The 144,179-nt window shown below is 41.5% G+C and overlaps 7 protein-coding genes across 8 annotated transcripts in view; 3 read left to right on the top strand and 4 right to left on the bottom strand.

Moving 5' to 3' along the window:
• The first annotated feature begins 966 nt into the window (after positions 1–966).
• On the top strand, positions 967–73,298 carry spns2 (SPNS lysolipid transporter 2, sphingosine-1-phosphate). Of its 2 annotated transcripts, none has more exons than XM_083986054.1 (13): positions 967–1,442; positions 22,154–22,219; positions 41,170–41,306; positions 45,014–45,165; positions 47,942–48,008; positions 51,098–51,240; positions 52,093–52,245; positions 52,918–53,107; positions 55,185–55,250; positions 55,609–55,707; positions 59,301–59,464; positions 63,266–63,312; positions 70,566–73,298. In XM_083986054.1, exons 1-12 carry the CDS (start codon positions 1,208–1,210, stop codon positions 63,306–63,308), a joined length of 1,515 nt encoding a protein of 504 aa, XP_083842180.1. In that variant the 5' UTR covers positions 967–1,207; the 3' UTR covers positions 63,309–63,312; positions 70,566–73,298. The 2 variants fall into 2 exon arrangements, with proteins under 2 accessions (XP_083842180.1, XP_083842179.1); XM_083986053.1 differs by having other exon boundaries at positions 63,266–63,302.
• A 17,392-nt stretch (positions 73,299–90,690) lies between these two features.
• On the bottom strand, positions 90,691–99,676 carry ruvbl2 (RuvB-like AAA ATPase 2). The gene is made up of 14 exons (XM_083987422.1): positions 99,654–99,676; positions 98,520–98,576; positions 98,298–98,353; positions 98,007–98,148; positions 95,148–95,277; positions 94,994–95,060; positions 94,773–94,879; positions 94,564–94,657; positions 93,781–93,999; positions 93,563–93,681; positions 92,406–92,525; positions 92,179–92,308; positions 91,484–91,598; positions 90,691–91,032 (listed from the first exon to the last, which is right to left on the bottom strand). Exons 2-14 carry the CDS (start codon positions 98,572–98,574, stop codon positions 91,007–91,009), a joined length of 1,380 nt encoding a protein of 459 aa, XP_083843548.1. The 5' UTR covers positions 98,575–98,576; positions 99,654–99,676; the 3' UTR covers positions 90,691–91,006.
• A 2,855-nt stretch (positions 99,677–102,531) lies between these two features.
• Positions 102,532–107,124, bottom strand: ftr83 (finTRIM family, member 83; the record flags this gene model as incomplete). Its single annotated transcript, XM_083986192.1, has 7 exons — positions 102,532–103,058; positions 104,110–104,178; positions 104,730–104,786; positions 104,911–105,070; positions 105,634–105,867; positions 106,046–106,141; positions 106,546–107,124. The coding sequence occupies 7 exons, from the start codon at positions 107,122–107,124 to the stop codon at positions 102,532–102,534; spliced, it is 1,722 nt and encodes a 573-aa protein (XP_083842318.1).
• Positions 107,125–111,255: 4,131 nt separating this feature from the next.
• On the top strand, positions 111,256–117,496 carry ftr82 (finTRIM family, member 82). Its single transcript, XM_083986141.1, has 7 exons — positions 111,256–112,058; positions 113,475–113,570; positions 113,715–113,948; positions 114,800–114,959; positions 115,066–115,122; positions 115,347–115,412; positions 116,119–117,496. Exons 1-7 carry the CDS (start codon positions 111,468–111,470, stop codon positions 116,637–116,639), a joined length of 1,725 nt encoding a protein of 574 aa, XP_083842267.1. The 5' UTR covers positions 111,256–111,467; the 3' UTR covers positions 116,640–117,496.
• A 511-nt stretch (positions 117,497–118,007) lies between these two features.
• Positions 118,008–120,244, bottom strand: atp5l (ATP synthase, H+ transporting, mitochondrial F0 complex, subunit g). The gene is made up of 3 exons (XM_083986636.1): positions 120,113–120,244; positions 119,532–119,692; positions 118,008–118,347 (listed from the first exon to the last, which is right to left on the bottom strand). Exons 1-3 carry the CDS (start codon positions 120,162–120,164, stop codon positions 118,249–118,251), a joined length of 312 nt encoding a protein of 103 aa, XP_083842762.1. The 5' UTR covers positions 120,165–120,244; the 3' UTR covers positions 118,008–118,248.
• Positions 120,245–121,329: 1,085 nt separating this feature from the next.
• Positions 121,330–130,583, bottom strand: nherf4b (NHERF family PDZ scaffold protein 4b). Its single transcript, XM_083986189.1, has 11 exons — positions 130,518–130,583; positions 128,414–128,441; positions 127,590–127,654; positions 127,286–127,497; positions 126,708–126,912; positions 126,445–126,581; positions 125,409–125,613; positions 123,886–124,082; positions 122,602–122,814; positions 122,287–122,463; positions 121,330–122,200 (listed from the first exon to the last, which is right to left on the bottom strand). The coding sequence occupies exons 1-11, from the start codon at positions 130,549–130,551 to the stop codon at positions 122,165–122,167; spliced, it is 1,509 nt and encodes a 502-aa protein (XP_083842315.1). The 5' UTR covers positions 130,552–130,583; the 3' UTR covers positions 121,330–122,164.
• A 5,728-nt stretch (positions 130,584–136,311) lies between these two features.
• Positions 136,312–144,179, top strand: part of cltca (clathrin, heavy chain a (Hc)) — a 47,450-nt gene continuing 39,582 nt past the window's right edge. The window contains exon 1 of the mRNA XM_083986046.1: positions 136,312–136,666. Coding sequence (XP_083842172.1) covers positions 136,625–136,666 — 42 coding nt within the window. The 5' untranslated portion in view covers positions 136,312–136,624. The remainder of the gene's footprint in view (positions 136,667–144,179) is intronic.

Genomic DNA, 144,179 nt, shown 5'->3' on the forward strand with positions numbered 1-144,179 from the left:
CATAAATATAAAAGGATCCCTCTCATGTGTCACAGTCATTTTGTTGCAGCAGGGTTTGATTTTTCAGACTGGTTGTTTTCTAAATCATCTGGTATGTCTGATGATATGTGATGATATTTGATTATAAAATAACAAGCTCACTGGAAGTTTTGGATTCATCAAAAATAACTGCACTGAAACTCTTGGCACATTTGGCAAGTGACCACTGCCTCTAAAAAAAGAAAAGAAAGAAAATAGGAATTATTGTTTTGTAATTATTTGTTATGTGTCTCCTTTGACTTTTAATTGCACTCTGCTCCACATAAGCTTCTGCAGTGTAGCTGTTTTTTAATGATGCAATATCAAGTTACATTTAATATTAAATGAAAAAGCCCCTAGCCCCAAGCATGGAGTCTTTGATTAGAAAAGCAATGACAGTCAGTGCGACAGTGTGTGGGGATCTATATTAAATCAATAAAACTTGGCATTTTGTATTTATAGGGAGGGAAGGGGACATATAAACCTACTAATAATTCCAGCCATGTATTTAGGACCCTTTGCTAAAAATAAAAGCGGACTAGAGGCGATTGAGCTTCCTCCCATCTCTAAATGTGTCTAAGCAACACACTTTAGTGACCTACTTCTATCAGCCTATGGTAATACAGTAGTAATAATAGTAATATTTTTCCAGTCAGCAGCCATTGCTCCCTGATTAATATGACGGATGAGAATAAATAAAACAAAAATAAACGCATGCACAAAATAATAAAGTCACACCCACCCACCTAAACACTGCCAGCTCCTAAAACACAGGTTCCACTACTTGCAATTGGCCTCGCACTGAATATAGATCAGGTGCGCCCCATCATTCGCTGCTGCTCTTCGGAGGGAGGAGGAGTTTTACTGCAGGTCACACCCCCTCCGCTGTAAGCACTTGGTCCTCAGAGGAGAAAAAAAAGAAAAAAAAAACTAAGGAGCGCTCAGCTCGTCCGTCAGCTCACACTGGTAGAGAAATATGTTCCCGACAAGAGCGGCTCCTGCGCTTCAACACTTGAGACAGCAGTTTCACCGCGACTAATTTACACCGAAATCACAGAGCGCCGCTGAGCCAGTCTTTGCTGCTCCTTGTTCAACTGTTTTCCTCTCAGCTTTTTTATTATCTCTCTATCTATCTCTTTTCTTTCTCTCTTCTTTCTGTGTTTTTGCGCTGGATCTTTCGTGCCAGAAAATGTGCGTGGAGAGCGATGGATGCGAGATTGAAGGCTGCAGCAGTTCGGATGAGGTGCGCACGCTGTCGGGCAGCATGAGTCCGGTAGGACTGAAATCCAACCCGGATCTCCACCCGTGCAAACCCGGGCAGAAATTCCGAGCCGCGCTGCTCAGATGCCGCTCACCGGCTGCTGCCGCCGGTATCCTCAGTTTTGGAAACGTCCTGAATTACATGGATAGATACACTGTAGCCGGTAAGACAAGTCATTTCTCTCTTTCTTTCTTTCTGAGATAATATCTTCTGAATGTGTTTTATTTCATAAATCCGAGCAGAGGGAGAAAGAGAGAGTCGCGCAGCTTTCTTTCTCTTTATTTGCTGGAGTGATTTTTACTGTAGATGCACTAATTGCTGCTTGGAGCGGCTCACCTCAGCTGAAGGCGGGCGGAACAATGGACTTGCCCATGAAGGCGCAGTGGACAATCTGCTAAACCACAAGGCTGTTAGATGTGTGTGTGTGGGGTATTTTTTTCTTTACACGGTTGTAGACTGTGTGTGTGTGCTGTAATTCAATCAAACAGATAGACTATCACTACACACAATGCTGGACATGAATGGTTTTTACGCGTGGCCGGTGTGATTGCTGATTGATCAGTTAAAGGACGATCAACTGTCCATCAGTCACCCTTCATGACTGCATGCATGCTTTTACACTGTGTATGTGTGTGTGTATGTGTGACAGTGTGTGTGTGTCTGTGTGTGTGTTGTGTTACATGTGAGCTAATCAGTCCCACCAGTTTCAGCTATAGTACTGCAGAGAGAGAGAGAGGGAGATAGAGGGAGCGTATCATTGTGAGGGATCACTCATTAGATCCTCGCTGTTTCTGGGAGCGACTGAGTCCAACCTCCACTCGGCTGTGTGATGCTGGGATGAGGGCATGTGCTGTTAATCCTCCTCACTGTAGCTGAGAAGAACCAGAAAATGGTTTTATTTCTTTTAGTAAAAACTGAATACAGTGTGCAGGTGTGGTGTTGGTGTGTAAAAGGAGTTTGTATATGGATCTGACATGTTATATGATTGTGGCTGATATGAATAAGTATAGATGTTAAAGATAAAGATAAATTAGAATGATTTTTATGATTTGTAAAATTGAAACAAATGATTATTAAGATGAATTGTTAGTAGAAAAGTGTTTGGTGTTAATTTTACCACATGTTCCTGTGTGGGTATCAAGAGGGTAGAAATTTGATTTAATTTCAACTCTGATTATTATGGTAAAGGAGAAAAAAAATTGTATACACAAACTCTTAATGTACTGTGTATAAAATGGCATGAAAAGATTGATCAGATTGGACCATGTAGCCATTTTATCCTTATCTTACTTTCACCAGTAGTTGGTATCTGTGGATCGTGGGCTCATCATTGGAGATTGGTCTGCGGCACTGAATGGGTTAAAGATATTGCTGCAGCATGGAGAATGCAGGGAAGTGTGTTCATGCCAAGAGGCTCCTCTGTACAAAGACATGCTTTCCTGCTTAAAGTGTAAGTTTCTATTGATACACTCAATGAGTTATAGGGTACTTCCATGATAAAATCACACAATAGAAGTCTACTTGAAAATCTTTGTCGCCCATTATTATAATTATTAGACAGTAATATTTCTAAAAGTGATTTATCAGTCAAAAAAGAAAAAAAAGAGGGGTTTAATTTGCCTCTGTGGCCTCTGGCAGAAAGGAGTGGCCAATACAAACAGAAAAAAATGTGTAGAGTGAAGTAGCCACATGCCTGTGGCTCATCGTCCTGAAGGGTTCAGGTCCAGTCCGTCAACTTATAAGGAGTCAATGCCCCACAGGAAGGAAACTGGTGAACAATCATTACAGTTTACATCTAAGCTTTGGCCACTCAACATATAAGCCACACCAAGAATGTGTTGATGTACAGTACAGTGGTGGCAACTGGCATATCTAATCTCAGCATCATCAAGCACCACTCAGTCACAGCAGATAAAAGCCACATCCTCATCCTCAATCATGGCTGAGTCAGTCAGCCTCCCTCTAAACTAAAGCAGCGATTTGTAACTCCTGTCTGCGTAGCCTACACCTCCTCACGCTTTGATCAGAGGAAACCCCTCATTAAGGGGGCTTGGAGAAAGAAAAAAAACTCTATTCTCTCCACTGTCCTCTCCTTTCCATGATGATCCAGCCTCTGTACGTAATCTGCCCCGGCTCTTTACAATATCTCATGAACAGCAAGCAAGGGGAGAAAATCCTCGTCTGCAAAGCTGTTAACTTTGCTGGACGTTTGGTTGTGCGCCCGCTGTGCTGTGACAGGAGGAGAAAGTGGAAAGAGGGAGATGGTGGGGGGGTGCAGGGGTTGGGGTTGGGGCAAGAGGAGGAGGAGGAGGAGGAGGAGGAGGAGGAGGAGGAGGAGGAGGGGGCGTTTGTTGGTGCAGCAGCCCCGGCTAAAACCCTCGTGGGGAGAGAGAGACTAGCTGCATGCGCTCAGTGCATGTGGTGCAGAGGTGGGGGTGGATGAAGAGGTGGATGGGCGGGCGGGGGGCTTCTCTCCCTTTCCCTCCCCATTCTTTCTTGCCACCTGAACGCTACTGGACTCTCTTGCATTATGCATGGGGCAGCATGTGCGTGATACGCTCACGCAGAATAGGGGAACGGCGACCATGCGCATCCAACAAAACTAATACATACAGTAGCTATACGAGCTGATCTGCCGTTCTCCCTGCTGCCTCCATCTCCTCCTATCTCTCTCTTTAAGCCTTTCTCCTCTCCTCTTTCTCTCTCTCTCTCCTGCTGTGTGAGCTACATTGCAGCAGTAATTAGGTGGAAGCAGCAGCAGCATCTGTGTTGGTACTGTAGCACAGTAGTGGTGTGTGTATTCTGCTCCAGAGATGTATTCATTGTATTACTGCACTGTTGTTGTTGTTATATTAGTTAGTGTAAAAACACGACATGTGGCTTCAACGTTGGTGTTTCCTTTGCAATTTATGAGCTGATTAGTATAGGGGTGGGAAGTTTTTACTATCTCACGATTAGATTGATTCAGATTTTTGGGGCTACGATTCTATTCAAAATCGATTTTCGATTCAAAACGATTTGATTCATAATGATTTCTGCTTCAGTCTATCGGTGTGCAAACTAAGGATCCTCATGATCTACTCCAGTCCGCTTTGCAAGACAGAATGACTCAAGTGTCTTTTTCACATTTATTGAGTTTTAAACATTCATCCATGCTTAGATGGAATTGTTGAAACTGTTGCATAAAAGCAATATCACATATTGCTTAAGTAACACAATTAAAAGTGCCTCTTTATTTAAAAGAATAGTGCAGTTACTGTAAACATGCTGCCTTTTAAATTCTAAGGAAAGGGAAGCCGACAGCCAGCAGATTTGTTTCATTTTTTTATTTTAAATTCGATTTTGGGACATTTTATATCAATTCTGAATCATATTAAATGAGAATTGCGATTAATCGATTTTTTGGCACACCCCTACTGATTAGATAGTTTTACCTGGAATTAAAGATCAGTTTCTCTACTTTTCATTCCCTCTTTTTTTTGCTCCTATCCACGTGACTTCTTGCTTCTCATTCAAACCCTCTCCAGTAGCAGGTACCCAAACTCATAGATCTTACTGTCAATTAAACGAGAGTGAGCCCACGCCCACCCACACACATTAGAATAGACACTACCCCACCATTTCAAGAGGGGCTGAATGAGAGAGGGGCGTTGCGAGGGGAGGGGCAGGCTGCTGCAGTGGCGGTCGGTCGGTCAGTCAGTCAGAGAGGGAAGTGGACACAGAATGCATGCAGGCGTCTCTGAGCCTGAGCGATGCTGTTGCCCCCACCTCCCCTCCAACGTCAAAAGGTCTTTGTACCCATCAGCCATTACTGTAGTGTGTGCCGATCACTAAAGCATTGTCACAGAGACAGAGGGTGACCATTCCTGACACCGAGGCTATTCTGCTCCACTACAATGATGGGAAAATTGCACCCGGCAACGCAAAAGAAAGACTTGGATCTTTCTGTTAATCCCTCATGGCAGAGGTGAAGCCACACACACACACACACATGTATAAACACAACAAACAGCACATACAAAACTGCATTTTATGGTTTTTAAAAGTCGACTTGTCCAAGATGATGGTATTAGAAGAGCCACAAAAGAAGAGAGATCACAATGTCTCCTTTTATGGGGAGGTTGTTTTGTTTAGGGTTTGATTGATTTAGTGCCAATATGTTTTATACAAGACTTAATCCCACTGCTTTGTGAGGAGCCAAGGCTTCAAAACAAAATCATTATGTGAGATTGAAGCCGCTGTGTAGTTAGTTAGTTAGTATGGTATTGTAGTTAGTATGGCTCCATACCAGTCACTAACAAATAAACTCAACAGTGAAACAGTGAACCAACCAACCAAATGTAATGACACTTTAAACACAGAGTTGCTCTTCCGTCCGGGAATGAAACCTACTGTGATGTAATCAAGTTAAAACGTGAACTTTTTAACTTTTCCATCCCCCTTAATCTCCTCTTTCCACTCCTTTTAAAAATGCATTTTCAATATCTGTTTCACTGATGTCATGTGGTGGTGGTGTGTTGTGTGTTCGGCTCAGGATCATCAAAGGGTTACAGGCGGTTCAGGTTCAAATTTCAGCAGTTTCCATATTTCTTGTGTTGTGGAATTGGCGGGGACGGGCTTTTTTTCATCAGACACACTTACTGTATATGAGCCAAATCCTATAGTGTGAACAGGCAGAGAAAAGACCGCTACGATTAAGTTTCATTGGTGCTGAGGAGAAGGAGGGTGTGAATAGCAGCATTCAGCAGTGAACTGGACTTGAAGCTCAGCTGTTCAGGCACTGATGTAGAGCGCTGCTGAGTCCTGCAGAAGAGGAGAGTGTGCTTCTTTTTTGACTGTTTCGGATTCACACAAAGACATTGAAGGATTTGTCATTTACTGCTCATTGCATTTCAGTGCAGCAGCATGCAGGGAAATGAGATGAAGATCCAACCATACCAAGATTGGAGTGCAGGACGGTGCAGCAGCTGGATGAGTTACGATGCCCTGTCTGGGTGACTTGTGTCTGGCCTTTCTGAGGCAGCCGTTTCACCCACAGCCACTTATATTCCATTTGCTTTTCAGAGTGCATATAAGAGCTCTGAGATTTAGAGGGACCGCTGCATTTAATTTAATTTGAGGTGCGGCTTTTGAAACCTTAAATCCCGGTGTTGGTGCCTCAGAAGTCCCACAGCAGACAGACAGTCCAAGCTCCTCGACAGCTTATCATATAGTAGGGGGATTAAGTGTTTTTTTTTTTGCAGAGAATATGAGGATATGTGAGGCAGACACTCAGCACTTAAAGTTATTTGCTTCGTAAGTAAATAAACCCTGATCTGCGTTAGCTCCAGCCGCCACCCCCCTGTGTGTGTGCACCCAAAGTCACCTCCGCCAGCAGCAGAGGCACAGGTTGTGGGGTGCCGACTGCATGCAGCCTAATCTGTGCTGAGCAGAAGTGCCGGGGAGCTGCAGATTAAAGCTTCTTCAAGATGAGTTGTCTCAGTCAAGCTGTCATTCCAGGAATACCCCCCCCCCCCCAAAATAATAGAGTGTGAGACCCTTGCATGTGAACTTTTGGCATCTTGCTTATAGACACAGATGACTGTGCCGTAATAATCCTCTTAAGACAAGCTCTTTGTTACCCAGTCATAAAGATGTAGCGATCCATCCAGTCCGACAGGCTATGCAGATTAATTCTCGTTAGCTTTGTCCAGTTCCATTGTGGCCGCTCTTTATCACTGTCCACATAGACCTGAGGCATTCCTCCCTGTTAGTATTTCCCCTTAAAGCAGCCACAGGGTAAATCCTTCACTCATTTTTCTGTCCCCTACCCGTTTTCCCAGAAATGTGACATCTGACGGAGCTGTTTCTGGGTCAGAGGAATGTGCACTCTTATACTTTCAGTTCCACAGAGAAGTGAAGACCGCGTAGTAGGGGATGCTGCTGCTGCTGCTGCAGGGGAGATCAAATCAGAAATAAATCACAATTGCGAAAGTGGATAAGGGAATCACCGAGTGACCATTTAAGTGTACAGTGTCTCTAGTCTGTATGTAGCTGCTGTGTGGCCTAACATGAGGAATATGTCAGGGTTTGACACACAGGAAGTGTCTTCTCACGGCTAAACTGTAGGAAAGGTTGTGTGGGCCGTTGCTCGAGTCGCTTTGGGGTTTAGCTGTTGGTTGCCTCACCCTTCCTTGTTTTATAGCGTTCACATTAAAGGTCCCCGAACAACAGCAGAGGCATTAAAACGATGGAGAGGCCTCTAGTAATTTACTTTATAGGGTTGCTGCCTCTTTCTTCCCCGTGCTTTTTCCATCTGATGTCGAGCTGTTTTGAATTAGACAAATTGTTCTGTACAATAAGAATTGCGGCTCTTTGAAAGACAGAATCGTCACCGCAGCATGTTTTCCTTTTCTTTTCTTCTTTCTTTCTTTCTTTTTTTTTTTTTTTTACTACAATTCAGCATTTTACAAAAAAACACGCTTGATAGCAAAATATAATATTGACCCTATTCACCAGATGTTAATGTGAAGCCAGGCTTTTACAATTACACATATCCGTCCGAATGGACTTTTCCAGACAGGTTTCCCACAGATATCCCACTAATCTTTCTGTGTCTATATCCTAGCGTGCCATTCCTGCTGCTGTGAGAAAACAGTCTGTGTGTTCTTTAGGCTCTGATTTAGCCGACGTCTGTAATAGTAACCGATGGAATTAGACGGAGCTCCTTCCTCTGCCAGTTCAGACCCTTTCATGTGGCTACTCCAGATTTTTACCACGGAGTAGACACACTTCCCTCTCAGCAGCCTTCACCCTGTGACCCACCAGCTATGAACACACTCAGTACGTTTACATGACGCTTGAAAAAAGCCGAATTATTGCCTTAATCCGACTATAACTGGACAACTGAGTGCATGTAAACGCGTTAGTCCGACTTATATCCGAGTTCTCCAACACCCAGATAACGCTATTGGAATTCGACTTTCTCCGGCATGCACAGTATACGCCTTAATCGGAGTTTAACTAGACAACACGTGCGCATGGGATGGGGTGCACCTTTTCTGCACAATAAATAACCCACACATTACGTATGAGATGAACAAAGCTGTAACGATTAACCATCTCTCTGTTGTTCGAAAATGCCGGAAAAGGGGCCGTATTAACCCGCTGATACGACGCATATCGCCACCTGGTGTCGAGGAGGAGGACACGTTCCCGTCAGTTATTCGACTTTCTCTGTTGCATGTAAACTGGGACAAGGACAGAAGTCCGATTAGACGCCAAAATCGAATTTTGAGCATAGCCCGATTAAGCTGTGCATGTAAACGTACTGAGTGTTTCGTGGCTCTGCTGTTGGTCACTTTTTAGGTTGACTCTTTGACTCCCACTCTCCCTCCCTCCCTCCCTCCCACACACACAGCTGTTATTCTGGCATCAGCCCAACAACCTTGCATCCTATATCACTCATCGCAGCTATGAAGCCATTACATGTGTTGCATTCTGGAGAAGATATTTTTACTCTTGTCTACTGTATATAGACCAGTGGTTTTCAAACAGTGAGTGGGAGGGGCCGAGGAGCAGGAGCAGGGAGAGATGTCAGGCAAAGACACAGTGTGTGTGAGGTGAAAGGGACAGGTACATCCCGCCGTTATTTAGCTTGGCCCGTGGATTTGGCCCCACTCTGCAGCACAGTCAGTAGTTTAAGCTGCAGCCGCTCATGCAGGCAACTGAGGTACTTTAAAAAGTCCAATAGCTGTGATCTGTGTTGCTCTGTGGGTCATAACTCACATCTAAACACACAGAATATTCATGATATGGCTATTTTTAGATTCAGCATGTTTTATGCTTTGTCACATGCACATGAATATGAATGAATACACATCTATGAATCTTCTTAAAAAAATGTTATTGGTTCAAATTTGCCAAAATGCAAACAGAGATGTGGTGATGTAACCCACAGCCAACTCTCTGACTCCTAAGGCAACAGTGTGGCTCCTGTTTACAAAATGCACATGTCTACTGCCTGGGATTTAAAAAGATCAGGCTTTTCAATGCACTGTGCCCTTTTTTTTAAATTCAAATGTCTGATTTGTTCTTATCTATAGCTTCCAGCAGCTTGATAGGTCACAACCAGTAAAAGACAAACAGTGGTTGCAAAAGGTGCCCGTTGATCTTTGAGTGGTAGACTGATAATCACTGGCCTCCCCTTTGTCATCAGAGGAGTGTCTATGGACATAAGGATGTGACAGTGGTGTTAACAGTTTGCTTTGGGATTGCAGCCCCCGAGATAAACACAGTATCTGTAACACATGGGGGCTAGCTAGCTCTCTCCCAATCTCTTTCCACCCCGTTCTAAATAAAAAATTATGCCACTCCCTTCCTGTCTCATTATCTGAGAAGATTGGAGTGTTTACCTGAAGAAAGAGCTCAAATGTATCTGTTGAGGCAGTCGACAAGATTGCAGGAAGGAAGGAGGAGAGATAAAGATGTGTTGAGCGCTTTGCAGTGTTTGACACTGTCAAATAACAGCTCATCCCTGCTTGAAAAATATGTGATAGGAAAAAATTCCCTCCCAACTCCCTGAATTCTTCTCACAACAAATTTTTGACAAGAAAAATGTTGGAGCAGCAGAGTTGCCGAAAAAAAAAAAAAAAAAAAAAAAAAGGTGAATGTCTCACTCTGACAAAACAATATGAGACGTTTTCAGAGTAAACAATCAAAAACACGTAGAGCTTTTTTAAAGTCAGACGCCTGACCTTTTCACTGCTGAGACTGTTGCACTGTAAATTTCCCCGTCCTCCAGTACCCCCAAACACACAGTGACATTCACATTCATTTCAACACACACACACACACACACACACACACACACACACACACACACACACACACACACACACACACACAAAAACACAAAGCAATACAAACAAGTCAAATTTGTGTGTTGTGAAGGTCAAATTCAAACACTCCCCTGAGTCCCGATGCTTTGGCAGAGATCACTGACACGCGATGAAGAAATGGAAATGGAGGAAAATGCAATCTATTTTGTATCCTTGTGAAACACACACACACACACACACACAGAGAGAGAGACTCTGAATATTGATCAACACAACAGCAGCTTGGAATTTGTTACAAGTGATGAAACCATAATGTCCGGACGGAGACGTGCTGCTGAAATTGGATTTTTCTCTGACACATTAACAAGTTTTTTTTTCAAGAGAGGATTGGAATCTAATATTGACCTGTTCACAGCAACAACAACAAAAAAAGTTACACCCAGTGGTTGTGAAAGCAGACTTGGCTGCAGTAATATTAGCTCTCAGTCCCTGGAAGCTCCCACAGCTGCTAAAATAATATTTAGAGTGCTTATTTACAGCAACCCTATATTTGAAAAGCCTTCCTTTTTTGAGGGAAATGTAATCTTCCCCCCTTCATTTACATCTGATAGAGTAAATAGCGGAGGCAGGCAGCAGAGGGATTATGTAATCTTTTATATCCACCAATCCGGACCATGCAGGGTACGGTCCTGTGTGTGTGTGTGTGTGTGTGTGTGTGTGTGTGTGTGTGTGTGTGTGTGTGTGTGTGTGTGTGTGTGTGTGTGTGTGTGTGTGTGTGTGTGTGTGTGTGTGTGTGTGTGTGTGTGTGTGTGTGTGTGTGTGTGTGTGTTTGCTTCAGATTTTTTTGATTTCATTTGTGGATATCTGTCATTTTGTCAGAGCCAGATGAGATTGCAGCTGGATTTTCATTACTGTGTTTGGTGTATGCATTACTGTGTTTGTGAGAAGAGCCGGGGGTTGAATGAGGGCACTGATCTCAGTCAAAGATTTGGACGTTTCTGTTACACACACACACATGCTAACACACACACACACACACTGGCAACCTGTGTGTGCTTTTCTGTGGTAAAAGGTTCACACTTAGGGTTGAATTCCCATAAGAGTGTGCCATTAGTTTTGTCTTTCCAAGACGTCAGTGCTGTCGCAGTAGCAGCATGTATACACACATACGTTATGTGCACATGCAGCTATTAAACTTAAAGGACAATTCCGGGGCAAATTCAACTCGGGGGTGTATTTTCCTATAACATTTTAGGTCTAAAAGAAGGAATCTGAAGATTTTCAGTTTAATTGCTCCTGTTTTGCGGTAGTTGTGTCTGTTCCCGCATGGGAGCGGATTGAAGTTTCGCTGTTTAGGCTGTTTACATCCCTCAAAGCCGCAATTTTTTTCCACGGACAGTGTCAGATGGCTACTCAAACATGCACCTAGAAGTGAATTTACTTCAAGCAAGCTGACATGTTTGTAAAACTAGATCTAATTCAAAGTCTTCGCGGAGTCTCGCGCAAGACCCAAGTTGACGTGCTCGGTGTGTTCACGTGCAGTCGGAAGCTCCCGTTTGCATCATAAACACAGGAATATCAACTCTTGACTTGCCTGAAATAAACAAACTTCTCGGTGCATGTTTGAGTAGCCATCTGACGCTGTCTGTGGAAAAAAATTGCAGCTTTGAGGGATGTAAACATGCATGGACAGACACAACTACCGCAAAACAGGAGCAATTAAACTGAAAATCTTCAGATTCCTTCTTTCAGACCTAAAATGTTAGGAAAATACAGCCCCGAGTTGAACTTGCAGGGAATTGTTGGGCCACAAAATCTAGCAACATCAGATTATCTTTCCCAATCAGCCCAGCCTCATTGGGATTCTGGAAAGTTTTTCACTGCACAGCTTGATCAGCAGGCAAGTAGACTTTTTTTTTTTTTTTTTCTTGTTCCTGCACCGTGGGAAAATTTGCTTATGCTAATGACAGGTGCAGTTTAGGTATTTGTTGTATAGTGTTGGAGCTGTTGGGTGGATTATCACAGCATTCTTCTGATTCCTCAGCACCATAATGTTCACTGGTCCATGTTTAAATGTAGGACTCTGCAGGCAGCCTGTCACCGCACCACTTCAAAAAAGATGACATTTTGATCTCATGTATTTATAACACTGACCATGTAGCATTATACAATTTGGCCGAACTGAACGTGGTAGTTGTGGCATAAAATGCTATGGTAGTTTTGCTCGGTGATGTTTTTGGGACGAGGCTGCAGCGGTATACTGCAGTGGATGTTAGTATCACGGGCAAGCAGGCAGCACAACAAAGAAAAAAGGCTTGTGTTGTGTATATTTCTTATATATATATATATAGTTCAATGACTGGCTGATAAGTGTGGAGGCCCCTGAGGATGTGCACTGTGCTGCAGGTATGTGGGCTGTTCTTTAATGAAACATGCCTGGTATGTAGAGGAAGCTATAGAGGAATCAAGAAGACGCCTCCGTGTGTTTTCGTATGCCAACAAAAACTCAAAACGCTCACCTCACAGACACACCTCATGATGGAGAAATCTGACTCTTATTGCAACCTGTCATTTAGTTTTATCACTGATCGACCGACCGCAGTTATAATGACAGGAAGTGATAATGTACAACAATAGGAGGAGGCTGAGATGGAATGATATAGGTCAAGTGCTTTTCATATGCCATGTGAAACCAATTGACATTATTACTTTTATCTGTGACTGCTCCATGACCTTTATTTGGTATTGAAACTATGACGACGAATCCCCCTATATTCAAAGTAGTGGCCATTCCCTAAACCTTACCAAGGAGTCTCCATAAGCTTAAACACATTTTCATTATTGCAACGAAAGTCTGGCAACTTTCGGTAACTGGAGAACTGAAAAGTTTTAATAAAACTGCAGTCACACAGTTTTAATCAAGTAAAAATTTCCCTTTGAGATCAACAATGGATTCAAACGACACCTGAGGTTATTCTTTGTAAGTTTGTGCAAAAAGACAAAATTTGGGTTTCATAGAGTGTTTGATGAAACAGCAGAGGAAGTAATGAGATGCATATCTAATTCATGAGACATTGAAAGATGAACCTCAGCCTCAGCCTTAAACTGTATCCACATAACCGGGATGAAATTGGGTTGTAAATCAGCGGCTTTCCACCTTAAAGTTAGATACTGCATGGGGTGGCTGCTTTTATACAACATGGAAACGTGTGCACATCAGCTGTGGAGAGGTCAACTTGACAGTATTTCAATAAAAACATTTTATATGTCAGACTGGCTGCAGGTCTTATAAGAATTAAAGAGGAGGACAGAAGATTAAAAAAAAAAAAACTTCAATCATTATAGATTTGAGGTAGATGTTGGGTTGTCGGCAGTGAAGTAGAAAGTTACATCCTATCAGTTCAAACAGAGCATTTGAAAGATTGCTTTTTGTTTTGCTCTTTTTTTATATTGACTAATTTATAAGAAAATAAGAAAATGCTGGATCAAATTAAACCAACTTCTACCTAAATTATGTATTCCTAAAACATCTTCACAACCTAATTTGTGTATTGATGAACCCAAAAGTGCCACAGATATTCGCCAAATGGGAGCAGCTGGAGCCCATGCAGCTGAATTCATCAGTTAGTGGAGCCTATAACTACGATTATGCAGATAAAATACCGTAGCTGTTTGTTGTTAAATTGAGCTGAAAATAAAAATCTTCTGTTTGCCATGGCTTGGGGTCTCTTCCCACTCTGTATGCAGAAAAGCACTGAGGTGTAGACAGTGAGTCTGACGGCCTCTGGACGTCTTATCGTTATGCATCACCGGTCACACTGAGGCTGAAGTCAGACGGAGTAGATGAGTCAGGTGTCAGGCAGAGACCACAGAGATGTAGCCTACATGTTACTTTATGTATCAAAATATTTGAGAATTCTCTTCTTTTCAGAAATTAAAAAGGCCTTATCTAAATTTGTGTCATTAAGTGAACTCATCTGACTGTACGTACAGTTAATGATAATTATAAAGCAAGATGTGTAGCTAATAGATTCCTCTCATCCTCATAAAACCACAGAGAGACCGGGGGGTGGGAGTGAGGGAGGAGAAATGAAATCTCATTAAAAAACACTACATAATGACTTTAATCCTCCACACTGTTATGTAAAAATCACCGGGATTACTGTATTAGTTGTTTGCGTATGCACGCAGATAATCACACATATTCCTGCACGAACATCCACACACACACACACACACACACACACACACGTAATGTAGGTGAACTCCTCTGCCCCTCCATTGACGTAATCCACCACATTTTTATGAAGGAGCACAGCATTGTGGGTAATAAGTGGGGTGTTTATGCTGCCTGTGTATTTTTAGAGTAAAGGTGATGAAATTTCGCAGACACTGATGTCCTGAATTTGAACCGTGGTGCTAATTAGCAAATGTTAGCATGCTACAACTGTATCTAAGATGGTTAAGCATTCATTCTGAGCATGCTGATATTAACATTTAGCTGAAAGCGCTGTTGTAGAGTGTCTGTTAGACTGCTGGTGTTTGACCCTCTGGTTAATATGCCAACTGTCTTAAAACATGGCAGCTCATTATTTTTGCTCTTAATTGCTGCTTTCAAGTAGATTCTTCAGGATGTGTCACTGCCTATTGTATAAAAGGCATTATATCATTCTGGGCAGTCCTTTTATATGGTCTGAGGCTGTTTTCTGTGATTATGTTTAAACGGTACGAGAGTCATCCAAACTGAATGTAACCCTCGGGGCATTTCTTTTTTTTTTGCGGTTTGCGCAGAAAGGGGACAATGTCTGTATTACTCCTCTCTCATATACTCTGTGGCCAACTCTCTCCAAGCCTCTGATTTTCTCTGGTTAACGTGGATCCTTTTCAAAATTCCACATAAAATAGCGCTCTCCCCTCCAGGTCCTCGTGTCAAGGTTGAGTTCAACCGCCGGCGTTCGGTATTCCTAAGAGACGCCGGTGTGTGTGAGCGAGAAGAACCCTTGCCAGTAAAACAGTCTCATCTCATCTCAAATACCTTTGCCTCGCCTCACTGCATCTCTCTTTCCAATACATCTAATGCATTATCTCATACGAACAAGTGGGCTACCACCGGGATGTATTATTAATGAGCTATAGGTTCAGTCTGCTCCCTGGATGCTTCACTATGCATCCTCTCCTCTGCCATCAAATATTTAGCACATGCTGGCTGGGACTAATGCACCACAGCCCCTTCAGCTGAATTTAAGCTTTTGATTAGTGAAAGAAAATTAAGTGGTGGAAAAAAACAAACAAACTTTTAATCAAAGTGGTAACGCTGGCAAACCTACTGGCTTTTTCATTTGATTCATCCCCAGTCACATATTTAGAAGATTAGAGTGAAAGAGTGTCTCAAATGTCAAAGTGGTTGTTTTGCTGGAACAACAGTGTTCGTCTTTACTCACTGGCTGCAGCTCTGATTTGAATGAACTCATCTTGGTTTACTGTCAGGCTGCGTCGGTGGCAGCTATAGCATCATCAAAAATAAACCGAAAATGAGAATTGCGTACATTTTTTGTGACTTTTTGTTGCAGTCTACTTTTTATAGCTCAGAGAAAACCCCTTTTTTAATGGCTCACTTTCACCATCAGTTTTTATCTGATGAACGTCTTTAACTGCCTGTTGATTATAGCATTAACACACCAAAGTCAGCTAAATAAATACAAAAAACAGAACTGAAATTACTCGCAGTTACACTTTTGGTTTCAACACACATTTTTGGACTTGAGTTGCATAGTGACAGAAACAAAAACATTGAACTCTTATCAGTTCAAGTGATAAGAACTCTAATCATAAACATACTACTACTAATATCACCACGAGCAAATGATTTGTTGATATGTCATTGAATTAACTATTATCTATTACATTTTTATCCTTTTTTCTTTTTTTGCCAGTGCACTTTGAATCATCACAACCCAGGTTACAGCAGCACAGCAATGCTTTGTTTTTTGCTTTACCAGAATTATTTAGCTCACCCTTTTCCAAAAAGGCTCTGAATGAAAAACAAATGGCAATAAATGAGCAAAAAACAAAAAACATGGTACTCTTGACCTAATGTGCTTTAGTGTAGGTGTAAGTTTCCTTTCCTCTTCGTCAGTGGTGGTGACCTTAGCTGGGTGTCACTGTACCCTGCTGAGTTTTCATGCAAACAAGTCTCTTGTAAATACATTGGCTATCTGCAAATCTGATTTGTTTACGTTCATATCTGCTCATCGCCAGCTTCCAACTGTTGATCAGTAGGGTACGAACCAACAGCAGGATGTCAATGTGCTGCCATGCATGTACAATATGTCGTCATGCACATGTCTGATACAAACAAAACAGGCTAAAAACCGACAAAGTGCTCGACAGACTCTGCTCTCAGATGGAGAAGGTTTTTTTTCCTACACACAGAAGCCTCAGTCGAATCTTAACTTGTGTTTCTCACACTGTACAGTTCAAGTGGTTTTGGGTGAGGTTGTGTGACTTTGACTGCTACCCATAAAGAAGCAGGCGTTGAACTTTCTAGCACAGTCGCACTCCTCACCTCTTGCTGAGTTTATTGGGGGAATCCACCTCTTGTAGAGAGGAGAGGGCTCTTCTGCAGCCCTCCCTCCCTCCCTCTCTCCCCCGTGCAGGCAGCTTCTCTCTCTTCTACGCTGTTTCCCAGACATCTGCAGCACGTTTCCTTTCTGTGTGGCAGGGAAAGGAAGTGGAATGGAAAAAGCTCTCCCCCGCCCACTGCGGCCACATTGCAAGGGAGGAGAGCAGTCGGTCAGGAGCCCGCCGGCCACAGTCGGGCATATTTGTGGTCACCTTTTCTCCTCGCTGCAGTCTGAGCCGCTCTGCAGCCCATAGCCTGCTGTTGCTCTCTCTCCATGCAATGTCTCTTCTACTGTTTATAACACTCAAATCCAGAAATTGGCTATAAGAGAAACCAGAACAGATACACTTTCTCCTCTTGTCTTCTTCCTTTCCCAAACTATTTATACTGATTGGGGTGACATGAGAAGGAATCACCCCCTTTTTTGCAGGAACTGAGTGGAAGGATCTGGCCACATCAGCAGAGCGGCTCACCGCGGCCTGCCACACTCTGGCCAGAATGAATGACTTCCATCCATTGGCTCCCTCTCACTCTGACACACACACACAGTGAAACCAGGGGAAAGGGGAACACACACACACACACACACACACACACACACACACATATATATCCTATATATATAAACAATGGAAACATATGCTTTACAAATTCAATCCAGCCCTGCCATGACCCAACGTAGCCACCACCTATTTCTCTTCTTGCTCCCTATGACTCCTCTGTCTCTCTCACAAACATCCAATCACTGTTATGTTGGACTTCTTTTTCTATTCTCTCTTTCTCCCTCTTAGCCTAGTTTCTCGGAGCAGAAATAGAAGCAGAGGAGCCGGAGATCCGCGAGTGTCTGTTGGGGATTTGATATGAAATCTGTCCTCCTCTGCCAAACCTGCATGGTGGAGCTCCGTCGTGTGTGTGTGTGTCTGTGTGTGTGGTGGTCCCTGAGGAGTAATGCCAGCAGCTTGCGTCACTGCATGAAAAGCTGGACTTGCAAAAACATCACACACTATCATGTTGTTTAGGACTTAACACTCACACCTCATCTAGAGGAGCTGAAGCAAAGAACATGTGATGTCATTTTTTTTAGATATAATTATTATGTATTGTTTTTTTTTTTTACATAGAGGGGTTCACATCCCAGTTCACCATGTGCTTTTCCACCATTAAACATCCGAGTCTACTGGTGGAAAACAGCAAAGGCTGAAAGAAACTACTATTCATATTGGAGAATAATCATTCACCATTCATTCATCGCTCTAAATGTAGCATTTGTGGTTTGTTAACGTTCACCGAATTGAGTCATTTCTTCTCAAGCTACGGTGAAAAAAGTCATAAAGGCGGACTTTATGAGAGGGTGGAATAAGTGTCACCTCCACACCGGCCCCCGACTCTGTGTCAGCTCTGTGTTTTGACTGCAGTAGAGCAACAACAGCAGCAGCCACATACGTAGGCTACATAGCATGTACAGTCCAGAGAATCACAATAAATTCTTGAAAAGGGGGTCTGGACTGTGCTGCTACACGTCACAAAACAAGATCTGTACGTAAATTAACACTAAAAGGGCGGCGGCTCTGCGTTCAAAGTCAGAATATGAGATGAATGACATTAAGAAACTCTGGATTGATTGATAGAATCATTTCCTGGTTAGGTTAATCATAATGTTTTTGTTGTGTTTTCGTAAGCAAAGGGAGTGTACGGGAGGGAGCGGCCCACAAGGAAGCTGTCAGTGTACATTTCTGTGTGAGTGCTGTTGCTGTTAACCTGAAATGAACATTGAAGTACCTGCTGGTGGTGGTGGTTTTGTTGTTGTGTGCAGTCAGGAAGATCCACATTCCTGCGATGCTTCTCACCTGGCATCATGCACAGATACACTCAGACCCCTGGGAAGACCTGAGGAACTCGTTAACGTTGTGCGATTAAATGGATCTGCAGAGAGAGGTTACAGTATACAGTATGTGGTATGTGGCAGTGGTGGTGGTGGTGACCTATAAGATGTATGTAAAATACCACCCTTTTCACTGTTGCTATGGTGTCACGCGAGGTATTTCTGGCATTGTGTAATCATCACCTGTGTGTGTGTGTGTATTTATGGATCCTGTTGAAGCCGAAACTCTGGATCCATCAGCAGCAGTCGACACGCTTTTGGAAAGAGGTGATTTTGGAGAGTTGGAAAGCTCAGTTCCTTTGTGGTCTCTTGACCTTTATCCCTTTTGAGTGCCCGTACAGAATTATTGCCATGGCAACTAAAGTGGGCACTGCCAGCTTGGGTGGTGGGAGGTCTGGGTGATTCTTCGTCGTCAGATACATCACCGAATCTCGATATATTTAAGGCTTGGTTTCTACATTCCTCTTCCCTAGAAGTTCCAAAAACATTAATCTCAGTTTGACGGAGAAATAAATGAATAAAAAAAGAAAAGAAAAGAAAGATAGAGCAGAAAGCCAGAGGCAGGTGTGAAGGAGAGAAATCAAAAGGATGGAGGTTGATTTTCAGAGATGATACTGTAGCTGTGATACACTACTGCTACACAAACACTGAGCTGCTGGTTGCCTGTAATCCCTCACAGATTAGCACAGCTCATTATACAATACCACTCATTACTACTGTATAGCCCTTATTTCTTACCGTATCTTCTTCTGTATTGTAATTTTATTGTGAATCTGCTGCTAATATTCAGTTTTCTCTTATATTCATGCAGATAACATTGTTATCCGTTTTCTTATTTCTTATCTTTTACTGATATAAATGCTGCACTCTTATGCAGGTTGCTATCTGTTTTCTTATTGTTGTAACTGCTGCTAATACTATGTTTTTTTCATATACTTATGCAGGTAGCTTCCTATTATTATCCTTTTGTATGGTATGTCTATCCATCTTTAAATGTGAGGACCATACGGATGGAAATTAGCTTTGAGCTAAATCCGGCACATTTACATGACGTGATGTATTGTGCATAATGTGCACTGTCCTCATCAAATAAACAATAAAATTAATAAAATAAATTGCACTTGAATCTCTACAATAAACCCTGCTGCTTTGGTCTGAGCTCCACCACTTATATAAATGGATACACATTTACCAGTAGCTGCTGTAGTGTGTAATGTATATTGTTATTATAATATTAACCTCTTATAAAACAGTATTACGATTATAGTATAGATAATATGATCTTGTTGAGTGCAGCTCTATACAGCTCACACACCCCTTTTTTTTTCCTGATCTTACAGTAGCCTAAATAAAATTTCCCCCTTCTCCACCATTATTAATCGTCTCCTAATTGTGTGGTAAGTGTAGACGGGTGTGGCTCAGACAAATGCAGACTCTGTCCAGGAGGGACGCTCCACCATCTGGCATAGGAATCCCCCTCCCAGCAGGCTCTATGTGTCTGAGCGTGTGTGTGTGTGTGTGTGTGTGTGTGTGTGTGTGTGTGTGTGTGTGTGTGTGTGTGTGTGTGTGTGTGTGTGTGTGTGTGCACACGTCTTTAGGGCCAATTAGAGTACATCTGCAGTTGTGCAGTTCAGTGTTAAATAGTGTCATTGGCGTCTGACAGCCCGGCTGACTGAAGGGCGGGGTGGTGGTGGTGGTGCTGGTTGTTGTTGGGTGTGTGGAAGACAACCTGATGTCAATGTGACTTCTAAATGTCTCAGCTCCCTCTGGACAAAGAATTAAAGGACGCATACGTATAATGTCAGATTCTGTTTTCATGATTCATCCCAGCCTGTGCAGGACAATGCCTGAGTCTCACCTGCACAGAAACACCAGCTGTGTTGAGAGACTTCCTGCTTAATCCTGCACTGTTTCCTCTGACCACGTACTGGAACTGCTAACAAGACATTCAGGTCTACTGTACCAATAAAACCAGAGCTAATGTAGGCAGCAGATCAAAGTGTGACAACTCAGATTATTGTCGTTAACGTTGTCAAACATAAGCCAAGTCATTATGAAAGTGAAAAGAGTCGAGAGACTATATAGCGGCCAGAACAAGGATGCTGCCTGTAGGGTAAGAATGAGAGCAGGTGGTTTGACTCAGATGACAAGAATCTGACCTATGCCTCTCCTCCCTGTCACACAACCTGAACTCGCCTTTGAAGCACGCAGCAGCGGCTCTCTGTTGACAAATAGACAAGCGTTGCCACGGCCAAGAATGGGCAGAATCAGCAACTTCTATTAAGTTGAAGTGGCTGTGTTATTTCCCTGCGTGGCTGTGATCTTCCTCCTCCTCATCACCCTCCCGAGATGACAAGAAGAGCATTATGCATGAGTTATCTCTGCGAGTTACAGAGGTGCACTAGTCTGGAGGTCAGGCTGTGCATGGTTATACTGGTGTGCAGGGCTCAGAGGAGAGAGAGAAGGGCCAGACAGATCAGAGGCAGCCAGCTTTTTAAAATGTTAGTCATGCTGCTGTTCCATTTTCATGAGCTATGTTGCAATTCCCAAGGACCAGCCTGCCTGTTTCAGAGAGTCAGACAGCGCCGAGCTCATCACGTTGCATCTAGACTGCCTGGATCCCGAGGATCGAAATGCAATATTTTATTTCTTCTGAATCAGAAAATAAGTCTTTGAAATTTTTCTAAGCTGGTGGTCTCAAGAGGAGCAGATTTGATGAGATGTGTTGCTTCTTGTTTACTGCTGCATTAAACTATATGTAGCCTTAAAGAGGCTTATTTATCACTAAGTTACTCTCTGGTCTTTTTCCTCATCTGATCTTGATCTTCTGATGTTAAAGATGTGTTAAAACGTTTATGAGATGTCTTGATCTTGCTTTACACACTAGGAACACTGAACACAAGTCATAATGCTTTGTTGACCACATATTCAGCTGTTCATGTGTGTCCCCTGTCCTGCCTCTGGCCACGCACCAGGTGCCATGCACTTCATTAAGGCATTACAGGCATGCACAGCATGTGCATTTCCTCCCAGGGGTACAGTAAGACGGATCAGAGCCCCTGCGGTTTCTTGTTGTATGTCTGTGAGGCTGCTGGGAGCCACTTCACAGGGCCGTTTGCAGTGTCATCTGGTAAAACTAAAAATCAACTCCAGTCGCTGGAGCTGTTTACACGAGCCAGTGGGAGACCAATATTGGAAAATGTGTTTAGCAAAGAGTGTCGTTTACAATAGAAATTGTTCTTATACAGTACAAGACCCTGCAGTGAAATCTTTGCAGCCGTTTACTAAAGTTTAGCGCTGTACGGCGGCCAAGAGAGCACTTATCAGAGCTGTTTTATTGCTCCTCAGGGACGTTAAGTGAATGGGCCCTTGAGCACTGTCTATACATCATATCCAGCCATAATCACAAGCTACAACAGAATACCATATAAAGCCAGAATTAAACAAGCAATAAGTCAAAGACAGCTGACTGTTTCAATACCTGTGATTATAGCGTTTATGACGCATTGAAACCACCAACTCATGTTTTCCCCTCTCCTCCTTCTTTACAGGTGTCGTGCTTGACATCCAGCGGCACTATAACGTATCAGACAGTAGGATCGGCTTGTTGTCGACAGGTAAGTCCCTTAATCCCATAATGACACAAGAAAAAAATGTTTGCTCAACAGCTAAACACATTCCCGCGTGGTGATGGTAATGATCATGTTCCACGGAAATGTCGGTGTTGTTAAAAAACCCTGACATGTAAACATTGTTTGAGAAATTGATGAACCAATATGTAAATGGAAATGATGCACACATTAGTAATTTAATTTGCATAATTAAGGCACTAATTATTTATTTATACATCTAATATGTGTTGAGGTGCATTAATCATAGGATTTAAATAGAAACCACTTAATGTTTTCTCAGGGGAAAACGCAAAAAAGTCTACAAAAGGAGCCTTTTTGCATGTAAATGTGTGAAATTTCCTGCAGCGATGTTGCCTCAGTCAGCATCAGTTAGGTCTGAGAAGTACAGTTGTGGTGATCTAAAGACGACAGCTTTCTATTTCTGCTTCCCTTCTTACAACTGTCCATCATGAGTGAGTTTAAAGCCGATTTCACAGTGCTCTGTTGAAACGACAAGACACAGTATGGCACCGCTTCAGTATTTTTTGCAAGAATTCATTTGCAGTTGCGGCCACCATGGTTGGAAAAGAGAGAAAACCGCCAACAAATTTGAGCTCAAATTGTCTACTGTATGTGTGTAAATTACATTTACTTCACATGAATTTATCACAGGACGACCTAAATGTTAACATTTCCGTGTTTCCCACATTCTGTGTCATAAACTATAAACTGTTTTCTTGTCTGTAACAACATCTATTGCACGTCTGTCCGTCCTGGGTGAGGGATCCCTCCTCTGTTGCTCACCCTGAGGTTTCTCCAATTTTTCCCTGTTAAAAGGGTTTTCTATGGAGTTTTTCCTCAGTCGATGTGAGGGTCTAAGGGCAGAGGATGTTGTTGTGATGCCATGTAAAAGCCCTTTGAGACACACTGTTTGTAAAAAAACGGGCTATACAAATAAAATTGCCTTTCCTTGCCTTGCCTAAATGAGGATGTTTTGGAAGCAGCATATTCAAACAGCCAGTAGCAGCAGCAGCAGCAGAAGCAGCGGTGGCGGTGGCGGTGGTGGCAGGTCAGGTCAATTGAAAGCAAAACAAAGTCAGGAGCCGGGCGGTGCTGCTGGTGCCGAGCGCCTGGATGTGTGTTTCACCCGGAGCGTCTGGGCGGGGTTTCCTGCTTTTACTCTGGACCCCAAATGAATTCACCTTTTAAGGAGATAGATACCATGCAAAAGCCCCCTCTCACTGGAAGACAGGACCCAGTCTTGTCTCTGTGTGTGTGCCCTCAAAACTCATTCAAACACCTACAGTACAAACGTGCACTGCACACACAAAGTGCCATTTAGGGGCAGCCAGGCAGGGTTGAGTTTGAGGGTGAAAGAATACAGCCCAGTGTTTCCTCCATCACTTGATGTTCTCAGACCGACTCTGAGTTGAGAGCTGAATGGCGTGTTGACGACAAAAATATCTACCAGGAAAAAAGACATCAGTGTTGTAATTTCTGTTGGCTTTCCAGTGAATGAGCTTTTTCATCACTTCCAAATCTCATTTCCACCCAGTTTGGCTGGTATGAAGAATCTGTGTTTTACATCAGCAACTCCTTTGTCTTTACATATTTTTCTTTCTTTTCTTTTTTTTTTTTTGTTGGTTTAGTGCTACCTTTTTAAATTCACATTGACCCTCTTCATGTGCTGCTTTTCCAAACTGGTAATGTTTTGCTAAAGTGAGTGAGGTGGAATAAAGTGCATTATGAGCACAGCGTCTCATGTGTTTGTTTTAAACACCAACACTTCCAGTTGGTGTCTGGTTAGGATGAAATCTAAATAAGAAACAGGAAGCTGTGTGAAGGGTGTTTGACTTTTAATTCTGTTTGTTCTGGATCATTATTTAGGTTATGCACACAGCCGCTCTGGCACACACAACACACTGTGTGTTATTGGAGTTGCTTGTGTAGCTGATTTGCCCTCTGCACCGTCCCCAGCAGAGACCGGGGCTAAAAGCAGCGAGGGTCTCTTTGTGTTTGGCTTGGTCTGTCTGGCCTGTCTCGGCTTGTCATGGTTCAGACTCCGCTCGGCCCCTGATCCCCAGGTGACCTCTTCCCTCCTCGCACCGGCCTGAGGAATGCTGGGGAATGCTGCGCGTCCCGGCCCGGAGGTGTGAGAGCGGGTGGGCGCAGACGGGGAGCCGAGATGTGAAGAGGAGGTTAGGAGGTTGATGATGTAATCAGGGTGGTTAGCAGTGGTGGACAGTAACGGAGTAAATTTACTTGAGTACTGTACTTATTAAGTACATATCCAGAGGATTTGTACTTTACTTGAGCATTAGATTTCTTTGGTACTTATTACTCTTACTTCAATACATTTCCAAGACAATTTTTTTTACTTTTACTCGAGTTAATTTTTCTAGGAAGGCTGAAAGTACTTGTTACTTTCAGGTCTGCCCTTTTTTTTTATACTATTGGACACAAGCTGTGTTTGTCAAAGAAGGAAACCCTAACCCTAACCCTAACCCCTAAAAGCAGCACATCATCAGTGAGTTAATTTTCAGAAACAAGAGTTAAAAGGTCCTTAAATTCATTTAGAAAAAAATATAGAAATTTATTGATGTGAAAAATAAGAAATTTACTCTTACTTTTACTTTTACTTAAAGTAAATTTAAAAGCATGTACTTTTGGATACTTAAGTACCTTTAAAAACAAGTACTTTTTTACTCTTACTCGAGTAACATGTCGACTGAGCTACTTTTACTTGTAATGGAGTAAATTTTGACCAGTAGTATTTGTACTCTTACTCAAGTACTGGGGTCGAGTGCTCTGTCCATCTCTGGAGGTTAGGAGGTTGATGTAATCAGGGTGGCTGGAAGGGAGAGTGTCAGTGTGTGTGTGGTGTCGTGTGTGCGTCAGTGTATATGTTTACAGTGAGTTACCCCCTGCTTCCATCTCCAGAGGGAACAATCCCGGCCTCTGTGAGCACCTGCAGGCCAGAACGGCTCTGCTCTGCCTTCGCTCTCCGGCCTCTCGCTCCCTCTGGCCTGGCAGCTTTTGTGCACCTGGGAATGCAAACTGCCCACGTAGGTGTTTTATAAGCAGTGGGCGTTGTGTGTGTGCTGAGGCTTTCTCTCTCTCTCTCTCTTTTTTTTTCTCCTTCTCTGCTGCCAGGTCACCCTCACACTTTCAAAAAAACACTGACCACACACTGCAGGATCCAAGTCTTTTAGAACAAACACTGAGTCTGAGTCGTTCACATTATGATGAACCCAGATCTGGCTGCAGTTTTGAGAAGACGAGAAAAGTTTCAGCCCTTTTCTTTGGCTCTTGATCTACTGAACTACTGCAATGAAAAATTTCCCATATCTGCATGATACTGACAAGCTGTTTGCTTTTAGGAAACACTATCCGGATTGAGCACAGGGGGCCCTGTAGACCTGCTGCACTGTTTGCATTTTGATTGTTTCAATGCGCAAAAAAATGTAATGTCTAGCCTTTGTGTATCTTTCGTCTATCTTTGACTTTTAACTGTGGACAGTTCTGCTTTAAATCAGAATCAGGTGCATTTTCACAGGCTGGATTTCAAACTTTAACACTAATGTCTTGAAGAAAAAGTAGAATAATATCACTGAATTGGCAGAAAGAAAAGAAAGATACAGTACTGTTGGTTGGACACTGAATAACTTGGTAAGACTGATGTGTTGAGCTGTGATGTAAAACGGTGTTTACATGTTGAAGGACAACACATTATGGAAAATACCCTGTGGTGAGCTCAGCCTCCGCTGTACCATGCACTTATTTCAGTTATTTGGTAACACACTGACTATTTAAAAAAAAAAAAAAAAAAAAAAAAAGCAGCTTACACAACTTAAATTGACATGAGGTATGTGCTCATTTCTATTGTGCATGTGCATGCGTGTGTGTGTGTGTGCACGTGTGTCATCATCATTACTGCCTGGGGAGCCGAGGTCTCAGCTGCCTGTGAAAGAGGATGAGATGTTCATAGCTGTCAGTCAGGTGGGGGCTAAAGGCATGCCATTAAAAGCCTGGAGCTGTCCGTCCTTCGACTCCGTCCATCAGCAAAGTGGAGATGGTCTCTCACCTGTGCTCAGCAGACCTGTCAGAGCAGCAGGACACCGATAATGGCCCGTGGGCAGCGGTTATCTGCAGTGAGTGACACTCACACACAGCTGCACTGCAAAAACTCAAATATCTTACCAAGAATATCTGTCTTATTTCTAGTCAAAATGTCAGTTCTAGTCTTACTTAAAATAAGACTCATCATAGAAAAGTAGCTTGTTTTTAGACACTTTTTTACTTCTTTCAAGCATATTTTCACTTGAAATACTGTAAGTAGATAAATCTGTTTGAGTGGAGCAAGTTTTTCTTCCTTATTACAAGCACAAAAAACTTGCTTTCACTGGCAGATTTTTCTACTTATTTCGAGTGAAAACTTGTTGGAACAAGTGAAAATTATCTAAAAACAAGTTCATTTTTAGGTGATGAGTCTTATTTTAAGTGGAAAGAGATTCGTTTTGACTAGAAATTAGACATTTTGACAAATATTCTTGGAAAAATGTTGAGTTTTTGCAGTGCGGTGTGGGAACAGGACCAGTCCCGGGGGTATGGAGGGGTAGGAGGGGAAGGGGAGGGGGGGCAGGGAAAGGTTAATGGAGGAGAGGAGGGGGTTCACCTGGATGGTATTACCTTTGGTTGAGGGGAGTTTTGAGTCTCTTTTGTTGACCTGACTGAGAAATCTGAGAGACGTCTTTCACCTCCTGTTAACATGCTGAGGTTATTGTACTGAAGCGCTGTGAGGCAAATCTTTAAAAAAAAAGAAGAAAAAAAATCATAATGAGTTGAATTATCTCCCATATAGTAGGCTACTGGAAGCCGGCATAGTAATTATTATTACCCTGCACTGGTTTAGCAGGGAAGCTGAGTTATTGGGGTCATGCAGCAGGCTGGATGTACAGAGGGGGGGGCGGTGGCGGCTTAATAAGGAGCCGGCGCTCAAAACAGCTCGCAGACTGTCTGTGCCCTGTTCTGTGTGTGGCTGCCCACCTTGCCTTGCCTGAAACACGACACCGGCACACACACACACACACACACACACACACACACACACACACTGACTGACATTGCACCAGTCTTAACATGGTGTCAGTCTGCCATTCAGCCAGTATGTGTGAGCTGCGAAGAAAATGAGGCCACAGGTGCTGTGCGCTACGGCTTGAGCTCCGCTAACACATCAGGCTTATACTGTAATGCACACAAAACAGCTTTAAACCCCCGACCGACCGCAAGAAGCCAGCAACGTGTTAGCATAAGTCCGTTTTTTTGTTTTTTTTTTGGCCACAGAGGGTTTATCCTGTGCAGTTCTGTGAGCTGCATGCGGCTGTCTGGAACCTGTTATTTACTGGATCTGAGGTATAGGGCTGCCACGATTAGTCGACTAGTCACGATTATGTCGACTATTAAAATCGTCTACGACTAATTCAATTGTCGATGCATGTTCTTTCTTTTTTTTACTTTGTTTTTCTATCAAAACTGCTGCGGCACCTTCCACTGCCTTGATACATATGCGCAGTAGTGGTAATCGGGGTCAGCCGTGACGCTAACATTAGCGTAAACAGAGAGCTAACTCACTATCCTACTCATATTGATAGCTGTATACGTTAACATTAGCGATGACAATTTGATTCATTAGCCTTACATGTAGCACACAGATAGTGGAGCAAGTTTTTCTTCCTTATAACACAAAAAACATGCTTTCACTGGCAGATTTTTCTACTTATTTCAAGTGAAAATTTGTTTGGAACAAGTGAAAATGATCTAAAAACAAGTAAATTTTTAGGTGATGAGTCTTAGTTTAAGTGGAAAGAGATTAGTTTTGACTAGAAATTAGACATTTTGGCAAGAAATAAGATAAATATTCTTGGAAAGATTTTGAGTTTTTGCAGTGTAATTGTCTTTATTTTTAGTTAGCACATACCTTAAACACTTCAAGCTGAAAGCTAATGATGGTTATATAAGAGCAGCTGCATGCTGGTGCTATAAGCTGTATGTTTTACATTCAATTTACGTATGATCCAATTAGTCGACTAGGCCTATCAAAATAATGGTTTGTGGCAGCCCTAGGTGTAGCTAAGTGTGCAGCTTTATGGTCAGTGTAAATCAAACATTCCTACTGTTGAATGAAGGCCTCTCTGATTTCCTTTTACACAGTCTGAAGTTAAGTTAACAGTGCTTGATCAGCTGTTTTGGCCACTCACAGCTGCTGCTATTTTGTCTCTGGCCGTCATTGGTGTCCCTCGGTACGTCCCTCCCTGGCCGACACTCTCTCTCTCTCTCTCTCTCTCTCTCTCTCTCTCTCTCTCTCTCTCTCTCTCTATCAGCAGCAGCTGTTGTAGTCTTGTTGTCACTCCCACTGCTGGCACCTCATAGGAGTTTAGTGGAGTCGGGGACATGAAGGGAAACGGAGGGAGAAGAACGGGCCACCTGTGACTCCCTCCCCGTGGTCATGCATGGCACCGAGGTTTAATCTTCTCTCTCCACTATTGATTCCTTTAGGCCAAATAATTACATTGCGGCAGCAGCAGCAGTCGGCTCTCCTCCTCCTGCTGTGACGAGAATAGAACGATGACCTGATGATGCATCAACATCACACCATGTGCGCGTATATGTGTGTGTGTGTGTGTGCTGCTTTTTTTTATAGGCCACGTCTCGGAGGAGGGCAGCTGTTGGCCGATGATTGGCACCCTACTTTTTTACTTCCTTCTCTGTCACTTCCTGTCAGCGAACCAATAAGTGGTGCTGCTGCGCTGACCGACTGAGTGACTGCCAATCCAATCTGGACATTCACAGTCAATTAAACAAGCATGCTGTCAAGCCCTTTTTCATTTGAATGTCCTATGAGATATCTGGTTGCTCCTTATTTTTTGAAGTACCACGGAAAGCGCACAAAGGAAGGAGTGGGGTGTTATGATAGCGATTTAAAAATAGGCCGTTTTAGGGAGTGTCGGCGAGAGGGAAGTCGTATTTTTTCCTCCTCAGCTTCTCCGAAACACAGACTGAACCCTGATCAATGACTTGACGGCACGGGGAGGCTGCTCAACTCTTTCTGTTCGGCGTGACATCGACAAATCAATAAGGAACGTACACACACTCCACAGTCGGTCTAGTCAAACACAAGCTCGATTCATACACACAGCAGCAACAACAGAGAGTCAAGGTCAAAGATATGGGCTGCAGCGTTCAATGTGTATGTGTAGGTAATGGGGTATGTGCATGTACTGTGTGTATGTTGTCATACACCATTTAATCCCAATAACAAGGGTAGCATGCAAGAAAACAAACACAGACAAGGTTTCAGCTGGAGCTTGTCATTTAATTGGCTTCTTAGTTACTGTGGGAAAATGGTAGAAAAGGAAAACTCCTCGCCTTCTGCTACTGGATCTCAGCTCATGTCACCATAACTTCATGTTTTTATTAATTCTGCAGCCTGCAGTGCAATGTGCACACGAATGAATGTACAGAAGAAGGGAAAAAAAGCCTAAAAGTGCCTCTCTTTATTCTTAACATATGTGTTTGCTTATGGTATGTGCTGGTAATGTTAAAAAGATGATGTTTTTGGGGGCATTCCTCTCCGCCAGGCTGGTATTCGTAACGGTGTATAATTCTCCCCAGCTGCAGATCTCACATCGAGCAGGTATCTAGCTGTAGTGACACAAGCTATCAGCCCTCAGAGAAGCAGAATGATTTGGGGGTAAAATGAAAGAGGTTTACTGTAAGTTGGCATTAGGCAGCGCTCGGTGGCAGCTTCTGCAGGAATTAGCCGCTGAGTTTGACAGAAACAGTCAAGACGGAGAGCGCCGCATGGGTATTTCCCAGGCCGCATGTGGCATTTATCAAACAGCAGCCAATTGCGCTGGTGGTAATCCAACACTGGTGGAGTCCTGAGCGGGATGGATGGGTTTCTTCTTCGAGAATTAGCGGTGATCAGAAATGTGAGGAATGCAGAAATGTTTGAGGCGCCACATGAAGGGGAATCCAGCAGAAATGCGATGTATGTAGTAAGTGAGAATGTCTCGGTTTCAGTGAAACGCACTGGGCTGAGCCTATAGTGTCCGACTCAAACAAAAGTTATGTGTCGCACCCTCCACAGGCAGTCTCATTAATCATTAGAGAGTCAGATACAAAGCTGCCACGCCCACCGGTACTGCACAGTGCACACATGCTACACCACAACACAACACACCGCGAGCGAGTGAGTGCATTGGTTAGTGATGAGAGAAGGAAAGATGGTGTCTTTTCCCCCCTTCTGTGTTTCTGTAGTTTGTTTTTTCAGTCAGCAGTAGCAAGATCAAGATAATAAAATATGTAACATCTTCTCCAGCCTTTGTTCTAATGAATATTGATTTTCTCTTGTTCGCACCGAGCAGACAGACCCTGGTGTATCTCGCTCTGCTCCATATGGATGCACGCACACCAACTCTTTATGAGGCCCAGACCTCCAGTAAACAGCAGTAGATTTAGTGTGTGTTGTGTTAAATATAATACACAAGGGACAAGTGCTATGCAACCTCCAGGCTGCGTTCTGTTAAACTCACACATGCTGCGGAGCGTAAGTCTCCACAGCCGCAATTCAAAAGGCGTAATTGCCACTAACATTACAGCCTCTTTATTACTATCATTGTAAATTTGCGATGCTGTTTCCACGCTACAGTACAACATCAAATCATAACCTTGCAGGGAACTCAGTGTGCAGCAGACACGCCTCGTAAAAGAGTTTTTCACACTGTTTCACCGTGTCTTCCTGGAAACAATGAGAATTTATCTACCTGCTATTTCTCGGGAAGCCTTGCTCCACACGTCTCAGTGGAAAGTTTCAGGTGCATTCCAGCGTGTGCATGAAAGTTTAAAGATCGGCTTGAACCACCTGTGCCTCCTGTGGAGACATCGCGGGAAGAACCACCTGAATTTCTTTTATTGTGAAAGATTCATCGTGTTAAGAAAGAGCTAAAATTTTTATCTGTGTCACTCAAGGGAAGGTCGATTAATTAGGCGTCTTTTGATCACGTGTCTTTTATGCAACAGACATTTTAAGGTATTCCTTTTCAGGGAAGGGTTACATATGGTCACAGTACCTCATATATTCAGTGTGATGACATCATTGACATTGGTATGCAGGGTTTGGTTACCTGTTGTATTCCCACAACAATGCCAAGTGCCTTCCTAACCTCAAGATGATATTTAAATGACAGGCCATGTCATCATTCTGGTCAGGCCTCATCACGGTGACACAGGAATGGCACGCAAAGAATCGCAGCGGCAAAATCTCACATATAGAGAGCCAAAACGGAAGCAGGAAGTAACGTCGCCATGGGACCTCAATTCGGAAAAAATCTCCATGTAAGTGAACGGGAGTCAAAATTTTATTTCGTGATCCGATTGAATTGTGTCATGAGAAAAAAATATGACCTTAACCTACTAAAAACATCACGTTTCATGCTAAAAAATCAGCAGTTTATCGTAAAACGGCAACGGAAGAATGTATTTTGTGTGATGACGCTCTAGAGACTACAGATCTGTGGCGTCTCACTACTACTACTACTACTATCTCTGGTGTCCCACAAAAAATACGTCACCAACTGACACGGGAAAGGGCGGCATTTGGTGTGTGACTTGACCATGTAGTCTTTCTGGTTACGGATTCTTCGGAATTTTATTTTACAATAGTTTTACAACAAACTGCTGATTTCTCAGCATGAAACGTGATATTTTAAACAGGTAGAGGTTATATTTTTTTCTCATGGCACAATTCAATCGGATCACAAAATAAGATTTTGACTCCCGTTCACTTAACATGGAGATTTTTTTCCGAATTGAGGTCCCATGGCGACCGTTACTTGACCTTCGGCTCTCTATTGTCAGACTGAATGGTTGAGCACAGTAATTCTGTGTATTGTCTGCAATGGCCAAAGCTGTGTCAGAAGAGATCACTGTCCACACTTTAGGACTGAAACAATACAGGAGTTATGAAGCTGTTTTTACTGCTACACTGCAAAAACTCAAATATCTTACCAAGAATATTTGTCTTATTTCTAGTCCAAATGTCATTTCTAGTCAAAACAAATCTCATTCTACTTAAAATAAGAAACATCACATTAAAAAGTAGCTTGTTTTTAGACACGTTTTACTCCTTTCAAGCATATGTTCACTTGAAATAAGTAGAAAAATCTGATAGTGGAGCAAGTTTTTCTTCCTTATTACAAGCACATTGCTTTCACTGGCAGATTATTCTACTTATTTCAAGTGAATATTTGTTTGAAACAAGTGAAAATAATCTAAAAACAAGTTCATTTTTAGGTGACGAGTCTTAGTTTTGACTAGAAATGAGACATTTTGACAAGAAAAAGGAAAAATATTCTTGGAAAGATTTTGAGTTTTTGCAGTGTATTACTCACTCTTCATACAAACTCCTCAGGTTGCAGCGAGCAGATAGCGGCAGAAGCACAAAGGTGGAGGAGAGTCACTGGAGATGGCCGTTGTATTTATGGACGTGTAGTGGGTGCAGCAGTGTGTTTACAGTGCGATGCGCATTAACACCTAGACACCTTGTCCACAGTGAACAGGTCAAAGTGCTGTAAATGACTCTAAATGACAACGCCCAGCCTTCAGACGTGTACAGACCTGCACTGAGGCCGCGCTGCTGCTTCTCCTATTCCTCTAATTCCGTCCCTCTCGCATGCAGCTGACGGACAGTGAAATTCCTCGGGCTGACGTCCTCCCCTTGGTCGGACTGTCAGGTTTCACAGCTGCGAGGATAATGGGGCCTTCAGCTCCGGTGGGAAATACCCCCCCACACACACCCGTCACAAACCTAAGAAGAACATGAATATAGGCATTTCCAGAGATCTGAACTGATGCGATCTGACTTTCAGTGGTTTGAGAGAACAAGAACAATGTACTTTCTATGGTTTGCATCTCATATAAACGACACGTACCGTCGGACGTTTTCATTTTGAATAACCTGAGGAGCTAACCCGAACGAGTTTCTCCTCAGTTTACCCCTGTAGCAGGCAGCTCTGTGTCTTTTGATTTCTAACATTAAATAAAAAATGATTGCTTGCTTTTTCTGATGATGATTTCCAACTAGAGGCAGCACTTCAGTGGATGACAAACTACTCACTTCAAAACTCTGATCTCAGAGGTGGAAGCTTAAAGGGAGCACTTGAAAGCAGCTGAATAGTTTCTCTGCACATCTACCACTGGGTGCATGGGGATTATGTCCTATAGTCCTACTCTATTTTTATGCTTCTCAGCGCCTTCAATTCCACTTTTTCCAATTTAAATCACTGTCTATTCACCATCGAGAAATGTGATTATCCCACAGAAGTCTGTCTTTTCTCTGTAAGAAAAGAAATATAAAAAAGGTTGAAATGTGCTGCTGAGCGATTGGTATCCCACAGCCGGATGCTGAGCCTCACAGGTGCTCTCTTCAGGGGAAACTCGTGTTTCATAGGGAAATGTATCCATAGAGGCTCAGTGAATATCAATCACACACACACACACACACACACATGCAGGCATACACACTTTCAACATACGTGTCTGCATCTCCCTCCTGATGCTCTATTATTCACTGTGGCATTGAATCACAGGGGGTGAGTCATCCCGAGTGTATTGTTTCGCTGTCCAATCAAAGCAAGGGCTGGATTTCCGGTGTTTCTAGTCTCCATCTGTGTGGCATGTGAAGGAGAAGAGCGTGTGTATCTGTGTGTGTGTGTGTGTGTGTGTGTGTGTGTGTGTGTGTGTGTGTGTGTGTGTGTGTGTGTGTGTGTGTGTGTGTGTGTGTGTGTGTGAAATGTGCATGTGTGTGTGTTAATTGTTTTCCATTTTTGAGTTCAGTTGATGTTGAATTTTCCATCGTCAGATCATCCCAACTGAATCATTCAGTATAATTACTTCAACCAATTGACCGTTTATTACAGTATCATCTTTTAAACAATAAAAGACATTGGTGCTAATTCACCACGAGACATACTGTGCTGTACTTCATAAGGCTTCACGAATGATGAGCGATAATAAATGACGATGGTGATGATACAGTAGCTAATAAATGAAGATAAATGATCACATTAGGGCTCACTGACCTTTACCAGGCGTTTATAAATGTAAAATTAATAGCTTACTGTTAATTGAAAAACCTTTATTAGTTAAAAGTCAAGAACTTCACAATAAGACTATGTCAAATACATGTGAGCTATTGGTATATACAGTATGTATTTCTGCCTGGCGTGTGTGCGTGTTACACAACAATGCTGCTGACTAACAACAATGTACCAGGTCATCATCATGTAGGTGACACATTATAATCTTTTATGTTGCAGGCTCACGCACATAGGGCCTTAACTTCCCACCATCATACCTGCTACTGTGCTTGTCACGCATCCATCCATTGTCTTCTCGTGGAATGTCCTAAGACTTCTTGACTAATTGATTTGCTCGTTTAGAGGCTATGAGAAACATGCACAGCGTCTTATTTTGGAATTTAAAGAAGACAGCATCAAAGCAGATACCTGAGGTGCTTATAAGACGGATTTTGGATTAAGGATTCATTGTGAAAGAAGTTTGAGTTCAGTCCGGGCTGCTGTTACGTATTCTGTCAGAAGTAGGCTACACAGAGTTCAAGAGACTGTGTGTGTGTGTGTGTGTGTGTGAGAGAGAATGAAATAGATAAGACGGAATAATGATTAATTCATCTGCACCATATCTGCTCTGAAGAGGGTTCAAAATACAAAAAACACTTCTGCTAGACCGGCCTCAAAGGCACCCCTGCAGTCAGATGAGACAACGTTAATAAATGACCTTAATGGTTCAAGGCAACTTTGCGAAGTTACAATGAAACGCCTCCGTATTCACTGCACAGCTCTCAGTCAGTGTACACACACTAATTTAGTCACCAGTGTCCTTGCTATTAATTAACTGCAAGAGGTTTGTTCGCTGGTGTAGAACTGACAGTTACTCGCGGCCTCTGAGAAGATAAACAATGATTTTAAAAGAAAGGAATCCGTGTTTGTTAGGATAAAAGAGGAGAATAATGTTACATAAGCCTAATGAAATGCTAAAGACAGGATGTCAGGCAGAGCAGATACTGTTGTTGGGTCTGTTGAAGTGTTTTCCAGTCTACGGTTGAGTCACTTCCCTCAGAGATGGATGGCTACGCAATGCAGTACCACCACCATTGTCATTTACGGGCCATCATAATTATAATTATACACACAGACAGTAAATACTGTAATCGGCAGAAACAAGTCATTCCTTCAGGTGATACATCCTGTCTGTCTGCTTAAGTTTCGCGTATGCAAAACACTGCAATACTTATTTGCGTTTCGGCTCTGTGTGTTTCAATTACTGCGTCGACATATACATGTACAGTTCTGGAAAAAAAATAAGAGACCACTTCAAAAATGATCAGTCCCTCTGGTTTTACTATTCATAGCTATATGTTTGAGTAAAATGAACACTTTTGTTTAATTCTATAACCTACTGACAAAATTTCTTCCAAATTGGAAATAAAAATATTGTCATTTAGAGCATTTATTTATTTGCAGAAAATGGCAACAGGTCAAAATAACAAAAGAATTCTGGTGTTTTCAGACCTTGTATATGCAAAGAGAACAAGTTCATATTCATTTTAGAACAACACAACACTACATTTTAAACTTAGGAAGAGTTTAGAAATCAACATTTGTGGAATAATCCCAATTTTTAATCGCAGCAGTGTTTTTATTTATTTATTTATAATCTAAGTAGAGGTGTGCTTGTGTTGGAGTTCAATAGACGCTGGAATCGATGGCTGCCATACATGTAGAGATAAGGCTGATTTATTAGGAACATTTTGGAGTGGTCTCTTTATTTTTTTCCAGAGCTATATAAACAGAAGTGTTAGTAATAAAGGCAAAGTTTGCCGCCAAAGTGAGCTGGCATGTTCCTGTTGGTTGCAGTCTGACCTTAGGTAGTCAAAGCTGACCATTGTCTTATAAATTAGGTTATGAAATCTTTTCCTCTCCTTCGGTCCACAGTGCAAACATCCACAGAGAGACACCAGCTCCTCGCTGCTGGGTCCTTTCCTGCTGCCTGTTTGTTACGTATACTGTATACAACGCTTTATTTTATTAAAGATTTCCATCTCTGGTGATTTGCCAGCAGGGATTTTTTATCTCTGATGGCATGGCGGAGATCAGACAAAACACGCGGACCTGTGGTGTTCTGCTATATAAACAAAGTATAAACAAAGAAACAATAGTGGTCAAGGCAGGAATGTGAGTCATGAGAACTGGCAGCATTTTATGCAAATTTCATATTCAGGAGGTGTTTAACTGTAAATCACACCTGTTCTGTTACCTGTTCAACATTAACACATATTCCAGACCACAGAAACTCACATCCCCTGCACAAAAAGTTACACAATAAGTCATGAATAAATGAGTTTTTCCTATTGAGACCTACTGTATTGAGAGTTTTGGGTGTGACCTTGCATCCGTGAAGACTTATTCTTAGCCGTGGTTTGTTTGTTCTTCCAACAATGTCTTGAAATAGACTGAGCAGCACATTTATTTTCTTGTCAATAAGTCCATTCTCTCTCTCTCTCTAAGTTTGAAGCAGACAGAAGATTCAGTGTTCGGCACTAAACAAACTGGTGGACACGTACCAGAATATGATGTTGTCTCTTGGATCAAGTTTGGTTTATTTTTAACGGAAACATCCCAGATCTCTCAAACTGAGTGATACTAGAAAGGAGGAAAGCTTTTCTCCAAGTATGACAGATGTCTTCATTTGGGGCTTTGTAGATTTTGCAGGACTGACAGGAGAACAGAGAGATGCTTTTTTTTTTTTTTTTTTTGTCAGGGTTTAAAGTGACAGGGCATTTCCTGGGAGCAGAGGTGCAGCATCCATAAATTGTAGTTGAGATATCAGTCAGCATCCAATAGCACAGTGACAACATAGGTTTCACTGTATGTGCACAGTAAATTGAGTATGTAACATTGGATTAATTACATTAAACTGACTCCTGCTGGTTTTTGCAGAATGAGAAGAACCAGGTCTCTCCTCATATCATCCTCTATATTTTATCTCGTGTTATTTACATGACATGATGTGACATGTTTTATCAGTTTAACAGTCGTGCACTGTGTTACATTGTTGAGGATACGGTATGCACATCTCAAGTACTCTGAAATCAGGTCAAACATAACTAGACAACATCTCTAGAGTCGGATCTTTAGGGCCTGGTGGGGCTGTCATGGCCGACTGATTAGAAAAGAATGCGAAGCGGTGTTGAAACTAACACACCCTGATTCTGTGGAAACGTATCCCCTGCTTATTCTTACACCAGCAGTCCTCAAATGTTCCCCTGTACTTTATTTCCGTACAGTATGTCCTGATGATTAAGTCATTTATCATTACATTACGTACGCTACTTCATTAGAATTCAAAGCTTCTCGAGAAAATGTTTATCTGTGCCACGCCACACGTGCTTCGTTGGGTCACTCTGGCGATGGCAAGTCGGCAACTACACTGTGTGTGTGTGTTTTCACGAGATTAACACTAAAATAGTGACATGGACTTTTGCTTTATTTTACTTTATTCCAGGTTTTGCACCATGGAGTTTTATCTCTTTCACCCTAGTACAGTCTGTACTTCTCTGCTGCTTCAACTGGAGTTAAACTCAACGCCAAACACGTGGCTCTTGTTATATATTGAAACACCAGGCTCCCTGCTCTTGCTCAGAAAGAAGTGAGAGATTAAAAACTAAATAAATGTGAATGAACCACAAGGAAAATTGTGCAGCTTATGTACAAAATCATGTGTGTGGTCCTGCTATAATGGCTGAAAATAAGCCAATGTTAAAGCAGAAGTAAGCGATCCGGTCGTTTTGGCTAACTTCCTGTCAGCCGATGGAGTTAGCAGTCCCCGCCCTCGTCCCTACGTCACCACATTCACGCGCATCCCTTGGCTGCACACACAGAGAGGACCGCCCCTTTATGCCGTTCTCTCTCCTCATTGGATAAAGGTTGTAGGATACACGGAAAGTTTACTCCTCGGCTTACAGAGCAGAGTGACTGACAGACCCGTGTTTCAGACCAAAGATATAACTATTTAAGACTTATATTAACACAGATATTCCGCTTACTTCTGCTTTAATGATGTGAGGATATCTACTGTATTTTTTTTTTTTTTTTTTGACAACGTGTTAAACGATGAGAGTGATGATCCGTGGGCCCTGGCTTTTAAAACCCAGGTTGACCAGCTGGAGGAGAGTGATTGTAGGCCTCCTCTTTATCTTATCACCAACATGCACTGCAGAGTCCCCCCCCCCCTCGCTCCTCCAGCAGTGCTGTGGCTGCAGGGTGACTTGGCAGAGCTCTTTAGAGAGCTGGACCTGCACAGAACAGTCATCAGAGTCATTTAGCATTACACAATAAACCTGCAGCACTTAGCCACATAAATGCTCATGATGGAGGCTGCAGACAGGGACATTAGGAGGAGGAGGAGGAGGAGGAGGAGGAGGAGGAGCAGTGAGACTCGGAGGTAGAGAAGGGATAGAGCATGGGGACGAGGTGGGAGAGGCTCATTATCTGTAACAAACCACAATGTAATTCCAGCCACCGCTACAAACCCCAAACCGTAACTGATTCATTCATTCGTTAATAAAAATGGAAATTAGATTTAAATTAGATTGTAAATTACATTTTAACATCTCTTTGTAAAATGGGATTTTTCTTTGCCTGAAAAATCCACGGTGAGTTCACACAGCAGAAGATCTACATGGGTGTGTCCTTTATAGAGTAAAAGATGGGAAACAGAGATAAATCGAGATTTTATTTTAATCTGTAGTCTAGATTTTATAATGATTAATATATAAAATGTAATTTCACAGAGATGTGAATTTTTCTACTAAACTAACAAAACAATGTATTTGCCCTCGTGGAGGAATAAAAGCTTTTATCGATTTTGTAAGCAATGTAATCACACAGTGCAGAATAGCTGTTATGTGCAGCTTTATTGCAATGGCTGCTCTTAATTTGAAAATCTCCAAATGATATTCCACTTGTTATCACTGACAAACATAGATCTCAGTTCTGAGCACAGCGTTTGATAACGACTGACCATCAAAATCAATGGTTTTGAAACATCTGATATAATTGTGGTTTGTATTATTCTGTGTCATGCACCTGCAGCAACACTTATATAATATCATTATTTTTACACTATTTCTGAGAAACTCTTCCCTAAAATAGGATTATGTTTTAGTTTTTTTTTTTTTCTTTTGTTATGCCATGATATCGCATGTTTGAAACTACACTTGTGCTTTAATCTGATTACTGTCCTCTTATCCTGTTGGCTGCATGGCCTCAGCAGCTGTAGGACTCTGATGCCTCTGTCTTTTATAACTCACCCCTCCTCTCCTTTCTCCCTCTCATCTTTTTTTTCCTCCTCCCTTCCCCTCCTCCTCTGTATGTTTATGCTGATGATGTGTCAAAACACTCCAGCCTGCCTGCCTCTCCGGCTCCCTGTCGAGAGTTACATCTCTGCCCTTTCTCCTTTTTGCAAAGACATGAAACTCAGTTTGAGAGCATTAAAAATTCAGGGCTGTTTGGGTTGGTCTCCCCCTCATTAATATTGACTAAAAGCCTTGAGAATATAGTTACGAGCTGTCCGGTCAGCACTGGGACAATTAGAGGAACATGTTTTAAAGCACTTGCGCTCCTTTCACTGGGACATAAGTTCAGCTGTAAGAAATTAAGATGGTGGAATTATTCATGGCCACGCAGCCACCACAATCCTCTCCCCTGGATACAGAGGGAAGGAATCAGTGCCGTGTGTGATGCATTGCTATTAATTGTCCTGCATCAATTTAATTGTCAGTTTAATCCCAGCTACAACTACATTAAGCCCTGACATGTTTTCACCACCTCCTATTCGATGCCCATTTTGCTGCCTGTCTCTTTTAAAGGGACTGATTATTCTTTTTCTGTCATATATAATGTTACAATGTTAGACATGGACAAAGTTTCAAATACTTTATGTAAAAGTAATCCCAGTGACACAATAGCTCAGGCGTCGGTCTGCTCTGAACACCACATTTCCATTTTTTTTTCTACCTCTGACAGCTCGTCATGGATTTTTTTTCATTTTTATAAATTCATCTGCTCCAAGCTCTGCTCGTTCTCCCATAACAGGCTCCATGAGTCGTGTTATAGACATTTAATGTGCTGCAGCTTTACTGTGTGTAGTCACTTAGGTCACAGCAGTACAGAAAATTCAACATTGATGTTTTGTAGACAGTGGGTTTCTTTGTATATTGCATGCATGCACAGTTACTCATTTGTACAGCTTACATTCATTACCACCAAACTGATTAATAGGATGAAGCATCACTCACAAGTGCAGGTTGCTGTCCTTCAGCAGACTTTTATCTATTGGGATAAAAATATAGGTTGAAATGACCATATTATGTCTCTTTAATCTGTATTGGAAATACTGTTGTACACCTCCATTGTAGGGCAAAAGGGCAATACCCCTCCTCACACCTTGCCTGCACAAATTGAGTCCTGTAACAGAAACATCACCTTTCTCGGCACTGAGATCGCAAGTTTGTGCTGTTCCTCTGCCAGGTTTCTTGTAGCAAGTAGGTGAAGTATGATGGGACACTAATTGGCTGGAGTTGAATGGAGGTGTCCTCTGGCAGTCCTTCACCGAGTCTCTGGCTGAGTGCTATCCACACAGTTGATCTGCACAAGGTCTCAGTTTAGGAATACTGCATGAACCAGGGAGGCTGAGATGTTTTGTTTAGTTCAGGTGAAATTCAAGGATATTTACCGAAAAAGTCCAAATATGAGACCGTGAATGATAAATAAATATCTGTATTTTCTCTCCCTCTCCTTTTTTTTCTCTCTCCGCAGTCTTCATCTGCAGCTTCATGGTAGCAGCCCCCATCTTCGGTTACCTGGGCGACCGCTTCAACAGAAAGGTCATCCTGAGCTGTGGCATTTTCTTCTGGTCCATTGTAACTCTGTTGAGCTCCTTCATCAGCAGAGAGGTACAGTACGACGACAACGACGACGACGCCACACACACACACACAGTCTAGATATAATAGAAAGACCGGGAGAACTGCAGCACATGACATGATGAGCGCCACTGTTATTTTATTAGGCTGCTGTGCGTCTGATGCTGCCTTCACTGACAAGCTAATTACTCTGTTTTTTTGATGTGGATATGCTTGATGGTAAAGCCAGTGAAATGAAATGACATGCTTGTTAAGTCAGACACCCGCTAAGCCTGTGTAGACATTCTTTATACCTCTCTCCCTCCCTCTTTTCCTCTCTCTTTCCCTTTCTTTCTCTCTCTCTCTCAGTGGCTAATATCAACTAATGATGGCCCGTGCCTCAGTCAGTGCTGTCGAAGATAAGGCTGTTGTTTCCCTGCCCCCTAAGACAAGTGGATTTAGATTTTATATCTCTAAAAGCCTCTGTGTGCTGGACGGCATTAAACAATAACATTATTCTTAGGGGGTGAAGATATAGGGGGGGGGGGGGGGGGGGAGTGGCCATCACATTACTGTAAAAGGCTCTGTACATGTGCATTTATAAGTGCGCGTGGGTGTATAGACAGACCTTGTTGTTACGCAGTCTTGATTTGACAGTCAGTGGCACTACGAGCAGGAACAAACCGACAATTGAAAGCAGCTTGACTGGCAGGGACATGCGGCATTAAAAGCTATGTGAGTGAAATTTATGCAGCACATGGCATATATCTGCTGAGCCAGTTCGCTGCTGAAGCTCTTCAGCCTCAGAGCCGTGCAACTCGGGGAATGACAGCTCGGAGATTTTGATGGTCTCAGGATAGGAAGGCGGCGGCGCCCTTTGACATAAACGCCCCACAGACTCAGAGAGAGACAAGAAGGCAGCCATTTGCCCTAAGCAGGAAATGCATTCAGGCCGCTTATGGCTAAAAAATGAAATTAAAGGGCGTCTTCCTCTCCGACAAATGACACAAAGGCCACTGGCTGCTGTCGAGGGGACGGAGAAGCGGTCCTCAGCTCCCACATTCCTCTAATTCCCTCCTCCAGACATGTTCCTGGATGTGCCAATCAAATGCGACAAGATGGCCCTTATGTAACAGCGCTACTACGGCACATGAGATGAAAGCCAAGACGTGTAATGAAATGTTAATGGCCACTTACGACTGAGTCCTATCATTATGCATTTAACACTCTGGGGGCATTTTGGAAGAGATTTGCAGCAGATACAGAATTCAGATCTTACGTAAGAGGAAATTTGCCACCGTCGTCGAGCTAAACTGCAGAGTTTTTACTGCCGGACCACAACAGATGATCGTCATTAAATGATAAGTTGTAGGTCAATTGAAATTTTGAAATGCGTTAGCGGCTGCCTACAGCCTAACTGCTCCAGACTGTGAGTCAAACAGCTGGATGTTTTGCATTGGAAATAACCTACGCCCTGTTGATAACATGGATCATATAATCATTTATTCAAGTTTATCTCTGTAGACAATTGTGTCCTACACATACATGAGTCATTTCATTTCTTATCTCATGAATATAAACAGGGTGAAACTACAGTAGGATAAGAACCACAGCTTCGTACCAGTCAGGTGTCATAATGTTACAGTGACCTGAGACGTTCACTTGCAGAAGAATTTGACAGAATTCAGTTTTGGTTAATGAGCTCATATAGTATAAAAAATAGAGACAAAGTAAGTCATTGTGCAAAATTACACATTAATTAGCACAATCTGCAATAAAGGAGACTTGTCTATGTGGCGAAACAAAGAGAACACACATCAGCATGCTAAGCATTGTCACTGTGTCTGTGGGCATGTTAGCCTGCTGAGCACGGCCGTGAGTGTGCAGCCTGACGGAGCTGCTGTTTGAAGTTGAAGTAGATTTTCTGAGACCGCCTTAATCTCCTTTATCTCTTTCTAGACTTCGATCTTAGAGCTTTTGCAGTTTCTTAACCCTCGTTTTCATGGCGCTTCTCTGGATTTGCTTCTGGGATATTTTGTTGTGGGTGTTGTTGTTGTCACTGCTACTGGCATTTCTCTACCAAGTGGTGATGACAGTCCAGTGACCACACACACAAAAACAGCAGACCATTAAAATTCTGTCCGTGAAGTCTTCAAAAATAATAAGACACTCAAACATATAAGAGACAGCTCAGCTGGGAAGAATTATGCATTACTATACTTACATTTCAAAAGAGAGGCTAAAAAACAGTAATCTATAAAAACATACTGGAAATGATATGGAGGTGACCATTTTGAGATGCATCCCTTGAGTTACATCCTACATTGAGGTAGATGTGTGTGCGGTGTGCGTGCGTGTGTGTGTGGTGAGGTCTCCAGAGGATGTTTGATGGCTGTGTGTGCACGACCCAATCACATCCAGCAGCATGAGGCCTGGAGTGACAGCTGAGAGCTCAGGTCAGCGGTGGGGTCATCATCATCTGAGCTCTGCCTCTGCTACCTACAGCACCATCATTAATCTCCTTTCACAGCTGACAAACCCTACAGTGTGTAGCCTTATCACACACACACACACACACACACACACACACACACACACACACACACACACACACACACACACACACACACACACACACACACACACACACACACACACACAAACACTTATTATTAGAGGCCACAAGGTGCTCGTACATGTGTAAGGTGGTAAAGCTAAGAAAAAACAACGTGGTGTCATTTTAAAATGAACTAGAAGGGCACTTCAATGTCAAAAAAAAAAAAAATCAAATTCAATTATTTGGATCCGCACCAAAATATAACGGGCTCTTCCTTGGCCCGTTTCCTACCCATCCACTGGGTTTCATGCAAATTGTGTTCAGCACTTTTTTTGTTTAATCCTGCTGACAAATAAGTTTCTACATCCACCTAATTTTTATTCATGAGACTGTCCGCAAATTAAGTGGCCACCATTTTTAAATTAGCCTCATTCCAGCGTGCGGAGAAACCACCACAAATTACTTTGCAGCATTAAAAGCAGACATAGTGGTCCCAACAAGTCCGTATCCAGTGAGTTGTAGTTGCCACGGAAACCCTTAATCATCCAGCTGCCTATAACAGGTGCCCCTGCCAGCATGCAGCCTCCTGACTGTAGAAAACCTTTTAAGTTTTCATCATCTTCTTCATCTTTTTTCTTTTTTTTTAATTTATCAATTTAATTCATGCGATGGAAGATAATGCACCGTGGTAATTTAATATGACCAAACAAGATTGAACACATTAAGCTCTTCCATGCTGACGTGACGCTATTTCACACTTGCATGAGCTGTTATTATTCTTGGTATGTAGATAGATCAAGATAACCTTCACCAACTTTGTGCTCGTTTGTAACAGGCGCTTCACATTTACACACCGTTTGAGATCAGTGTGACATCCACTTGTGTTCATGTAGTGTAGCAAAAATAATGGGTTTGAATTCGCGAACGTCATCTCTTCTCATTTATATATCGACTGATCGAACCACATCATCTAACGCAGGCAGATTTCTTGCTATAACCCCAAATTTGATGTTAACATACACAGATCTGCTCCTATAAGTATTGTGAAAGCTAAAAGTAGAGAAGAGCTGTTTTTTACCCAATGGAAATTATTCACAATGAAAACAGGATTTCTCTTCTATTCTACTCTTACAGACAGTTTCCCTGCAGAGTTTGATAATAAAACTCATTTTTCTTTGCCTCTCTCTCTCTCTCTTTGCAGTACTACTGGCTGTTTGTGCTCTCCAGGGGACTGGTGGGCATCGGTGAGTCCAGCTACTCCTCCATCTCTCCCACCATCATAGGAGACTTGTTCACTAATAACAGCCGCACCATGATGCTGTCCGTCTTCTACCTGGCCATCCCCCTGGGAAGGTAAGAAAGAGCCAAACACAGACTGTATTCTTGAAATAGACACGTGGAAAAAGCCACTTAATAACATCATGTGTTGTGTAAGATGCATATGAAAATATAGCTCTGCAACATAAAAGCTGTTTATCCAGCCTGTTATTCCAATTTTGTATCTAAAGGTGCAAAAAAAAAAAAAAAAAATCAGACACTCAAGCACAGATCATTAAAATTACCCTCACATAGTGAAGGTCGAGTTCACTCCTATCTACCTCATTCTCCTTCAGCCGCAGTCACACAAAGAGCTCAGTCCCGTCTGCAAAAAAGAAAAGCAGAACTCACAATTGGCGATGCAAAAGCTTAAAGGAGGGTGGGAGGCTTTCTTTTTTTTTTTTTTTTTTTTTGGGAGATGTGGCGCGGGGGATGTGGGGGAGCAGGAGGTATTATTAAGCTTAAATCTCAAGCCTTTTCAGTTCATTCAATCAGAAAAAGGGCCACAGGGAGAAAACAAACATAGCCAAGTAATAAAAGATGAATGTGCCGGTGGATGCGGCACACAGGAGCCACTTGAGGTTTATTGTTATATACAGTGCTTAACAGAATGTGCCCGAGCAGCTTTCCAGCTTCTGCGCACAGAAGGAAGCCGCCAAGGAAAGGAGAAAATGTGCTGCAGTGTCTCTCTCCACTCCAGCACTATAAACATCATCACAGATTCATAAAATTATGACATGTCTCCTCTAAATTTGTTGTTGCAGACAGAGCACAATCCAGCGATGATGAGTGGGTTATGTAAAGTTACAGTATGTAGTGCATTGATTCATCATACTGTATGTGTTTATTTGGACCCTGATAAACAAAGGAAAGGCGATCTGCCCTCTGAGTGGCTGTGTTATGAGCAGCCAAAATGTTTGGGTCACAGTAAACTGCCCAGCAACGCAGACAATAGAAGGTGAAAGAGTAAAACATCCTACTCAGCCTCCCTTTTGTTTGTCTTTACCGAGGTTGTTATGACCATTTCCAGGAAATGACCTCAGGAATTAGACCAAATTCACGGGAAATGGATTCCCCTGCTGTTTTTTTTTTTCCCCCTCCACAATTTTTAAACTTGGCCCCACAGAAAGCACCGGTGTTTGATGTGAGCATATTTTTCATGCTCAAGTTTTATTGTTGGTGTTGAACTTTCCAAACACTCTCTGGGTGGACCCTGATAAGATTAGCCGTTAGTCACTCACTGGAAATATCATATGCTGTCTGAGCCTGTTTATACTGCGGCGTTATTTTTGGAGAACTAATCATGGAACTGTTTTCCTCATCGCTCTGAGTGTGCAGATAGATGCATGAATACTGCATGTGAATGTAAAAACCAGTTACACATAGTTTGGCTGTTTAGGAATCCGATGTTGATAAGGGATTATTCTATTCTAAAGTCCCATCATTATACATTAATCATCAGTTGTGTTGCTTTTTTAATGGAAAGCAGGTCCTGCAGCACGTGGCCAGGGGGGCTCAGTCTGCACAAACAGGTTCAAAGTCTGATTGACTTTTACAGACTCATCACAGTGAAGGGGCTGAACAAGCTGTTGGGAGAAGCTGCAGTGTGACAAATTAATGGCAAAATCAACATTAAGTGTCTGAATAAGGGGTTTTCCTGCAGCTTCAGTACCTGCTACAGTATAGATTCTCCAAATTTGCAGCATTTAAGATCGGAAATTAATATCGTAGATGTTTCAGATTTGCGTCTAGTGTTAAGGACTACACTACGTTGGAGAAAAAAAAGCAATACATGTGTTCTCAGTTTGCAGACAATGTTTTAAAGCGGTACAAGTGGAGGTTAGCGTTTTTGATGCAGCGAATTACTGGAAATACAGTTTGTGAGGAGAATCTCTCCGCCGTTGCTAAAAAAGAAACTATCCTTCGCCTGACTGACAAGATAGCAGCTACCTGATGATTGAGAAGGACCCGCACGCAGCTTTGTGATGGATTTAGATATCTATCTTAGGTCGAAGGTGTTGTGATAGTGGTGTCACTCAAAATCTCCCTTCATGTTAGTGTTGTATTTATGACTCATCAAACCATGTTTGTATGTCTTATCTCGAGCCCTAGAAGACCTCGGTCATTCCTAAGTAAGAGCTGGCTTTACTGGAGGCCAAGACAATCACTGACAAATATCAGTGACCAACCCGCCCTTTATTTACTAATGCATTACTCTTTTGAGGATAATGTGCACTGTCAGCTTCAACACCTCTGCCGCTTATACCTTCAGTTTACTATTTAAATCCTCTTTGTCCTTTAAATGCTGATGCTATCAAGCAGCAGAGGCTTATCACGACATAGGGGGCCCTTTATCTGATCTGATCTGATCTAGTTACATTTCCCTTAAAGCGTTTCACTGCCATTTCCCGTTGCGACACAAAACACACCCTTTTAACGCAGCTAAAACGCTGTGAAATTGAATTACGCTGCTGTGACAACAACACACAGCCCTCGGCCAGACAGCCATGTTGGTTTTGTTGCTGCGCTCTGTTGGCCCGTGCGGCTGTAAATCTGCACCTGTATTGTGCGACTACATGCACAAATCACCACAAGTCCACAAATAGACCAACTAGCCAAGCTGCTGCTGCTGCTGCTGCTGCTGGTGCTTTGATCAGTGACACTGTCATAATCTCTCAGTGTCAAGTACCCAAACACTCAACACAGCTGACTACAAACAGGATGTGTGTGTGATGTGTGAAATACTTTAGGTTCAGACTGTTAATATATGATTTTTGTGTTGCTAATATGTCGTCTTTGTGTTTCTTTGCAGTGGGCTGGGATACATCCTGGGCTCCAGCGCCAAGGAAGCTGCAGGAGACTGGCACTGGGCACTGCGGGTAAGAGCATCATCATCATTACCATTATCATCATGCTCTTGCATTGCACTTACACACCCCAAACATGCATAGGCAGGCATCTTTATTTATATATCGCATTTCATACCAAGGCAACAATGTGCTTTACATAAAGACAAAACATTAAAAAAAGAAGCATAAAACAGAATTAAAAAAACTAAAAACAGAGTTAAAAGCAAGAGCAAATAAAAGTAAAATAAAAGAAAATAGATAAAGTTTTAAGTTCTTAAAAGAGCTCAGCTATAAGCACGTGAAAAGAGAAATGTTTTTAACCTGGATTTAAAAGTGCTTACAGTTGGGGCTGATTTCCAGTTCTGCTGGTAGTTTGTTCCACTTGTGTGCAGCATAACAGCTAAATGCTGCTTCACCATGTCTGGTTTGAACTCTGAGCTCCACTATCTGACCTGAGTCAGTAGATCTCAGAGCTCTACTGGGTTTATACTCTACTAACATGTCATTCATGTATCCTGGACCTAAACCATTCAGTGGTTTGTAAACCAGTAGCAGAACTTTAAAATCTATTCTGTAGCTGACTGGGAGCCAATGTAAAGACTTAAGAATTGGGGTGATCTGATCTGATCTCTTTGCATACTGTACAAAGACAGACACAGAGCCTTTCCTGCAGGGCTGATAGAGAGGCCTGTCATGGATCTGGGGGTCACGGGGGCGAGTGGTGGGAGAAGCACCAGGGGACGTGCATGGCCGAACAGCCGGTCGAGACCCTGACATTGCAGGAAAGTGACAGAGGAGAGAGCTCAAGGGTGAACATCTCAACACAGCCTCCACTCAGCAGCTTCCAGCTGGTCTAACCTTTCCAAAATGTTTTCTACAAGTCCGTTCAGTATCTTCTGAATGATATGTTCAAATTAAAATGTTATAGTAGTTCAGGTCTCCAGGTGAACGGATTTCTATAAAACATCGAGGCTGCTGGAAGCTTTTTCTTTCTAAGATCTCGTAAACTGATTTATATTTTATTACACTTGACCCACTGAGGTCATGAAGCGGGATCAATGCCTCAGTGAAATAACAAGGCTGCGCTGCTTCTTCATCCCGATGCTTTCTGCTTCCATTATTGTCCATGTGCACTGGGGGGGAAGTTACTAGAGGGAAGTTTTGTCTACTCAGGATGCCGCGTTTAAATGCATGTTCCTGGCAAGCTGCTCTTAACAGATGTGACCAGTGTGTGTATTGCGAGTGGTCAAACACATGTGTCCTTATGATGTTACATTACAAAGTACAGCAGCAACAGTATACACCAGCGTCATATGGCAAACAAGGAGAACAATGGTAAAGGAAATGATGACGTCCAAACTCCAGTATGCATTCAGGAAGAGGAATCTGTAAGCTACAGGGAAAGAAAAATTTGTCGGTGCAAATTTGGGTCAAATTAAATCATTGGTTTTTAAGAAATGTAAAGGTTTGAAACTTTGTCATGGGAAGGTTAAGGGTTTTAGTGACACAAATCAACACTAAGACCATTAGGTTGGGTCTTCTTTTATTAAAAAGGCAAATCTCAGATCATAGGAGAAATGTAGAAATGTTCTGAGACTTTGTGGGGTATTACCTCAAGAGAAAGACCTGTCTCTTTCTTGCGGTTGCACACTTACAAGTAGTCGCAGGTGTTAGTTAATTAGGAGCATAAATTACTGTTGTCATAGCACTTTTTTTTTTTTTTTACTGGGGCTCTACTTAGTACTTGAGACAAAACATTTAGAGGTGAACAGCTTTTATAAGACATACCAGTCATAATGGAGAGAAGACCAATGAAAGCTCTAACAGGACTTAGGGTCAGCTTTTAAAAAAACTTAACAACATATTATGACCTGACACTTCTAATGAACAGCCTGACATTTAAACATTGTCACAGCGTGGGATGGTGGTGGTGGTGGTGGTGGTGGTGGAAGAGATTCCTGAAAATGACAGCTCTCTCTCGGCTTGTAAGGAAAAAGGAAGTACATTTATTTCTTCTTGCCTTGGTGGAACATTAAAAAAAAAAAACAAAGAGCGGGGCATTTTGTTCCAAAGCAGCTACAATGACATTCCAATAAAACAATCTCAGAGCCAATTAATCACCGGTGTGGCATGCAGAGGAAAACACATACCAAGACATGAAAAAGGTTCTGTATCCTGTTTTAAGGAAAAAAAAAAAAAAAAAAGCTACACTTCCGGTTGTTTTTGCCCTCCGTGTTCCAGCTACCTTCCTGAAAATGTGCACGATAAGAAGGATCAAGGGAGATGCACAAAGATGAGGAGGAGCAGGAGAGGGCAGCAGCTAATTTGTTTGATTGCCAACCGTCCATACAGGAAGTATCTAATGGGCCCTGCGGGAGCACAAGGTCAAAGGTCACAGACTCCCAGTGTCATGTTGAATAATTATGAAAAGACTTACGAGAAAAGCTTTTTGCAAAAAAAAACAAATAAAAAACAAACACACGCTACAACACAACCACAGTACAGTTTTTATAAGCTACAAAATATAATATAATGAATTTCCCTTGACAGTTGAAACAGTTTTTTCTTTTGTGAGCAATTTGTATAACTCAAACAAACCCACTCCCACACATCCCATCCTGCCTTTTGTCTTTGCCCCCCCCCCTACACACACACAGACACACACAAGCACAAACATGCCACCTCTTCTTAACCCATAAAAGAAAAGCTGATAGTATAAGAATATAGCAGATAGTAGCCTACACCGATGACGTTTCAGCGCACAAGGAAGCGCTCAAAGCCAGAAAAGTCTTTTTGAGTCTTGTTGTATGCTTATTATACGCACAGACAAGCCTGCACACATAAACACACACACACACACACAGACACACACTCGGTGCCAACAGAGTAAACAGGGGGAATGTTCTCAGCTCCACCGGGCTTGTATAGGATGTCAGACGTATCCACAAACACAGTGGCCGTCCATTCAGATTGTAAACACACCGCTCTTTGTCTGGCATTTCACATCTGCTCGCTCCAAAAAAAAAAAAAAACGCTCCCAAGAAGACTGACCCAGTCTGAATATCCAGCCCCTGTCTACACAACCGGAAGCCTCATACATCTTTTTTTTTTTCTGCTAGGTGTCCCCGGTTTTGGGGATCACTGCAGGAACTCTGATCCTGGTCTTCGTGCCGGAGCCAAAGCGAGGCAGCGCCGACCAGATGGGAGGACGCATCAAGACCCGCACCTCCTGGTTCTGTGACATGAAGGCTCTCGCCAAGAAGTAAGGCACAAGTTACAGTACAGTGATGATACTACAGTATAGATACAAAATGTACTCACATATTTGCATACAACCACTAAATGGTTACAACCTTTAGAGGTAAATGTCAACACAAGAGGTGAACAAATATCATTCACTCAACACTCTGCAGTGAAGAGCTCGATCTGTCTCTTACCATCCAGCTGTATCGGCCCATGTTATCATGAGACCTGTGGGCTAGGTTAAAATGTTATTACCTCTAGGCCTACAGTATACGTATGTGACCATGCAGACTAATTACGAATGAATGAATGAATGAATGAAAAGCATTTTTCTTTTCTTTTTTGCACGAACATATAATTTAAAACAGCATGAGCAATCATCATGACTGGGATGTGCAAAGGGTTAGGTATGAAACCCAAAAGGGCTTATATGAAAACCTCACCCACATATACAAAAACATAGGGAATAATTAAACAATAATGAAAAATAAGTAGAAAAGTAAGCGATTAAACAGTGAATATAAGGAAATAAGGAAAAATACATACATTAAAAGAGATATCTGTAAGTTTTGCTTTTGCTAAATAGCTACTGTTTACTTCAATACAATACAACCTGAGATACCTATCGGCTCAGTTTCCGTAACATTTACCACCACTCTAGTTATCTCACCTTTGAGATAATGATAGTCTTTTCCAACCAGGTGATTTCCCCAAAGAAGCCCGTATTATTTGTTTTTACAAAGAGAAACCACACGTTTAAAGATCGAGTTACAGATTAGAACAGTAGCAGCATGTTTATTTTTCAACTTCTGTAAACCGGTATACTAATCACCACCTCTTTGATTTTGTGTGTGTGTTTCTTCACGGCTAGTCGGAGCTACGTGTTCTCCTCCCTGGCATCGGCGGCCGTGTCCTTTGCTACAGGTGCATTCGGTATGTGGATCCCTCTGTACCTGGTGAGAGCGCAGGTGGTGCAGAAGACAGCAGAGCCCTGCACAAAAGATATCTGCAGTAGCACAGACAGGTAAGAAGAGGCTATAATGGTTAAACATGATGGGGCACATGGCTTTGAAGTCATTGCTGCTTCTGTTTGACTTGTGCAACCTGAAACCTGAAAGGTACCGGCCTATACTTTGTGTCCCTCATGTGAAAAGCTGGATCAACTGGGTTTTGGTGGCTCAGTGCCATGTTCAGTGGCTTTAAATTATTTTGAAAGAATTTCAATCATCTGCTGTTCATACTTAACAATGCTACGCTGCGTGATTGTGTGCAGTACAAACTACTGTAGGGCTGCAACTAACATTTATCCTCATTATTGATTCATCTGTTGATTATGTAAACGAATAATTGATTAGTTGTTTGGTCAATAAAATGTTGAAAAAGGTCAATCAGTTTTTCCCAAACCACAAAATTATGTCCTCAGATCTCTTGTTTTGTACACAGACCAAAGAGAGACTCAGTTTACCTCCATAAAGGAACAAAGAAACCAGAAATATTCACATTTAAGAAGCTGAAATCAGAGAATTTGGACTTTCTTTCGTAAAAAAAACTACTCAAACCGATTATTCGATTATCAAAATAGTTGATTTAATAATCGATCATTGTCCGATTAATCGATTAATTGTTGCAGCTCTTGTAGAAACATCACATGATATGAATATAACACTTATTTCCTCTCCTCTCCTCTCCTGTCCAGTATAATCTTCGGGGCGATCACCTGTGTGACGGGCCTGCTGGGCGTGGTCATCGGCGCCGTCACCACTCGCCTGTTTCGCCAGAGGACCGAGCGAGCCGACCCGCTCGTGTGCGCTGTCAGCATGCTGGGCTCGGCCATCTTCATCTGCCTCATCTTTGTGGTGGCAAAGAAGAGCATCGTAGGAGCTTATGTAAGGCTCATTTCCTGCACGGTATTGTGTCTGCAGGAGGAAAAGCTGCCTCCTTTTCAAACCATTGAGGGAGGTGTGATGATGATTATGTCCCAATTTTACAGTCCTGCCTCAAAGAACCAACATGCCTCCTTTGAGAAATGTCTCCCTGACAAAGAGTGATATTAGCATGTAAATTATGGAAAAGCCTGAGGGACTGGGAATTAAAGGGGGAAAGTCTGGTAACTAATCCAACAGGAGAAAGCTTTGTAAAAGCTCAGCAGGGTGCCAGCTCCCTTCAGGCCCACAGGCGCTGACTGGGTGTCGCTCATCCTAATGAATAGTTGAATTGCAGGTTAGAGTGACACGGCCTCAGGAGCAGCTGTAGGTAGCTGAGGTTAACACCTCATTGGGCCAAAAGTTCAGAGTCTCAAGCAAAATGCGCAGCAGAGACCTTTATGTGTGCATCTGATTGGCTTGCGAAAGCAGGAAAGGGCGCAACTTTACAATCGCTGCCCTGAAACAATGCAGTCTGAGCCCCTGAACTCACCAAGCGCAGATTTCTCACTCTTATCACAGACAAAGGAATGGGAACTGACTCTCAACAAGTCAGCCGATGATGGAGGGCTTGGAAAGATGGAAAATATTTCCTATGCGTGTGAGGGAACATAACAAAACGACCCTCCATATCCTAAATATGTGACCTTGGTTCACATTGGCAAGTTTGGCCTCTTGACTTTTTACTGCTGGATCAGTGCAGGATTTCTTTTTACAGAGTATGTGAGCTGTGTTTATGATTGCACTGTAATGATATACTGTAGTCATTTAACACCAGCTGTAAAACAAAGTATATGTGACAAATAATTCATATGAATAATGACTTTTGGGATGATTACAGATCTGTTTTTTTAGGCGTGTATGTTGTTTTACAAATACAGTCAAGTGACACCTGCTTTATTTCTTTGTAGAGTTTACAAAGGGTCTCAGATTAGGATCCAAGAAGAAAGTATTTTGTTATTAAAACTAATATTCCCTCAACTGTGATGGGGCATGACTTCAAAAATGTAATTTCACTTCTTCTCCCACTAGTGTATCGTACAATATTAAATCATCGTACTATACAGCAGCAGTTGTAAGTGATCAACTCGGGTTTCATGGCAAAGAGCTGACAGATGTGTTATATTATAAGGTGTGACATGGTTGTAACGCTCTGTGCCGCTCTGCCGAGGCCGATTGACCCCTCGCAGCTGTTGTCTCGTCAACACGCGGCTAATCTGAGGGAAAGGCAAGCGCTTCTGTCTTCTAGGAGGCAACATGTCGGTCACGGTGTCTGGTTCACAGCTCTCCGAACAGACCCGTCTACATAGCCCCCCTCTGCACTGCACTGCGCTGCGCTGTCGGCCTGGCACACTGGCAGAAGGGTTATTCCCCAGCAGGAAACGCACATCAACCACCCGTGTTAAACTGTGCCAGACGAAACCCAGTCAATACAGATACAGATACACAGGATTCCTCTGCAACCAAAGCCCTCTGGGTGCATGTTTGAGAAAGCAGCAGCAGCCAAATAGGAACAGCAGCTGCCTCCGGCCTGTGTACCTACCTACAGTAGCCTATATATCTACTTAAATAAAGTATGTCAACTCTGCTATGTTGTTTAGAATTTGCGTCCTCTGCTGCACCAACCGGTCGCAAGTAGGACATAAACTCAAAACGTTGCAGCAGCTGCCTCGAACTGTAGGAAGTGTTGTGATGTTCCCACATTGAAGATACGGCGGCTTTGACAAGAATAAACAATCCTTATCATCCCGTGCTGTTTTCCAGGCTGCTATATAGGCTACTCGGCTCAGCGGGACCAAAATAAAGGCCTGCGCATCCACATATAATTGGGCCACAGCATAATAACATGTTTTTAAAACCACCGCAGCCAAAGCACTTTTTATTCAGCGTGGATTCCCACACATGGGAGCAATATCTGCAACCTCCTCTCTCTCTTTTTTTTTTTTGGCTTCTCGTCAGGTTAACAGCCTTCTGTGCAGCAGGATTTGGCCGATCTTAATCAGCGCCACTAAAATGTGCAATTTCTTCCTCTTTATTTTAGGTTTGCATCTTCATTGGAGAGACGCTGCTTTTCCTAAACTGGGCAATAACGGCCGACATTTTAATGGTAAGTACTGGGGAAACCTGCACTTCCTGCACTTGGTCACCGAAAAATGCCCGCAACAAACAACACCACAGGGAAGTGGCAGCGATTAGAAATAGTTTTAGTTTTTATGACTGTCTTGAGACTGAAAACATCTCAACTCATGCATGTTTTCGGTGTTTAAAAGTTGAAAACAGGATGTTGAGTGAGCCAAGACTGAATAAATGTGAGGTTTATTTTGACTGACAGGTCTGCAGGAGTTGTCCTGAGCTCCGTGTATAATAATTGACCTCTGCGGGGAGTTGTTTTAACAAGGCCAACTTGACTCTGTCTTCATCACCTTAAAACACAATGTCATGTCCTTTTCTATTTCCTCCTGCAGTTTGTCGTAATTCCCACACGGAGAGCAACAGCGGTCGCCTTTCAGAGTTTCACCTCACATCTCCTGGGTGACGCGGGAAGTCCGTACCTGATAGGCCTGGTAAGACTCTCCAAGAAAACTATCTACTGTAGCTATGTGCAATGATCAGGGCGTGAAGAAGGGGGGAATATATTTATTAAAGATTTAACTCGGGTCATAAATCGCAGCTTGAACTCACTGCTTCAGCATATCTGTGAGCAACCCCCCCGTTCATACACACACACACACACACACACACGACGCATTCAGCCCTTTGCTTTAAGTGGGCCAGTGCAAAGTGAGGTACAAGAGGAGCTTTTAGCACACGTCCCACGAGGCCTGGTGAACAGAGTTGTGATTTCACCACTGCTCTTCAGGCTGTCAGTGGCGTTTTCTAGTAAATCTCGTCGGCTCGCGGGAGGGGCCGCAGTTACTGTATTTGATTGGTTAGGAGATGATGAGAGAGTAGAGTAGAGTGTGGGGCTTATACTGGGGGACACTAGGCCTCTCAAGGTCATAGTCAACCCCCTCCTCCAAACTGCACGCATACACCCAAAGAATAGCATCCAGAATACAAGTGCTGCTTTCTATCCAGTGGAGTGTGAAACAGGATTCACCTCCGACGGTCCAACTGCATTCTTCTCGTTCCAACGTTTCTGAAGTTAAATAGTAACTCGATGGAGGTAAACACTCTGCACGTCATACAGGAGGACAACGCACACACATACATGCATGCTGCAGTGTGACATGGCATCCATGCTGCCTGTCATAACTCACATCATCATATCCCAATGTTTTATATTTTTTATTTCAGCTTTTATGAGCTATACTTTTGGTGCCAGGTGTCAATTGCTAAGAGCGAATAGACTGGCTCAGTGTGTACATTGTGTTTTATTGTCATCCCTCCTGGCTCACAGTCTAGGTCAAGTTGACAAAGGCAGTGAAAGTCTTTGATTTAGTGAATCAAACTGATCCTTGAGATCTTCCGTCGGAGGCCCTGACAGGCTGGCAGCAGACGCAGCTGTCTGTCGAGGAGGTAACGCTGAAAGTGTCCCGTCTCTAAATGGAAATGTTAAACTGTTGTCAGAGCCGGATAAAAGGAGCTGTATGTTGTCTCCCAAGTGCTGACAAGTTCCTCAAAGGACCAAACAAAACTCTTGGAATCGGGCTCAAAGGCCGGTGGCGCTGTGTTTGTTTCTGATGATCAAATGAAGCCCGGTTTCATCTCAGCTTCCTGTTGACAAATTTAGATTTAGATGCAGAGTTTGAAAACTGACGGACCCCAGCTGAATCACTTTAATTCTGCTGATTTCAGTGTTTCAATTAGTAAACAATTAGTCAAGCTACAGAAAACTAATGTGTGTGCAGTTCTTCTTATAACTGATTGATTGATTAAGTTATTTATTAAAGGGACAATGAGGAGTTTTGGAAAAGCGAAGCGTTTTCACACTACATTTATGAGCCTCTGCGCGCACCGTGAAATTCTTTGACCGGCGCAAGACGGACTCATGTTTTCATTCATCAAGAATTAAAGTCAGAGGTTCGAAGACGATCAGATACCGTCGTAGTTCCGACCATAAACAGCGATTCAGCAGCGTTATTCTCATGACTCGCCACGAAACCGAAAGTAAAGGACGGCTCGACCAGCATTTCCGCCACCACTAATAATAACAAAATAACGATAGAGACAAAACGATATATTTATCGAAAATGGGCCCATTAACACGCGTGGGGAGCGTAGATTCATTCACATTAACGTGAGACTTTTTTATAACCAAATAGAAACTCCTCGCTGTCCCTTTAAGCGAATATTCCCAGACCAACGCTGGTTGGAATTTTTGCTGTTTTGTCTCTGCTTTAAATAATTCTCAATACCTTTTATTAGTTTCTGCATCAGTTTCAACCGAGAAAGGGAAGCTGCTGAACAAGACTATTGTTCGGATAATGTTGCAACAATATACAAAAAGTCTAAGCTTCAAATGTCAGAATAATAATACAGCCTCTAGATAAACACACGCAGACGCTGCCAACCAGCATTACCCAGACGCGGCCTCTCAGTGAGCCAGTCACCCCGGTCCTCTCCATCCAGCCTGGAGGGTCACGACTCTCCTCTGAGTAACATACTCCATGTCCGGGGGGTTTCTTTCTCACTCCTCCACAAACTGCCTCAGTTCCTGAACCGTGGTTTAGCACACGAGTGTTGTTAGAGGCGTCGTCGTCGTGACGCACTCGTGAGCACAGGCAGATACAGAGTCACATATTATGCAGCAAGCAGCACACACACTGGCACAAATCCTGTGAATGGGCAAAGTGGAGAATCTCAAGAAAAACAAGCAAGACAAGCGGTTATTGCTAAGCAACCGCAAGGAGAAAGTGAGCGAACAAATGAGTGAGTCAGTCCTTTTGGTTTACAGTCGGGTTGTGCACCAAAACAGACCTGCAGATGATGTACTCAACTCTAAAAAAAAAAAACAATGTGGTGCCTCTGGTACACCGTACTGTAGTTGCCCGCGTGCCACACAACTACCACTCCCTCCCTTGACCAAAAGTGCTGTAGTATATTTAAATAAATCCCCCTGAGATCGAGCCAACATCCCCGTCCATCAGCACGTAGACGGAGGCCGGTGTCACACGAGAGTCCCCTGACAGTGACAACCACATAATGGACTCCTCCTCCTATCCTATAATATACTGCAATGGGTATAGGAGACATGGACATGGCCACAGGCAGAGTGGGTGGCAGCCAGGAACAATCTCAATCTCTCAGCAATCTCTCAAGAAATGCCGAATTCCTGCTCGATAATTAGACTTGCAGCAGTTTGCTATGTATTTTTAGCTAAGCCGTTCTGTGCAAGTTGCAGGCAATTTACCGTAGTTACCTGACGAAACACCCTCTGCATTGGCCACACACACACACACACATACACATGCATACACATACAGTACACAGCTCCTGGATGTGTCGTGCACAACACTTTATGCACACACTCCTCCTCACGATGCACACACGTGAACACTCCCTGCAGCAGCATCCTCCTGTCAGCAGTTCTCCACCTCTTCCAGTAAAGGAACTCATTCTGCTGATGCTAACATGTAATCAATGTGCTTCAGCCAGGGTGACCTATGGCCGCTCAGACTCTCACTCACACTCACACTCACACGTCTTCATCCCTCTTCCTCCTGTCCTGCTGGTCATACCTCCACACAATCTGCTAAAAAGGGGAGGCCTCCTCCTCCTCCTCCTCCTCCTATGTGTTCGTATGTGTTCGAGGGGCTGCTGCCTGTTTGAGTGATACAGGGAATTGCAGGAATGAGCAGCGCAGCACATCACACCCACTGTTCTCCAGCTGTTGTTTTTCTGCACGCATGAGAGACGGCGCGTTACTTAAGCCTTCAACAGCAATATGAGCTATTAGCTATGAAATCCTGCCACGCTTTAAAACAAAAACAGAGCATCTTACATCATCACACTGTGTGGCTCTTTCATCTGCTGCCATGATGAAACTGTGGTATCTATCGTGCTTTTTGAGAGTGTGTAGCTACAATATAACCACCACCACTGGCAGCCGGGCGAGATAGGAGGATATTTATTTAAGAAGAACTTTTGCTGGATGATTGTGTGTGAATAAAACTTCTCTTCTCTTGTGTCCCTTGCTGTGTGTCATTGCGTGCAGATCTCCGACGCTCTCCAGCAGAGCTACACAACGTCAGCGCTGTGGCGGTTCCTCAGTTTGGGTTATGCCCTCATGCTCTGTCCCTTTATCATCGTCCTGGGGGGCATGTTTTTCCTGGCCACGGCGCTGTTTTTCCTGGACGACAGAGAGAAGGCTGAGAAACAGTAAGTGACTCAGACATTGTTTCAATAACTTTGTCATTATTTCATTTATTTTTCCGCCCATCCATTCTTTAAATATTTAATACGTGCTTAAGGTCTCCTGCATGCGCGTTTCTTAAGTGAGAGCACCAGAGGTTCAGACTATAGGGATGTCACGATTATAAATGTTCTTGGTACGATTATTGTCAGAGAAATAATCACAATTATTATGCATTAATTAATTTCACAACACTATGAATGTGTCAAATGATCAAATATAGTCAAAATACAATTACATGAATCATTGTTCAATATTTCCAGTATCTATTAATATAAGACCAATTATAAATCCCCCAGGGGAAGTGTTTGAAATATTCAGGTCATAAATTGTCATCTATACCAAATGTTTAAAGCAGATATCAGCTTCACGGCCGTTTCGGCTAATGCTGCGTTCAAGGCAGGCTTTTGAAACCATAAGTTACAGCTTCAAGTCACAACTACGACTTGGTAGCGTTCCAGGTAACCCGTAGCTCGTGTTTTTACCATCCTGTTGTCTGTGAAAGTTCCCTATAACGGCCACTCGTAACTTCCGACCCGTGAACTCGTACCAGATCGAACTGGTATGACTTCACAGGAAGGAAAAACACAAAGTACGAGTTTCTTTGAACGCACCATGAGTTAGCAGCCCCCGCCCTTGTCAGGCATCAATTGGTCCTCGTGCTACGTCACCACATTCACGCGCATCCCTTGGCTGCACACACAGCCCTTCATGCCGTTCTCTCTCCTCATTGGATAACACTTGTATCCCACAAGGAAAATTTTCTCCTCGGGTTACAGCAGAGCAGAGTGACGGAGAGACTCGTGTTTAGGCTGAAATACTTCATGTAAGTGATTGCTGACGGAAAATAGGACTATTTAGGACTTATATTAACAAAAACATTCCACTGATATCTGCTTTAAGTTTATTTTTATCTTTTTTTTTTTTTTTTGCTTTTTTAATCACAAATGACACGCTAACATCAAAAATCCTACCAATTCAATGTTATGTTAGCTAAATGGACCAGTATCTGTGAATTTACCTTTATTTTGGGGCACATCTGCCAATATGGTTCAAATGATTTTTTGGAAATTGACAGTATTTAGGAACCTTTACGATTAATTAATTGTTTCAACTTCAACTTTAAACTTTATTGTCCCCAAAGAGAAATTCATGTTGCAGAAGGGCAAAAAACACAGAACATATAGAGCACATCCACACAAACTCTACACAACATTGAACAACATTGAATGGCAGTACCCCAGAGGGCAAACTGGGAGCTGTTCCATACAATCGAGGTAAAAAAAAAAAAAAATAAATAAGAGTGTATCATAACTGTTTAGTATTTGTTGGATAATGGCTTGTGTTATGAATGAGTATTTCTGGCGTTTAATACCACGTTTAACTGTGAAAACAAGTATGACATCCCTAGTTCAGACTACACCACCTCTGTGCAGCTTTAACATGGCCGTGCAGAGGTTAGAGAGACTTTGCTCTCTGCACTTTTAGCCTGGCGTGTGACGCATGTCAAAGACAAGCAGCCCAACGATGCCAACAATGGTGCCAACCCTGCAAGACTCACAGCGGCCCTCCAGCCAGGAGAAAGTCCCAGTCAGCTAAAAGTGCTCCGGAGCTGACACAAGCTGTTCTAGCCATCAATTTGTTTGAGTGTGCTCGCTTCGACTTTTACCAGCTACCGCCCCTCTCGCTGTATTTGTGCCTTCATATTTTCCTCATTCAAACACCGAGACGTGAATATACAGACACACACTGAGGCCCCGGCGACTGGTCATGGCCTTAAAAGGCTAAAACAAACTCACTCATCCTCTTTCAGATGGGTGAGACATGACTTCTTGTTTCTTTCAGACTATTTTTTCCTACGTTTTTATCACACTGACTTGCTCCCCTGGTGCCAGCGCTCTCAGAAATGACTTCCTTCCTGTTGAAGATGAGGGACATTTTTAGGCAGGATGGCAGTCTGATGTCTGACGTCTGTCTGCAGTCACTTTTTCTTCACCCTGTGGAGTTGGTTCCCGGTAGTTCCCACGCCAAAACCCCTCATAAAGAGAGATGAGAGAGATTTCATAGAAAGGACCTATTTGTAATTGGAAAAACAATGGAAATTTATGTTGAACACCTAAATTTAGGATGTTTTATGATACTTGGTTCAAGCTGCAAATAATCACTCAGTCTAATATTAACATAAAGATTTAAAAGGCGCTTTCCAAAGGCACAAACTGCCGTGACTGCTGCTGTTGTTGCGTCTATTCGGGGGGTGGGAACGGAAAAGAAATATAAAACAATGACTAAAAGAAAAGTCACTCTTGTCGTTGTGCCAGTAGTAGATAATAGTTTGTGGTCCAATATGTGGTTCAAGCTATTTGACCTCATTATTGCACAGTGTGGGCAGATGGCACATGTTCACTCAAACTATATCTAACCACAACCCCTTGACTTTCACACCACACGCTGTAGGGCAAAGCTAATGGAGATGAAGCAGATGGAGTTAAAAAAAAAAGAAAAAAAAAAAAGAAAAAGAAGAAGTCCAGATATGAAACAGACATTCTTAAAGTCGCTGCACGGTCATTCCTGTGTGTCCTTTGTCACAGATATGATCCGTAACAGAGGTGTGTAGAGGTCAGTAGATTAGACAACCGCTTTCCAAAGTTTATCCAGTATCTATCTGATAAGTCACACTCTATAAAGCTACGTAATATAAACGGTGTCTCACTGCTCTATTAATAATTATCTAGTCATAATGCCCCAATTTGTAATCAAGTCAGGTCATTCATATTGATTATAATAGACACTTATGATTAAGTCATAGCAGTTGCATGTGGAGATAACTCATTGACAAGTGTTAATAAGTCAATAATTGGTGATAAAGTTCAACTCTTCAGTGATTAATCTGACATCAGACATCATTCACATGTTCATTACAACACATTTTAAACTTCATTCACAACCATCTTTACCCGTAGGCCTCACCATAAATGGGGTTAATCATTCACCAGCTTGTTGGAGGTACATCCAGGCGGCAAACATACTGTTGCATACCACACATACTCCTAAAGTCTCTCCGCAGAACTGTACAGATTTGTTCTTAACATCCCAATAAAAGGAAAAAAAATCAAACTTACACAGCGGCGGCCCTTATGTAACAAACTGCAAACAACACCTCGGGGACCGAGAAAAATGACAACATCCACAACTTTGTGCAAACCGGGGGTTGTTCCACGGCTGCGATATATAAATAGATTCCATTCACGCTATAAAACCCCCAATTTATAAATCCTTCCCGACTCTACAGAGCATTTTGCAGCTTTTTTTCTCCCTTCCAGTGTGTCCTCAGATACTCAGCTCTATTTATAAAAGGCGCAGAGCTGAACGAGTTACTCACTGGAGCGCGTTTGTCTATTTTCAGCCCTTAAAGTGTGCTTTATTATTTCTAGGTTGTTAGCTTTTTTTGGCTGCAGGGTTGCCATTAATAGCCTGCATGGGTTCAGTGTGTGTCGCTCCCAGTCCAACACTTTGCACTTTGTGTGTGATGTGTGAGAGCTGAACTGTCTCATCTGCAACTAACTGCCAGTGTACCTTCATGACAATACAGATCCATCCACTGTGGGTCAAAGCAGGCTGAGCACTGCAGTCGGGAGTTTTAGAGAAGCAAATAGGGATGAAGTCAAGAGACAGAGAGAGAGAGAGAGTCAGAAACTGCTGAGCTGATTAAAAAAAAGAGATGTCTGAAGTTTCTGTGTGTCCTTAAAGATTGTTTCCTCTGTCCTCAGGTTGAGCCAGCTGACACGACCACCCTCCACAGTCAAGGTATGACCAGGTAAATTGCCTTTTCTCATAAAGAAGCTCCCCCCCCCCCTTAAGTGCTTTTCACATGAGCAGCTCTACAAACAGTTTACATGCTTGACAACAAAGACGTCGTCTCTCTCGCTCATTAACTAGCAGGCAACATGTAAGAGCTCCTGTCATTAGCAATACACAAACATCCGACAAGAACAAGATTTTCCGGACTTTAAAAAAAACACTCCGACTGTCTGGAAGCTTTCCAGAGCTTTATGACATGTGTAAACGCCCGCGGGTGATAACCACGATGATACACTAAGTGATTGATCGATGATCTGTTTCCCATTCCATTGTCCTCTGGGAATGTTTAGGCATTCTTGGAGAAGTGGCGATTATTTGACCAACTATCTGGCATCTTATCAAGACCTGAGCTGCCTTCCCTCCTTCCTGTCTTTATCAGACTCTCGCACATGGCGCAAAAAACGTCTCGTCTCACGTCTGCAATTATTAACTGAGGGGGGGGGTGAGGGAAAAAAGACAATAACTGGCAGCCCACCAGATAACTCTGCACTGTGGACAATGGGGAGCGAGTAGTTGCCTGTAAAGAATAATAAGATTAAACTCTGACTCACTGATTAGAGGGGAAAGGAAACTGTTGTGACATATTTGTAAAGGTTATCGTGTTTTTTCCAAAAGGTCAAGGTTTTTACCCCTTTCTAATCATTTGCTTTTAATTGTATCTGGGTTTATTTGTGTACATACAATATTTTGACATTTGTCAGAGTAGAGTCAGTCAGGCCGCCCCGAGGCCCGAACCTCCAGTGGTACAGTAGACGTTCAGGCTGCATATAGTGTAATCTAGGACAGTGGTTTTCAAAGCGGGAAGATGAGAACAAATGCAAATAACAAAATCAAATGAAATAATTGTATTTTGGGGCATTATTATAAAATATAATTTATGATAATATAACATATCGAAACCTTATTTGCCATGCTCATCTTTCTAATTGCCTGCCAGACAAATTATCATTCATGACATGACATGAAACCCTGATTGGGCAAAATAATGTAGTTGATCTGAACCCAAGTGGTACTTTTCTTTTCATTAGTGGATTAGCCTCAGCAGGCACCATGAGTAGTAGGGTGGTTCATAAGACAACTGGTACATCACAACAACTCAAGCCAAAGACTGGTGATTGTCGAACAGATGGAGGAAAGTGAGACTGACCTTTTAAATCCAAACCATGTAATGAGGATGAACTGAGAAAACCAGGCTGGACTGAGTGGAGCTTCAGTCCACAAGGTCCACAACTCCCACCTCCCGTCCCATCCTTCTCATTGCGCAGCACTGTATTGTATAAGAAAATGAAATTGCACAATAAAAATGCATTTGTCTCCCATACAACATATTTCAGGGAAAAGGCGAAATGTAGGAGTGGCCTTGATGGGAATTCTGGCTTATAAGACAAAGAAAAAGCAAACACATGTTGTCCAAGGCATAATGTGAATTTCATGGTAATAATATTATTATAAGACGAAACTCATCTGCAGCTTGATACATCTCAAATCTCAAATCTGCATCATCAAATTATCCTTAAATACGAGATCCAAATGCTTTGTGCTTGCAGCTGCATCACCACAAAAAAAAACAGTATAGGATTTGAGGCGGAGTCAGTCACTTTTGGAAAACAGTGTGCTGCAGTTTCAAAGCCATGTCATGTGTAGTTAGTTAATAGGCTACAATATGCACACACAAAAAACGCCAGTGCGGTCTCTTACTGTAAATACTGCAGTGTTATTACAATTGGCAGGGTGACATTAGCATTCACTGTTAATGACAGGTGACATGAAAGGCTCCCACATGCAGACTGCCACACATCTCAGGTTTCAGCTCTCAGCCTTTAGGGTTTCATCAGTTCTCTGTCACACAGCAGCTAAAGCCGCTGTCAAACGGAGGCTAATTATAGATGATTACAGCCTCATGAGGTCAGAGTTGAATATGCCCATGAACTGATCATTTCTGTTCTAACGTGAAACCCACCGAGGAGCTCATAGGCGAGTGATTTTCAACAAATTTGCTGTGGGAGATAATCCAATCAGCCACGAGTGATACCCGCCTCCCTCGGGTCTGACTCGCAGATCAATACAGTTCACAGTTCATCCACTCTCTGATGACAGCCCCGTTACATCACTCTACCCAGAGGTACAACACGCAGCTGTGACAAACACTTAAAGGGGTAGTTCAATATTTTGGCAAATTGGCCCATTGCCATAATCGCTATAGTCAGAGCAGTAGGTTCAATAACTTTAATTGTCGGTGCAAGCTATTTTTAGAACGGCGGAGCAGAGCCGCGAGCTGCTCAGAGCTACGCTATGGAGGCTAATGGGATTTCTTGGTTTCCCTCATCAAACTCATCAAATACACAATCCAACAACTCCAAAACGCTCTGGTGGACAAGTTGTGACCTGCACATTCACCACGCTATGAGATAATAACAGAACGTTACCAGACAGAGTTTTTTTAGAGGGAAATTCATGCAAAACCGCTGATGCGCGTTGCCTTCAGGGACAGTTTTTCATCAAGCAGTCTCTGCATTTACCTCTAAAACAACTCTGTCTGGTAACGTTCTGTTATTAGCCTATCTCATAGCATGGTGAATGTGCAGGTCACAACCTGTCCATCAGAGTGTTTTGGAGTTGTTGGATTTGATGAATTTGATGAGGGAAACCAAGAAATCCCATGAGCCTCCGTAGCGTAGCTCTGAGCAGCTCGCGGCTCTGCTCCGCCGTTCTAAAAACAGCTTGCACCGACAATTAAAGGTAATAAACCTACTGCTATGACTATAGCGATTATGGCAATGGGCCAATTTGCCAAAATGCTGAACTATCTTTTTAATGGCATCATTGTGAAAAGCTGAGGTAGTTTTTTTACGGGAAATATTTCATTTGTTTTCTGACAAGGAGTGGAAACGAAGGGACAGGGACTTTAGAAGGACGGAGAAAAGACACCACGCCACTGAATAAATGGGGGATGAAGAACAGCGCTAATCGGCCTAAGCTGTTATACATCACAAGCTATTAATCTCTGGTGATGCAATCCCAGATGGAGATCAGATACACTGAGATCCAATTAACTTCTTCTGCAGGAGAAAAGCAGAAAAGCTTCTCCGCTGACCAGTTTCACACCACACCACACCACACCACGCTACAAGATAACTAGAGGACATCTCCGAGACCCCGGGAGTTGTCAGAAGGATCAGCGTGAGATCTGACAGCAGAGCTTTTACACTCATTTATTCAGTAACCGCAACCCAGTAGTAGGCTACTCGGGGAGGAGGGAATTTATGTCATGTGGCAAAACTCTGATTGTAGTCACTGCAGTGCAAACCGTAACTGTTAAAAGTGTTTATACAGCTGCAGCCAGCTCTCATGCTTTCCTTCTTCGCGCTCTTATCATTCAACAAAAGCTCCGAGTCCTCAGTCAGCAGCAGCAGCGCTCTGTGGGTTCACGGTGCCGGGTAGGGCAGCAACCACAGACCACACACACACACAGATACACAATGTACAGCCAGGCTTTGATGTGCCCTATACATTTCAAAAGCACTCTTGACTTTTCTCTTTAAAGGGATAGTTCAACATTTTGGCAAATTAGCCCATTGCCATAATCGCTATACTCATAGCAGTAGGTTCGTAACCTTTAATTGTCGGTGCAAGCTATATTTAGAACGGCGGAGCAGAGCCGTGAGCTGCTCAGAGCTACGCTACGGAGGCTAATGGGATTTCTTGGTTTCCCTCATCAAACTCATCAAATACACAATCCAACAACTCCAAAACGCTCTGGTGGACAAGTTGTGACCTGCACATTCACCACAAGATAATAATGTGACGTTATGAGACGGAGTTGTTTTAGAGGTAAATGCAGAGACTGCTTGCTGAAAAACTGTCCCTGAAGGCAACGTGCATCAGAGGTTTTGCATGAATTTCCCTCTAAAACAACTCTGTCTTGTAACGTTCTGTTATTATCTCATAGCGTGGTGAATGTGCAGGTCACAACTTGTCCACCAGAGCGTTTTGGAGTTGTTGGATTGTGTATTTGATGAGTTTGATGAGGGAAACCAAGAAATCCCATTAGCCTCCGTAGCGTAGCTCTGAGCAGCTCGCGGCTCTGCTCCGCCATTCTAAAAAATAGCTTGCACCGACAATTAAAGGTAACGAACCTACTGCTATGACTATAGGGATTATGGCAATGGGCCAATTTGCCAAAATGTTGAACTACAGTATCCCTTTAACACATCTCTGGACCATTCAGTGCTTTCTCTATCGTCCAGTCAGATCTATAGTAATGACAGCCTGGCTATGTTGCGTCGTCGCAGCCAAAAACCACTACAAGTTGGTTTGATTATAAAGCTTGATCGCATGCCAGGCCAATCAGTCCTCCTCCTCCTCCTCCTCCTCCTCTGTTTGCAGAAGCCAACAATCTCCAGCACAGTGATGGTGAAGCTGTGAGGAGGAAGGCCAAGCTCGCACATTATCAAAGCATTCACAACTCCTAATTATCTCCGAGCCACACAGTCATTTGAGTCAATTTTAAACATAACTTTGGCTGTAAAACAGTTTACAGCAACAACTGACACTATTAATTGAGGAAAATTGTTCATCCCAGAGAGGATTGGATCTGCATGGATATTACCAAACACATTGTTCTCTAGAATCCACTAATCCTGTTATTTAAGCTAATTACCCTTGTTTGCTATGGGAGCAGTGAATCAGTGTGTCTGCATATAGGCACAAACGTGGCGGTCTCTGCATCTGTAGATGTCTGAGGGTCTCACTTTGTTTTTTGGGAACTCATTGCTTCTCCCTGGCTGCACTAATCCTATTGCAGCAGCAGTCGGGTGCTTGTGTAGCGGAGCATCCAGGGCACTGTGATGACAGAACACAACAAACAGCGGGACGTCGCGCCATCGCTCTCTCATCCAATCTGAAGAAACCACAAGCGTGTCACCATGAACCATGATAGTCTAATCTCCAACTGCGCCGATGTACTGTAGCCTACTTTTCCCTCTGGTGCCGCATTTTCCATCACACATATAGGTTTTTGTTCAGTTTTCTGTCGTTAAATAAACTGAAATTATAATAATGTTAGCTGTGAGAATTAAGCAAATCTTAATCATCTTCCCAGCATTGCAATAGAGAGCATGCTAAGCACTTAATGTCATGGCAGCAGGAATAAAAGCTGCTGCACTTTCCTCCATAAGGCGAGACACTACAGGCAAAAACACTGTTTGTTCATGCACTGATCAATTTTGAGATTTTGGGCTTTTTTTCTTCCTTAACAGGTCTTCTTTCAGAAAAGTCAAAAGAAATGGTAGAAAATCCACATTAATGTGGTTATTTTACTTCATTTTGTCTCTTTCGTCAGTAGATTTCTCCTAAATTCACCAAAAGTTAGTCTGACCCATGTCATGTCAGGTATCATTGTGAAGCTCTCTCTCTCCTGAACAATTATGTAGGCTCCAAAAATTGTCATCTCCTCCGTATCCGCAACCAATCGTAAAAGTATGATTTACATTCAAAATGAGTTTTTCCTCAGACTCTGAGCCCGAAATCTCCACTTCAGGAGCACCTACAGACACCAAACCTTCCAGTTTTATTCCTGTCTATATTCTGATGGTTTTTACAGAGGGGATTGTTGATATATCATTCGAAGCCTGATTTATGCAACATTTTATTCCTAAAAACAGGGCAAAATTGGATTTTTTAGGGCTGGTGACAGTATTTTTTCATTTGATAAAAAGAGATATCCAAAATCCTCCTCTGTAAAAATTTCTGACTCTAACATGTCAACAAAATGAAACAAGAATTTTGAAAGGGGCTTTATCCATTTTTCAGATTTCGGTTCTGGAAATATATGCAAATTAGCACATATTTCATCAGATATAGCCTCATTTACATATTTAAACATAAAACTTGACAAAACTTGTAATACAAAAAATATTTGTCTTGATGTGAGTGATAAACTTGGGAAGTGTCATGGTGATATCTGTTATTTAAAATGTTTAACCCTATTCACCTGTAGTGTCTAGTGTAGTGCAACTATTTTCTTACTCCACTATATTGCAGAGAGAGATATTGTATTGTACTAAACTGCTTTGAAAGCAAAATTTTAACATAAATCAAACCCAAACCAATATACTATATAGAATGTGATCATACACCTCGAGCACATCTATGCAGTAGTTTTAATAGGCTACTTGAAGCACATTTTGCTTGCTTTTAGCATATGTAAATGAGGAAATAATAAGAACTGTAATAAAATAGCTTTTATTGCTAGGTTTACTCTACAGTAAAAAGATTTAAGGAGGTGTACCACAAAGGACACACACACTGCAATGATGAGAGCACGTCTACACCATTAGATTACTTCGAGATAATTTGATTTAACGTGAACATTTTTCCAAGTGAATGATGAGTCACACAGTGTGTTACTGTTGGACGTTATTTAGTGCGCTCTGTTATTGCGCTCTTACATCAACAAACCGTCTCCTTCCTTCATCGCTCTTTGTGTATGACGCAACGGAGCATCAATATCAGATGTTAAGTCTCACCCTCTGGAGATGCATTGGCTCTCTGGCTTATATGGGGGAGGTTGGGGGGGGTCAGCATTAAACAAACTGTTATGTGTTGGTATGTTGGTTACAGGGAGATATTTAGGTCACAGGCTGCTGGTCCTGGTGTGCAGGAAGGTCCTAACAGATGGCCCAGGAGCTTTCGACCTCAACATTAATTACATGAGAAAGTCCCGTAGTGAAGCCCGACTCAAACCGCTCTGTTTCCTCCCCCCTTCCCTCTCAATTTTTTTCATGTGTGCTCTGAAATGCACTTTGCTCAATAAAGAGCAAAATGAGTTTTTAAAGGCTTTAAAAAATATATCTTGGTTTGAATTCTATAAAAGTGGGTCGCGACTTAATGACCATGGGAAAATGTGGAGCCCAGAGTGAGACTAGTTGAGAACCCCTGAACTACACCACAATAGAATTTAATACAATCAGATATAAATAATTGTGCAAGTCAAGATGCCAAAGAGTCCCTCAGGTTGTGGCAAGCAGTTACATATTTGGCTGCCAGAGGAGCTGCTGTCCTTTCTCCTAGCTAGCAGGATTGACATTTTCTCCTCTAGGTGTTAGCAGGTGGAATCTTTTGATTTTCTTAGTTATTTCTTTGAAGTGAGCGTCTCTTATTAAAGAGTATTTCTCTCTCTCTTTCTCTCTTTCTCTCTCTTTCTGTCAGGTGACGACCTAACGTGGAGCCGTCTCATCTGAAGGTGCAACCAAAACTCAACAAGGATGATAACAACAGTGAGGGCAGCTGATCCACCTCTTTAAAAACCAACACCACCACCGCCACCACCACCACCATGTGTGTCATCATCTTTTTCCTATTATCACCGTCCGCCACCCACAACGCTCAGCATCCTCCTCCTCCTTCCTCCTTCCTCCTCCCGGTTTCCTGGCTGCTGCTCTCTCAGTCTCCACGGCTCATCATGGAGGCGGCTCAGAACTGGAACAAGGGAGCGTCTTGCCCCCTTTTGAACTGCCTCTAAAATCACAGGCTGGTGGAGAGAAGAACACGCGCCGATCGCACCGACCGACCGGACCGACAGCTGGTGTCCTCCTCACCTCTGTCTGAGGATCCACTGAACCTTCCAGGGAGGAGGAGGAGGAGGAGGAGGAGGAGGTGGTGTGATCCCCTCTGACTCCTGATGCCATACTACTGAATGCTGATCATGAACCTGCCCTGTCTGTCTGTCTGTCTGCCTGTCTATAGTCCAAACGGTCTGTCTCCATCTCTGTCTCTGTCTCTGTCTGTCTTGTCTGTTACGTTGGCTGTCGATCTGCACCAAGTGCCAAATAGCGTCATTACATTCCTTCGGACTTTTTTTGCACTGACCGTAAACAACCCTCATGACTTTACAGTATATCCCTGTCTATATTTACATGCACACTATACTACTACAGTATAATTCAGCTTTTTGGCCTCCCAGAATTAGAGAGTTTGATTGAGCCGTTTATTATTTATATGGATCATCTGCAGTCACAACAACGCTCCACTGGTGTTTGTGCAGCTCCCATGCAAATTTTCCCAAATTAATTCTGCCCAGGCTTTCAACTCGAAACAGACACGAGCTGTAAAAAAAAAAAAAAAAATTCAAGTTATGTGAAGCAAATGATGCAGCTTGCTCAAATGTGCTGCAGGATAATGCTAAATAATGGGACTAATACGACTCACATTTTACTCTGCACATCTTTATCTCAGTGTTAACAACATGGACTTCAAACGCAGATACACAGTGTTTACATGATGAATGCAGTATTCTTTATAAAATTGATCAAAAATTTCCCCGTGCATGTAAACATAGCCGTCAAGCCAAAAAGAGTTACCGTCTAAAGGTCAGTGAATCAGCCTTAAAAAATTGGAGCTTTCCCATCCACAGCTGTTTCTTTTGACCCCCCCCCCCCCCCTCTCTCCATCCATATGTGTTTTTATTTTTAGCTTTTAGCACTTAAATCCGTGTAGACAGTGCCAGAGAACATGACAGAGATGAGAGATTTCTGCACATTATTTTTCACAAGGTCCCTTGTGATCTATATATTTTTTTTTTTTTCTGTTTTTCTTTGTGTGTGATGTTGGATGTGTAACTGGAGGTCACGGCCCATCTGGGCTGTTTAAAGTAAGACACTGGATTTTTTTATATTTTATCATTTATATTGTACATGCTATTCCCAAAAGTAAATGAAATGCTACTCCTTCTGCTTTTAAGGAGTAACGCCTGTGTTTATGTGTAAATGAAAAGCAATACAATTTGTTTATTTTCATGCGAACCAACCTTTTTTTTTCTTTTTCTTTTTTTTTTAAATCCACACTGCCTTATCAGTGAGCTGGGTTTTCCTTTAGAGAGGCTGCTTGCTCTCTGATGGTTGGTTTTGAATTTCTGGACACAACAACACCCACACACGGAGACGGAGTCACTCTTAATGATGGTTTCCAGTCCAGTCTGTGCTGCTGCTGCTGCTGCTGCTGCTGGCTACAATAACAGGCATTGTGAATAGAGACCTTTCCCCCCTTTCGCTATTGTAGATATCCCTTTCCATGATTCTCAGAAAGACCCTTTTGTAAAGAGCTTGAGTCACACTCATCGGTTTATTAGCCAGGGAAATCAAAATCCCAGACAGGAACAGGAAATCCTTCAGCCTCAGGTTAGACTGATGGCGACGGGCCTCTTATCGCTGATAACGGATAAGCAAGGAATCCCCCAACCCCCCGTCTTTGAAAGTGGACCAGCGTGTCCTCAGATGTCACCACAGGAGCTAAAAGACAGAGTCTCCCTCGGTACCTGCACCAGAAATTTACATCGGAAATAGAAGCTCACCAAAAATGTGGATTTGATTTTATCACTCTATGTATTAATTACAGTATTAATATGTAATAATCATACAAATTAACTTAAATCTCTGACCAAGTTGTGAGAGGAAGACTATATATGGAAGCATATTGCATTCACTTGAGTAATTTATTTTTTGGTTTGTTTTTTTGAATCATTTTTTCTGTTTTTCTGACAATTTTTATTCCTCCTGCTTTTCGGGGTAATTTTTTTCTGATTTAACGAGATTTCAAAATCCCGCGAGAAGCTCCCACCTGCACAAGTAACGTTTAAACCACTGCAGTCAAAGCCTCCACTTCATCACGGATCTATTACATCTTAGATCCATGAGATACTGTACATCCATGGATAATATGCTCCACAAAGACGAGCTATCTCTGCCGGCATTGTAGATTTTCCAAGGAAAGCCCCACTCATTTTTTTCTTATTTTCACTGTGTTCCCAGTAAATTCTGATTTATATTGAAAGGAAACGACCTGTTATTACAGAGAACACCACCTCAGACTCAGAGAGAGTCACTCAGAAAATACCAGAGCAGTCGGATGTACTGTAGCACCTTTATTTTGAAATCAGTCCTTATGCTACTTGCAGGTGGGAGCTTCTCACGGGATTTTGAAATCTCAATAGCTAAGTCAGAAAAAAATTACCCCGAAAAACAGGAGGAAAAAAATTATTTAAAAAAACAAACCAAAAAATAAAGTGAATGCAATACGCTTCCGTAGAAGACTACACCAAGTTTCTTGTAAGTTTTCCATTAGAAACCGTCTTGAAGGATTTCTTTTTTGTAGTATATAACCTGGTGGATTTACTTCTACTGAAACCTTGAAGCCACTAATGCAGTTACAGTTTGTAAAAAAAAAAAAAAAAAAGAAAAGAAAAAGGATAGAAAGCACTTTGCAGACCTCCAAGAAAACACAGGAGGAGGAGGAAGAGGAGAAGGACGGATTGACCTTAGCAGAGGAATAAAGGGAGACATTGAGGTGGTTCTTGTAGCACCGATGTGCGAGCGTGACTCACGGCCGTCTGTGTGTGTGTGTGCGTGTGTGTGTGGGCTGTGTCCTTGTTGCCAGATCATTAGCTTTAGCTTCTCTCCAACTGCGTGGAGCTCTCTGAATGTGATTCTGTCCAACCTGACGTGTTTACACACCTACATCTTCTTAATGAACTAAGCTTCTTACCTTCCTTTTATCGGTTTTCTTTTCTTTTTTTTGTTTTGTTTGTTTTTTAATGTTACCAAAATGAGTTTTTTCTAATAACTACAATAGAGAAATATATATATAGCTATATCATGCAGCAACTTTAATATATTGTAAATGATGGCTTGGATGCAATGTATTTATTTGTTTGTTACCATAATGAAGAATAATCTATAAAGGGAAGTTTAAGGTTTGAGTATATTACACTTTGTCGTATGTCTTTGGGTTAGAAATTGACAGTTTATTCGTCCTGTTGTGTCACAACGAAGCAACACAAAAACCTTTTCTACATCACCAGGATTCATCTTGTTTACTGTGATCATGAAGTGGACATCTCTTGCTTATTTCTCACAAACAAAACTGCAATGTGATGGTTTTTAAAGACAACACACAGGTGTGTCATTGTCGGGGTGCAATACTCGTTGCATTCGTTTTTGTAGCTCTTGTGTATGTGTTTCTGTTGGAAGAATTTTTTTGTTTCGTTTTTTCTTTTGTTTTTTTTTAAGAACAACAGATCAAAAACCATTTTGCACACTTAAATGTTCAGGGATTTATTTGAACCATAGCCTAGCATCAACTTCACCGGCCTGTCGCTTCATGTTCACAGGAAGTGCTGACATATTGTCGTTTATCATCAGGAGGAATGTGGGCTCTGGTCAGATGGGTCATGAATTGCGTTTCACTTTGCCAAAATTTAGTTGATTTAGCACCAATCCCTTAGGAGTATAAGTCCATTGTATTGAGTAATTGTATGTTAATAATCACTGAAGTGATGTTTTGAGAATATGCTATTTCTTGTCATACAAGAATTGTGTATAAAGAAACCTATTTCTGATGTTGATGCAGAAAACAGAGGTTATTTTTATTTTTAGAGCAACATGAAAGGTGTCAGATAAATCAAAGGATTATTATTGTAGAACTGAACTGTGATGCTCCCTCAGGGGGTTGATAGAAAATGTACATGTCTGTAAATCAAATAAACCTATTTAATCACTTCATGCCATAGTGTTGTGTCTGTTTCTCCTCATTCTGTCAAACGTTTATCACATCCAAACCAATCAACATCCAGCTGTGCCTCCGTTAAGGAATGATTTCTTAATTAATTACGCACTTGAATGTGGAGCTTTGTTCACTTCAGAGCAAAGACGTCTGTTCAGTCTGAATACTGAAGAGGAGTATTATGTTATGTAACTGGAAGGAGCTCTAGATTTAGCTCAAGTCATTTAGTCATTGTGCATCACATCAAGTTCACGTCATAAACCAGAAACTATAATTCTTCAACGTTCACATCCGTGTCACATTATGTGGCACTTGTAATTCTGACATCTTTATTAAAGTTGACACCACTTCTCACCTGTTGTTTTCCATGCAGGTTTGATTTCAAGTGCAAATGTTTCTAAATGTTTCTGTGATCTGTGAGTGTTACGTTAATTTCCAGTGTTGAGGAGCTTAAAGGGATAGTTCAACATTTTGGCAAATTGGCCCATAGTCATACTGTAGCAGTAGGTTCGTTACCTTTAATTGTCGGTGCAAGCTATTTTTAGAATGGCGGAGCAGAGCCGCGAGCTGCTCAGAGCTACGCTACGGAGGCTCATGGGATTTTTTTGGTTTCCATCCTCATCAAACTCATCAAATACACAATCCAACAACTCCAAAAGTTGTTTGAGGTAAATTCATGCAAAACCGCTGATGCATGTTCCCACTGGAAGCTGATGAGTTTGATGAGGGAAACCAAGAAATCCCATGAGCCTCCGTAGCATAGCTCTGAGCAGCTCGCGGCTCTGCTCCGCCGTTCTAAAAAATAGCTTGCACCGACAATTAAAGGTAACAAACCTACTCCTAAAACTATAGGGATTATGGCAATGGGCCAATTTGCTAAAATGTTGAACTATCCCTTTAAGCACGTTTCCAGCTGAGGAAGTGGCTGCATATTATTACAGTTACATGTTTAGCATGTAGTGCAACTGGGTTTGACACATGGATGTTAATATGAATGTTTATGTCTTGATAGGAATGTGAATATTATGAGGGAAAAACTTTGTTTTATTTGATACAATAAGGGTAATAAAAAATAACCATGGAAACAAAGGAGTACTATGTCAGTATTGATTTATCACTTTGTTTGTGCACTGCATTTATAGTTTGCTTTCCTAGCCTCAGCAACTACTCAGAGTGATTTACTCTACAGGTCATTTTCACCCATTCACACACACACACACACCAGTGGCGTACACTAATGATAGATCACCAGGGGTAATTTGCCCAAAGGCACTTGGACCTGCAGACTGGAGGAGCTGGGAGTTAAGCCACCAACCCAGTGATTAATGGACGACCTGCTCTGCCTCCTCAACCACAGCAGCACAAAAATTACGGGGCTAAAAAAGAAAGAAAAACAACCAACGTTTTAGTAATTTAGTAAACAGCATGAATTTTGTGCCAAATCTGCAGCAGATTCAGACTGATCTAGGAACAGCTTAACTCGTCATGTATTTACTCAAAGATACAGATGAATCAGTTCAACTACATGTCTCTTTATTAACCTGCTGTATGCAGGCCCGTTCTTGCAGCGGTTTGTAACTTTTGTGATGATATGAGCCTCGGCAAACAAACTTGATTCACAGTAAAACAAATAAATCCATAAAAATCTTACATAAGAAATAATGTGTTTGATTATCGCCCACATAAGTGACTCTTGTTAAGTGTGGGTTGATCACACAAACTGGACAATTTCATTCAAAAACCATAATGTTGTTGCGCCTTTTATGGACCATTAGAAATAGGCTTTACATAATTTAATTCCCCTCTTTTCTTAAAGGCACCCCAGAGGTAATGGACCTACCTATCATGTATCCATTTGCCTCATAGCCCATCATTTTTCTTTTTCATTTTACGCAACTGCAAAACATAAATGTTTGTTTGTCTGTTTTGTTTTTGCCTCTTTTTTTTCTTGTTACAATGTCTATTTTTGTGTGTGGTTTTCATGCACAGTCCCTTTATGTTGATCTGTTTAGCCAATAACAATATTAAAAAAAAAAAAACATTATGTTGACTTTTATGGTTTGTTTCTTTGGATAGCATCAAGTAAAGCTATCTTTCCATGAGTGGTGCTCTTACAATTTTGAGGTAAAGCTGCACCTCACTGACTTCAGGTGAGCAGCAGAACTGATCTGAATGTGCAGAGAAAACTCTGTGATCACTGTAGGAAATTACAATCTTTGTCTTTGCTTGTAAAAAATGTTTACTACGACCGGTATGTACTACTAAATACCATCTCTGCTGCTCACAAATAACTATAATTACCATAAATGTAAACGAATCATCCAGAGCAATTATTTGTAATTAGTGCAGCTCATTGTGAAGTGTTACCGAGTCAAAGGCTTTTATACTATCCAGTGCAATAACAACCTTATTATTTTGAAATAAATACCACTCTCAGGAGCTGGATAGCTTGTTTTTCGTCCTCTCCTCATCTTTGCAGAGGCTCACAAAGACTTGATTTTCATCACAGCGAGAGAGAGAGAGAGAGGGAGAGAGAGAGTCGTGGTCCGTGAATGAACCACCGCATTGTTCAGGTGCAGTGAGGCAGCCCTCTGTGAGGCTCCGTTTGTAAAGTAATCTCATAGTCTCTGGAGTGGTTTACAGACACACTGACACATCACAGACATGACATCCATCCATGCTGTGGAGGATGCATGAAAAAAAAGAAAAAAAAAGAAACCCAACATAATATTTACCTTCACAGGAAGTGAGGAGGTTCTCGGCTGAAGGCCCTCCTCTGTGTGCTGATGAAAAAGGGCAGCGTTACCTAACAGGGCTGCTAATAGCACTAATGGACATGTCTATATGACAGGGCAGCACAAACACAGGGAGTAAGTATACATTGCATTTGGACAAAGGAAGACTTTGAGATGTTGTGCATGTGAAGTCTTTAATTAGGCTAGAGCAACATTTTAAGCAGATCCCTGTATCCGACGTGACGTGTCGTGTCCTCAGTTTGAAGAGAGGAAGATTAGAAAGGAACCAGAGGAAGTTCAAAGTGGAGAGGTGGCGTTTGGTTGGATGGATGGATGAATGGATGGATGGATGGATGTTCCAGAGAAACCAACACCCTTTCCCACACTCTGGCCAATAACGTACCCCGAAGTTAGACGCTCGGATCTAAAAGTCAACACACCTAGTCATGCAGCAGGCAGGAAACACTGGGGCGTCGACAGGAAAAGGGGAGCCATTCTAGCAAGCACTGGAATTTCCATTTGCACTTTGCCACTTAAAACTCACAGAGGACAAACTTTGTGTAACACGCAGGGTAAACTTAGGTTGAAAAATAGCCACCGGTGGTGAATGTGAGGCTTCAAAATGTCAGCCTGCATGTGTGCGGGGTTTTTTTTTTTGTTTGAGCCATGCATATTTTAAATGTTTCCATGCATTTTGAATCACAGCACCCTGTTGTTTTGAAATGTACCCACCGGTTCATGAAGCGTATAACTCTAAAGCTTTCACTTCAAGCAGAAAAATGCATTTGATTTGAGATGCTTTCAGATGAAGAGCACAATTTAAACGACATGCACACGTTGTTGCACTGGAGAATAACCTTATTTCTTTGACTTAATGTTGTTGTTTTTTTCAATTATCTTATTAAAACAGTCCACTGTGTGTGACTCATGTCATCTCTGATAAGAGGGATTATATGCACAACTGACACATTTTGTCAGCATATTTCAAGACCTTTCTGTCCCACACTCTGACTCACTGTTTAGTGTTTACATGGTAATACTGGATTGCCAAGACAAATGGGTTAGTGTGAGGTTTTCAGTGAAGAGGAAAAACAGATTTGGGACTGTGAGTGTGACAGGACTTGTGTGGATATTGTAATAATATTATGGAATAATTCTCCATGGTCTCATCAGCAGAGCCAAACCACTTAACAAGTAACAATCGGTAGTTTAAAGTTTTTGTTTTACCTGTGGTTTGGCTCCTTTTCATGGTATAGTTAATGTACCCTGCAGTTGTTTTTTGGGGTAATTAAAATGCACTGTAGTGTAATTTACTCTTCAAATCTTCCCAAGCACCACTAAATACTTTATTGGTGCCTTAAAAGTTCTGAATATTCACACGGTAATTTGCAGGCTACATTAAGAAGCATTGCCCTTGACTGCTACTCCTATTATATGATTATTGTTGTTGTAAATTGCAGTATATATATCAATATATTAAACGTTTAACTGATTTAAAATAGAATTATCCAGCTACAATGCACGGCAACATGTTCATGTGAAATCTAATGAAATCTACGGCGTTTTCTTGTCTTGTCAAAGCAGCCAGACAGTCCTTCAAATCGTTATGCTGCTGTACTTACTAATTTCAAGTGAGTAAAAATACCCTGTTTTGTTTTGTTCTGTGCAGGCCATCCCATTCCCAGCAGAATAGATTGGTGTCAACAAGTTAAAAGTATGCAACTGCTTAAATTAGAGTTCTAAATTGGTTTATATCATAAATAAACTGGCTCCTCATGACAGCATCATATTATAAAGTCAGAATACAATAGGTTTATTGTGTGGTGATAAACCGCGCAGTCATAATTTCTGTGTGACTGTTGATGGTGAAACTGTAAACAAGACTCATACCTCAACACATTCAAGAATAAATGTAATTTATTTAGTGTATCAGAATCAGAATGCATTTTATTATCATTGCAGTAAAATATGTCACCATCCTCAGCTGGAGGAAGGGATTTCAGAGAGAAGAACTCTGTAGGATCCATTTTCAGAGTTCCTGAAACTTGTTTTTTTTTTTTTTTTTTTTTTGCAGGCAGACAGATAACGGTCATGTAATTACATGGGCCTGATGATTAATGCAGAGGTAGCAGCCCTGCAGAAATAGAGGTGGGATTAGGAAAAAGGAAGAAGAGATAGCACAGAACCAGAACAGGCTGTCTGTGGGAGAACACATGAAACAAAGGTATAACTGCGGTTTGCAGAATCACACCTCCACTGCGAATCTCTCACCTCTCTCTGTTATAGCACCCAGCCGACTTTTCCAACCTGATTCACAGCGTAGAAACACACAGTCACAGTCACCTTCACTGAGGGGAAGAAGTGTGGTGGAAGTCTCTGTTTGCACCCAGTGAGATGTTTATGATGTTCCCACACTCATTTGATGTGAAATAGTGTCATCCGTATGTGAATATGAGCTCTCTGATCTATTTTCCACTGTCTGATCTATCCTGCCAAGAGTCTAAATATCATTTTAGGATGGATTTTTTTTTTTTAGTGTTTGTGTTTAATTTGTGTTTGCACAGCATGTCGAAGCAAATAAATGAGCAAATACTTACATGCAAGCTTTTTCATATGGAGACAAAAATGCAAACTGACAAACTAAGTCATCTACTGATCCATGCAGCACATTTTTCTTTCGACTAACAAGACTGAACACGGGGGATTAAAAGGAATAACAGAGAAACGAGGAGCAACAAATGACTCTGCAGGCTTGTAGTGCAATTGAGGGAAAAAAGCAAAAATAGCTCTTTGCTCCATTAGAGGTTTACTTGAGGCGGGGACGTGCTCGTGTTTTCAACCACAGTCATTACAAGACACAATGAAGCAAACCACTGAGTGACCTTAACATCACAAGGAGTGACGGCAACAAAGCATCACCTCTGAAAATGCAGGAGAAAAAGACAAAATGTGAACAATACGAGACAAAATGATGCAGTGTTTAAGTTTCTTAAATCAAACCAGAAAATTACATTCAGGTTGCTTGTCATCAAATTGGATGAAATTATATCTGCTTCAAGTCTTATTGTGGCCAAAACTATGCAGACTGATTTTTGTTGGCTCCTATAGTGTCTCCAGACTCCTCTGTTTTTGCCATTGTTCTGCATGTGTGTCATCCTACCTCTCTCATTTTGCTCTCACATTGTGCACAATGAATTTAACCAGCAGAGGCCACAAGCCACAATAACTAATTATAATGTGCTGTATATTGCTGAGTGTGTAAATCTGGAGCAATATTTTTTACATCACATAAAAACATTGTTACAGATTTATACACACAGCAAGATATAAAACAACAGCTTTTAGTTACACCTTAAAGGTATTCAGAAAAGAAAATTGATTTTGAGCCCACTATGGGTCTTAAAATTTGTGTAATAACTCTTCTATCAGACGATGTAGCCCAAACTTTGTGAAAAATTCTATTTTCGAGTATATCCGGGGTGAAAGTGGGGTAGTTTTTTCCCGCATTGGATAATGCAGGCGCACTAATTATGCGTCACATTGCTCACGATTCATCAGTCAGTGATATTGGATCCGTCATCTGTCAATCAAACATCTGAGAAAAACGAGGATTATTGTGGTATATTGATATGTTGATGGGAAGAAGCGATCACCGCTAACACGCCTTTCTTGCATTCAAAAAATAAAGGGTTTATTACAAGAAAAAACTAATGTCACAAAAATGCCGAATCCTGGAGAATCTCTACAGTAGTGCCATTGTGAGATCTCTCCATCTTGGCCCAAAGCCCTAACCTTACGTTGTCTAACTCCAAAACTCCACCTTCTCTAAACAGAGGGTTGTAGCTGACCAGGATGGTCATAAACTAAGACAATATCTAACCTGTAGCCTACAATTTACCCATCTTAACATCTTGACCAGGCAGTTAACTTTTAGGCTAACGTAAACATAGATGGGGCAAACCAAATACAGGTGTTCACGAAAAGTGACTTAATCTCTGACCTAAGTGTTTAGCCTTTAGGCCAAACAAAGCATTAGTTCACATTATTACAGGTAATTTTCCTTAAGCAAGATAAGAACATACCTGAAGAAGAAAGTAAGATAATTCTGAAGATAAAAATAAAGAATGTCAGGTGGATAATACACTACAGTATGATGGAGGAGACTCATCCACCACCACCGACCAAACTCTCCTCCGTCCCTACTCCACTCGCCTCCTCGGTCCCGCCCCAAAAATTGAATATCCCGCCCGCTTGATAACGACCAATCAAATTCGTTTTCCTTACTCGGGTAAACTTGTGCGGCAACTCGTGGAAACTCGTGAAAGGAAGTGCAACAAACAGGACAAACGGCCATTTCTGAACACCTTTAACTTCTGCTGGCAAGACATGTCAACAATATCAATAGAGTATTATAGTAGTGGTCTATTGATATTGTTCACTTGTCTTTAGGCTACTATAATATTCAGTATGAGTCGTACTGTAGCATTACGTAGTATAACAAACATGGAAAGGAGAACAGAAGTGGTCCAAGAACTGAACCTTGAGGTACTCCATCTATTGTCTTTTGTAGTTGCCATCACAAAATAACCAACAAATAAGACATTCTTAAAAGTTGAAATAATAGTAGGCCTACTACTAATCTACAGGATGTGGTGTGAATGACTGACTTGCTAGATTTCTTTTTAGGGACTGGAAAACCCAGAATGAGATGAAACAACTGGTGGCAGAAAAACCGTCAACCCGTGCACAAATGTATTGCACAGCAGAGGTCTAGATTTGTTTCCATATCAGACGTCAAACAGCCGAGAGATTCTCCGCCTCCTCCTCCTCCTTCCTTTCCCAGTGTTGAGCATCACCGCTTTCATGTGTCAATGGATGTTCAGGCCCGGGGAGCCAACTAACCTTAAGCTGTCAGTGTCTGCATTAATGCATGGCTTTGCATGCGATACAGTGTCATTAAAGAAGCCGACACATGTTCCAGTGGAAGCATGAGATGTCCTCCCTTCCTCTTTGCTGTCTGCCCATGTGGAATGAATAAGAGATGTGCTTCATGGTGGGCTGAGCAATGTCAATGAAGGACCCAACGCAAATGATTCAAGAAGATGTAAATGGCAAGTAATGGTCAGGCCTGCTGCTGTCACTTGGAGCCGTAGTGGCAGAAGACGTCATTAACCCTGCAGCCAGTTATAATGATCGCTCCTCATCTCCCATCAGGCCTCGAAGCATTTCAAACAGTGCCAGTGAGGTCTCCAATGCGATGAGGGATTAATTTGATTTGCATGCTTACTAACAAGGATGTAATGTAAATTGACAGTGGAATAGTGTTATGGCAACTGCGCTTGTTGTGTGCCGCAGTGAGTGGGTTCAGTGTCACGGGTGCAGCAAGTGTGAGTTATGAATACCCCAAGTTTTCTGAATTAAACATGAGCATTATGCTCGACTTGGCAAACAGTGAATGATGTTGGTCGGCTTTACTTGCTGTTTTTAGCTCGCATGGTTCCATATTTAGAACGACGACTGCTTCCACTGCAGCATACACTGATTCAGAAAAACTTCTGAAGGCTATTTATGCATGCGCCCATGTGTGTGCACGGCAGCCGCACGGTAGCATCTGCATTCATGTGTTCCACACGTGAAGCAGAGGGAAGCAGCTTTGTGAATGACTTGTGTGCACAGTGCATGAAACCGTGCCGAGGTCATGAATGGCGGTGGCTTTGCGTGAATGGAAGCAGAAGAGCGGGTTATATGGATTACATACATTATGCACATACACAGCACAACAGACGTCTCTTTCAGGATACACACCAAGAGAAACACACAGTTTTAATTTAACACAGACAACCACTCCTCTGCACCAGTACAAGAGGTCAAGGGTGTTAATTTCAATATTATTCATCATTAAACATGGATAGATTGAAAGGAAATGAATCCAGGATATTCCCTTATTTTTATGCTGCCTAATTAAGAGTGCTTCAGACCTAGAGAGCACATTACATTACATTTGATATTTAACTTTCCTGGGTAATTAAGTGCTCTCTAACTGCACTGAATCAGTTATGCTCTAATACTTTGCAGAAGTTGATCTGTATATTATCTACACATAGGCCGTGTCCCATTTGTCAAACCAGTAAGTCATTGCAGTAAAACCTCTTCTCTCTCCTCTTCTTCTGACAAATCTGAGTAACTGTTGGGTTGTTTTAGAGCACTATACCATGAGGTTGACATTTTAGGGTTTTTAGTCCATAACTGCATGGATGGCTGCTATAAATTTTGATACAGACAATCAAGGTGCTCAGATGACAAAGCTTAATATCTTGAGTCTCTTCCTCTGATGCCACCGGCAGGTCACAGGCTTCTCTAATCCACAAGATACCATCTACTAGATGGATTGCCCTGAAATTTAGAGCAGGCATTTCCTGTTGTCTTTAAAACTAATCACATCCCCAACCTCAGCTGCACTTGGTCTCCGCTAATTAGCAACCGTTACCATGCTAATACACGAAACTTTGGATGGTGAACATGATAAGTGTTAAACCAGCTCAACATCAACACGTACACATTATTGTCATTGCCAGCATGTTTGTGTTACGGTCTCACAGAGCTGCGACTGTGCGTGTGGACCAGATTTACTGTTACATGTGGAGCAGTGCCATGTTGTATTCCTGAGTCATAAATCTCAAAGTCTGGCATATGGAAAGTAATTTCCATACATACAGTACAGTTCGTAAACTACATACTGACAGTATAAATATACACTGCCCATCCCCCCCAAAAAAAAGGCACACACTCTAATATTTCATTGGACCGCCTTTAGCTTTGATTACGGCACACATTTGCTGTGGCATCGTTTCAATAAGCTTCTGAAATGTCACAACATTTATTTCCGTCCAGACTTGCATTAATTTTTCAAAGATTCTCATTGGGGTTAAGGTTTCTGGACTCTGTGGTCACATCAGACCACAACATTTTGGCAAATTGGCCCATTGCCATAATCCCTATAGTCATAGCAGTAGGTTTGTTACCTTTAATTGTCGGTGCAAGCTACTTTTAGAACGGCGGAGCAGAGCCGTGAGCTGCTCAGAGCTACGCTACGGAGGCTAATGGGATTTCTTGGTTTCCCTCATCAAACTCATTGAATACACAATCCAACAACTCCACAACGCTCTGGTGGACAAGTTGTGACCTGCACATACACCACGCTATGAGAAAATAACAGAACGTTACCAGACAGAGTTGTTTTAGAGGTCAATTCATGCAAAACAGCTGATGCACGTTGCCGTCGAGGGCAGTTTTTTAGCAAGCAGTCTCTGAATTTCCCTCTAAAACAACTCTGTCTGGTAACGTTCTGTTATTATCTCATAGCGTGCATGTGCAGGTCACAACTTGTCCACCAGAGCGTTTTGGAGTTGTTGGATTGTGTATTTGATGAGTTTGATGAGGGAAACCAAGAAATCCCATTAGCCTTCGTAGCGTAGCTCTGAGCAGCTCACGGCTCTGCTCCACCGTTCTAAAAATAGCTTGCACCTACAATTAAAGGTAACAAACCTACTGCTATGACTATAGGGATTATGGCAATGGGCCAATTTGCCAAAATGTTGAACTATCCTAATAGTCTCAGCAATCTCCTTAGATGTTTTATTTGCTTGATGCATGCCAATAATTTGACCCTTCTGAAACAGATTAACATTTTTTCCACGACCACAGGAAGTGTCTTCCGACATGGTTGTTCAAGAAATGAGACTGCATCAGTTAGGGTTAAATAAGTTGTTGCCAGCTGAAACATAATCATCCATGCAGTAATTATCCAATGAGTGACTTTTTTTTTTTGACGGGCAGCATAGATTGAACAGCTTTGTTTATGAATTGCTCAATTACTTTTTCCCTCTAACAACACCTCAAGAATGAAGACCACTGGTAAAAAAAAATCCTGGATCAGCATTGTCGTGCGCTTCTACTCTCAGTTCCTCTGTCTGGGTCCCTCTAATAATAGCCCACCTTTTTACTAAATGATGTTGGGGTTGGTACATGCGTCACATTTGACCCAGCTACCATCACTCACCACAGACTCTCAAATATGTCGATTTCTAACCGATTTATCTATTAATTAAAAGTAGCACATTTCCAATCATTCATTAGTCCAATTTTACTTAAAAGGTGACATAAAACAAAAAAAAGGTGACTTTCAGATGTGAAGTGGAGGAGCCCAGTTTGATATCACATTTTTGTTTATGTGACCCCTTTTGGGATCAAAAAAGAGCTGTGTGCCAACCAACTCCTGTTGCCAACCAATCCCAGTCTCACCTCCCCTGTGTCTCTGTTACAAGAGCACGGAGCTGTTAAACCACAAATGAATGAATGTCATTGAAAGAGGGTCACTGAAATGAGTGATAAATGGGCTCGATGGATTATTCATGATGGCAGGTGAAACACTTGGCACTGCATACTGATGCATACCACACCATACCATCCATGATGAAACTGTCTGTTAACTCTTATCCCTCAGATTTGTCCACCCCAAAGAAAGCCTTTTGTGCTGCAAAGTTGATAATGAAGTCTAAAAAACTTCTAGTATGAAAACGGGGAATAGGATGGGGGTGATTCATTCATTTCATATTCACCAGGTATTTTTCTTTTCCTTGATTTACTTTCATTATCCCAGATGAAGCATGATTCTGTCTTAATCCTGTTTTTCCTACATCAAAAAATATACATTCACCACCTTATGTGCAAGCTCTACATATGATGCACTTCAGATGACCTCATTCTCCACCGACTCCACCGCAGGAATCATCACATGTTCTCCCTTTCAACATATGGCAGCAAGAGAGAGAAAGAAAGAGAGAGAGAGAGGATGAAGATTTATTTTCTCTCGGAAAACCTCAGGAAATGGACTCGAATTCTGTCCGTTCATGAGCCTCATGTTCCAAATGAATCCTAAAAAAAAAATCCTATTTCAGGAACATGACATTAGAGAAGAAAATGTGGCGGGAGAGACACAATAATAAACAGTGCATGATGGTGGTATATATGATACTGTATCCTAAAGGGATGGGAACAGATGAATAGGTTATATATATGAATCTTGTGTTGATTGTTCTTCTGACCTGTTTTTCACAGCACAGTCGTGTGTTTACATTAACAATCTTGGATGTTAGCAGCAGCATCTTTGAATCTCATGTTTTGATGGCAGGTGAATCTATTTCTTAATCCTTCCTCCAAGCTCAGATCAATTTGATCGATTGACAAACGAGTCGATTCGTTTCATGACTGATTGAAGTGATTCTCATATGGACACATTTAGCTAATGACATTCATACCGAGAGCCTCATTAGACTGTAAGAATGTCCGGTGATCTCTGACACAGTCAATAGCGTGGAAAGCTTTGCTGCCAGTCACTGTGACCCAGGTGGAAGTCATCATCAGACTGGCTGTGTTTTTTTCTTGAAAAGGCCCTTCCCTTCCCTTCCCATTTCTGCCTCAACCTATAGAATTACATTGGCTGGTGATAACAGACGTGTCTATAAAGAGACGGAGGGGTGTAGTGGGTTCAGTCTGCAGGATGCTCGGCTTGGGCTGTGGTAAAAGAGGTAAAAGGGCAGCCGAAATCTGTGCAGCAGGCAAAATGCCACAGTATGTTAGCATGCAGTGTAGCTTCTGTAGCCTGTGGACAGTGGTGTATGTGTGTGTGTGTGTGTGTGTGTGTGTGTGTGTGTGTGTGTGTGTGTGTGTGTGTGTGTGTGTGTGTGTGTGTGTGTGTAGACAAAGAGTGGGAACCAATCCAAGAGAACTCACACACCCACAGGGGCCAGAGTTGAATGTTATCTGCAAACAATACTTTGGAGTCACATTGACACTGAAGAAAAAGAAAAAATGTCTTCAGGTCTCAAGTTTATTCAAATTCTTTTCAAATACAGTGACACAGGTGTAATTCCCCTCAGCCACCTGCCTCTCTGAATTCTGATTAAAGGGATAGTTCAACATTTTTTGGCAAATTGGCCCATTGCCATAATCCCTATAGTCATAGCAGTAGGTTTGTTACCTTTAATTGTAGGTGCAAGCTATTTTTAGAACGGCAGAGCAGAGCCGCGAGCTGCTCAGAGCTACGCTACGGAGGCTAATGGGATTTCTTGGTTTCTCTCATCAAACTCATCAAATACACAATCCAACAACTCCAAAATGCTCTGGTGGACAAGTTGTGACCTGTACATTCACCACACTATGAGATAATAACAGAACGTTACCAGACAGAGTTGTTTTAGAGGTAAATACAGAGACTGCTTGCTAAAAAACTGTCCCTGAAGGCAACGTGCATCAGCGGTTTTGCATGAATTTACCTCTGAAACAACTCTGTCTGGTAACGTTCTGTTATTATCTCATAGCGTGGTGAATGTGCAGGTCACAACTTGTCCACCAGAGCGTTTTGGAGTTGTTGGATTGTGTATTTGATGAGTTTGATGAGGGAAACCAAGAAATCCCATTAGTCTCCGTAGCGTAGCTCTGAGCAGCTCGCGGCTCTGCTCCGCCGTTCTAAAAACATCTTACACCGACAAATAAAGGTAATGAATTACTGCTATGACTATAGATAGATATAGTGATTATGGCAATGGGCCAATTTGCCAAAATGTTGAACTATCCCTTTAAGTGTTTCTGCATTTTTACACAACAACAAGTAAAGTGTGTGTGCAAACAACACACACACACACACACACACACTCTGTTTTGCATACAAACAACCGAAACCCTTCTGGAGTCAATCCCAGCTTTCAGACCGTCCAGTGAATCCATCTGATGCAGGAGTAGGCAGCAGGCAACAGAGGCCTCGTGGGACTGAGGGGGATTTATGGGATGTAGGCAGCAGGGTAATCCACGCAGTACTCTCTCCCACCAGCACTAAACATTAAATATTCATTTCCACGTAGGAGACACAGTCTGCTACTGCTCTCGTACTCTGTTGCAGCAGGTAGAACTGATTAATACACTGTAATTACTTTTGAAAGAAATGTAGCGTCTTTGCTGGATGGTAGCGTAGCGTAATATTCATGTGGTTTAATAGGCTTTAATAAGACTGTCTGGCTTTTATAATTTCATATCTTTGATTTTAGCAAGCACATTTGCTGATGTCAATGAAATGTTAAATTATTTCTTCTTATTATTTGATATTGTTTTCAAAAGGAATGGGATCTACCCTGTGTGGTCACTCCAATAAAATGAGACTAATTTGGTGTATTATGTCATTTTGAAAATGATGTAATACCATTATATTATGAGCGATCATGTTCCTTCAGATAACAGCGTTTTTTAAAACCACAAAAAAGGATGGGATCATCTACAGTATGAAGCATCTGAGGAGTCGAGTTGTAAGGAAATCTATCATAGAGTGTGTGTGTGTGTGTGTGTTTGCGCAGGGTAAAGCACCTGCAGTATATCAGACTGGGTGTGTGAGCTCGAGGTGTGGACCAGCTGCGATCATTTACAGTACGAGCTCACACCCATCATACAGTAAGACGGCTTTAATAAATTAAATGATGCAGCCAGAAGATATTTTTAGGTTGTGAGCAAAGCAGTTGACTTGTTTAATGAGAGGCAGAGTGAGAGAGAGAGCTCACATTGATCTCAGCATATTGTATTGTTTGCAGGAATAATCTCTGTGAGATCTTTGGGCGCCACCTTGTGGTCGAAAATCTTTAAAGCGTGACATACAGTACACCTGTCTGATTGATTGGGCATATAAACATGTTTACATCAGCCTGTAGTTAGTTCATGTCTTTCTTCTCTTTATCTTTCTTAATCCACACACACACTGCAATACTATCTTAAAATGTATTACATATACATTAAAAGGGAAAACAGACACACACACAGGTGACATTGAAAATAAGACTTGCTGCTACATCTGTATCTTGAATAATAATAAAAAAAAAACTAACAAAGAATTATTCATCTGATCGAGGGAGACTGTGAATCACCGCTTTGTCTCTCCTCTCCACTTGTCAGGGATAGATAGGATGCAAAGAAACTCTCTCCCCATGGTGTATTTCTCAGAAGAACACAAAAGGTGTGATGTACTTGATTAGCATTGCCGTATATATCTATGAATATCCCATATACAGTATGTGTTAGTTGTGAACGTATATGTACTTGTGTTTTGTGCTGCACTGCAGGGATTTGTTTGATTTAGAAGACATCAGCATATTGCAGCAATTCTGGTTTTCTTTTTTCTACAATACATGGTACGGTAACATGCTTGTAATAAAGGGATAAAGAAGTGGATCCTAACAGTCTTTTGGTGGCATGCGAATGAATGAAATCATGTATGAAATCAATACAGTGAAATGGATAATCATCAACTTTTTAAAAAATACTGTAAATCTATATTCCTGAAACTTATTGTATTTTTTTTTCTCATCATGTATAATATGTAATGGCCTGTTACTGTACAGCCCCTTTGCATCAGGAATGTAAATAGCGCCAGTAAATTCAATAATTAATATTGTTTATTAAAATAAAGGCAAAAAGGAAAAAGAAGGATACCAGGAAGGCAAGTGTTTGAAGTTGTGCTGTCTATTTGCTGCAGACTTTTCTGCGCTTTAACTACAAGGCAGCTTCTTTGAAGTTGGTAAAATGTTCAATCTCAGCTATCCTCTAAATAAATAATTGCAAAAAAAATTAAAACATAACCCTGGGACTTGATGCCCTTTGACTTCAAATTCAGCAGTATTTCACATTTCACGGTAATTAAATTGGGAAAAATGAGAAAATAACATTTTTGTTTGTCTCAAGCTTTTTACATTTTTGTTGTATATGTGCATGTGAACTAACACTGATCTGAATCACAATGGAGTGAGACTTTTAAAGAACAAGTTTGGCTTGGTGTCAAATAATCTTAATCTGTAGTACAATGTTCTCACAAATGTTTTCCAACCAATAAAATATGTTGTTTTGTAGCATTTAACACCGAGAGATAAGGAAAAAGAGCATGCTTACAAAAGCCTTTTAATAATTTTCATACAAATTAAACCATTGTAAAGATAAGTCAAAAAAAAAGGTAACAATGAAGGAATGGTTATTCCTGCCACAAGGCCTCGGTGATGAACAGAAGAACTGTGCTAAATTCAGAATTAAGCCAAATTTCAGTAAATAAACTTGAATTCAAACAATATTTAAGTTGAACAAAGAAGAAACTTTTAGGGTTCATGGGTTTAGGGTTTCGTCCACTCTGTCCTCAGTCTTCTATCTTCAATGCAATTCAACGCTGAATTCAAATTTGAGTAAAAGCCTGTTCTGAATTGACTCCGACTCCAGAGGAAGATCGACAACATAAAAACTTCACAGATTAAGAAAACAAAGTTGTCATATTCATTACGAGGTATCCATCGAAGCTGTTTCTGAAATGTAAGAACAAATATTTCCTCCAGGTTATGAACAAATTAAAGTTTTACAAATGATAAAATGTTTCATTATCAAGTTCATAATAGGATCTTTTATTTTATGTTTTAGCTCTATTCTCTTTTATTGTCTGTGCTGTGTGTCTGTTGTTGTGTTATGTCTTGTGTTATGTTTCGCTATGGACCCAGAGTCCGAAATAAAGATATATATATATATATATATTTGAAATAACACAAAGGGAAATTTGACCCCAGTGACATGTTAGTAGTAGTACTTTTTTTTGCATTTGCCAGTACTGTATCTGTTGTTTCCTCTGCTTTGCTGTGGAAACTATAAACCAATCAGCATGACAGAGCAGTGACTGGATAAGAGTCTGTTTTCAGCATTTTGATGCATTGTTGGACTTGGATTCAACTTGGGCTAAACAGAGAGAATGAGAAACAAACTCACGTGTTTCATTAAAGAGGAAGGAATCCTGATACTCCTTCATGTATTGAGAGGATCTGGCCTCGTCCAAGAACAGCGAATAGACTCTTTTAATGTCCTCCACCTGAACCTCCGTCCCCTGAGGAAGCCAAAACACACAGATGAGCCCGACACTCAAGCAATTAGAAATAATCTGTTGCGATTAAAAAGCACTTTCTAACAGACATCGATGACAATTAAAGGGATAGTTCACCCAAAATTCAAATTGCACTCATTATCTACTCACCCTCATGTCGACTAAGGGCTGGGAGAAGTTTCAGAGTTATCCGTGGCTTCTCTGAGTTACAGGGGGTCTCGGCATAGCAGTGCATGTCCATATGACGGTTGCAAATGGATATCACTTTTCTTCGCAACAAAAAGACACACCAAAAAACATCCAAATACCTCCATGCTGCTTGTTTTGGATCCAATTTGGACGAACCAGGAAGAGGAGCTTCCGCTACAAAAAAGTGGTATCCATTTGCAACCATTATATGGACATGAACTGCTACGCCGAGACCCCCTGTAACTCAGAGAAGCCATGGATAACTCAGAAACTTCTCCCAGCCCTTAGTCGACATGAGGGTGAGTAGATAATGAGTGCAATTTGAATTTTGGGTGAACTATCCCTTTAACACGTATTACAGCTACAGGTTTAACATAAAAGGGACTGAGCTGACCTTGCGTTTGCGACACACCAGTCCCGCGGTGCTGATCAGCTGAATGGCGTAGCGCAGCGATGTCTCCATGCCGATGCGAGTCAGGACAGTGTGAGCCTCCTCGCTCAGCTCCACATCCTCCTCCTCACACCTGAAAGGAAACCCCGACAGACTCAGGTCATTTCTACTGTGGATAGAAGAAGAAGGGAAACAATGTTTGCTCACGGACGATCAGAGCGAATTCTCACCGGATCTTGAGGATCTGCCTCGTCTCTTTTTCGGTGTACGGGGAGGTGGCAATGATGAGCAGGCGATCCAGCAGGTCGATAGGGATGCCATGGGGGCTCTGATAGTTTGTGCCGCGGATACTGAGAGACAAAGAAAGAGGATATTCAGTGACACATCAAAACTAATGCTTTTTTTTTTTTAAAGGGATACCTCACCCAAAATCGATAATTAACCCAATTTTCTACTCACCATCATGCCAAGGAAGGTTTCAGAGAACTTTCAGAGTCATCAAAACGCTTTTGGAGTTCCAGCGGGGGTCCGGCTGGCAACGGATTTTCATATATTGGCGGCAGATAGAGTTCAAAACACACACTATGAAACATCCAGATACCTCCATACTGCTCGTCTGTACTGACCCAAGTGTCCTGAAGCCGCCACATGAAAAAGTTGTTCGGAAAAAAAAAATCTGATCTCTGTTTTTAGCCTTGTTGTAGCAGTAGCTCCCAGTCTGTTGATGTTTATGCACATGCAGGAAATTTGCTACGAGATGTTCGTTCGTCGTTGTAAACCATTGGGATGTATGATGTAAACACGGAAGAACATCTCACAGCAAATCTCGTGCAGCCACTGGGAGCTACTGCTACAACAAGGCTAAAAACAGAGATCACATTAATTTTTTTTTCCGAACAACTTTTTCATGTGGCGGCTTCAGGACACTTGGGTCAGTACGGACGAGCAGTATGGAGGTATCTGGATGTTTCATAGTGTGTTTTGAGCTCTATCCACCACCATTATATGAAAATCTGTTGCCAGCCGGACCCCCCCTGGAACTCCAAAAGCGTTTTGATAACTCCCAAAGTTCTCCAAACCCTTCCTTGGGATGACGGTGAGTAGAACATTTGTGAATTATTGATTTTGGGTGAAGTACCCCTTTAAATTGTTGAGCTGTATTAAACATTTTCCTTTCCCACATGACCACAAAGTTACATAAAAAAAATCTGAAAATGAATGCGAATGGGATTTGAAGCATGAATTCTTATACAGCCAATATTTCTACAGAATCCAGATTTATTTATTGGGAGTCAAAAATGGAATCTGACATTTCTACATTGCTTTAATATCATAACGAGGTGCCTCAAGAAGTTAGATAGGAGTTAAAGTAAGATGCAAACAATACCGTGTGATGCCTCTATTGGTGGCCATGATGAGAACTGGGGACAGGTCACTCTCCAGGGCACGGTTCAGGAAGGAAAAGCACTCCATGTCCAGCATATGGACCTCGTCAATAAATAAGACCTGCAGCCACAGACAGAAAAACATGAGTCAAGTACGAATCACTCAGAAATGGCAAATAGAAAAAACACATACAGTACACACAGACAGTGGTGAACTTACCCCTGGGATGATCTCTGCTTTGCCCTCTTCCCTCCATTCACACACTTTCGCATTTATCTGCTCCCGGACTTCAGACTTTATCTCTCCGGTGTCTCCAGAGAAGAGAGCCAGGAAGCCTTGTGTACGGCTGTTGATGACGTCAATCTCATGGAGGGACACGGTGTGGACGACCTCTTTCCTCTTCTGCAGCTCTCCCTCTGGACACTGTACAAACTGGGTCTATAACAGACAGAGAATTACAGTGAAAATGTTTACACAGGGTTTCTGCACGTACCAGCAAATCTAATTTAATGCTTTTTAATGCCATTTCAAACATTTTTAATGCCCGTGACTGCAAATACTATACGTTTGTGTGTGTATACTAACCTATATACACATACACACAACCAATTACTTGGCTCCGATTTTTGCCAATACCGATTAAAAAAAAAAAAAAAAAGTCAACAGTACCACCACCTAAAAAATATTCATTTAGAAAATGCTCCATTTCTTTACCCCGTTTAATTTTACTGTAGATTAATTGTATCATTCCCCTATTTTTCTGCTCTATTACAATATTGTATTACATATTGTAATTCCTCAATAACTAGCCCATGGTATTTATTGCAGTATTGTAAGACATCATTATATCAAAGTCTCACTGTATGATAATACCATAAGCTCCACAGTGCAATATTTATTCCACTATCTATAAGTCAACAACAAGAATATTTGGTCAAACTTTTTACAAACTGTTGTAAGTGTGAATTACAGCATCTGGACTTTGGTGACCTGACAACATACCTGAGCTCCCATGGCATCATAGTCTCTAGCTCTGGTGAAGGAGCGGCCCAGCTTGCTAATCTTTCCAGTAGCTTTGTCAATGGTAATAACATCACTGAAAGACAATGGAGAAATACCATTGAAATCACACATGGCTGCTGGTCATCAGGTCTGATATTATGAAACTGTGAAAAATAGGATAAGAAACAATGAACAACAGATGAACCTACCCTGCTTGTACTTTCTCTTTACTGAGACTGTCGATCATCTTGTTGCCCAGGTCGTATATCGTCTCCATCTCAGTAGTCTTAAGAGTCAGCTTGCCCACTTTCGCACCCTGGTGGAAGGATAGAAAGAAGTATTTGAATTAAATGAATAAACCACAGTGGTCATTTTTGAATACTGTTAAATTCAAATATTAATATGTATTAATATGTAAACAGCAGCCTACCGTTCCAGTGGCCGGTCTATCAATCTGGATCTCCACCACTTCTCCTTCAATAATCTCTGTTTCCTCTCTGTAACAAAAACACAGCAGCTCCTGGACAACAGTTCCTCTCAAACAATAAGATTTACGGGTACAATTTATGCGTTTGTGCACTCACTTGATCCTCACACCGATGGCTTTTCTAAAAGCTTGGCTAAGTGCTTCAGTCTTGCTCATCTCCAGAGAGAAGATCTCACTGCCGGCCAGTGCTGTGAAGGGCGTATCAGGGCCAAGAGACTGGGCAATGCCTGCAGGAAAAAAAAGTTTCAAGTGAACCCGCACTCTGCCAAACGAACTGCGAGAAGGAGCTTTTTTCGAAACTCTTTCTTTACAAAAATAAAATGTAAGCCAATTGCACATCAATGCAGGGATGCAAACGGGTCAGGACCAAAAAAGAGAGGAATTGTCTTGGGGGGGGGGGGATATTAACAATATCACAGAAAAGTCAACAATATCACAGAAAAGTCTATTTCCAGTAGTTCAACCCCAACCAAGTATTGAGTGCATATAGATGGACAGTTTTCAGAAGGCCAACATTTCTATATTAAAAATGCTTAAAAAAAATAAAAACCATTGCAATATTTCAATTTTGGAGATACTGATTTTTAGGTCTTCACTGAATGTAAGTCATAATTATTACTATTAAAATAAACTGAAGAAATAAAGACATGGGATTTAACATCCCATTCAGTGTGTAATGGACATATAGGCCGATATAATGTGTTAGTTTCACTTTAATTGAACACATTCTACATCGCGGAGGCGACGTCTCTCCTTCACCTCTGAAACGGGGCAGAGCTCCGTGGGAGACACCTGCCTGACACAGCAACGGACATGCACGGGGGGGAAAACGGCGGCGCCGTCGCACCGAATGCACGCGGATACGCGCCGCTTTGGGTAACGAGCGCGCACGTCGCGTCTACATTGGAGGTGAATAGGAAGGCTCTGGGACTGATTGACTGTGGACCACCACCAGTCTGATCAGGTCCATCACAGCACAGCAGCTGCAGCTCTGCCCCGCTGTCACATGATGCATATCAGCGCAATCTGTTTACATTAAACCGACATCAGGAGAATAATGAGAATTATGATTAAAAAATATATATATTTGTTTCGAATTTTGGCCCCTGGATCATGATTTTTTTGGGCGCATTCTTGGTAAAAAAAAAAAAATCCTCTAAAAAAAAAAGACAGTTGGGATGCATAATGTGTCTCATAACAGTATACTGTGCGTCACGTTATCGCCCCCCCCCCCCCCCCCCCCCCCTCCCCCCCCTCTTTACTGAGCTGGCCGGTACTGGGTAGGCTATAGCGTCCTGCTGATCACCGCGCTGAGGCACCGGCCGGTCTGAGCTGCGTTCATGTGCCGACTTTAAAACTCTCCAGTCAGTGACCTGGTGGCGGCTGTTTTGGTCGTCAGCATTTTATCCACGCAGCGACCGTCCACGGCTTAGTGGTGTTTTATTCTAGGGGTCGGTGGCGGCTGTGAGACAGCAGCGGCTCCACGGTGAGGGGGGGGGGCAGCTTCTGCTCACCTGACTCTGTGCAGCTTCTTCATTAAATCCAAACAGTCCGACACAGCGACGCACTGCTCCTCTTTGACTCTAAAGTCTCTGTAGCTCATCAGCCCGGAACTCGCCTCATGGACCAGAAGCGACGGCGGCGTTTGGCCTCAGACGTCTCGGACTTACAGAGCAGCTACAGCAGCGTTGTGACCTCAACCATGGTTGGTGAGAGCAGAAATGTTGTTGTAGGCCTGTGCATATTCTCATTTGTCCAGGTCATAGTATTTCAAAGGAGGTTAAATCGAAAGCAACTGGACTTATACTGAGTCTCCACACCAGATAGTTGGACCAGTCCCAGCCTGGTCAGATGCTACATGAACTGATGAAGCCTCTTGGATGAGAGGTGAAACGTCTTCCTAGACTTTTTTTTCAAAGGAGGTTAAATCGAAAGCAACTGGACTTAGTTATAATAAGTAAATAACTAAGTCCAGTTGCTTTCGATTTAACCTCCTTTGAAAAAAAAAAAAAAAAATTGTTGTAGTGAAAATAGGCGGGCTCGTGAATTTTTTTTGAAACGAGTGAAAACGAGCGCTAATTCGCTTATCTCGCGTATCTCGCGTTTGGTTGCGCGTAAAAGCTCGCGCGAAAAAAAAGCGTTCCTCGTCCTCCAAACACGATGAAATAGACGAAGACGCGAAGGTCCCGTCGCCATAAAAGAATCGGGTGTATTGCGTCGCAAAAAAAAAAAGTCGCGTCTACCGCGTCTCGCGCCTAATCGCGTCTTTGCGTCACGGCCTTTTACACCGCGGACGTAACGAATAAACGGTGACGGTGTGAACGAACAACATAGAACAGGACCAGACGTGGCGTTGTTTCCTCTTTTCACCGACAGCTCCACTCTCCCTTACTTACACTAACTACTGTTATTGTTGAGGCCAGAGGATTGTGGGATTTGTAGTTTTTGACCAATCGCAGGTTGTGCTCTTTCTTTTTTGTGATTTTCCTGGTTCACACATGTTTGTTTTTTTTTAGGGGCAAATGCGAGCGAAATGCTCGCCCATGGTGGGCATACGAAAATTTAAGAGCTGTCTTATTTAAGTCTTGAACACAATAATTCAACAAATTTAAGACATTTTAAGGCCTAAAAGTGTGTAATGGACATATAGGCCTATATAATGTGCTATAACCAGAGACAACCATGAATGAGTTCGCCTCAGTTTCACGTGATTGTCACTGTCAGCCTGTTAGAAAAACATTTTACTGACCCCAGCTGAGACCCCCCCCTCCCAAAAACAAAAACTCTTCGGATCTGAACGATTCACACAAGTCACCTAATTGGTCATGAAAAAAGCGAGTTTCGCTTTTCGGCGCGCTGTTTGCATCCCTGTCAATGAAAGGCAACAATATCACTTCCAGGATAGGATGATGAAATGACAATGTTTAGAGACTAGAGCCTCCTGCAAAGCGCTTACCCATGGCAATGGCGGTCTTTCCTGTGCCAGGTTGGCCAGCAATCAGCACTGCCCTGCCAGCAATGTGGCCATCTTTGATCATCTCCAGAATGACCCCTGCTGCCCGACGGGAGGCCAGCTGGCCAACCATCCCCTGAGAGACCTGCCAGCGAATAGAAACAGGTATCCTTGAGACTAAATGTAAAACATATTCATGCACATCTGCATACTGTGAACTGTAGCGCAATATAGTCTTTAAACTCACAACATTTCTGCTTTGAACTAGCCTCACAGTTATTTAATTTCTATTACCTGTCTTGGCTCCAAAGCATCGTCCAAACCAAGGCCACGGATGTGAGAATGTGCACCTGAACACATAAGAAAACACATTCATATTTACAGCATTCAGGAGGAGAGTGAATTTAGGCAGCATTTGCATCTATAAATGTGTTGTAACACATCAAGCACTTGTTTATTTACATCTATCTACTAACATTTCAACTGTCAGGGTCTCCTGTAAATATGGATGCTTACCAATTCTCTCAATCCGCATGATATCACGAACCTCGGGAACCTTTGGGGTCGCCATCTCTGCTACAATAACAAAAAAAAAAGAAACAAACAAGCGTCCTAAATATTAAAATAAAATGGAAATTGGTGAAAATCACTCCTAGCCTTAATCCTTCACTCCATGACACATGTTAAACCATTACATGAAAACTGTTAAAGAGGGGGGGGATTGAATGTGCATTGTACCACTGTAACATCAGTGGTACAATGCACATTCAATTGTGTTTTGAATCCTATTCACAAGAAGTGGTATATCTTCATCAACAACATGACGGTCTTAATTGTGTTAATATATTTTCATTTCCACATTTATGTTGAAAATAAAAACGTCAATTTGAATAGCTAGTATGCATGATTGACAAACATTGTTGACAGTGTCATCAGTTAACAACCCTAGCGTTACTCACTGTACCTGTTTAATATGAACCTGTGTATTATTAGAGTAGCTTAGTGTTGAATGTACAATAACAAGATACGTTTATACACAACACTAGGCCCGGTTTAATATAACACACGATTTTATACAATATCTGGCCTAAAAAAACCTCTGTTGACCTTTGTGAACTCTTCAAAACTAACCGATCAGTTTTATACCAAGTTAGTTAATGCAGCTAAAGAAGCAAATGAACTCAACTACCGGTAATTGTTAGAAAAGCCTGTGTCTTGTCCAGTCGGTTGTCATAGTGACAGTCCCAACGCACGCCTCAACACAAAAGTGGCCCAACGGCTACGCTAGCTAAGTTACTAACGCCGTTTTACTTCTAATATCATTTAAAAGGCTCACTTTTACATAAACAACAAACCGCTGAGTTGTCGGCAAACTCAACTTGAGCCAAACGACATGCGAAAGACCCCAATGTAAGTTCTCCATAATAACGCTGGTTCTTCTAGTAACGTTAGAGAAACACAATGCTAACGCTAGCTGATGTTAGCTCCATTCATGAGGTTTCTGTCTTCTGTAACTAACTGTTGTTGTGTCCGGACGAAGAAGTAACGCCGGCGGATTTAGCTAAAATTACGCCTGTAGGGATATAAATACATAAAACCCAAGATGGACCCTTATGTATTCGATTTATCGTATGAGATACACACACTCACCTGTGCAGCCACACTTGTGAAAATGTGAGAATGCGGCGCTTCTTTCTGATGGTGCGCAGCGTAAATGTGTCCGGACAGAAACAAGGTCTTCAGTTCACGCTTTCCGGCTCACCACCGCCTGTAGAAGAGTCTATGCTGTAGACATGGTGGGAATGAGGGAAGGGAATACAAATAAAATAGATTTAAAGGGAGGTAATTTACCCGGGAAAATAATTGATTTTCTATCAGTCGTTTTACTTCACTGTGTTTAGTTTATGTTTATTTTGAGGGAGCTTGAATCTACATTAGGCTACTGTCGTTGTGTAGAATGAGGTAAGAGCACTTAGGGTTAGGGTTACCCTATTTGTTGTAGGCTACAACAGAAAGACACTTCATTCGATGATTTTCACGTTTTACTTGTCTGTGTCTCTTGTTCTCTCGTTTAAACGACATTTAGAAACTGAATATCACATGTTTTTCTCTTTAAGTCTTGTTTGTGTACAACAAACAAGTAGGCTATCAAGGCCTCACAATTGCTTTTTACTTTGTAGGATTAATAGACAAACATGTAGGCTACCTTCTGATAGGTAGGGTGAATTTGTTCAGGTAGGACACCTGGGTTGTAGTTCTACTATGCCAAAGCCATATGGTAGAGCTTTTTTTGCCACTTTTTTTTATGCCACTCTGCTTGCTCTTCTTATTTTTTATTTATCTTTTCACACACAGAAGCAGCCTTCCCAGGAGGGAAATGAATGGTGGCCACTGGCTAGTGACAGCTTTGGTAAGCACTGCATACATTTCTCCACTAGAGGTGGCAAGACTCTCAAGCATGTTTACTGGTTTCAAGGTAGAACAAGTGCATAGCGTAGTTGTTGTAAGTGTAGGCTACACCAACAACAAACATTGTTAGCAAACATCCTTCAACATTTGCAATGTAGAGGAAATCACAGATTGTATGTGCAAAAATCAAGTTTAATACATAATGGAAATATATTTTGCTCAAATACATGTTGATATGTGTGAGGCAGAAACTAAAATCACATAGTAAATGGCTCAAGCATATTGAGATTGAGATCAATTTGTTTCTCTTTCTGGATTTACAGAAATTGCACATATAAGCGTTTTTTAGTGCAAGTCTAGGTCTGTTCTTTTAGTCTGGCCCTTGCCCAGGGCAATAGTGGACAAGTATATTTCAGAAAATAAAGTTTACAACGACATAGGATTCTGAGGGAGTTTTTCATATCCTCTTTACAACTTCTTCAAAGTTTCCCCTCAAGGCTCCACTTTTAGGATTCCACCAATGCCACAATCACAGGAGGACGATACCGTACAACTTAAAAAACTATCCCCAAAATGTTTTGTTTGCACTCACAGCCAGTTGTTATGTTACCTGCTGTGTAATCTCTGGCATATGTTCAAATAAAACACATGTTTTGTCAATTCCCAGGCCTGTCAAAGGCCTCTCAGCAAAGAGGAAATGTTCACCAGCTTGAACTGCATTTAGTTTCTTCTACTACAATGATCAAATGGAACTCAGCCAGTTTTACAACTACTAAAAAATACCTCACTCGTTGCATCATTTTTAATGTATAACTAGATGATAAAGATCTTTACTGTCAGACTGGTTCATATACCTTAGTTCAGTAGACCACTTACACCTGAAACTGCTGCTGCTGGATGAGTTTCTGGATGAGTTTCACCCATGTGTGAACTCAAGAGCTCTCAGTCACGCCTCGACTATTTCTATACAACTCCTCTCACAAAACCATCTCAGGCATTCACACACAAGGCTTTATTGTTGTTTTATTATTGTATCTGTTGCCAATGTGGTGATGTAAGGTGATGCAATATCCTTTAGAGCAGTGCTTCCTCAACCTTTTTTCCTTGAAGCCCCCCTCTGCTTTTGTTGAAGACAAGCCAGGCCCCCATATACATTTTGAATCGATTCTGAATTATTAATCTGATTCTTTTTATTCTATCTTGTTCTATCTTATTTAGTTTTAGTTTTATTTTATCTTTCTGTCCATTTTCCTTTGTTGTCACCATGTCCCTATAAGCAATATAGGATGTAGGTTTTTGTTCCTATTGTCTTTGTCTATACATGATTTTGATTATCCAATTGGGTGTGTTATTGGGATTTTAAAATTTCAATATGCACAAATATCATTTTGATAACCATAACAATGCTTTAGAGGTAATATTTGCGTTTTGTATTTTTACAGACCAATGAGACAATATAGATGTAACTGAAAGCTACTGTTAGTTGTCTGACACACTGTGACTGGCTAGTTTCTTTCTTTCTTTCTTTCTTTCTTTCTTTCTTTCTTTCTTTCTTTCTTTCTTTCTTTCTTTCTTTCTTTCTTTCTTTTTATGAATGAATGAGTTAAGGAATGAATGAAAACAGTTTACTCCCATTTCACATTTTACCATATTCATGATTTGCAGATTGAGAGGTGATAAGATTTGGCATTTTTAAACACAGAAGGACACAGTCCATAGTTTTTATAAAATCTTTATTGATGAAAAATGTTCAGTTTATTGATAAAAAGTAGGCTAGGCCTATAGCATAGCTTCTATAAACGATAAATGATCACATGACATATTTCAAACGAGCACAGCCTTCATTGTTTTAAATAATATACATGCTCGTTCACTGTATACACCTGAGCTTACATTGCACATGTGTTGATTTGCAGAATATTCACAGTCATCAAACCGATCCCCCTGATACTCAACATAGATTATAGTATAAAATATATAGTCTAAAAAATAAAGAATACATTCAATCTTGTAAAATAATTCCAACACGTCATCATTGTGGTATCATCACACTGTACTGTACATCCATATCTCTATCGAATCACCTTTGTACATTGATTAGTCGAAGTGGGTCATTAAGTTACAGCTGGATGAGGGTGATAGCTGACTCGTACCAAATCCAGAAGCCTGGAATGACAGGTTCACTAAAAGTGGCCTTGAAGCGGTGGATGAGAGACATGGTGTCGCCCACGGTGTAGAAGGAGAGGCTGCCCCCGTCGTAGTCGAGGAACACCCCGATGCGGGAGGAATAGGGCAGGGCGATGTCTATCTGGTCCTTGTTGTGGCGGGCCGAGTAGCTGGAATCGGAGCAGAAGACGCTCCAAGACTTGCGGTTGTAGCCGATGCGGCAGCTGTCTCCGTAGCCGGTTCTCTTGATGCCTTTGTAGGTGATGCCGAGGGCCGCCCCCTCCCCGCTCCAGTCGACCTCCCAGTAGTAGGCGCCTCCAGAGAGGGGCTCTCTGCACAGGACCTGGGGCAGGGAGTCGAACCTGGCGGGGCTGTCGGCGTAGGACTGGGGGTCTCTCTTCAGGGCGGCTTTCCTGTTCCCTCGGGACAAGTAGAGCTGTCTGTAGGCTGTGTTGGTGTCCAGAGTCAGCTGACAAGCATCTAGGAAAAAGAGACAGAGGGTTGTCAACAGTTATTATTTCACGTTAGGAAGTGTCAATTTACACATTTATCCACCCAACAACTCGCCCCCCCACACGATGGGCCCATCACCTTTTCACCACCAGCTGCAAGATTATATTATATTATAGAGGTTAGTAGAATGTTATAGGCTACACTGCAAAAACTCAAAATATTTCCAAGAATATTTGTCTTATTTCTTGTCAAAAAAGTGTCTAAAAACAAGCTTCTTTTTAAATGTGAGGAGTCTTATTTTAAGTAGGCTATAATTAGATTTGTTTTGACTAGAAATAAGACAAATATTCTTGGTAAGATTTTGAGTTTTTGCAGTGTGAGGATTTATCCCTCTGATTTCTTTTTTTTTTTTTTGCAGTACCACAATATGAAAGAGAAAAAGAGTGAGACCATCTGGCTGTGCACACAGAAATCAGAATAAACCCAGGTTTGAGATGTCACCTGCCTGCTGTCTGCAGGTCACAGCTGGTGGGACACCCGGCGGGTTCGGCCTGATCTGCCCGACCTATTATCTGGAATGCCAGAGGTATCAATCAACACTGTTTGTGAGTTTGACCCCTAACAGAAGTCCATCTAACAAATCTAACATCTTAAACTTTAAAGTGAAACCCAGCGTGAAGCGAGCAGGACAATTTCCCCCAAGATTTCAGCCCCCAAAGATTATATTACTTTTAAATTTATGAATGAATATGCATGTGTTGAAATTTGTGATTTGAGTTGTTATTTGGTCTAATTTGACTGGTTAGTAAACGTCAAAGATGGAAAACTTAAACAGATTTTTTTTGCTTTAGCTGCAGTTTAAGTGCTTGCTACAATATTTGTAATCAGTCAATCCCAGTCTATGTCACCAATGTGGGACGTACTGTAGCTGCTAAAATCAGATTTTGTGGTCAGCCACAGGATCTGACAGAGAACCACATCAGCATCTAATTTGCCTCATGCAGTGAAATGAGCAGGGGGAGCAGTGAGCTGTGTCACTGCAGAAAAGAAAGGAGCGTCAGGAAAAGCCCGTACTCACATTTCAGGAAATCCTCCCTGTACTGAGGTTCCTGCACTGGGACGGACTTGTACATGGCAGCTTCCTCACCTGTGGAAGGAAGTATGTAAGCATTAGTGAAGTGAAGAAATGAATCAACGTAGCTGCACAATACATATGTCATCCCTATGATTTATTTAAGCATATTGATGCCTCAATGCCAGTAGTGTTATTATATTAGAGATAATGAAGCCTATCTGAACCCCCAATGACCACGCAGGTTGAGTTCTGCACCAGAGAAGTGTGTTAATGTAAACACAGTCAAAGTAAACATTTAACCATGTGGCAGTTGAGTTGAGTGACCCCAGGCTACCCTCTAATAAATATCATTCTCCGGCCACGACCAAACATCAAACAGGAATGCACAAAGCCTTTTGAGTGCAAAGGAAATAGTAAATCTATTTGACTTTTGGTTAAATTAGGCTAAAAGTTGAATTAACAGGGTCCTTATGATATGTAAATACTGCAGCCAGACTGGCTTAGTGGGTTAACTAGAAGATGTTTGTCCAAGATTAGTTTTTTTTGCCTATCCATTACTTTGTTGTCCACATAAAATTGGGAATCAGGATAGGAAAAACAATTTTCTTGAACGGTTGACTCACTTTTCACTGAGCGTTTCTTCTTGGACTCCTCCAGCTGACAGAAGGTCATTTTGTTAACTGTAAAATGAAGAAATAATGGATGAGTTAACATGGCAACAGTAGAAATATGTTCATAAAATGTTAGATAAAGATAAACATAACATCAAAAAACACAATTCCTACAATTCTCCAACACACTCACCTGCTTTGGCGACCTTCACCTGCTCGTCGTTGCTGAATTCATTCAAGTGCTGTTTCATCTCGGAGACGGCCTTCGTCACGGGGCCGAAGGTGAAGTAGGGGTTGACGGTCACTGTGGGCAGCTCCTCGGCCTCCGTCTGGGCTATCAGCATGTGGTAGCTCTAATGAATGAAAACAAAAGCAAATAAAAGCAATGAGTTAATGTATGTTTACACCAGGTAGCCTATGATATTTTCAGTCAGTATAGAATAAAGGAAAAGCAGGGAGATACAGCGTGGGACTCATCTCAGTACTTTTTCCTTATTCCTATAGTGAACAAAACAATTGGTAAAAGAGCATTTATGTTTAAAGCACCATCAGACTGGAATAATCTTCCTTTAAACATACGCTCATAGGTTTAAATATTCCTTGTCTTCTTATTTTGAGTTAAATTGCACATGTTTCAGATGATGTTATATCAATATTATCTCTAACGCACTGTAATTTCACTTTGCAACATTATGTTATTATTATACATTTCTCTTAGTTCTACTAGGTTTTGTGTTTATGTCTGTTGTCTTTGTTGTTGTGTGTTTGTAGATTGTTGATTGTGTTTTGTCCCTTCATTTTTGGTTGTAATGTATTTTAGGACCCCCTCGAAAACAAGAGGATTCCTCTCAAGGGGTTTATCCTATTAAATAGCCTAAAATTTCTGAATGAAAATGTTATGTGATGTTATGTCTACCTGGATGAAGTGGATGTGGTCTTCGGTGCGGGACAGCTGCGTGATCTCGCTGTCTCTTCTCTTCAGGTCGGCGATCTCGTGGCTCAGGCGCTCCATGTGGCCCTCGGCGTTGCTGAGCGCCGCTCTCTTGTTGGAGGAGATCAGCTTGGACATCTCCTGCTGCATCCTCTCGATGGAGCGCATCATGTCTCCGAACATCTTCTCGCATTCCTGCAGCGCCCTCTGCGCCGAGTTCTGCACAGGAGGAAACGTCGAGGTATGCAATAAATCAACTGTGACTCACAGAGATGTCATCCCCCCCCCCCCCCCCCTACATGAAGGAATGCTGTCCGTGTCCGTAATTTTAACTTTCCATTCATTTTCTAGTGGTTTGTCTGGTCTTATCTAGATGATGGATGACGGTGGCACAAACCTTGAGCGAATCCACTGCTTGTTTTAGTTCCTCCATCTGCTTGAGTCGGTCGTGAATCTTCTCCTGGATCTCAGCCTGGGTGGCGCCCAGCCGTTGCTATGGCGAGAACAACAGACATTGTTGTTAGGGATGACAGCATTTACACTAAATCGCCTTTTCAAGACGTATGCATGTTTAACTTTATGATAACAGCGTACAGATTAACTCAAGTAGAAATCACACATTTTCTTTTGCAGACAGAGGCGTATTTCACTTGAGTGAGACTCAGTAAACACTGGAGCTTTGTTTTAAAGGGCTTGTTCCATCTATTGTGAGCTGCTGTTTCGTGCACTCCCTGCCACTGTGTCGATTGTGCAACCATGACTTTTGACATGCATCACCGTTGATTCACAAAGTTCAACAAAGCACATGTCAGCGTTCATCGTTGCTCCGGTTGAATAATGACATAATGATCTTTCGAAAAAAAACTTTGTAACTCTGAAAAATGAAGTTTTACCAACCTGCTCATCGGCCCTCTCCTGCTCAGCGGACACCATGTCGTGACCTTTGTGTTCTTTCACCGTACACAGCACGCAGATGCACATCTGGTCGGTGCGACAGAAGAGCTCCAGACCCTTCTGATGCTGCGGACAGATCTGCCGGTCCAGGTGGCCGATCTCGTCCACCAGCTTGTGCCGTTTGAAAGTGGCCGACTCGTAGTGAGGCTTCAGGTGCTTCTCGCAGTAGGAGGCCAGACACATCAGACAGGTCTTGACGGCTCTGTGCTTCTTGCCGATGCAGATGTCACAGCCGACATCCTGGGGTCCTGCGTAGTTGTAGTCGGGGGACGGCGGCGCGGGCGGGAAAGACTCGGAGGAGTTGCGTTGGAGGGTCGAGTGCCGGGAGCCTCCCACACGCCTCGGTGTGGGCCTCTTGTTGTAAGTGACCCTGCACTGCGGACAGTTGTACGAACCCGTGTGGTCAGCGTGGTCCCAGTACGTTTTCAGGCAAATGGAGCAGAAGCCGTGGCCGCATGGGATGGACACGGGGTCCCGGAGGTATTCCTTACACAGGTGGCAGTTGTCCTGGTCAGACGCCATGAGGGAAAACTGGGTGCTGCTGCTGCTGCTGTTCCCTCTAATAATAATACAAAGAAGATTCTGCAAAGACAAGCTAGTAGTGACTTGTAGTGAGCACAGTGGCAAACTGAACCCACAGGTACTACAGGTGGAAGTTATATAGAGTAAACAGAGAGGCTAAACTGGTTAAGCCGAAACCAGTAAAACATGGGTGGGGCCAAGAAAAGACACAGTGAATACCTCCTCCATCTGTTACAGAATGCAAGGAGAATGAATGAAATGTTTCGATGATTGTTACATACAAGTATTGGCCTTGATCACAGAAGTGTTATTCCTCAGTGTTTCATCATAAAAACACATCTAAATAGGCCTTAATGATACATTCACACATTTTTATGCAGGAAAGAGGCGGAGACTTGTGAAAAGTGACATTTCAAATCTTTGTTTGTAGAAGTTGATTACACACAGGCTGACAACTCCCAAAGCTTTTTGTGAAACAATGCAACATAAAGAAACCACACAGGTGAGTCACATGACACTGTTGAGTGTCCTCTAATTGCTGAGCGTTACAGATTCCCTGGTGACAGACTGTTCCCTTTGGGTGTGTGATGATGATACCCACTCAAGTCGCAGTACAAACTGACCTTAGATTATTCTCTGCACTGTGACTAATAATACTGCAGCTCCTTCTCTGGTGATCAGCTGTGTCATCACTGACTTGTGTGGATGAATTGCAGCGATGCCAAATTTCCTGTTTTGCTGGTTTTGGGTAGATTCACCTGGTTTTGGCTTCTTGAATCAGTGAGAGTTTGACCTTCACCTGCATTTGACTGTAATGAGTTAATTATCACCTCCTTTTGCTTTGAAATTCATTACCACTGATTTCCTCTTAGGTCTGACAGAGGCTCCTGTTTAATTTTAATTTAATTTAGTTTATTTGATAGGGACAATGCAGGTTAACATAGTGACAATGTCAATGTGACTAATGTTCTGCATACAGAGATTATACTGTAGCTAATGCTAGTTTCCAACTCCCGTCCCTAGTTAGGCTTTTAGTAGAAAAAAGGAGGTAAGAAGAAAGACATCAAAATTACATAACAACACTGAGACTCTCTTTGTTCTACAACATGAACTTGTCCCAAAATAAGAAAAAAATGCACAGCACCGAGTTCCAGCAATCATAAGAATGTTTTTCCTCTTGTGCGCTTAAAAACAAACCTTCCTCGAGCTGTATTTCATCTTACAGTGAACACACCTCCTTGCCAAGATGGAGTTTCAGGGCTGCTGAAACGGAGATAGGAATGCAACTACACTTGATAGCCCAGATAACAGGAGGGCTGAGAAAGCCTGCTTAAAAGATTCCATTGTGTTAGAGCCAGCGGGGCCCGAGCAGAGTGCCAGGCGTTATAGGGTCTGTTGTCCGTCAACAACAGTAACTACAGCTGACATGCAAGACTAAATGTAGCATCTTATTTGACTACGATTTCCACGGATGGAGTCCACACTCTTCAAGTGATGCGACATTAACTGAGACTCGATGCAGGGATGATGATAATGCAACAAGAAAGAAAGCTCAGTGTTAAGAAAAACGCACATTTAATTTCCTTCTGTTGTGTTTTCATGAAACATTGTAAAACTCATAAAAAAATATAGTTTTTTCTCAGTTCAAATAATCAACATGACCTTCAAAAGACCTTGCACCACTCGACAAAATTAACATTATTACAAATCTGCAAGAATGACTTAGCAGCTCTTTAGTCCTTTGCATTTGACTGTTGTTTGAATATGCATTGTGCATATTTACATGTCACACTCACTGAATGAGACTGACTTTAAGACCACAACAGAAAGTGACAAATACTTTCAGTGCAGTGTGTTTTTTAATCAGTCATAGCAGCAACACTTTATTATTGTATTGCAAGATTTTTCATGCATTGTTCCACCGACTTTACTGTCCCTCTAACTATTTTTTCAGCCATGAGATGGACTCTCTCTACATCTGATTTTTTTTAAAGATATTCTTATTGTTCAGTTTCCTTTTGCTATGAACTATTTGCTTATCATGTAGTCACATAGTCCAGCCTTTAGGTAAAACAAATATTTCTCACGAAACTGCGGTGCATGCACACACACACATTTTAAATTTGGACCCATGTTCGATATTTGCTAGTTTTTGCTCGTCTGATCATGACTCGTGTTGTTTTGACAACAGCAACAGTTTATGAGCGCAACAATCTTTCATTCTCATGTGACCTGCACTGCAGCCTGCAGCACCCGCCTCTATGTCTCTGCAAACTTCAGCAAATGTGTCCACTGTTTTCCCATAACATGTCTGAATATTGTGTCTTCCTGTTTTTATTACTCACACTCAAGAGAAGTGGGTCCTTATTTCCTTTGATGAAATAGCCATTTGTGTTCTCTTGCACCCGCTCTGCAGAAAGCACGCACGCTCGCTGCACCTTAATGAAGGTTGACCTCTCACCTTGACCTTGTGTTGAGCTGTAGATGACTGTAGAGTTTCTGTCTGCTTCGTCAAAGCACAGTGGGGCTTGAAACAAACATGCCACTCTTTGGCAGATGTGTGTTATTAAATCTCATTAAAGTGTCTTGTATCCAAAACATTATCATCATCATCATTCAAGTTAACTTTCTCAACTGGCATTTTAAACAAATGTGCACTGTCTATGTAGTCTTTATTTTTCTCTTATGTGTCAGAGTCTCTTATAAAACCAGATTCAGAGTTTTGTCCCTTGGTCTTCTCCGCTGTCGAGTAGTTAATCTGTAAGCACAGTGTTGCTCCCTCTACTCAGGAGGAAGGAAGGAAAACTGGCTTATCAGAAACCTGACCAAATATGGAGAGGCGAAACTATCTAGTGTACAAAGTAGAGGGTATGGAGGTGTAGTTTTTTACAACCTTAAATTAACACTTATCTTTCTTCTGCACAGCTCTGGATAAGGCAGGAAATGCAAAGTATATGAGGAAAGCTCTTATTACGAACAATAGTTCCTCTACAGCTGGGATTTTTCAAAGTACTCCTGAGAAGCAGACTGTAAAAAGGGGGAGTAGTTTTGATGGAAACCAATAGAAACCTAATTGAAATGCTAATGAGAGGCTATGATGTCAACAGACACTTCATGTTTCAGAGAGACTCAGAGTTTCCTCAGAAGTATTTCTCCTTTAACTGGTTTTGAATAACGCTACGTGAAGGCGGATGAAGAATGAAAACAAAAGGGGGGAAAAAAATGAATCATAACTCGTGATGAAACACACACACACACAAATATGTAGAACACTCAACTGCGGCAACACACCTGGAAATGACAGGAATGTGACATTTGTGCGTGTGTGCATGTGTATTTCCGTTTTGTGTCCCAACCATGACATTTTCCTTCTGCTGTGCAAACAGATACATATCTACAGTTAGTTAGAGCTTGACTGCAAGTGGCTGGACTGGTTTGACCGGTCACATTGTAAACTCGACAACACTGAACTCTTCTTGTTCTTGGACAAACTTCCCAGGGCTATAGTTTAACCTTTAAACGTATGTTTTTTGTAGTTTTTTTGGGGGGTGGGGGGATAAAAGGAGCAAGAAGCAGCGATGTTTGAAATCACTCAGAGACTCTGCTGGAGCTCACAGTGTCTCTGTTTGTTTATTGGGTGGTCCCTTAAATTCCTACAGTACCTTAGGCCGCATTGATGTTTGTCGGACTATAACCGGTTTAAGACAATGGCGATTCTGTCTGACAACAATAGGTGGAAATACAGCTGCCGAGAAGTGTGTGCGCAATACATCCACAGATGAGCCACATGAGAAATTTCAAGAATAAAGGAAACGGCATGCAGGCAGGGGAAAACGGAAAACGACGTGTCCTCCTTGCATATTAGTTTTCACTAATTTTGCAAATTTTTCACTTATTTTTCATTCACTCTTTTTCTTTTAGTCTGTTTTCTATCTCTTCCTCTCTCTTCCTCTCTCTCCCTGTCTCTCTCTCTTTTTCTCACACACTCCTTTCCTGTCTGCCCGCCCTCTCTCTCTCTCTCTCTCTCTCTCTCTCCCTCTCTCTCTCCTTCTCCCTCCTTGTTCAACCTGCTTATCTAAAACTGGGCAGGGCTCGATATACTCACAGCACAGGGGGGGAGGGCCTTGTCTGCTTTCAATCAATAACCTCTGGAATTCAGAAATACAAGTAGGTCCTGTCTCTGGCAAGGCTGTACCAAACTCTCGAGGGCGGGCTCCCAGGCACAGTCGGCGAAAGAAAGAAATCTATCTCTGCTTCTTTCTCTGGCATTCTCTCTCTCTCTCTCTCTCTCTCTGTGTCTGTCTGTTTCCACAGGTCTTGCTGTTGCTGTTGAGCCCATCACAATGGCTGACCACACTTCTCCAGATTACTTCAGCTGCACCCTGTGTCAGACCCTCCTGAGGGATCCCGTGGCCATACCCTGTGGCCACAGTTTCTGCATGGACTGCATCAGCGGCTACTGGAACGAGGCCGACTACACAGGGATTTACATTTGTCCCCAGTGCAAGATCACGTTCACCCAGAGGCCCGTGCTGCGGCCCAACGCCACTCTGAGCATGGTGGCCGAGAAGATCAAGAAGAGCGGCCTCAACCTCAACCTCAACATGACCCAGGGGAACGTCTGCGCCGGACCGAACGACGTCCCCTGCGACTTCTGTTCTGGGAAGAAACTAAAGGCTGTGAAGTCCTGTCTGAACTGTCTGGCGTCCTACTGCGAGAAGCACCTGAAGCCTCACTATGAGTCGGCCACGTTCAAACGGCACAAGCTGGTGGACGAGCTGGGGAACCTGGACAGGAAGATCTGCCCACAGCACCAGAAGTCACTGGAGCTCTTCTGTCGAACGGACCAGATGTGTATCTGTGCTCTCTGCACAGTCAGTGAACACAGGGGCCATGACATTGTCTCTGCTGAGGCAGAGAGGGGTGAGAAACAGGTAAGAAACACTCCCTATCTCTGTTGGTGACTGTATGTCTGACAGATAAAACACTTGAAGGGACAGGAAATCGTTTTTCCTCTTGTTAGAAAAACCCACTTTCAGTCGCCTCCTGTCAGAATGAAAGTGTGACTTCATGTTGGAGTTACTTGAGTTTAAGCAAACAGAGTGTTTTTGCCCAACTCCCTGTCCCTGCACTACAACTGGTGGTTGGACTTTGACCCATTTCACCCAATGCTATCAGCTAGCCTGGCAGGCATTCACCGCCAAAACAAATCCAGCTCTCTGATTAGCTGTGTAGAAGCTGGTGGGGGGGTGGGGGGGAGTGTCCTATATAGTTATCGCCTCTGAAAGCTGCTTTTCAGAGAATGTGGTGTTCCAGCTGTGGGATAGTTACACAGAAACTGTGAAGCTTCCTGCTGCTGCTGCTGCTGCTGCTGCTGCTGCTGCTGCTGCTGCTGCTGCTGCTGCTGCACCATTTCCCACCTGTGGGAGTGAGTGTGGGTCTGTAACGATACAGGAATGTCAGGGAGTCACGACCGTCCGTCCGTCCGCACCTCGTGACCAACCAGATAGTCACTGCCTGCATTGCAAACCATGGTAATGCACATTCAAATGGCACAACAGCCAGGCAGCCTGTGGTGGGGGTGAAAAAAAAATAGTAGAGTAGATAACAATGGAGTGTAAATCCTTGGGTGTTGTAATTAATGCTGCTGTACATGAGTAATTTAGGAGTGTTTTTATGGCAGCCAACAATATGGGCTAAAGGTTTTTTTAGGGCACAATGAAGTAATGATTCACTCACACAACTGTTTTCTTTACATGAGGAACCTGGTTTCTCTCATCCAAAGATTTACAACCTTTATTCTCACACATCTCACTCCATCTCCCACTCGCACCCCTCCCCCCCACCCCCCCGCCCCCCCGCCTCCTAGATTCCCCACATTCCTCAAGCTTATCTTGAAGAATGGACTGGTGGGCTTGAGTAAAAGCTGAATTAGAAGCCCCTCTATTCTGCATGTCAGTGCTGCGTGCACCTTGAAACATCTCTTTAAAAGTCAGGCAGCGGTAGATTCACATTCCTGACATGGCCTGAATTCCTTTACAGATCTTTTCCCCCCTCCACCGTCTCCCTCTGAGATAAAAGCTGGCCGTATTAAGAAGATTCTTTGAGTAGGGTTTATTAGACATGCCAAAGGGCCTCTGCAGATATTCACTTGATGAGAAAGAATGTTCACAGCAAATATGTCACCTTATATTTTGTTCAATAAATTAGCATCTTATTAATCAGCTTTTAGAGAGAGAGTTCATGATCAAAAATTGTAACATTGCGTATTAAATCAAAGGGAGTCAGTTCAGCTATCTGTATGGGAGTGCATGTGCGATAACAGTAAAATTTTGGTTGTTTTTTTGCAGAAACTATTGGGAGTATCCCAAGCTGAGATTAGACAAAAATGCCAGGACAGGGTGAAGGAGCTGGAGGAACTGAAGACGTCAGTGGATTCACTGAAGGTGAGGAAATTATGTTGATAATATAGAGTGTTTTTTTTCTACAGCAGTCTCAGATTGTGCCAGAAAAGACAAACCACCATCACCCATCATGGATCAAACCTGTTGGCACTGACTCTGCTGTGTGTTGTGTTGTGTTGTGTCCAGAACTCGGCCCAGAGAGCCATGGTGGAGAGCCAGAAGATGTTCGAGGACATGATCCGCTCCATTGAGAGGATGAGGTCAGAGGTGACCAAGCTGATCGGTATCAACGAGAAGGCTGCTTTCAACCAGGCCGAGGCTTTGATCGAGCGACTGGAACAAGAGATTGATGAGCTGAAGAAGAAGGAGACGGGGCTCAAGCAGCTTTACAGCACTGAGGACCACATCCACTTCTTGCAGGTAAGACAGACACAGCGTTACAGCAGGAAGAAACATACCTGGAGTTGATGTTTTATGCTGACAAAGGTTAGCATGTAGCATTGTCACAACTTACTAGTACATCTGGGTGAGGCTTGTCATTACATATCATGTTACTTAAAGTGTTCTTAATCTGTCTTTGTACATGATGACACAATAAAGACCAAAGCCCTTTCTAAACAAGTTAAAGCAGATATCAGTGGAATGTTTTTGTTAATATAAGTCCTAAATAGTCCTATTTTCCGTCAGCAATCACTTACATGAAGTATTTCAGCCTAAACACGAGTCTCTCCGTCACTCTGCTCTGCTGTAACCCGAGGAGAAAATTTTCCTTGTGGGATACAAGTGTTATCCAATGAGGAGAGAGAACGGCATGAAGGGCTGTGTGTGCAGCCAAGGGATGCGCGTGAATGTGGTGACGTAGCACGAGGACCAATTGATGCCTGACAAGGGCGGGGGCTGCTAACTCATGGTGCGTTCAAAGAAACTCGTACTTTGTGTTTTTCCTTCCTGTGAAGTCATACCAGTTCGATCTGGTACGAGTTCACGGGTCGGAAGTTACGAGTGGCCGTTATAGGGAACTTTCACAGACAACAGGATGGTAAAAACACGAGCTAGGGGTTACCTGGAACGCTACCAAGTCGTAGTTGTGACTTGAAGCTGTAACTTACGGTTTCAAAAGCCTGCCTTGAACGCAGCATTAGCCGAAACGGCCGTGAAGCTGATATCTGCTTTAATGAAGAGGCTGCACTTTGATATATTAATCACAATGTTGCAGATGCAATGCTCGGTACAAACCCTTTTTTTTTTTTTGCTTTTCTTTCTCAACCAAGAACTTCAACTACCTCTGCACTCCCACTGACGATGGCTTCATACCCAGAGTGACCGTCAACCCTGACTTTTCCTTCGGGGCTGTGAGGAAAGCTGTGGCTGAGATCAAGGAACGCCTTGAGGAGTTTGGAAGAGAGGAACTGCTTAAGATCTCAAAATCAGGTCTGACTTCAGCAGGAGAAACATGTGTGCATACTGGGCTTAAAAACACAGACACACACAAAAAAAACTCAGTCTCGTAATTATGAATGTGTTATATCTCTTACAGTGAATGAGGTACCGATCTACACTACAGAAAGTCGAACATTGGACAGAAGGAGCAGAGGTGAGCACTGTCACGTCCTGTAGTAATATAATATACTAGGAGGTTAATTATTTCCTATCTTGGTGCCATGAGGTGTTTGACGCAAACCACAAAGGGTTTGCATCACAGATTCCTCAGTCACGAGCCGTGAAAAAAAAAAAAAAAACACAAACAAAAAGAATTACAAGTATGTGTATGGGTGTATGCAGTTCACTCTGACCTAACACAATGTTTCTTCCCCTTAGGTAAAGAAATGATAGTGAACAACTCTCCTCCTCCAGAGCCAAAGAACAGATCTGATTTTGTGAAATGTAAGTTATCTGTTGTTTTTGCAATTTGCAAGTTTAAAGGGATAGTAGCATTTTTTTTTAAAGTGGGGTTGTATGATCTACAAATAGCCCCTAAGTACTTTAATTGCAATAGAAGACTCTCTGCACTCCTCCCGTTAGCAACACCAGCCCATAGCCCTGCCCAGAGATTTACAACATACATTGTTGTGAATGGACCCAAAGAAATGGCCTATTTTCGCGGCCTAAAGGAGGTTTTACCTGAAAAAAAATACACAGTTCCATTGTTCGCTACAATATAATTTTTTCCAGCCCTTCAAAGTGCAGGAAAAACAAAGTTTTTATTTGGACCTAACCAACTCGCATAGCCCAGGGTTAGCGCCCGCCAATCAGCAATTGGTTAGGTCCAAATAAAAACTGGGCTGGAAAAAATTATATTATAGCGAAAAATGGAACTGTGTTTTTTTTTTTTTCAGGTAAAACCTCTTTTAGGCCGCGAAAATAGGCCGTTTCTTTGGGTCTGTTCACAACACTGTATGTTGTAAATCTCTGGGCAGGGCTATGGGCTGGCGTTGCTAACGGGAGGAGTGCAGAGAGTCTTCTACTGCAATTAAAGTACTTAGGGGCTATTTGTAGATCATACAACCCCACTTTAAAAAAAAAATGCTACTATCCCTCGACACATTTCCTTCAATCAATATGAAAAATGCATTGATTGTTCTTCTTGTAGACTTCTGCCAGCTGAAGTTAGACCACATCACAGCCTACAAGGAGCTGTTCATCTCCGAAAGCAGCAGAAAAGTCCTGCGCACGAGGGACCTGCAGCCCTACGGAGACAACCCGGAGCGCTTCGACAGCTTCGCCCAGGTGCTGTGCCGGGAGTCGCTCGCCGGCGGCCGCTTCTACTGGGAGATCGAGTGGAGCGGGGAGTTCTCCATCGGCGTGGCCTACAAGGGCATCAGCCGCAAGGGCAAAGGCTCCCTGTGTCTCCTGGGCTACAACGACAAGTCCTGGAGCCTCCTCTGCTCCGACACCGGCTACTCCGCCTGGCACAACCGGGTGGACAAACCCGTCAACGGCCCGCACTCTCCCCGGATAGGCGTGTACCTGGACCACGCTGCAGGTGTGCTGGCCTTCTACAGCATCAGCAACACCATGACCCTCCTGCACAGGTTCGAGACCACATTCGTCGAGCCCCTGTATCCGGGCTTTGGAGTCGGCACCTCGGTCAAGATCTGCAATGTCAAGTGATCACCGATATTTTAGCTGTCATTTTCAATTGAAAATCTGAAAATATTTTTGCATTTTTGTTGTTGTACTTTACAGCAATGCTTTTTGAATATACTATATTTTTGCTAAATTTTCACACTGTACCAAACCACATAAATTAAGTTTTTTGTTTTTTTTAAGTTACTTCAAATGTGTATATACTTTTCTAACCTTACACATCACATATTGTATTTTGCATTATCCTATAAAAATCACATCTTCACTATAGTTTTCTAAAAAAAAAAATCTTACTGAATACATAATAACTGCATTATCACACAAGAAGAATATGAAGAAAAAAAGTGTTATCCCTTCGAGCTTCTGATAATAACTGCTGAATAATTTTCTAACATGTCAGTGTGTAATAAATGTCACTTTCAACAAGCTACTGTAATCTGTATTTTTAGATTTATCCACAATTATAACTTCATTAAGTGTATGACGTATTTTAATCCATAATGAATGTACCCTGAGATAACCTGAGGTACATTTGCCTGTGATAGGTCATCGCACCGTTGGCCAATATTACTGTATAATGAATTCATTGCACTCTTGTATGAAAATTACAATGTTGTTCATTTTGGTGCATTAACACGTATTATTATGGTTTCAGTACATTCAGGCTATTTCAGTGTCAGTTCCTTTTGTCATGTTTTGATATTATCTATTGTTATATCAGTTGCTGAAAGTTGCTTGTTTTTTCACTTTAACTAACCCTTATTTAATTTTGTGTATATTTACTTATGTAATGGTTAAACAGAACGCAACTGTTATCCAGAAAAGACTTGTTTTGTAACAAAATGATTCATTGATAGTTCAAAAATAAAGAGCTTAATGAATGAAAACTAGTTTTGGGGATTATCTGTTTTTACATAAGAATGTTAAACAAAGGTCTGGAAAGTTTCAGTCGATACAAATTAGCTACATAAACATATCATTTCAACTGTGGCTCAAGTTATGTAACTGGTATGCGGACCATCCCATTTATAATAACACGTAACGGTGAATCAGCGTTACACCTGCTGAGGAGAAAAGGTGTGCCAAGTTGCCAACATCATTTGAACAGGAAACAATTAGAGCTCCCTCTGCTGACTGTGAACAGGAACTGAGGTGAAATAAAAAATAAGATTATGGCTGCAACACTGTTGTGTGCTAATTGTGTGATCTTCAAATGTGCATCATATGTCAGTATATAACAAGAAGATTAAAGAGTCAAAAGCAAGACACGATTTCCATTAACCATTAATCTACAGGCATTTTCAACAGCCAAGATTTTAACTTGCAGAAGGAAAAGCAAGTATGTCAAAGGAATCAGCTACACAAAAAACAATTTATAATCCACCTAACAGCTAATTTATTAAACAATTTTTATTACTTTCATTTCCATTGGCTGTGTACTGCCGTGTGTCGAGAACAGACATGCCATTTGAAAACGAAACTCTGTAACATACAACCAAATAATACTGAACAGAAAGCAGAGAGAAAACACTAATTATTTTTACAACAGATATCGGTTTATTGATTCCCAGGATTCTTGCAAGAAGTTGAGCATACAACGCTCAAGAAAAAAAAAAGTATGACAGTCCATAATTTAGACATTATAACCAATGATGCCTCCTTTGCCGATGCACTCCCCAATGTAGAACCACATCATGATTTCAGTGGCGACCAGTCCGTTCCTGAGAGCATCCTGTGAAGGAACAAAAACATGAATTTAATTGGTTTCTGGATAAGTAAAACTTGGTACTAGCCACATTTCATATACATAATGTAATCATGTGTAATCATTTTTATCCCTTTTGCTTTGTGTCATGGCCAAATTGAATTTTAGGAAGTTTCATCATATCTTCATTTAAAAAATGAATATGAATAACAGTTATTGTGAGCTGTTGCAGAGATGTGATGGATTATTTATCAAACTTCCCTTATTACTTATAAAGATCAATATACTTCTAATATTTCTGATAATAGAACATTGCACAAAGAAAATGTATATACCCATAGTACATGGTGCATTCAGTGTACCAACATGTTGTAACGCTTGATTATAATTCATTCGATGGAAAAAAAGAAAAACAATAGGCCCTATTAAGATTTTTTTTTTTATCAAAGTTGACAAAAAGAAAACTGTTCTCAGTGACGTCTGTAATTGAAGAAGACATTCTTTTTGCAAGCTTTTCCACAATTTCCACAATTCAACAGTATATGCACAGTTTAACTGTATTTAGGAGGATATGCAACTAATATGATTTCTTCTTCTGTCAAAGTGTTGTGTTTTTTCCTAGACCTTTATGATGAACAACAACAACTGACGAAATGTAATAAAAACTACATACTAGTTACAGTAGAGCTCCTATGGCAACACTGAAAGTGAATGTGTTGTAATATGATATAGGCCTACATGATAGCATCTGATGATGAGAAATGTCACTGCAGTCTTTGATTATTCATAAGTGACACATATTTTCAACCAGAGAGTTTGTTATACTATCATATACTATATTCTACACTACATGTCTACAATACTACAACGGTATGTGCATGTACAGAGCACATTTTGTCACATTACAACAACATAGGTAAATTTATTTTATAGGAATTTTATTTGATAGACCGACACAAAGCAGCGTAATTGTTTAGTGGAAGGGAAATCTTGTACATCATGTATAATTTTCCTTCCACTTCACAATTATGTGCTACTTTGTGTTGGTCTATCACATAAAATCTCAATAAAACACATTAAAGTTTGTCATTGTTACCGTGATAAAATGTGGAAAGGTTCAGGGGTATGAAGACTTTTGCACGGCACTGTATGTGTGTGTGTGAAAAGTCGGTTTGATAGAGCAATAACAACATAACAGCACTATAACACACCTTCACTGTGGTTTGACCGAGACGTCCTGTCTGGAAACCCTTGATGACGTTTGTGGCTCCCTCGATGGCCTTGGGGATCTCAGCAGGGGTTGGGGGCACAAGTTCAACACGGGCATAATGCCAGAAGGTGGCTAACCGAGGTTTGGAGTAGGTGACAGCGGCTAGAAGAGAGAAGAGAGTAAAAAAGGCACATAAATATCTACACAACTCCGGTGCCACTTTGTTAAAGCTGCAGTAAATCTGATTGGAGTTAGCATTAGCCACTTAGCTCTTAGCTTTTAGTCACAAAACACAATACGTAATACAAGTCACGCGTGCTAGCTAGCAACACAACTAATTAATCTAATAACATTTATGTGACATGCAATGTGAATTACGTGTTTATTTATTTATTTTTAATTCAGACAGCATTAAACAACGTTATGTTCACTTCATTCATCTGTTAGCTTGGTTTACGGTGCAGCTGCCTGACAGCGTCGTTAAACATTAACTTACCGGTACATTACGTACAACTCGGTTCCCCAAGTGTTAGACACATAATATAATGCTGTAACTATACAAAACACAACACATAGACTTACCGCCGACCAACGTGGGTACTTTAGCGACCAGCTTTTGCACTGCCTGTGCCATGTTTAGGTGTCAGTCGATGCTAAGCGCTGCCCCTGCTGTTAGCCGACTGAATGTCACCTCCAGTGGAAGGACCCCTCCGCAGCGGACCGCCCTGTGCCTGAACAGAAACAGCCTGCAATCAAAGACCCCTACTGTATGGTGTACAATTCTTCTATTATATACTGTATAAATACAGTGAGTGACATGCAAAAGTGTGGGCATCCCTGGTCAACATTTCTGTTAATGTGAACGAACGAGAGGAAGATTAAATGATCTCCAAAATCAATCAAATTAAACATGAAATACTCTTTTGCAATATTTTAAGCAATATCTATACCTATTATTTTTGTTTTCTACAATGTTAGAGTGAAAAGGGGAAACAAAGCAGCAGCCTGCAAAAGAATGGGAAACACCCAGGAGACTTGAGCTCTCAGATAACTTTGACCAAGGTATCAGACAAGCTATTTACACACTGTGATAGTTTCCACTGGGTGTGCTACATAGGTACTAACTATGCAGGGTGGCCAAACATTTGCTGCAGGCCCTTTTCTCTGTCATTTTGAAAATGTAAAATATTTTAATAAATTTAAATATATATATATATATATATATATATATATATATATATATATATATATATATATATATATATATATATATATATATATATATATATATATTGTTTAAAAAGGGGATGTGTCATCTGTAACTTTATTCCTTTTGGAGATCATTTCATCTTCAACTTGCTTAACTGTTCATATTAACAGAAATTTTGACAAGGAGTGCCCAAACATTTGCATGGCACTGTACACTATGTACATTATGATTAAGAGTTCAGTCACTGTAACTTTAGCAACAGGAACAATCCACAGTAGCCTATGTGATATTTACCAACTCATGGATTTGTTTTAACCCAAACTACCGGTAATCAGACAAATCAGCCTTTAAAAATGTTTCTGGTTTTACAAAGACCAGCTCAAGCCAGTCACATTTTGAACATTGACGATGTATAATGTAATTGTTTTTCTCCCCTATTTGGATGGTAATGCTTTTTTTTTTTTTTTTTTGCCAGATGGTCAGCAGAGGGTGCAGTGAATCAGACCGTATCAGGCTCATTAAATCATAAAATAGGCCACAGATAATGTATAGACATATTTATTAGGAAAAATAGAGGAACAAGTTGACTTTGATGGACATTTTATTGAAATATATATTGTGGTTTAAACATTTCCTACACACTAAGGAGATTCATGAAACTCATTTGGTTTCATCCACACTTTTCTAGGGCATATGTCATGGTCTTAAATTGTAGTATATTTGGTCAGTTCAGTTACATTAAAACAGCCACTGACGTGTAACTGCACACAATCACATTTGGCTTTCAGATTATACTTTTATGCCTTTTAGATATTAAGTTATATCATTTAGTGGAGTTCAACATAGCAAACAGAAGATAAAGATTCAGAGGCCGAGATGAGATTACAAATAAAAATGTTAATGTAACATGAAATATCCTTTTTCCATCACTACACTGATAACAATCAAGAACAAACTTTTATTTCATTTAGATTAAATATACATATAACATAAAAACTCTAACCTCCCCCACCCAGTCAATACAATACATTTAACACTTTTATTTTTACATAGTTTTCACTGTCCATTGTTTTTCCCCATTTATCATCAGTTCTTTACTATCGCTGCTGTTAATTTTCTAAAGAATTTTTGAAAATGTAAATTTCCAGATGTTTTTGTGCTGAAATTTTGTTTATACTGTAGTGTTTTATTCATTAATCTACATTTTTATCAGATTAAGATCATATGTGGCAGTTTTTAGCCAAGACATACTTTCTACAGCTCATATGATTTCTATATTTTCGTAAATGCAAAGATAGGACTGAGGAAATATGTATCAATAAGTTAATAATAATACTTGGGTTTTCTTTATTAAGCTCAGTTGAGTTGACGTCTCCCTACACTACACATTGGAGAATGTCTTCAGAGTTGTGTATCGTTGTTGCTCACAAATACGATATCTCATAGCTGTCGTCCTCCTGCTGCATAGAAATTAGATTATAGATTATTGAAGTGATTTAAACATATATAAACATATTGTGCTGTATTAACATAATCCTTCTTTTACCTTTGTGATATTTCTGCTTGGTGCATCAGTGACTAGTAGTGAAAGGAAAGCTCCTCCTTCCTTCACAAGCATAATCACATCTTCCAGATATTTCTCCGCCACATTTTGTCCATTGACTTCTAACACGACGTCACCGACACGTAGTCCTGCACTTTGCCCCGAGCCACCAAAAGCCACCTGCAAGAGAGAAAACTCAATCTACTACAACATTTGACCAAAAAAAAACCCACAATATCCTGGTCTGCTCTCTTTGTGCCTCAGTCAGTAACAAGGTAATGTTGACTAAGTGAAATGAGATATTTCATCACCACCCACCTGGCTGATGAAAGTCCCAGGACTCTCGGGAACACAACTCAGATTAAAGCCGAACCCCAAAGGGCCTTTTCGCAGAGAACAGAGTCTAGACTTGCACAAGCCATCTATTTCCTTTTGCACTGACTCTTCTTCTGCCTCAGAGGCTGATGAACTGCTCTCCTTTTCTTTCTCAGCTGCATCATCCTCACAGAAGAGAAGCGGAAACAGACCCAACTAAAGGAAAATGAAATAAAAAATCAGGTAAAATAATTCTCATATGTTTCAGCTCCTCGGTTACAGTTATGCATGACTCGTGCTCTCGGAGAAGGAGAGGATATAAACACTTGTGTGTGTGTGGGCCTCCTCTGAACAACTGTTGTGCAGCCTTTTCCAAACTTCAAAGAGATTCATAATTTAATATATTACATGTGTTATTCACTTAATTTGTGGTTGTTTGTGTCCTGGTTTTCAGCTTCAGAATCTGAATCAGAGTTAAAATCCTGACACTTTATCTTGCAGTCGCCTAAACATGTTGTTTCATTTAATAGTTCTGTCACATCATCACAATTTGATATTTTCTCACCCCTCCCTGCCCCCTTTAAAAATTATAAAACAGTAAATTTCACTGAGACCCACTGTTCGTTTTAAAGGGATAGTAGCATTTTTTAAAAGTGGGGTTGTATGCTCTACAAATAGCCCCTAAGTACTTTAATTGCAGTAGAAGACTCTCTGCACTCCTCTCGTTAGCAACGCCAGCCCATAGCCCTGCCCAGAGATTTACAACATACAGTGTTGTGAACAGACCCAAAGAAACAGCCTATTTTCGCGGCCTAAAAGAGGTTTTACCTGAAAAAAAAAACACACAGTTCCATCGTTCGCTATAATATAATTTTTTCCAGAACTGTGTTTTTTTTTTTCAGGTAAAACCTCTTTTAGGCCGCGAAAATAGGCCGTTTCTTTGGGTCTGTTCATAACACTGTATGTTGTAAATCTCTGGGCAGGGCTATGGGCTGGCGTTGCTAACGGGAGGAGTGCAGAGAGTCTTCTACTGCAATTAAAGTACTGAGGGGCTATTTGTAGATCATACAACCCCACTTTATTAAATTGTTTTGCTTGTTGTGTTTTTGTTCTGATTCTACCTTTATATTTGTCTATTGTATTTGTTTTTATGAGACCAAAATAAACTAAACTAAAACTTTTTAAAAAACGCTACTATCCCTTTAACTGAGTACATTTTTACACATGTAATTCTATTCAAGTACATTTTCCCCAGATCTTATACGAAACAGTTTCGGAGATGCCCACCTGGGTGTAAAACTCGAGCCCCTGCAGAGTGATGGTGGTGAAGGAAACCTGCTCTTTACTCTGCCTCACTCTGTCCACGATGTCTTCGTGCTTCAGCGTCTCCACCGACTCTCCGTTGAGCTCCAGCAGCAGCTCCCCGCTACGAATACCGGCCCTGTCCGCCGGGCCGCCTCGGTCCATCTCACGCAGAACGTGAACTAAAAAATACACAGAAATGTATTTAACCCTCCTGTTGTCCTTCTGTTCACTTCCTCCATCTTTCTTTCCTTCCCTTTTCCCTTCCTTCTTTCCACAATCCTTTTTTCCTCCCTTCCTTCCTCCCTTCCCTTCGTCCTTACTTCTTCCTTCTTTTTTGACCCAATCTGTTCCTTCCCTCGATCTTTCTTTCCCTTCTTTTTCCCTTCCTTCTTTCCTCCCATCGTTCCCTTTGTCCTTCCTTCCTTCTATCCCTTTATCCTTCCTTCTTTCCCTTATGCGTTCCTTCCTTCCTTCCTACTTCCTTCCTTCCCTTCGTCCTTACTTCTTCCTTCTTTTTTTATGACCCAATCTGTTCCTTCCCTCCATCTTTCTTTCCCTCCTTTTTCCCTTCCTTCTTTCCTCCCATCGTTCCTTTTGTCCTTCCTTCCTTTCTTCTTTCCCTTCGTCCTTCCTGCCTTCCTTCCTTCTTTCTTTCCCTTCGTCTTTCCTTCCTTCCTTCCTTCCTTCCTTCCTTCTTTCCCTTTGTCCTTCCTTCCTTCCTTCCTTCCTTCCTTCCTTCCTTCCTTCCTTCCTTCCTTCCTTCCTTCCTTCTTTCCCTTTGTCCTTCCTTCCTTCCTAACTTCCTTCCTTCCCTTCATCCCTTTTTCCCTTCCTTCCTTCCTTCCTTCTTTCCCTTCGTCCTTCCTTCCTTCCTTCCTTCCTTCCTTCCTTCCTTCCTTCCTTCCTTCCTTCCTTCCTTCCTTCCTTCCTTCCTTCCTTCCTTCCTTCTATCCCTTTATCCTTCCTTCCTTCCTAACTTCCTTCCTTCCCTTCATCCCTTTTTCCCTTCCTTCCTTCCTTCCTTCTTTCCCTTCGTCCTTCCTGCCTTCCTTCCTTCTTTCTTTCCCTTTGTCCTTCCTGCCTTCCTTCCTTCTATCCCTTTATCCTTCCTTCCTTCCTTCTTTCCCTTATTCCTTCCTTCCTTCCTTCTTTCCTTCCTAACTTCCTTCCTTCCTTCTATCCCTTTATCCTTCCTTCCTTCCTTCTTTCCCTTTATCCTTCCTTCTTTCCCTTTGTCCTTCCTTACTTCCTTCCTTCCTTCTTTCCCTTCATCCTTTCTGCCGTCCTTCCTTCTTTCTTTCCCTTCGTCCTTCCTTCCTTCCTTCCTTCCTTCCTTCCTTCCTTCCTTCCTTCCTTCCTTCCTTTTGTCCTTCCTTCCTTCCTTCCTTTTGTCCTTCCTTCCTTCCTTGACCCAGGAGGACAACAGGAGGGTTAAAAGGACGTAAATGCAGACTATACATTGCTCATAACACTCTGTGCTGCTGCTGCTGCTCTCCGTCTCTTACATGTGCGTCCCGACGGCGTCTTCTCCAGCTGCAGCAGGAAGCCGTAGCCCTCGGGCCCGGCCACCAGCTGGACTTCTCTGGCCCGGTGAGGAAGGTTATGTGGAACGGCCATGCTGGGTAGGATGGGCATCCTCTGTTGCATGTAGCTCTTCTCGCTCTCGCTGTCAATCACGAGGATGGTGATGTGATTGCCACATTTTTTCATCTGCAGCAAAACATAATTTGTTATTTTTTTACACAAAGTTGGATATAAATCTTGAGTGTGACGTTACAAATCTCTTATAAAAACAGGTAGGCTACCATATCAAAACTCTTATAATATTGTTGTTTGGTCTCCCTACAAATGAATGCAGCCCCTGTTACAAGCCCATACATCCCGTTTTGATTCATCATTGTTTTTTTTTTCTTTTGTCTGTCTTTAGTTAGTCTTGTTTGTTTGTTTTTTTCTCTTAAAAATATAAATATATGCAGGTTTTGTTTCTTTTAAAGGGGACATATTATGCAAAACTCACCTTTTCATTGTTTTAGTATGTGTATTTGCGTATCCAGAGTGCCTCCTCACCCCTTAAACGTCAGTTTTGACAATTACGTCAATATTTTGTAAACTGCCATAGTAAGAAAATGTGTCTCTTAACAAGCCGTTTTAATTTCACCCGGCTTATTACATCACAAGCCGGGTGATGTGAACATTCAAGCCCTCGCTCCCATGGTTACCATGGTTACCTCAGCTACCAGAGCGAAGGTTTTAAACCGACCGTTTAGAGCAGGGCTGTGAAACTGGTGTGTTTTTTCTGACCAAAGCATGTTACTAACATTACTTTTAGACATCAAGGTACCATGTCAAGAAGCAGAAATGAGCATAATATGTCCCCTTTAACATTACACAACTACAATATGGCAACAGCTATGTTTTGATATGCTGATGTTTTCCTTTCTTCTTGACAATAATTGTAAATCAAGAAATCAATACTAACTGTATAATGTATTATGTGAGGATAACAATAATAAAGAAAATTGAAAAAAAAAAAAAAGTTACCATCCTGCTGAGTGCTGAGTGTGTGAGGTCAGACGCTACTGCTCCATTTATCCACACCAGGCGATCTCCCTTACGCACCCCGGCCCTCTCAGCTGCTCCTCCACTCACAAGGCTGACGGAGAAGTGGCCTTTCTCTCCTACAGAGCAAAGACAGGAGGGAGAAGCTGTATGACACTGCATAGATTTCAAGTTAAGGTATGTATTAGAGATCTTGATCTGATCTTGAACTTTGGACTTGCTGCGATTACAAGAGGAAACTTTACCTTCTACAGGCGTGAAGTTGACGCCCAGACCTGAGACAGGATCTCTGGTGATGTAGCAGAGTCTGGGCGGTTTGCAGGCTTTGCCCTTGTGCGCTTTGACCAGATCTCGGAGGTCCTGTCCTTGTGACACAGCGTTCTCGTACTCCTCCCCGTCCAACACTAATAAACATATCTGGTGTCCACTTAGCTTTATCTTCCTGGCCACCTTAATTCATGAAAATGGAAACACACACAGGATCCAGTAAGACTCTCCTGAGACAGGTTTCTGTCCTTGTTGTAATAGTGTCGGAAGCTCATCTTTTTCATTTCATTTCATTTTTGGTTTATTCCATTCATGGTATACATTCTTCACAAGGTTGCACAAAATTACATAATGTACACATTGTCACCATAAATGAAAAGGAGCAGGATGAAGAAAACGTATAATACCTGCCCCTCTCTGTTGTTATAATTACATTGGCTTACTTCAACACCAATATTATACCCTATTTCAAAATATTAAAGATGATGAAACATAGTTGTGACAAGAAAATAAACAAAACACCACTCGTCCATCTATCTTTTTCTCTTTCTCTTACCTCAGGGTGAGAAATGTCGTCAACATAGCAGTTGTTGACTTCCAGGAGTCTGTCTCCGTCTTGCAGGCCGCTGCATGCAGCCACTCCGCCTGACGTCACCTTCCTGATTATGTGACCGTTACATCCCCTCTCCACTCGCAGATGAAAGCCGTAGGACTCCCCTTCCTCTCGCTTCAGAACACACAGACGAGGTCTGGGTCTGGGCGCAGAGTCTGAGCAGAAAGGAGACAGAAAAGTGATCTCACACAGACGACTTCCCTCATGTTTAAGAACTTAATGTATAATTTGAAATTTTCAAGCTAACCTGCGTCGTCTGTGATGACCATCACTGGGTTGTCTATTCCTTCTTTAGGATTAAATGTGAATTTCCTGTAAAAGGAGAAATGTGAGTGACCCATTTAACCTTTCAGTTACTGCGAGTTGTTCTTAGATTTAATAGCTTGTTTGATAAAGAAAAGTCCACATTTCTTTCTTTTTATGACCCCAAAGTTTATATGGGTAAACCATTCCACGGTGTAAAAGGAAAAACAAAGTTACACATTGTTTGCGAAGTTTATCTACAGAGAGTATTTGTAACATAGTCTTTATTATGTTCAACTAATGTTCGACAATGTATATGCAAACAGTCGACCAACAATCAGTAAACTATTTAAAGGTTACGGTGGGGGCAACAACTTAATTGTCATCTAATTCATCTCTAACCTGTTGAAAGGTTACATATTCCCTCTGACTATCCATATAAAGCCTGTACATGTTTCTTTCCTAATTTTGATCAGATTGTTGATTCAATTGCATCAATTACTAACACATTTCAGTGTTTATTGTATGTTAATTGCATAACCTCTCCATTATCATAATAGTAGCAACAGCATTTATCTGTACACAGTAGGCTAGGCCTTATCTTAGGCCCAAAGTCTTAAAGATTACTTTGCTCCAACAGTCAAAATGCCAAGTCAAATACGACTTCTTTTCAAGCTCTGTGAACTCAGCTTTAATATGATTTTGTTTTCCAAGCTATAAATATCAAACTCTGTTCTGTGACGTGCCAAATCATCTAAGCTTAAACAGAACATTTTACATTATAGGGTTATTTTATAATGTAAGCAAATAGATGAAACGCAGACTTACTCTGTCAAGCCAATGATTTCCACCAAACCTTGAAAGCAAAAAATAATATGAAGTCAGTGGCTTTAGCAGCATCACACTGTATGAAACTTACACATTTTCACTCATATTTGCCATTGATCATGATATGTAATACTGTTTCCATTGAATCAACAGACCCCAAATATAATGAATCCAGTCATTACCTACCAATAACAGTAATATATATTAATTTGTACTCACAGCTCTATGAACGTCCGTGTGGTTCTGTTCACTAAACTGTTACTAAACGCACCAGCTGAGCAGTAAGACTGGTATGTGTGAGCCTTGGACACGTGCTGACTATGACTATCATCGGAGGAACCATAAAACAGGGTTTGACTTCATGTGATTATCTTTAGTCTTTGGCCTTTCTAAAAGGAGAGGCTGTTAAAGCACATTGAAGTTATACAAACATCTGATGAAAGTGTGGTGAATAAAGAATTTGAACTGGTCAGGACCCGGCACTCTTCTCTGTTAGCCTGACAACCATTGTTTTTACATATTTGTTGGGGTATTTCTGAGAAGATGCTGACTAATGTATGACTTGTCACAAAAAAATACACTTTAGTTTTCGAATGCAAAATATACAACTTGCACACACATAGCTTTTTCACCCATGTGGCACATCTGAGCCACCATGATGAGCAATGTGTTTTTGCTGTTTGGGCCAAAACCTATTATGACTTGATGGCTTTAGAAAACATCCCTCTTACATAAATGATTGATGCCCTCGGCTGAGGTTGTCACTTCTGTGTCCAAATCCACATTTGCTTTGCACTGATGATGTAATTTTACAGTCTGCTGCTGCTGATTGTTATCCAATTAGTCCCCAGAGGAACAACACTCCTCTGCACTGCAAGATACTCTTATCTTTATTTCTCTCTGGGTGCTGATTTACACTTTTCCGCTCTGAGAGAGTTTAATACAGAGAGTCAAAAAAAGAAAAATACAAATATGTTGGCATCTGGCTGAGAAATGCACTTTTAAGTACAATCAGCTTCTTCCTGAGCTGCAGAAATAGGATTATTGTGGCAGCTTTCCTCTCAAATACTGCACTGAGGCCCCCAGCGTCATCTACACGCTAGTTCTTTTATATGAATATAAATAGAGAGTTCAGCTTTGTTCATCTTTTCTGTCTGACAGGCAAGCCATATGAATGCTTAATCATCAATGAAGCCTTGTTGTCATTGTATCTCATCTTTGCTGCTCTGGCACTTTGTCCCACACTTAACTCATTCCAGGAACTGGTTTATATTGCAGCATCCTAGAAAGTGCTGCAAGATGCATGGAACCAATGTTTCACATGAGCTTGTTGTTCCTTGTTGAATCTACTTACTTACGCCTGTTTTTGTTGTTGTTATCAGGTTTTTGCCATAAAAGACATTGTGTTCCTGCAGCCTGTTTCCCCCCCTCTTAGAAACAAAGTTAGCAATTTCATCCCACAAACTGTCACTGTCCTCTAATCTGCAACACTGCTGATCTGTGTGTTTCATCATGTCGGTGCACAAAGAGTCCTTGCTTCTCTGACACAGCGTGAAAACCAAACAAACTGTTGTGATGATGTAACCCACTGGATATGTGAGTGATCAGCAACAAACTCACTAAATCTCTTCTCCCGCAGAAAAAAAGCCACGTCTCTCATCATCATCACATGTACATACGTGGCTGAGCAGCCTCCTCTCCTGGATAGCTTATACCACAGGCACTTCGGTGCAGCTAATGGATCACTGTTTGCTTTTCCCCACCATAAACCCTCTCTTTAATGTTCTAGGTAGGACGTAGTGGTATACTCCAAGCACACACAAAGACAAACCACTGACTGACTTCCCTGATGATAATAACCATTCAAACATTTGTCATTTTCCATTAGCATTTGGTTGCATATGATATGATCATTTGTAGAATTTTATACATTTCTTTTCAAACATCTATGTATTGATGTAAGACAAACATGGCACAAGCATAAGAAATTTGAGCTCAAAATACCCAAAACTTAAATATAGAAATATAATCCAATCTAGTGTAACAGCTCATAGAAGATAACTGAAAAAACTACAATTAAAAGATGCAGAAGGTTTGAATCTACCTGTAGTTGATTTCATGTTGTGTCTCTTTCCCATCAGGTCAGCATGCAGTCGACCACACACAGGGCTGTAACAGTGGGAGTCCTGTACATCCAAGCATTTATGCTGACCACGGACAGACTCCTCCCCATGAGGGGGGACACCGAGATTAATGTTTAATCTATGTGTGAAATTTTGAGCACACATATCTCTGTGTAACGTCTCTGCTGCAGCGTACCATCTGCAAAACACGTAACAAGATACTTCCTTAGCTACTATCCTGTCTCAATAGATGGCATTTGTCTCGTTATTCCAGGAAAGGTTACAACTATTTGTGCATGTGACTATTATATGCTGTCTCTTTCTACCTTTGTTTAAACAAATGATCATTGACAGCATGCTCTAATTTAGATAATACTAAAAAAAGAAAAGAATTGTCACACACTTAAATGATCCACAGGAAAACAAACAGCAGAACACTGTTAGAAACAGATTCGCTATCTGTGCCTGTTCCCATGAGAATCACTTTCAGAAGGGATTTTTAGTGTCAAGGCCAAAGCTTGGTGACAAGTTGCACAAACAGACCTTCATTCCAGTTGAAACAACAACAACTCCAGAGCAGTGATTTACAGTTCACCTGCTGTGGCAGCAGAAGGAAACGAGCCGATGGATATGATCGGCAGAGGAAAGAAGGAATGAATCACACTTTGCCACTTTGGTTTCCAGGAAGTCATACAAACAATGAGGTGTTGATAGGATGTTATTGACATTTTTGTCCCTTCACCATTTTATTTTATTTTTTGGCATTTTAAAATACCTGACTTCACCTCCCACCTACCACACACATGTACCACATGTAGGCTACATGACATGCCTTGTGTCTCCCTCCATTAATTTTGTGAGGGATATTATACAGCTCTGGAAAAAAAAATAAGAGACCACTTTCACAAATGTTTCTTAAAAGCATCTCTACAAGTATGACAGTCATTCTTTTCTTTTCTTTTTTAAATACCAACATAAACACAACTCATTCTACTTAATGAGACACTGATAAGGTCATCACCTGAACCACATCTGGTTTTATAGGAAGATTATAAAAACCACTGCTGGGATTAAACACTGACATTATCCCACAAAAACTGATTTATAAACTCTTCCTGAGTTAAAATATCCTTGCTGTGTTGTTCAGGAATACATAATACATAATGAGAATATAATGTTTTCTTTGCATTATTATTATTGAAGGTCTGAAAAGACTTGATATTTTTTGTTATTTAGACTAGTTTAGTCATTTTCAGCCAATAAAAGCTCTAAATGACAATATTTTTATTTCAATTTTGGGGGAAATGTTGTCAGTAGTTGATAGAATAAAACAAACATTTTTTAATTTAATTTTACTCAAACACATACCTATAAATGGTAAAACCAGAAGAACTGATCATTTTGAAGTGGTCTCTTAATTTTTTGCTGTATGTCTCACTGAGATTTTATTTTATATGAGGTGTTATTAATATCACCAACAAAACCACATGTATACAGAAATGTCACATGTAGTTGGGTTTATTTGACAGAGATGCTTTGGTTAGGAGAAATTCTACGCTCATGGATTTGATAATAAAGGCACAGACCAAGAGAAGTTTGCTGGCAGACAGATTACACCTTGTAAAATAACATGACTTCAGATGCTCAGCAGGTGGCACTGCAGCATGTTCACGATACTCTCTATTCAAAATATGGCGCTGTGGGGAGTGTGAAGAAACCTCTGCTGTTCCGTAAGGACACATGTTTTTCTTGGAGCCCTCTGGTGTTGCTTTTTTTTTTTAATTATTATTGCTCATAGATGATCTAGTAAAGCTTCAGGATAGGTTCATATCTGACTTCAAACAATATTCACATGCACACAGCAAGAGGTCATAGCCATTGCAGCCTTCCCTCTGTGCATACCGGCAGTAAAGAGGGATAAAGAATGGGTGACAAAATCCATCCATATTTCTACACCATGGAGCATTTGCACTCTAAATTTTTGCACATAGACAGTGATTTCCTCATGTTTTGCATTGTAATTTAATTAGGAATGGTGCACTACCGGTCCATTATGGAGATAAGGAACGATTACAGTGGCCAATAAACAACCCATGAACTTAACTGCATAAGTAATTGTGGCCCTCATCTGAACATGAGAACAGGTTCAACTATAAGGGTGAAGTCAACAGTGTCTCAGCCTTTGTCCACTAGGTGGCAACAAAATCCAAATAAAAATGTCTGTACTTAAAACTACCCTTATTTAAATTACACATGATTCCAATTAAATGGTTAGCAAATGTATTTGTTAAATTTTTTTATTTTATATCAAGTTGAGCTCTAAATGCAAACAAGTTTGACCTGTTTCGCTCTTGTAGATTTAGATCATTCGATCAAGGCATACAATGAACCAAATTGCATTGCAGCAACAGGCCTTTAGATTTGAGATTATAGGCTATTTGACTTTGTTGAGTTGTTAGTTGAAGTTATTTGAGTCCTTAGACTGTGTTCCTGTGTGACTGACCGCCGGTGACAAACTATTCTTCCTCCTGCTTTGAGGGAGCAAAGGCCCACACACAGTCAATTAGTAACTCTACCTCAGCTGGCGTTCAAAGGTTAGGCTACAGTATGCTGCATGCCATTAAGGTGTATCTGTGACAATGAAATGAATATATGGTGGTGGCTCTGGATGATTTGTCAGAGTATGATGTATGTGTACACTACAGTTTGGCTCTTAACACATATAACAGACAATACGTGCAGAGTTTTACCATCGTCATGCTCATGTGACTGTGAAAGAATGACCTGAATGAAGTTGAACCCACAAGATAGAGAAAAAAGGGAGTGACAGAGAGAGAGAGAAAGAGGAGAGAGAGAGAGAGCACAAGAGGCAATGGGGCCTCTATTTGGACCCTTCAATCCTGATACCGGATCCAAGTGTCAGCCCCTCTCAGTCATCCCTGATGGGATCCTCCCAGCCACAGGAAGACACAGCTCCCATCTGTGCCTAAGTCCTTGCCAAAGCACTGAAGTGCACTCACAGACAAAAATCTGTAAAGTAGACAGTTGCCTTTTTGTGAGCTTCATCCTGTTTGCTACATACAGTATAGTATATCTCAGGTCCGAGCATGGCTGGCTGGCTGCACTTGTATTGTGGCCTCACTTGACTCTTCACTTAAAGCTGCAAGGGATGACCTACAGTATAGTAAAGAGAGAGATAGGGACATCGTGTCAGAGAGTCGATAAGGAAAGACAAGGCCAAAGGCTGCAGAGCGGAGCGACCACCACTGCTGCTGCCGTTTGTTTTTCACGGAGCCTGGAGCTAAATTCAGCCTCGGCAGGCCTGTGTGGCATCCCAGCAGAGAGTAGTAGCCTACGAACGAAGGCCAGTCTTTTATCGTGACACACATGGCTTCTCAGTGAGTGTCTGTGTCTGTGCGTTTCCTCAGCCTGCGAATCCATGGCAACAGCAGCATGAATGGTCCATTCAGGGCCACTACACCCTCTGCCTCTGAAAATATAGATCAGTAAACTAATTGCGCAGTTGGTTTGCTCAAGGTTCATTTCCACGTGACAAGCAGCTTATTATATGACTATGGGTCACAGCTGGGAAATAAAACTACACGCCTTGCTGTCATCCCAAAGAGAAATTCATTCATATTTAAATTTGCTAAAATTCCTCATGCAGGGATTTGGCTCTGGATTCATGATTAGTTGCTATGAAACACTAAATTCTAATATTCTACAATTATTTAACATAGAAAAACTTGGTCAACACATGATTATGATGCATAAATCCTTTTCAGACAATTTACATACATCAGAGGCCTATAAACTACCCTAACCCCAAACACCCCTCCCCCCCCAAACATCTGTTTGAGGACAGATCTATCTCATTGGACGGTTCAGAATCCAGATGTTGTTGTCGGACCATTGTGTTCATGGACTGATTCTCTTCTGACAACGCCTTTATTATTGTGGCTAGATAGAAGATAATAATAAAATGACCAAAAATAACATCATTGAGAATTGCAACAACATTTATAGTTATGAAAAGTTATGTATGATAACATCATTTGTGTTCTGTTACAGTAATGGATGTACTATAATTAAATTATACGGATGCACAGAGCAAAATCAGCTAGTCTGAAGGAGCCCTGGGATGTTATGTTGTTTGCAAGTAAATTTATATATAGTTTATGTACTTTCTGGTGTTATACACCCTCAAACCAAATCCAAATATCAGCAGGATTAAGAAAATGTACAAGAATATGATGCTTAGCAGGTATAATGGACAGTGATCAATAATGATTATTGGTGATTATAGTTAATGTACCCCTTAATTGTTATGGCATGGTGATGTGAGGCAGAAAAGCATATGTGTATATGTATATATGTGTATAAATGTTGATATGCATGTACTATTTTTATTTAGACAAATGAATATGTCACTTATTTTCCTTTTTTTGCTTCCTCAATGCTCATTTCTATTATGTTGGACAAGAATTTGTTCAGTAGTAAATCGGGAAGCTTTTGTCATTTTCATTTTCTAAATAAACAGTACAAAAAACCCTTTCAATGATTCATTAAGATAACAATGGAAACTTGTGTGAATCTGGTTTACAGCTGTACTCTTTCATAGTTCTCCATCTATTATGGAGGCAAACAACAATAATTGTCTCAGATGACCATTGATCTTTATTAAATGAGGGTTTGTTTTCTACAGTATTTCCACATTATGGTGATTTTCCAGAGAGGAGTGGGAGAGTCTCAATGCATTCCTCCTTTACTAAACATGATGTCTGATCAGCCTACAAATGTTCTAATCTTCATGTCAGCACACATTTTTCAGAAGCCATAATTGCTGGCTCAGCAGGATGAGATTTCTGCTAAAAGTTCAGCTCATTCGTGAGACTGTCTTCTTAGCATCCAGTCTTCCATTGAGCAATGAGTTGACATCCTCTGCCAACAGAAATTGTGGATGTAAAAAGAGGAAACGATCACTGGGGGTAGCCTACACACACACACACACCCCACCCAACAAATAGGCTATTGCATGATGCTTACTGAAACACACATCATCCTACAGACAGACTGATGAAGATGTCATTGTTTTGTGCCATATGGTTTTAATTTTTGAATTTGTATTGAGAAAATGGCATGAATGGACGTTCATTTCTTGCATATCCTCCTGTCATTTTCATTCTCTGAACACACAGCGGTGTGCTCAGATCATCAACCTAAGTGAAAGTTCATCTAAAAGTAGGGCATACGAATTGCATAACGTATTTACCGGTAGTGTGACAACAAGGAAAAAAGAAACAGGAGGGGGAAAAAAGGATTTGAGAAGAAAAAAACACACAAAAACAACCGTGAGCTTAGAAATGTCATGAAGATATGCTACGATAAAATGTGAAGAGAGTCGCTTACTACTGGGTTCAAGAAAAAGTTGAATTTCCGACTTTTGCTCCGAGCGATCTGATTGGCTGAGAGGAACAAGTGTACACCGCGTAGGGAATGACGTTAATTTACAAATACGAATGATGTGGCAAAAATCAAAGGGCGAATAGGAAGAAGTAGTTCCAGGTTTAACATTACGTTTTTTCTTCTAACCTTTGATGTTTGATGTTGAAGCTCGGGTGTTTCAAAGAGAATTAAAAACTTAATAATAATACTTAATAATTGTCATTGTTCACGACACTGTGTACTTTTTTTTTTTTTTTTTTTTAAACAGCAGTGACTCCAGTCCGTATCCCTCCGCCTCATTGAGTGCACTGCACTTCCATTTCCGGGATGTTTTCTCTGCTGACCAACCTCCACCGCCATTGCAGGTCCGGGGAAGTCGGTGTAGAAGTGGCAGCCAGTCGGTGTTGTTAGCTATAGGGGAAGAGGAGCCCGCAAGTAAACAGTTAAGGGACGAAATTAAAAAGTACCATCACGCCGACAGCACGTTTAAAAACAAGGTTTATAATCGATTCGTTTAGGTTTTTCTTTTTTTTTAAGAGGCATCCCTGGCTGTCCGGGCTAGGATCTAAGAGAAGAAGCCGTAGTTTGTTGTAGCATTTAGAAGAAACCGGAGGAGAGAGAGACAGAGAAGAGAGGAACCGCCATGGCTCAGATCCTGCCTATTCGCTTTCAGGAGCACCTGCAGGTATATTTGGATGAATGGATGAATGGTTAAGTTGTTATGTAAAGTTTGTCTTTCTTTTGATACCAATACGCGATTCCGAGTGGATACTTTGTTAGAAGTCTGTGAGGAAGAAGCTAAGTTAGCTTTCGGCGGAGCTATCCACCGGGCTAACTAGCTTGGCAGGGTGGATGACGTTTATCTTAGTTAGCATCTAGCCTTCCTGCTGCTAACACTTTTTACACTAGCAACCACCCTTGTTCGTGATGTAAAATGACGAAAGTCTACAATTTAATACCAGTGGAGGTTATGAATTGTTATTAGGTTGTATTTAGGAGTAATGCGTGTAAGCAAACTCATTAAAAAGAAGGCATAATGTTGAGAAATACTCAATGGAGGTGTTCGTTTTCTCGGAAATAGATAGTGCTACACAGGACAAATGGTCGCTGTCAGTGCTACGATGAGGCTGGTTATTAAAACAACCATACATGTAATGTTAAATCACTATTTTACCACCGATACAAACATGATTTAATTCAATTCAGTGCACTACTTTCTTTTTTTCATAGCACAGTGACGCAATAGCTAACTAAATTTTTTTTTAAAAAGTGAAAATGTGTGGACTTTTCCCCAATCAAATTACGTGTATAGCGTTGACATATTATGCACTGTACCTATCACTTTAAATAAAAGTAATTGTCTGACCTCTGTAGGGCTGTCACGTTTTGTAGGTTGTAGAAATGAATGGTCATGTGCTGTGTTGGCTTGTCAGATAGCTGCCCATGTTGAATGACTTAGCCAAAGTTGGCGGAGGCTCAAACATTCACAGAGACTTGACTTCTGCTTCTGTTTAACTCTCTTTCTGTTGCCTCTTCCTTTTGATATGGCATTCATTTCGGGTGGTATCTTTTTTTTCTTCTTTTTTTTTCTGCTGCTGCCATTGTGAACAGGTGATTTCGTGATGGTGTTGTAATCCTGTGTGACCCATTTGCACTGTGTTTGATTCTGGGTTTTAAATGGCCACACCTTCACTTCACTTTACTTTACTATACTTACACCCTAATAAAACCACAAGCTGGTCAGGTTTTTTTTTTTAGTAGGTGGAACAAGCCCATGGTTTCAGTCTCTGGGTGCTGCTGACTTTCAAGTTGTAATGAATAAATGATCAATTTGGTGTTTCATTCAAGCTTCAAATTAGAAATGTGATCCACCTCCCATCTTAACAAATACAATACAAGACTGAATTTGTTTGAGTTGAGTCTTTGTATTTGTTTTCTAGCCTGACCTTAACTCAAAAGGCTTTGTGCCTCTCTGTGTAGAGAGACTAATGTAAGTTATGACAACTTACTTGTGATCTGAGTCGTTCTTATTGCTCTTTGTTGTCTTTTTTTTTTTTTTTTTTAGCATGTAGTAGTAGTAGTAACAGTGTTTTGACACTGATTACTAGAAAGAGGTCAGAGGTCAAGGTCAGTACCATTGAACTCAGTGAAACATCAGGAGTGTCAGGTCTCCTAGTCTTAACTATTGTTCCATCTACAGAACAGCAAGGTGAAGTGCGGTGCTGTTTTTGTTTTAAATGAAGTACATTTTTGTCCTGGAGCACCAGTTACCATTCACAGTGCTGATCAACGTGCTGCTTATGTGATTATCATAAGTTAATGTGTTGGCCTGTGGCCAGAGATTGAGTAGTAGTTGCTCAACTTCACAAAGCAAAGTAAATGTATTTTGTGTAAAGATTTACATTGGAAATATTAGAACATGGTCTGTGACTTCTTTTTAAGTTCATCTTAATTGTAGGAGTGAGAGTAAACAGAGTGACCACTACAGACACAGTGCTCACTGAGCATCATAACTGAACTAATAATTTATCTCCAGCTGACAAAAAGGCCTGTGCAGTTGTACCTTGATACATGTATGCTGTGAAATTGTGAAATTATACTTATAGTTTTAAATTTTTAACCAAGATTTCATTCAAGGAACCAGCATATTTCACTTGGAACGTCAAATAGCTTCTTGTCATTAACAGCTGTTTATGTTTTATACACATACATTTGCATGATAGTACAACAATAGCTTGTTGTGTGTTCCCCCCCCCCCCCCCCCCCCAAATTACTACCTGTACTACACTTCTCAGTTCTCAGTGATATAACCATCAAAGCTGATGATGACTGAAGTGTGCTTTCTCAGATTTGTGTCATTGGCATGTCACAAGGTCATTTTGTGTGGCTAATCAACTCCCATGGGATCTCCAGCAACTATTACTAATGCATGACCTGCATATGCTGTTTCATGCATGTTTCACAGCATACATCACTTGATCATGCAGAATGATATATAAGGATGATGTGACCTAAAACATGCAAACTGTCACATTTACCTCAGTGACGCCTGATGGGTAGTCTTTTTTTTTTTTAAACATTGATATCTCTAATTGATAGGTGCAGACGAGCCTGAGCATTTCTAATATTGTTGGTTGTCAGTTTGTTAGGTGCAATAAGATGCTGGCATGGCTCTTCACAGGGTCACACAGGGGAGTAGAAAGGAAGCCAGTTTATTGGTGCACTAGAGTCACATGACGCTGGAGTAAATCATACTGATATGAGCTCCTGGCTTCTGCTATGGTGCTGTCATGACTTCTCTTACATAGTTATAACACTATGCAGACTCAGCAAAGCAGGTTTATGTCTGAATTAGCTTTGCACAAATTAGAGGAATTTTAAAATTATAGCAATATGAATTATTAATTTTGATTTATGTTTTTATTTTCCCTTTTTTTGGAGGGGGCTTGTAGTGAGATGTACAGAGCCAGCATTTACTTTGGTCTATCTCTCTCTTTCTCTCCTTCTCCCTCTCACTCTTTCCTCAGACTCTGCTGTCATGTGTTCTCTGTCATCCGGTCAACTTGCACAGCTTGCATTTTTATATATCATCCATTTATATAGTGTAGTGTAAACCCCCAGTTAGAGAACTTAAATTGCTGAATTGTCAAGTAAAATGCATCTGATCTTAGCACCTCACATCTTTTGCTCACACAACATAGTTCTCTGTTTGTCGTACACTAGTTTGTACAGTAGCAACAGGAATTGGTATCATTTTGTTGATGATGATGTTGTCAATCTCAGAACAGTTGTACACATGTCTATTTAATGAATGAGTGACGTTACTAACTAATGGATTATATTCTGTTGATTATAATACCAACAACGAACTGCAGTGCACATAGAGGGTTTGACAAGCCAGGTTGCCTTTTCAGACACTGTTGACAGTTTGTGGAGGGAAAACTTAAAGCTCTTGCTTATCAAGTGGCATGTTAATTCAACGCAGTGCGTCACATATGATTCTATAATTACATGTTGAAACACTGTTATTTTACTTTCTGTATATGCATGGATGTTTTGCAAGTACAGACAGCCATGCTCCATATTTACAAAACACTATTTAACTCTCTCACATCAACCAAGAACCTGTTAAACATACATGTAGGTGGTGGTTCTCACAGGTGTCACAACATTTTTCAAATGTATCCAGATTGCAAATATGGGAGAAAAATGTTTTGATAGACATATTAATTACAGGAAAATTACATGTTTGTGGTCTAAGAAAAGATTGAGTTTCCTGAATACACTTGAAATATGGGAGAAGAGTTCATTCGGATTCACTTTCTGTGGTGGTTGATAGTAAATTTTATCTTTTTGTGGCTTATACACTTACTGTAGGTCTCTGCTCTTTGCCTGCTGCGGAAGGACATTTGTTTATTGTGCCATGGTCTTTAAATATCACATTACGAGGTTTGCATGTTACACTTTGAACTGTGCTAGTAACTGACCAGCTGAGATCCCGTGACAGGCCGACCGGTAAGGAAGGAGTCGGACACAGATTTGCTCAACACTTGACATTCTGCAGTGCTGTCTAAACTGTTAAGATAAAGCATGCATTTGGGAGGGAAAAAAAGGAAACTGCATTCCCAAAACCACCTCAGCAGAACTGGCATGGACTGTGCAGACTGATGGGCTTCAGAAATCCATGCAGTCCTTCCTCCCCTCTGTCAGTTTATCAGTAAAGGCAGCCCTCTTGCTCCTCACCCGTGGGCTGGTCACATGTCCCCTGCCAGTGTCACATGGTAGTGGAGGAGGCAGCACTGGGCAAGCCTGTTGTTTCAGTCCTAGTAGACAATGGGTCCCTGGTTTCCTGTTGTGGAGCATTTGCAATGAAGTGCTGCAAGCCTCAGCACATTACATACTACATCCTTCCCTGCCCTGCCTTGAACTTTTACATGTGTGGGACACATAGACGGCTGGGTTTTTGCTGAGCAAGATGCTGCTTTCCTTTGAAGGAGGAAGAGCGAACAGGTTAAATCAACAAACTGGCTGGCTAATTCATGACATCTGCAAGAATCAGTAGAAACCATCAGCACAACTGGGCTGACACAGTTTCCTTACTAGAGAGCACTGTTTTTCCTGAGCTGTTGGTCCCCTTTCTAGGGTTACATGATGCATCAGTTATTGGTATTGAGCCAGAGTTGCATAAAAAATAATGTTTATTGATTTTTTTTTTTTCAGACCCATATCAGATTGAAGCCTGATATACGTATCATAGCAGTTGCAGGGAAGCTTTCATGCTGCAGAAAAGTTCACGTTCATTCATTTATTTTCACATTGAAGTGGAAGTACTTGCTATTCCAGCCAACGAGGACCTGGTGTCCGGTGATTGAACCCCCTGCTGTGCCCCCAGAATGAAGGTTTATTACACTTAGTCCGTCTATGACATATGAATGAAAAATGTAACGTGTTTCGACTGGCATATTCACCAAATCAATCAATCAATCAATCAGGCTTTATTTGTATAGCACTTTTCATGCCCATGGCAGCTCAAAGTGCTTTACATGTTAAAAACAAGCAATAAAGGGAACACATATTGGGAGACATAGGGAACACATGTTAGGGAGACATACATAGATTCGCAAACACATACACATTCACACAATCATTTTAGAACATTGGATTTTGTCGGGGAAACGCTATCTAATACTCACTCATTTGCAGTGGGGAGAACACTAGATAAAATGAGGTAAAATAAGTAAAATTGAGAAGACGAAAAAGACACTAGGTAAAATGAAATAAGATAGATAGAATGAGAGGATAAGAGAGATACTAGATCAAATGAGGTAAAATAGATAAAAAGAGAAGACCAGAAGGACACTAGGTAAGAATAAGCAGGTGTAGTGGGATAAAATAGAGAAAAGAATGGGTGAATTAAGATAGAGTAAAAAAGATAATAATAGTAAACAAATAAATAAGAAAATAAGATAAATTAAATGCATGTTTCAAAATAATAGAAATAGTACGAATCAGTTGAAAGCAAGGCTTAAAAGGTAGGTCTTCAGTTTGCTTTTAAAAATGTCCAGATTCTGTATGTATGGTTGTAACTACAACTGATTACTGCATGTCATTCATGGACATTTAGTCTGTCTTTATATAGACTTTAATAACCAGTTTAAATGGATAGTTCAACATTTTGGCATATTGGCCCATTGCCATAATCCCTATAGTCATAGCAGTAGGTTGTTACCTTTAATTGTCGGTGCAAGCTATTTTTAGAACGGCCGAGCAGAGCCGTGAGCTGCTCTGAGCTACGCTACGGAGGCTGATGGGATTTCTTGGTTTCCCTCATCAAACTCATCAAATACACAATCCAACAACTCCAAAACGCTCTGGTGGACAAGTTGTGACCTGCACATTCACCACGCTATGAGATAATAACAGATCGTTACCAGACAGAGTTGTTTTAGAGGTAAATTCAGGCAAAACCGCTGATGCATGTTTCTGTCGGGGGCAGTTTTTCAGCAAGCAGTCTCTGCATTTACCTCTAAAACAACTCTGTCTGGTAACGTTCTGTTATTATCTCATAGCGTGGTGAATGTGCAGGTCACAACTTGTCCACCAGAGCGTTTTGGAGTTGTTGGGTTGTCTGTTTGATGAGGGAAACCAAGAAATCCCATTAGCCTCTGTAGTGTAGCTCTGAGCAGCTCACGGCTCTGCTCCGCCGTTCTAAAAATAGCTTGCACCGACAATTAAAGGTAACGAACCTACTGTTAAGACTATAGGGATTATGGCAATGGGCCAAAAATGTTGAACTATCCCTTTAAAGTGTCACTCAGGACATGTGTTATCAGAAATTCTTGTGACCGGTAGTGGATCATCATCACGTTAACTTAACTGATTGGTATAACTGCCGTAAATCCTCAATAAAATATCCCATCAGACGGCAATAGATGGGGCCTCATTTCCTTACGCTGTCTTGATAAAATTCCAGGGCACCGAGTCAATAATATATAATATATCGATTATTAACCAAGGAGATTTCAGTGACGCTAACGTGACAGTTCTGTTCACTGTCCCTGGTGTAGAAATATTGCCTTGCAGCGACACTATTATGGGATTTGTCCTACTATACTGTCATGTAATTGAAGTCACAGGTCAGAAAGAGATTTGAATGAAGTGAGCAGCAGAGAGTTGAAGTTAATAATTTGTAAAGGGACTAATGATAGTAAAGCATAGTGTAATTGTGAGTCATTGTTTCTCTTGCGTGCAATTTGTTGTTGTCATCATTACTCACCATTTAGCAAACAGGTTCTTTTAATCAGGTTCTTTTGTAAATTGATTTTGTTCCTCCAGTTTACTGTGTTTAATGTTCTCTTTTCTTATCCTATCAATAAGCACTTGTTGTCTTTAGTATAAAAAGTTGAAAACAACAGTATTATTTAGACCCCGTCTGAGCACAGAGACCTTATTGTTGTCTATTGTCCTAGAGTTTATGCGATGCTTCCAATCCAGTCTCCACTCAAATGTGTCCAGTCTCTCTCCCGCTTTTGCTCAGCTCTAGTAGCAAGCAACCCTATTTTGTTAATTAGCTGTTGCTCAATTGAAAGGCTTTGGGCTAGCATTTGCTCACCTAAGCTTGTGCTAACTCACTAGGCTAAACACAGCAGTGCCAGGCCGGGCCGGGCCACACTAACAGACTAAATGGTTTTCCACATTGGTTGTAGCTCCACTGGTTTGACCTGCTTTCATCTAAATTCCTGCTCATTGATGTCACAGCAGCACTAGCCCACAGCAGTGTTTTAGCACAACTTAGGTTTTCACTGAAAAAAAAAAACCAGTCTGACAGAGCAGACCATGGTGTACACAAGTACTACAACATCTGCCTGTGTTTGTGTTTGTTTGTTTGTTTGTTGTACTCTATTTATATACAGAGGTAACATATTCTGTATGATTAGGCTGTAGTACTGCTCTTTCCTGTATTACAAATGCCTTTCATTGTGAATGAAAAGACTTCCTGCTGATCCCAGAATAGATGACAGACAGATGGTAGAGAGTTTTCTAGCCACGTAAATCTGTCTAAAACTTATTGTGTAATAATAAGAGAGAGGGATAGTCCCTCTTCGCTGCTGTATGTGTAGACACATCCTGGTCAGGTTTCGAGAGATTAGAGGATTGATGTAAAGAAAAGTCAGATGATTGATTCACATGGTCTTAAA

This window comes from Trachurus trachurus (assembly GCF_905171665.1).
Source record: "Trachurus trachurus genome assembly, chromosome: 14".
Taxonomy (NCBI): Eukaryota; Metazoa; Chordata; class Actinopteri; order Carangiformes; family Carangidae; genus Trachurus; species Trachurus trachurus.

What these genes read in the sequence shown, in the direction of transcription:
- nherf4b (XM_083986189.1), bottom strand. Translation starts at nt 130,551, where the DNA reads ATGGGAAAGAGACACAACATGAAATCAACTACAG. An exon ending in GACGCCGTCGGGACGCACAT is followed by an intron (nt 124,083 to 125,408) that starts GTAAGAGACGGA and finishes TGTATTTTTTAG; the next exon opens with TTCACGTTCTGCGTGAGATG. An exon ending in CTGGGACTTTCATCAGCCAG is followed by an intron (nt 122,464 to 122,601) that starts GTGGGTGGTGAT and finishes TCTCTCTTGCAG; the next exon opens with GTGGCTTTTGGTGGCTCGGG.
- ftr82 (XM_083986141.1), top strand. Translation starts at nt 111,468, where the DNA reads ATGGCTGACCACACTTCTCCAGATTACTTCAGCTGCACCCTGTGTCAG. An exon ending in CAGAGAGGGGTGAGAAACAG is followed by an intron (nt 112,059 to 113,474) that starts GTAAGAAACACT and finishes GTTTTTTTGCAG; the next exon opens with AAACTATTGGGAGTATCCCA. An exon ending in GCTTAAGATCTCAAAATCAG is followed by an intron (nt 114,960 to 115,065) that starts GTCTGACTTCAG and finishes TATCTCTTACAG; the next exon opens with TGAATGAGGTACCGATCTAC.
- spns2 (XM_083986053.1), top strand. Translation starts at nt 1,208, where the DNA reads ATGTGCGTGGAGAGCGATGGATGCGAGATTGAAGGCTGCAGCAGTTCG. An exon ending in GATCGGCTTGTTGTCGACAG is followed by an intron (nt 22,220 to 41,169) that starts GTAAGTCCCTTA and finishes CTCTCTCCGCAG; the next exon opens with TCTTCATCTGCAGCTTCATG. An exon ending in ATCTGCAGTAGCACAGACAG is followed by an intron (nt 52,246 to 52,917) that starts GTAAGAAGAGGC and finishes TCTCCTGTCCAG; the next exon opens with TATAATCTTCGGGGCGATCA.
- ruvbl2 (XM_083987422.1), bottom strand. Translation starts at nt 98,574, where the DNA reads ATGGCGACCCCAAAGGTTCCCGAGGTTCGTGATATCATGCGGATTGAG. An exon ending in AAAGACCGCCATTGCCATGG is followed by an intron (nt 95,278 to 98,006) that starts GTAAGCGCTTTG and finishes TTTTTCCTGCAG; the next exon opens with GCATTGCCCAGTCTCTTGGC. An exon ending in ATGATGCCATGGGAGCTCAG is followed by an intron (nt 94,000 to 94,563) that starts GTATGTTGTCAG and finishes TGTCTGTTATAG; the next exon opens with ACCCAGTTTGTACAGTGTCC.
- atp5l (XM_083986636.1), bottom strand. Translation starts at nt 120,164, where the DNA reads ATGGCACAGGCAGTGCAAAAGCTGGTCGCTAAAGTACCCACGTTGGTC. An exon ending in AGTACCCACGTTGGTCGGCG is followed by an intron (nt 119,693 to 120,112) that starts GTAAGTCTATGT and finishes TCTCTCTTCTAG; the next exon opens with CCGCTGTCACCTACTCCAAA. An exon ending in TCGGTCAAACCACAGTGAAG is followed by an intron (nt 118,348 to 119,531) that starts GTGTGTTATAGT and finishes GTTCCTTCACAG; the next exon opens with GATGCTCTCAGGAACGGACT.